At 42.2% G+C, this 144179-nt stretch overlaps 2 protein-coding genes and 1 long non-coding RNA gene across 6 annotated transcripts in view; 1 reads left to right on the top strand and 2 right to left on the bottom strand.

The window, feature by feature from the left end:
• Window positions 1-3796, top strand: part of LOC147142325 (uncharacterized) — a 31662-nt gene extending 27866 nt beyond the window's left edge. The window contains exon 4 of the long non-coding RNA XR_015088133.1: window positions 3681-3796. This is a non-coding gene — a long non-coding RNA (uncharacterized LOC147142325). The remainder of the gene's footprint in view (window positions 1-3680) is intronic.
• On the bottom strand, window positions 3311-30637 carry mdfi (MyoD family inhibitor). 2 transcript variants are annotated; one of them, XM_086040821.1, is made up of 5 exons: window positions 30493-30637; window positions 28625-28820; window positions 19104-19241; window positions 7722-8096; window positions 3311-6541 (listed from the first exon to the last, which is right to left on the bottom strand). In XM_086040821.1, the coding sequence occupies exons 2-5, from the start codon at window positions 28767-28769 to the stop codon at window positions 6288-6290; spliced, it is 912 nt and encodes a 303-aa protein (XP_085896947.1). In that variant the 5' UTR covers window positions 28770-28820; window positions 30493-30637; the 3' UTR covers window positions 3311-6287. The 2 variants fall into 2 exon arrangements, with proteins under 2 accessions (XP_085896947.1, XP_085896948.1); XM_086040822.1 differs by lacking the exon at window positions 19104-19241.
• Window positions 30638-39890: 9253 nt separating this feature from the next.
• Window positions 39891-136504, bottom strand: foxp4 (forkhead box P4). 3 transcript variants are annotated; one of them, XM_086041022.1, is made up of 18 exons: window positions 135646-136503; window positions 102339-102518; window positions 84635-84724; window positions 73383-73505; window positions 69581-69724; window positions 63984-64122; window positions 61245-61446; window positions 59613-59711; window positions 58433-58531; window positions 55597-55684; window positions 53242-53325; window positions 51490-51715; window positions 51298-51374; window positions 51116-51217; window positions 47900-48021; window positions 47228-47294; window positions 45459-45631; window positions 39891-44856 (listed from the first exon to the last, which is right to left on the bottom strand). In XM_086041022.1, exons 2-18 carry the CDS (start codon window positions 102507-102509, stop codon window positions 44709-44711), a joined length of 2154 nt encoding a protein of 717 aa, XP_085897148.1. In that variant the 5' UTR covers window positions 102510-102518; window positions 135646-136503; the 3' UTR covers window positions 39891-44708. The 3 variants fall into 3 exon arrangements, with proteins under 3 accessions (XP_085897148.1, XP_085897149.1, XP_085897150.1); XM_086041023.1 differs by having other exon boundaries at window positions 63984-64119; XM_086041024.1 differs by lacking the exon at window positions 59613-59711 and having other exon boundaries at window positions 135646-136504.
• Window positions 136505-144179: the final 7675 nt, after the last annotated feature.

Below are 144179 nucleotides of genomic sequence, written 5' to 3'. Positions count from 1 at the left end.
GTAGTTTAGTATATTTTGTTTGCACGTTTTTAAATTGTGAGATTCTAAATTTTAAGATTATGGTAATCTTGTAACTTTAGAATCTCTTTTTTTTTTTTTGTTTACTCAAAAATGCGTCCCAACCGGCATCACCTGGTGTCGAGCTTTATTAACTATCCAACCCATGATAGATAAATCAAAGAAAAAATAAGTTTCTAAAGAAAACATAATGTTGAATGCTACGTTGCTATATTAGATGTACTTCTTTGTAAGAACAAACGTCGCTAACGTAGCCTGACACATGACAGCTTACAGTCGTGTGTTAAGATGAAGGTGATGACTTACAGCCTTGATGTGTCGACCCTGTGAGCTGAGGTTCAGGAGCAAAAATCACAATAACTAGTTAAAACAAATATTTGAATTGGCTGTCACTTGCAAATATATATTTTACATTGTTAAGTGAAGTATTTTTATTTTTAGTAAGGATGACGGCTGACCGCATGCTCTATATGCGAATGAGAAATGAGGACGTAACACAGAAGCAGTTTTGGATTGCTCTTTTGGTTCGCTGAAGGTGCATAATTTACTTTTAATTTCAGAAATACGTTGACCATTTTATTTGAAAGAAGCTAAACTTCCCTGCTCCGGACGTTTTGAGCTTCTAGGAGATGCGTTTTGTGAATTGGACTTGAATTATCACTGTGTTCAACAAATGCGGTGCTTGCCAAATCTGAGCAGTTTTGTGTGCCTTTTTACTATGTCTACATTTTCTAACCTATTTTTTATTAAAAGAACAGTGTAGTGTATAATGATGCCGTGGGCCATTTAAATACTACTACTTCTTTATTTTCTATTTCCCTATTGAATGCAATTCACATCACTGCAGTTTGGCACATATGAACATTTCTTCAATCTCCAATTCTTTAATACCACTTCCAAGTTTACTGTCAAACTATACATAAAACAAAGAGAGTTACATGTTGTAAATTCAAAACAGTCACGTAACTTTGCCTTGAAGTCCACCAGCGTAAGGTTAGCACATACTTGGTAACACTGTGGTGTTATAACACAATAGCTAATTGAACTCAAACAGTGCAGCAACACATGTAGGCAGTCAATATAACAATAATCACATTCATCTTTTCTAAAAAAAGACTAATATTACTGCATCTTACTGAGCCACTTACAGTACTGTACTTGTTAAACTCTTCTTTTGACTGTGACTGCATAACCTTATTATACTGCCCCCTGTGGCCAAGTCACGCACACCAAAAGGACAATTAATTAACTATGATTCACAAATGGATTAATTCTCTTTATTATTATTATTATTCTAATTCAATTACATTATATGCATTCATTCTACTCCATTCTGTTTTTAATATACAATAATATATATACAATATACATTTTTTCATTATTTGTTTTTATTCAGTAAATTCAAATCTCAAGGCACCACTGTATATACTGTATTAATAGTCAAACATATGGTTTCCATCTGCATCCAGCACAGTCACCACATCAGTTACCACACAACCGTACACATGTATGGATGCCTCAAAAGTCACTTCCAGTCATCTTCAGTATATGTCAGCAAGGCAAAGACAGAAGAGACGAATGAATTAAGCAGGTTGCCAAATCGTTGACACTGTAATAAAGGTCCTTAAAAACACCGCCAACAAAGCTGTAGCTACACACAGAGGTTACATTGTTTTCATCACATACAAGTGTCACATGTGACCACTATCAGGCGCATTCAATGGCCGCTGTGACCCGATATTAATAATGAATCGACCATTTCTTCTTCTAGGTGTATTTTTCGACTCCGGCGAAGGAGTAAGAGGAGGGGGAGAGGTGCATTTGGTGTGAGCCAAGGGCGAGTGACTTGTCATGAGAGGAGTATTAATTTATGATTTCCATCCCAGCGTCTGACCTCATCACCTTCATTAGAATGCAGCCTTTGTAATTTCATGGTTAATATTCAATAGCCACTTGTCCCCTGTGCCCACTTTGTGCACGTGAAATTTCTGCAAGGGATGTGTATCATTTTTGATTTGTTGAGTTTATGTGTGTGCATGTGTGCGTGTGTGTGTGTGTGTACATGGAAAGGGAAATGAGGGCTGACTGCAGCATGGCTTCCTGCAAAACACTTGCAGATGTCCAAAGATGTCCTCCGCATCTCTATTTGAATTTTGGAACCTTGAATTGACTTAATTTCTTATATGAGTCATTGCAATAGTTTAATACACACTTTTATCTACTCGCACACGCACATCAACAAACACATACATAGTGTTCATTATTTTCATCAGACACAGCTGCTGGCTCCTGACTGGATGCAACAGACCGCAGTTAAATGAAGGAAGGATTAAGGGGGGGGAAAAAAAAGATCTGTAAAAACCAATGTCCCCTGAACTTCTCCACACACATTAATATCTTCGCCTGTGCACACATTCTTCCTCAACTACTTTGGCAAGCCGTTTAAAAACAACACATTAAAGGATTCGGTTCGGCCAGTTGTTGCGCCGTTTCTCGTATTTCTGACATTTTTCTCCTCTTTCTGTCAGCTGCAGAGACAACTAATCTGCCGGGCTTACGGGAAAACCTCTAGATACTAAAATATGTTTTTGAAAACATATCATTGGAGAAGTTCTTCAAAAAAAAAAGCAAGGAAAAAGATGAGCATCAAGCAACATTACTTTAATGTGAGGAATTGGCCATGATCTATTTCTATTGTTACCTTACAATGAGAAATCTTTATGGATGTCATATTAGGCCTTTTACCAAGAGTGACATTATGAGAATCCGAGAAAAGAATTTCAAATAAAGGAGAGTCTTTAAGGTCAGTAATAATCCATTCTAGGTTTGTGGTCCCCCTTTGATTTGTTTGCATTTTGACAGTTTTTCCAATACAAAATAATGTCAATAGTATTCCTCTCTTCCAGTGTCAAACTGTCAACATTTTCAAACTACACGGGGAATTTTGAAGTATGATTTTTACATTTTTAGTAGCTACTAAAAAAATAAAATCACTTATTGTGATGGCCTTCATAGGACAGTCTTAAGTTGTGACAAAAAAAAAAAACAATTTGCCAGATATTAAGGCCACAGTGTGGGCCAAAAAAAAATTACAGCCTTGCCCCATTTGAGATGCTCCTTCACATACAAAGTCAGACCATGTTTGAATAATCAAAATAATAAGTTCTCCATACAACATTCTTGTTCTGTTACCAATCTTCTGTTGTTTTACAAATAGTCAAAAAATTGTGAAAGGCATTTGGTGTTGCAAAAGTAAGGCCCCCCCAAAAAAAAACAATTACAAAGATCCACGTTTTCTGGAGTTCACATTGTTTATTCAGTACTAAACATAAAAGTTTAATGTGACTTCCAAGACAGCAATTGAAATGAACATAAAGTTGCTATGTTGTAAACAAATTGACATTATTGTGGACAACAATCAAGTAACATTTCATCTGGACTGCGATAGACAGAGGTGGCGATCTTTTATATGAATCACTTTAGGAAAAAAAAAAAAAAAAGCACACGATTACAAATCCATAAAGTTACACAATGTTTGTAGTGAAGGTAATAAAATGACAATAATGGAACATCGTCCGAATACCAGAGAATAAATGGTATGGTACATAAAATCTCTTTCCAGTAATATGTTTACGTATATGTTTGTTGTTATCTACTTCCAGATTGAGCTCTCTATTTCCAGACCAACCAAGCAGTCTTTACCCTGTATCCAGATCGTCACGTAGGACTTGACTGTGGCCTCTCATGAGGAGACAACTGGCTATGGTGCTGCCATGGCGACCCAAAGTTATGATCGCCTATTTGACATCATTTAATATTACTAATATAGTGCTAATGTTGTCTTCAAGATTAGTGCTCGGATAAAATCTTTATTTCAGGAAAAATGCACAGTATTTGATAACAATGACAAGTTAGTGTTTATGTAGATATCATTGATATCCTGTGAAAAAACACATATGTCTAAATTTGGAATAAAAAAAAAAATCACATTAATGCGATATCTGTAATGCGGAAACACCATTCGCGTAAAAATATGAAAAATGAAAAAACATGTACCAAAGTGTTTTTCACAGGACAGCAAGAATATGTTGGTTTAAAGCATGGTTACGCTCTAGGAGATGAAATAAAATGTTGATGTCATAGCTAGCCCGCGCCAAGTAGACATTATCAATGTTACAGAAAACAAAACAAAACAAAAAAAAAACCACACACAAAACGTTGTGGTGTTGTCATCAGTGGAAATAAGTTACAGACTGTGTGGGTATAAAGTAGCTTTACTACGAGAATTCATACCCCAAAATGACTGGTATTAATTTTCCTTTGGTTTTTGCCTTGTCCATAAAATCTTGGCGGTTATTTTTGTGATATGGTTGGTCTGGCGACAGAGAAACTCTTCCCAGTTAAAGTGCATTGATATTTTGTATCTTACCCCAAACAGGACATTGTAATCCATTTGTCTGTAGTATTCTACGATCCAGACGTCCCTTCATAAATCTCAATATAATATTGCATTGTTTTCCAGGGCTTTCCAGGATTATCATTTTCAACATGTTGGAAAATTTGAGACACTCTTGGTGATAAAATCTTCTCCAGTTCCATTTGTTCACTTCCAGAATCTTGCATTTATGCATTGATACCATGAGCTTGATTTTCTTCCTCTCTTTGTGTATCCGTAGCAAACTCAGGCCCTAAAATAGGGTTTGAATTCGCCATAATCGTATAAAACAAACCCTTCTATGTACACGTTTATAAATCAAGAAACTACGTTCCAGTCAAAACAACCTTTGAGAATTTATAAGAAACAAAATTGCACAAAATATGGGATTGTTAGAGGAGAGCTATGTATCATGTCATTTATAAAGCGCATAGTGTTGGCTTGGAGAAAGTGTGTATGATGTTAGGAGAGTTGGGGCCTGTTATCAAAAGTGTACCATTCATACTACAGGCGTGTGGATCCAACTTAGCATAATGCCATATGAGATTTTCACAGGCGGAATTCAATTAGATGTTCAGCAGTACCTGCTCCACAGCTAGCTTGGCCAAACCTGATAACACAGAAATGTGATTTTCACATTAGAGGAGAAATGCAAATATCTTAACTAAAATCTACCTCCCAAAAAGGATTAATAGAGATTTGGAATCTACTTGGAAATGGAGGCAGTGAGCTAAGCCGAGAAGGCCATTTGTTCACATGACGAGTGTGACAAAGAAAAGATGAAATGTATTAAAGGAAGATGCTGCCTTCTATTCCAGTCCTTTGAACCGCTTTTGACCGTTTGGACGAGGAAGACTTCAGCGGACACAGCCAAAGCTCCTCGAATCAGTGTAAAAGTAAACACGGTGTGAACTCTGAAATGAGGAGAGACATTTGATTGCCGACTCTCCCTTCACATGTTACGCAGAGAATGTGACCATTAGAAATGCCATCAAGCGTTGCCCGCTGATGTCCATCACTAACGGTCCTGATTTGATGCGCTCCATCTGCACGCTGATGAATGACTCTCTCATGATTCTTCGCTGATTACGTCCGTTAAATGAGACACTTTACGAACAAAGGAAATGTGTCTAGGATATTGCCACGAGCCACCATTATTCTCTGTTTTGTACATTTCTCCGTGGACAAAGACATCAATGGATCCAACATCAGCCTCTCGGGCCGCGCATGTCACAAAGGCCACGGCATGCAATCAAACTGGAAGACGTTAACCTTGCCAAGGACAGACTCAGACAGTTCTACAGAGAGCCCAGCGTCAATTTTTCCATTACGCTGCCGCTCTTATCAACAGAAACACTAAAATCCCGTTAAATGGATCCATTTTCTCATTTGCCTTTGGAGGTCATTTTTTTTTTTTTTTTTTTTTCACGCTCGGAGAACTCCAGTCACTGAGGGCTCCAACGGAGCCGGTCCGCGCGCGCTAGCGGACCACAGCTGAAACTCCGCAGCACACGTCCGACTGCGTAGCGACGGCCCAACAGCCAGCACAAGGCAGGAGGAGGGGCTGCTGTTCTCCGGTTTGATCCATAAAAGAGGGGGGAATTCACCATTGACTGCTCTCGGGGTCTTTTTGTGAGAGACATATTGTATTCTGGAGCCAACAAGGCAAGCCAATATAGTGAGAGCCACAGAGTCCTGGCCAAGCTATGACAACAAAGACTGAATGCAGCACTTTGCAGCTTTGACGAGACGCTGATCGAAGTCGCTCCTGGGCTTTACGATTGAGGCGGGTGTGTCGCGCCCCCGCCCCCCCCCTCCCCTGGGCGTCGTGACCTCAGGAGGAGAAGCAAAGGCTGCAGCACTCCATGCAGATCTCCAGACAGTCCGCCGACTCACAGCAGGCGTCGATGATGCCGCAGTCCATGTCGCACGGCAGATCACAGTCACCGCACTCCTCCGAGGCGCAGCAGCAGCAGAAACACGAGTCGTCGCCGGCGCACGAGCCGCAGGTGGCGCAGTCCAGCACGATGTTACACAGCGTCAGGAACTCACAAAAGAGGCAGGCCAGAATGCAGTGCACGCAGCAGTCTGGAAATAAACAATGAGGAGTCTTTAACTCCAAAACTTATTGCAAACGACAAATTTAGTGCATCTGTCAATACGTTAATTTTTTTTAAAAGATTTTGTTATAACTCATTCACTGCCAGACATTTTCAGGCCCTCTTTTACCCTAACGTTTGAAAAAAATAAAAATAAATAGAAAAATATATAAATAAATTCCTGGGATTGAATGGCTGGACTGTCAAAAGACAAGTAAATTTGTCAATGGCAGTGACTGAGTTAATATTTCCGCAACTTTGTTACATGCCTTCAGTGTAGTTCAAATTCGCCAAATTCGTGTTAGATCAGCAGTCTTTCCACTTCCCAGGCGTAAGTTTAGCCCAACTCTCTCATATTGTTGATTGCAACTGCCTGTTTATGGATAATGTCACTTAGCAGTCGTCTGCAGTGTTGTTTTGTATTCCTTGTTGAGTTAATTGGCGAATGGCATGCTTGTATGCTTTATGTCTCGCCGCTATGATGTCATACAATCTATGTAACTGATGCTGCTATCTCTCTTTCCCCACGTTCACGCCTGGCAATAAAAACCAGATCGGGTTTTACCAGTTGCCTCTGTACCATTGCAAACAATAATATTGGGATTTTCCCAGATGACCTAGTATGTCAAAGACCTCCCAAAAGTGTGTTAAAAAAAAAAATCTAGCTGGTGTCAAACTGCGAGCATGGCGAAGAGCTGGACAGTGTAAAAGCTCAGTACAATTTGTACATAGAGCATTGAACCAAGGCAGACAGCAATCCCCGTGCGCTACATTTCTTGTAGTCTTCATCCGAGTCAAGGTTGGCCGGTTAGAACAGAAGAGCATGCACAGAAAGTCCTAGTTGAGTCTGTTATTAGGCCGCCGTGCTGCAACAAATGTATTTCTAAACAATTTTCTATATAGGTTAAGTCAACTATTACATGTTTAGGTTGACTTCCCCTTTAAGGCCACAATTACTCCACTGTGCTGTCCTAAAAAAATGCAGTTAGTCCCCTTCATTATGATGATGATAATAAATGGCGCAGTCCTGCAGTTTGTCACTGCGTAAATGTTGAATATGCACTGTGTTAGTTCTTAACCATCCAAAGTTGTCATAGCCAAGGGGTGGTTCGACTGTGAAATGTGTCGCTGTCTTATTATTAAGATTATGATCGGTGTGTGCATCTTACCATCCTGTGCCTCTGTGGGAATCTGGGAGCTGTTGCTCTTGGAGCTGTTGCTCTTGGAGCTACTTTTGGAGCTGCCTTTGCTCCTCTTGCTGCTCTGGGAGGTGATGGAAGGGTTAGACTGCAACTTCTTGCCGTTCCTGGGCCCTGCCGAGGAGGAGGAGGAGGTGGATGAGCCTCCTCTTGGGAGGGAGCCCAGTTTCGGATGAGGGCCCCCATTCCTGTCCCCGCCAGACTGGAGTGAGTGTGTGTGAGGCGTGGGACAGTGAGGGGAGTGTGTGTGCGCATGATGTTTGGTTCCGTTGCGTAGTTGGCTGCTAGGTTGCGTCCGACAAGGCTGGGTGGGGTGGATGGGTGTGGATCTGGCTGCTGGTTGACCTGTAAAGAGACAAAGGAGTTACTGTTAGGTGATACTGACTTTGTATCATATAAATACAAGATAACAACCTCATCACTATTATTACAAGCATGTGATTTCAATGTTTGCGCATGTGCAGGCATGTTCTCCAACCTTTGTTCAGCCTTAGGCTTATCTTCGTATGAGTGCAAATGCACGGGGAGCCTCTCTAAAGCTGAGACGATTGAAAAGCAAGCACAAAGGCAGCGGAGAGCTTTCAATTCACTAACTGACCCTTCATCTTACACGCCTACACCATCTTCATCTTCAACATAAGACAAATCCTGACTCATCCGTTGAACAACGATCCCGTTTTAATGTCGATGATTTCATCTGAAAACAGGTGTTAAACATCCCAGAAATATCTTGTCCTTTAGCAGCAAAGACGGGAAGTGGATCAGCGGTTTTCTGAGAAATGCATTCTATTAAATTAGAACGATTCCAATGTCCATCCAAAGAAATGTAAGATGGGCTTTGAATATGCTTCGCTCTGTGGTGCATAATTTAATTAAATGATTCATTGAACGTGGATAATTTCAGTGTATAAAGACAAAGGAGTGGAGCCTCGGTAGAACACCCATGATGTACGATCCTTAGGACACCACTTCACTTCATCAAGAACAGTTATTCATCGATTGCTTACAGAACCACATGGACCCAAGTTTACTTTGGCAACACTTTGTCAAACAGAACAATACATAGCTACATCCCCCTATGCCAAATTAAACTCCTCTGTTCCAAAAGGAAGTCAAATTTGAAGAAGTAACGTCAACTCCTCTGCGCTCAGGACAACTGGGCTGGACCATCATGCGGTAGAAATGTGTGTTGTGGTCAGTTGAATTCGGTGTGGACACTGTGGGTTCCACAGAACCATCGAGTCAGCTACATACTCAAAAGCCAAGCTCCTGTCATGTTGTAAGACTGTGTCAGTAACTTGGACCAACTGTGATGGCTCCATTAATGCCAAAAAGTACAAGTACAAGTGGCCATGAATATTTCAACAATACAAAACCACACTGTGTGCGTTGGTCGAATGTGTGGTTGCAGGGGGAGAGTTTGCTGGACTGGTCTGCCTGCAGTGCCGACCTCTCCCCAGTTAAGATTGTATTTTGTCTCGGGAAGAGAACAATATGCAAGCATGCTTCTTCACTTCGGTCCTTAAAGTAAAAAAAACAAAAAAAAAAAAAAAAAACACATCCCATGAATACATCCCAATATGTTTGAGCCACGAAAACATATCGGCTTAAAGCCTGCATGGCTGAAATATACCCCACCCACTTTTTAGAGGGGCGCTAGCCATGCTAGCTAATATGTTTCTGAGTCTCTTATTGGCCACTGAATGGCTGGCGGGCTCATCCGTGGTGTCAGTGCCTCACTTGGCAATTTAAATTACAACACCGAGCTGTTCTCTAAATTGTGGCATCCTGGAAAGAATCATTTTTGTTTTGTAGGCATAGCTAGCTAGCTAACTGCATGATGTAGCGGTAGAAAGGCCTAGTAATAGTCAAATAACTACTCATGCAAACGGAGGCATTCAAGTTTTTAATATAGTGAGGGAGGGGCAACTCAACTCTCGTCCAAGACCGTCGCTGGGTGCCGTTTAAGCCATACCCAATAAAAAAATAAATACAATTTTTAAAAAAGTAATGCTGAATCACAGTTCGCAACTACACCTCTACAATTTAGTACTACATAGTTCTCAGTCTGTGCACGTTTTCAGCAATGATCTTCAAACACGTACGATGGATTTAGAGATACATCTCTGAATTCCTTTTACAGGTTTGTATTTAACCAGCAGTTGAGGCAGGATACTTGCGAACCCCTCAGTAAAGTACTACTTTACTTTAAAGTTAGATTAACAACAGTTAACATGCATTTGATGACAAAGCAAAGCATTCACACTCACATTCACACATTTGGGACCATTTGGAGTGTTCACTTAAAATAACAAAACTGTTTTTGGGGTGTGATGGACTGGGTGTGAAAACTGGTTAAAGGTTCGACTATGGAGAGAAAAAAAAATCATGATTGGAACAATTGCTTTAAATTAAATTCTGCGTTGAATATTCCACTGCATATTCAAAATCCAAATGAAACACAATGTCGCAAAATAAAGGCGATTGATGATGACACATTTAGAGTAAGACATTTATACAAGCCCTGGATAAAATTGTGAACAGTGGGGATTAGCATGGATTCTTACACAACTCAAGAGATCCATGCTACCAGGACTGTCTGTAGAGATGTAAAAGTAAAACATAATAAGTACATGCAGGTAAAATTGAATTCACTAATCACTGTTTTGATTCAATTTAACATGCTGTGCCAACTTTTTCCAATTAGGATTTCTATAACATGGTCTGTTTAATCTCTGGAGTCTATGCTGAAGCGGCAGGGAGTTGGGAAAACACACCTTTGCTGCCAAGCCAAACACAACCTAAAAAGAAGAATAAAAATGAAGCCTTGGTTTAATGGCAGCATTTCATAGCATCCTTACAAGGGTTGAATATTATCTTGACCATAAAGCATATGGTGTCTATAGGCATGGTGAGGCTTGATGGGACACAGTAGAACACAGCAGACCCAGAAAAAAAAAAAAACATCTAAGTAGTTTCTATGCACCAAACACACACATACACACACCTACACCCACGCACACACACATACATGAACACACGCTGAGAGTGTGGTCTTAAACTCTGGCTAAGGAACACGACCGGCAATAAAAGCGTCTGTTCGATAACCGCTCCCAGACAGATAACCCAACAAGGACTGTTTGAACTGGCTCATGTCCGGCGTCGCACAACCAATCCACTGTTATTTAAGATTCTTTTCATTCAGCGTTTTCTAACTTTGCTCCAGATGTTTGGCAAGCCGCACAGCCAGTGTGTGCATGCATATTGCTAGAAGGAACTATAGTTTCTCCTCTAAACTATTGCAAAAGTCAGCGACGACTGCTCTCTTGTCTCTTCTGCCCCCCCCTGCCCCCCCACGACACACACACAGACACACACACTTCATCAACCGTCCCTGCCATCAACACTTTGTGTCTGTCTTGTTCAAACATTTTTCACAATAGAGCTTTAAACACCACAAGCTGGCCAAGATGTAGCTTAGTGGAGGGATGGCGCGCACGTCTCGAGGTTTGCATTGTCCTCGAAGGATTGCAGCTTGTTGAGTTAGTGAGGTGCGTGCATGAGAGCATGAATATAGCAGGATCTGGCAAGCAAACAGACGAACTCTGAGAGCCCAGGAGTCAGGACTGTCTCCACAGAGAGCTTGAGGTTAGACCCACTTGCACACACATATATATGCATGCGTGAACACGTGAAGGCCTGACTCAAAAAAAAAAAAAAAAAAACCCCACAAGGTCCCTTTGTCTGAAATTGAGAATGTCAAGAAGTGAGATGAAGTGAACGTGAGAGCGAAGGAAAGCAAAGAAGTGGGTCGGTGTTTGTATGTTAGATATTTGGAGCGGGAGGACTTGCACAGAGGTGACTCATACACATAATGATTCAGCAGCGCTTAAAAATACCAGCGAAATCGGGCCAATGTGTGGTGTTGACATGATGAGACAACTGGGAAACTGCAGCATGTGTCCTCCCCAGTCCTCCAACACATGCACATGTATTATATTCTTATGCATATTATTAAGTGCAATGTGCCAGAGCGTGCAATTAAATATGAGTCACAAAGAGTAAAAGCGCATCGTATCCCTTCCTCACGCACTCACACACCCTTCTCATTTACACTCACACCCTCTTCCTCCTTTGCTAGCATATCTCGGCTACCCTGTACTTAGACACCTCCTTCCCAGACCAGAGACGTGTTCATCTCTCTACTTATCCTCTGTGGGCATGAGCCACCAGGATGACGATGTTCGTCTCTAACTGCTTCATCTCCACTGCTGCAGTTTGGAGGAGAAAGATCTGAATGGTTTTTGATACAGTACTGCATACATACCATAAAAGTGGTCCAACAAATCTATCAATAATCAAATCAGCTCAAATGAATTAGTTAACGCTCGTTTGAATGTCATTAAATCTACAAGGGGGGGAAAAAAGTCTTAGAACATGTGAAGATCTCATGTACTCTTCAAGGACAGACAATTTGAAAGAATTCCGAAAAACCTGTGACCTGTACAAAAAAAAAAATATATTGAAGATAGTGGGATGAAATAAAATATGTTCATGTTTTTATCAAGCTTGATGGATTATGATTTTAGTTTTCCCCATATTGTTCACAGGGTGACTATTTGGAATCATCTGAGAGACCTCTTTTAACACAACCACACCCCAACATTTCACCCCCTCAGTCTCATCCTCTGTCTTGCACACTTGTTTCCTTTTGAACGTTGTTAAGCAAGTTGATGTGGTTAAGCACTATTTAAAACCATCTCCAAAGAGAATTTCACACATTTCTGGTTGCTATAAAACCCTAGGAGTAGTGCAATGTTGTTGAGGCCTGGTTCTGGTAAGATTTTGGTCTGCTCTGCATAAGTGGTGTGTCAAAATGTGGTACAAACAGGTCATAATTACCAGTTCATATCATGAAAACGTATCATTACTCTTGGGATGCATTAATAGCTATTGATTCACTAAAAACAGTGGCCATATTCATGTGCTTACTTCTGATGACTCTTAACTGCCAGACATTTTCAGATCCCCTTTTACCATAACATTTGAAAAAAATAGAAAAAAAAATATAAATAAGTTCCTGGGATTGATTGGCTGGACTATGAAGAGACACATAAAAACGTTTTTGGTAGTGAATGAGTTAAGGCTTGGCCTGGAATATTTATCGCAACTCATCTTTACTGTTTGTATATAGCACTTTCACAACAGTTTGTCTAGATACCGATTTAGAAACACATAACTTTTTTACTTGAAAATTCATTTCTGTTTCCGTAGTAGCGTCCGTAACAAATCAGACATCAGCATCAAAACACACACATTCAAACACCGTGCGGGTATATGTGTGGCCATTCTTTTTCACAAGTACGATAGAAAGCAACCTGTTTTCCTTAATTTCAGTAAATGTGGATTCTTATTTGACTCATTTAAGGTCAATTTCACTAGCTCACTTTTGACAAAGTTTGCAATTTGTTATGGATGCATTCGTTGGTTAATTGTCGCCAATTGGTTTGTAAAACATACAGTATATTAACTAATGACAAGAATCCCATGATAATCAATAGAATAGTGGTCGAAAGGGGCTTTACTCTTTGAACACTAACCATCCATTATCCAGAACTACTGTATATGGACATTACAATGCAACTGTTTAACCGCATCTCATAGTCTATATTCTATTCAATATCCGCGTTTCTCACTTGTGATAAATGCTCATTTAAGAAGAAACAAAAAAACTAAACCAGAACAATCACATGTACGCTCAAGGACTAGAGTACACGAAGCAGTAGTTTCCCTAATATGTCATCGTGAAGTGACTGATAAGCACATTCTTAGTTTTCTTTGACACATACTCACAATCTAATGCTTGTTTTGGAGTGTTCAAATATTTTTGAATACATGCTGATGTATTTACACACAATAGCCAAATATGTTCCGCGTACACGAAAGGATATTCATGCCTGCACATACTGGCAGTGGAGTTTTTTCTAATCCAAGAAAATCACACATTTGCAGAGGCATTAGTGTTCTGTATTTTGCACTGCACTTTGTAAATGGCCAAGTACACGTCAAGGATAATATTAGCTGGTGTGTAAGAGTGATGATTACTCAAATAACTACATTCTGGAAAGACTTTTATTGTGCTTTTTGACATTCAAACTGTTTATCGTAAGAGTGATGATTATTCAAATAACTCTACATTCTGGAAAGACTTTTCTGGTACTTTTTGACATTAAAACTGTTTATCTCAACCCAGCGACTGTTTTCTTCAGCCTTTGACTCACTTGAGTGAATTCCACTTGACAAATGAATGGAAATATTGTGTAAACATGAGAAGAATATGGTTAGACTTGTCTTATAGCCAAGAGTAGAAGACGTGTAGAGAAACAACAGGACACACAGCAACATTTTACATGACATGCAATATTAACAAAACACACAATCCTGGACCTGTTTTTCTCACAACTATCTTAAGGGTGCTTTCATATATAATAGTTTTTGGGCCTAAACCAGTTGGTGGTTTATAAAACTTGGCCCGCCAAGACATGCTCCAACTTTATTTTCTCACAATTAAAATTCAAAGCAACCAAAAATCCATCAGAAGAAACCATGTGAGAGCACTCTCGTCCCTCATTGGTGGCAAGAAAAAGAAGAATAAGAGTGTTGAGACTCGGTAGTGAAACAGCGCCAATAAACACAAGTGAAAAGAACAATTTACTTTTGCTTGATAGTGTTAAATTATCAGCGTAATCTACCAAGCTACAGACAGCAAATAGTGGAGCGCAAAGGCGCCCTGAGAACATTAAAACGACTCCAGATGGCATGTTAAATCAAAGATGCTTGTGTTCAGTCAACTAAGGGGGACATAAACTATTGGGCGCTAGTGTGAAAACGATTAGGGTTGTTTGCAATCATTAAATTAATTCATTTTCTCCCTTGATGCAGTACGTTCGGTCTGGTATGAAGAGTGAGTAATTGGATTAGCTTGCTGGATCTACTTTTGTGTAAAGTAATTGAACTGAAGAGTGAGGACAAGAAGCCTTTACAATTTTATAAAGCCCCCAACTGATTTGGACAACAGGGAAGTGTGACAGCACCTTTCAAGTGAAGTCGGTATACGTCAACAACAAAGTGATTGCTAACGTAGTGGAAGGTAGGAAGGGGAAGTTGGCATAAAGAAAGCTGGAAGACAAGCTGTATGTGTTTAACATTGCTACCACCTCTAGCACAGCAGAATTTTGAACGTTGTTCTTGTATTGGATCTCATTAAATTCATCGGTTGCGGCTACTGAAGTGTCCCTCGAGTGCAGTTTGTCACTGTCCTGCTAAATTTTCCACCAATGACATATTGCACACGCCGTGATGACAAGATGCATAAAACAAAAAGTAACTCTATTGTCATCTTTGTTAAAGACATCATACTTTCAGGGACATCTGTTTGTCGGGCTGTCAACACATCTGCACAAAAACTACTGGTCTACTTGCAATAGTATAGCATGAGTCAGAGAGGAACCGAGATCCATTTCTTAGAGCAACTGCAACCCAGTATTTTGAAGTTGGCCTTGTGTCATAAACACAACTGTGAACCTCTCGATGATAAATTAAATAAAGTGCTTGGTGAGACAGCCATTAAGCAAGCACATCCTGCTGTGACTCTGACGTCAAAGACAGCGGCGGGTTCATGACATCACTGCTGCCGAGTGCGTCGGTCTAACTCTCACACTGGCGCGCGCACACGCTCGCACATGTTAACGGCTCTTGCGACGCATTGTTCTCAGACGGCTCATAATAGGCCCAGCGCCAGACCCATGCTTGTCATCACAACGTCACTGTGAAAAAACCTTCTGTTTTGGCTTCTGTTTCTTCAAATAACACACAAACACAGACTAATCAGCAGATCACAAAGACATGACCTAACCACACGCCTTGAGTCATTTCATGTGTCTTAGGCCTGGTACACACCAGGACTCCTCAAATCTTAATCTTGTTTTTTTTTCAAGAATATGCAAGCCCACTAGTTAAAACAAAGTATTCTGATAAATATTGCATTTGTCGAATAAGAGTTAATCCACCCATTTTAGCCATCTCTGGGGGCAGCCATTTTGTCACTTCTGTCGACTAAAAATGACATCACAGTTGCTCAGGGCTCAGGAAATGACTAATCACAGCTCACCTGTTTTCTGAAGCTGAGCCGTGATTGGTCGTTACCTGAGCAGTTGTGATTGCATTTTCAGTAGACAGAAGTGACAAAATGGCCGCCCCCGGAGATGGCTAAAAAGGGGTCGATTTTTCGGTTGATTTCCACTTTTAAGAGTTTTTTTTGTTTTTTAACCTGTGACAGTTTTGGTCGTGTTGTGTGTGTGGTCTGTTCCGATTATCTCAACACTGAGCACCACACACCTTAAGATTTTGGCCCGCCATCAATCTCGAAACTAAGTCTTCCGAGGCAGAAATCTCACGTCATCGCACATGATCTCACAGAAGCATGGTAAAAAACTCCAACTAAACCCATGTTGCATAACTCCCTGCGTACCATATGGAGTCAGCAGGTTCCATAGATTTTATAGGCTTATAAAACCCAACAGGGGGAGGAAGAAAGCACATGACTCAAACTAGCACCTTCGTGGGCCTGAAAATAGGGACACACACAGCAGACAGATCAGGTAGAGAAGCAAAACCACAGACAGACACAGCAGACGTTCACACACCCACTCACCACTCACCTACTTATATGCTTCCTAACTGAGCTGCGGGTCAGTCAGTTGCCACAAAGCAGCTATTAGCAAAGCTCAGGTTTGGATGTGCGTGTCACCCATTACTGGATTCCAGGAAACAAACGCGCAAAGTTCTCTAGCACAAGCTCATATGTCAACTTACTCAACAGTCTTCCCACTCGACATTTGCTCTTTTCAGTCATTGTCCCAAAATGGCAGGAAATTCAGACAATGTCAAGCACAATGTGTAGAGGGCATTTAGCTCCACAGATGTGGGTGTACAACGCGTGTGTAAATGACATAATGGCAACGTTAATTGCAGATCATTTTTAGCTATCTGCAAAATGCAAAAAAAACATATCCAACCAAAACCAACATTTGCCTTATTTCAAATTGGAGCCAGAGTAAGACAAATATACGTCCATGGTGGTGTGATGGCAGCAGAATTGTGCAACCTTTGGCTTTGATACAGTGGGCGGAGCTGAGCTCCAGACGAAAAGAGTAAGAGACAGACTCTTTGGCTGACACGTTGGAAGTGAAATATGAGGGAGGGAAATGGGTGGTGTCGGCTGATAACGATATGACTCAAGAGAAAGGATTTCCAGGTGGTTTGGACGGCGCTAGGAGCTAGCAGGAGGAACGCAGAACAGGACAACTAATAATTTCAGAGATGCAGTTTAGACGAGTGAGAATGAAGCCATTATCACTGGCACGCTGCTGTATCATAACAGAGTAGGTTTCTTATGTTGGGAAAAAGACCTTGATAAAATTAATCACATATTGAATTGCAATCGCAATACTGGCACATCAAAATTAGATTACAATGGTCAACACATTTGAACTAAATGTATTAATCAAAGATGCAAGTAAACTGCGCTGATATAGAATCTGCCGTTTTTTTCTCTAGTTCATGAAGTTTTCATAATTATATTAATGATATAAAAACAATAAAATAATATAGTAAAATATTAAGTAATATTCCTGAAAGGGTTAGGTTCAGCAACAGGTGGGATTTTTCTCTGAAACCTCACAGCTATAAATTAAAACGGCTGGTAAAATCAGTATGGCACAAACCTTCGTAGGTCAGACTTAACAAAAAAAAGAAAATATCTTAAAAACCTGACATTTTTTAATTCAGCGTAAAAAAGAAATATCGGGACACATTAAGCCATCTCTGATGAAAATTTGTTTTTCCAAATGATTTTGCACTAATTACGCCATACTATTTTGGACTCAATCAACAGTGCCCGCAGCCAAGTAGTGCACTCAATTTTTCCTCAATTAAAAACCGTCTAAAATCATTCTTTTATCAGTCACGGACTATCTCAGGTAACTTTGGTCAAAGTCCGAGCTTGGACTGGTCACCAGTCAAAGGCAGCTCACATCTAGACACAAGCATTCACACTCACATTCACACCTATGGATATAGCCTCCAGCTAAGCTAAGACTTATGTTTTAGGAATGTGGGAGAAAGCCGTGGTCAATCAACAAACAATTCCACATAATCGAGACAATTTTTAATAATTAAATAATCATCTAGTTGCTCCATGAACTTCATATTCCAATCCTTTGAACGTTCAACCATTATCATGTGATTGAGCATTGTCCCCCCCCCCAAATCTTTAAAAAAAAAAGACTCTTTTTGTACATTTAAGATGTGGCAGTCCTACTTTGACTTCTTATAATTGTTCCGAAAGTGCTGTTATGACACTGCAGATTAAGCCGACCAGACTGTAACACAATTCGATCTAACCCCAGACCACCTCTTTTAGTCGGATCAAATTTTGGCTCTTTGGTCCAGACTGCTGTCTCAGACACTTTTCACACAGGCTATTTTGGTTGGGACCAAACAAGGTAGGCGGGAAAGCGATCTAAAAGTCCAGCAATGGAAAATACAGGTAATCATGTTCTGTGGTTCATTTCCTTTGTCCGCACAAATTGTTGTGTATTTGATAGTTAAACATCTTTCTGATATAGCACTTTCTTTCCTTTCACATTGTTTTAGTCCATACAAATAAGAAGGAAAGTCCCGAGCTGGGTTCAAATAGAACCTTTTTTTTTTGTTGTTTAGCTAAAACACATGGTGCATTCAAAATAAGAAGTAAAGCGGCACACATAGGCACACAATGTCTTTTTTAGAAAGGCTGGGGAAAAAAGTTTTAGAGGCTGGAAGAGAATGTGACAGCAGACAGTGTGGCTTTCAACTGATTAAATCTAATATTTCATTAGGATTCATATTGATTTGACTGATAACATAATGTCCCGTGAACCGTGAACAATTAAATGAGACTTACAAATGGAAGCAAATTTCACAGTAGCAGCTGCACACTCGTCCGGTGTCGCCAAGGTAACGGCAACACTCATTTTCCCATAATGAAGCGAGGCAGAAGACAGCAGAAAAGGAGGAAAATGTCTTTTATTTCAAGTGCGTTGATTTGGACGCAGGCCTGCTTGTGTTCAAAAATCAAGAACGTAACCGTAACCTACTTGGCTGACAATGTGGATATTTTTGTGGGCCTATTTTGTTAAAGGTCAGGACAATGTGACTCATCCGACCTGGTGATATGTAATGGAAACACAATTCTCACCAGCCTCTCTCCATTTGTGTGTCCGCGTGCGTGAGCGTGTGCTATTTACTCACATGTGATACTCCTGCTGGCTGTCGTAAGCTGCGGGTGCGAGAGGCTGCTTTTGCATTTGCCTCCGTCGTCACCTTGTGTCCTCTCTTTGATGACATCTGACCTCAATATGAGGGGCTCAGTGTAGGTGTTGGCCACATCTGGAAAAACAAGCACACAAGCAGTTTAGATTAGATAAAAAAAAAATAAAAAAAATTATCGGAGACGGTGAACTTTATTTTGAAATCGATTCCCACTATACAACTTCCTATATGATTCGTTGCTTTTCTTGGCCATATTCGAAACAAAGTATGATGAACAAGCCATACTCTCTGTCTGTGTAAACATGTCAACTCTTGTTGTTTTTCACATCCACACGCACGTCGTTAATTTAAAAAGCAGTTCTGCTGACTTCAACAAAGCAGAAGATTTGTCCGTGTGTCTGTGTCGGTGTGTTTTCTGTGCTCAACCTGCATCTGGAAGTCGTTATAGTCAACCCCCTGGGACTGTTCAGGGGTCTATGTGCACACTTGCGTAACCTGAAATCTTGTGGCTCTATAAGTATGCGCGTTGAGAGTATATATATGTGGGTGTGTTAAAAACATACAGGCGGAGAACACATAATACACATATAATATAAAAAAATATATACATACACAGCATGTCTAGGTGTTTTATGTGTTCTTTGGCACCACAGGCGGCTCTAATGATGCTGTTATTATGTACACACATATATATGCATGCACATACATACAACACAGAGGCCTTCAAAGCAGGGTAAGCTTGGGCCTCCGAAAGGTGCAGACTCATTCCGAGGCAAATGGGTGCCAGCTGGGTTTGATAAACACACATATATATGCACACACGCAACACGCACACACACACAAGCCAAACCACGTCCTGTGCATGGACTCAACACTTCCCGGTTATGTTTATTTATTTTAGGAACCCTCGCTCACTTCTCTATCTGTTTTCCCGTCTCTGTCCCCGGCTTCTCACCCCCAAATTCACATTCCCTCCACACTCACTTCAAATACATTCCCTCTAATAGCTGGCATAGCCTTATGAATAAGTTCGCACTTCTGTCAGGTCAGTTTGAGCCGCAAAAGAAAAGTAGTAGATGATGCAAAATGACGTGGGAGGATCCTTTCACAGACAAACAAACCCCCGAGCCCTCAGAAATAGGCATCCCTTTAACTTTACACTACATGGCACAAGTGACACCAATTTCCTTCCAATTTTTTGGCCGTCAAGTGGCACAATTCTGGTTTGCTTCATGGCAGCGTTATGAGAGGAAAAACGCGCATTATACAGGATATCCTCAGATCGGGGCCAGGCCACCTGCAAGTGTAGGTGGCCATCCGATATGTACGGGATACCTGTCAATGTGCAGCGTAAACAGACGACTCGGTACAGCCAGTCAATATCCTGACCTCATCGAAATACGCCAAGGCAAGTAAGTGCCTGTTGTTTTTGTTTGCAGTGGACAACATCTTTTACATAGCTGTATAATATGCTCTGCGAGATGGCCATTGGTAGTGTAGTTATTCACACAGAATGGGATCAATTCCCACTCAACGCTTCAATCATGACCGGCGACCACTCCAGGTTATAGCCTGGCGTTCACCCTTTATCGGCACAGATAGGCTCCACCCCCTGCAGTGAAGGTCAACAACACAATCAGCAGAAATTGGATGCATCGGATGATAGTGTAATAGAAACACCACACAACTTGTTTAGTTCAATATTGTTTTGAAGTTGAACAATAACATATTTGCCGCCTCTTGGCTGGATGTATTGTATTTGTCTTTGTGCATGCTATTGTGATGATCACTGATTTTTTGTTTTTTTGTTTTTTTAAAAAGCAGTTGCTAGAAGGGTCAGCGAAGGTGCTAAATAAAGCCCCAAAGTTGGATCGCTGCCAAAATGCTATTCATGCTCCTTAGCTGCAGCAGCTGTTAAGCTTGTCCAAATCAGCGATTTGAATCATAACACGTTGGACCTCATCCACATGGTATCCCCCAACTCGCAGGCTGCACTGGTTGAGGGTTGGGATACGGCCCATGACGGACTAGTTGCCCATGTCTGACCTACTGTAGCTAAAATCAATATTAGCTGAAGCGGTCCAACTTAAGATTTGTGACAATAGTGAAAACTGCTGTAGCAGTGCCCCGTCCTCACACCTGCCAAACCGTGACATTAGCTCTCAGAATGTGCAAGTGCATTTAATGATTTGAGCAGTGATCTGTATACACCTGCTATCTGAATATTAGCATCACATCTGCACATTATCTCAAGCATGTCACTCATGCGGTCAGCTGATTCATCCCGAGCCTACCGTGCAGCCTACTGATCCGTTTCGACTCCCGCTGCCAAAGGTGTATTATGGGTTAAAAGTGTGTAGGTCTTGTTTTGGAGTTCCTGAGAACTAAACACACAGCCCTTAGTGCCATCCAAGCAGGCCCTCAACCAATTGTTCGCTGGCATCGGCATCAAACCACCAAACCGCCCGACCTCAGAGCCATTATTGAGATCTGAGAATGATGAGCCTCTAATTCGAATCAGACCGGAGCAATCAAGAAGGTCTGAAGAGACCCGGCAGTGTGCTTACATGTGTTTTGGGGAGTATGCACGTTTGTTTGTTCACATATTGTACATGTGCTTATGTGTGTTTGAGGTACTGTCTGTGTGTTTCCCTGTAGGGCAACGCAGAGGACGTTTACTCTCCTGGTAAACACAGCTATTAAAACAAAAACATATGGATAACACACACGCATACACACATACAGTATGTATACACACAGAGCTACTATATGAGCTGATGCAAATCAAGTGAAATATTCGGAACCATCAGCACAGTTTCCTGTTCCTTTCACTGGGGTCTCTGCTGCCTTTCTGACCCACTAAAGCTTGTGTCGACCTACCGCTTGACCAATTTGTATGTGGAAAAGTAGAAACAAAGAACTCCACTGTGTTTGGATGTCAAATCTACTGTCAATGATAATAATAACAATAATAACATTAAACATATTCACCCAGTGAATAAACATTTAATACTTACTGTAAAAACAAATGTTACTGATATGCGCTTGAACAAAGTCTTAATGTACTGTGGATGTAGTTTGCACAATCCCAATTAATGGTCATCATAGCCAATCGGGTCAATTGATTATATTTCACTTACCCTAATTCAAAGTTCTGCAAAAATAACAGCTGAGAGAATTTGCTAACAGACTGATACTGTATTTCCCCATATAGAATCCTCCACTATATTCGACGTGGTATCACAATTAATCGCCTGTCCTAGTAGTATGTGCACCACCTGCAGAGCAGACGTGACGTCTGTAAAGCTGATGTTTAGAGTTGAAAGTCAACATGCTGCTGCTTGAGAATACCAAAAGAACAATCTGATGTAGTGCATTGATTACATGCAGGGAAACACAACCAAGTACTGTCCACAACAATTTGAAATAATAACAGAGAAGTGGTTGAATATACAATAATGTTACTTTATACATGATTTAACATATTTTTAGATTTAAATTGTATTAAGAATAAGAATAAGAATAAGAAGGCCTTTATTGATCCCACAGTGGGGAAATTTTCATCGTTACAGCAGCAAAGATATAGGTCACACGGAGACGGCAGTGAAATATAAGGAACAGCATTGGATAAGAGTCAAAAACACACGAAAAGGCTCACTGGTGAGCCGGAGCTGCTGTTACGGGCAGCCACTCGCGCGGCGCCGGAAATGGCGAATGACTGCATTTGGCTGGGAATCAGTCTAGCATGTGTGTACCCCGCCTCTTGCCCAAAGTCTTCTGGGATAGGCTCCAGTTATCCGATTAGACGGTAAAGAAAATGGATGTATACATTTGTTATAAAAAAAAAAATTCTCAACTTATTTATTACAAAAGATGTTTATCCTATTAAGTGTCTTATCCCTAATAGACACCTGTGTATTATGCTTATTTATTGGATAATACACTGTTCTGATCTCATGAAGACTAATTTTAAAGCTTGAAAAATATATAGCGAGTGAGAAAAGTCAAGAATACTCGAAAGAGGTGGAGAGCGTTTAGTAGCACAGAGCTAGTGGGGACCGTGCTGTAGTATCTGCCTGGCCAGTGGTAACAACTGGAACTGATTGAAACCACACACGAGCGCTGAGGGTTTTTTTGACCAGAAGGAGCATAACACGAGGGAACACACAACTCTGGTTGGGACGGTTTTATCTGAATTCAACAACAAACAAAAACAAATCCATGCAGAAGCATGCACACAATGAAATGATAGCGGAACTAATTGTTCAACTGCAATCTGTCTGATACGCGCACGCACACATACACACAAATAACTGGAAAGTGTCCAAAAGGAGGGATTATATCTTCAACGAATGCCGGTGCTACATAGTAGCTCATTAAAAATGAAAACTGTCTACTCTTAAATATTAATTGTGTTACAGTGTCTTGGGGATTTGTCCGTTTCCTACACCTTAATACCTGTTGGACTGTCGCAGTTGATTGAACTCATTACATTTTGTTAGCTATTTCTACTCATTTCGACAAGTACGGCTTAAGAGATGGCATCAAGTTAAAAAAAAAAAAAGGCCCAATTGGTCCCAGTTGAAATAAGACACAATATACAAGCATGCCATATAAAAGAAGATAATGACTCAATGACCAACACAAAGGAGACACAATAGACTCCCAACCATGCAGCACCATGACATAAAGTATATTCTCGTGTAACATCAAGTAATTGTCAAATGTGTGAAACAGCAGTCTTTAAACGAGATAATTTGGTACATATTTCCGTTGGGAAAATACAGATGTAAAAGTATTATAAACTTGCAGACATTCTTCATTCAACAAACACAAGTTCCATTCATTTTCCCCACAGAAAATGTAACATAGTTCACTGTAAAAGCCTGAATATTATTTTCCCCGGACCGCCACAATACAGATTCGATTCAATTGCAGATTCAAACCTTCAAAGTCTGCTTCAGTGTTTCATTCTCAACAGCGAAGTGTATTTGTGCATTTGTGAGGCATGTCTGTAGTGAAGGCAGCTCATCTGACCAAATATCAGCAAGAATAAAATCCTACAAATTTATAACTGTGACTCAGTGGTAAAATTAGCCTGCAATTAGAGATTAAACTAGCAAGCACTGTACAATCTTTAGTCAATATGGTGTGTTCATTACCATAGGTAATGTGATGGCAAAGCAATGATCAATTCAGTATCGCACACACTGCCCACCAGGCACTGTGCACGTTAATGCACTGAAACGTTTCACCGCTAAACATGATGGAAGCCGTTGGTACGAGAGAACTTCAGGCAGAACTCTTGAATGATTTTGGGAGACTCAACAGCCAGGGGATCTCAAGGACAATGACACCGATTGAAAAGGAATCAGGAGACGTTACAGTAAAAGATGGCTCCAGATGATTTGAAGATGAATTCCAACTTGCACCAAGTGGTTTCACATAAAAGCCGCGCCTTATTGCCTTTCACATTCTGTTGACGCAGTCTGTCATCGGTAAATGCGTGTTTGTGTGCTTGCGAGCGAGAGCAACACTTTCTCAAACGTTTGCGAGGTGGGGGAGGAAAGCGCCCACATTTCTGTCCTTCAAATTTGCTGCAAAAATGCCCCAAATTGCACCTTGGTTATTTCAATCTCGGTGGGAAACTAAATTAGACATTGGCCTCAATGAACCTCTGTGACTAAAATGAGACAAGCAGGCACATAGTTGCATCCTAACACAGCTTGGGTGAGACAAACTAGTTTAGTGTGCAACAAACATAAGACCATCAAACAAAATATCAACCAATATTTAGACTGCAGCTTGTTTTCGGAGAAACAAATACATGTAGAAATAAATAAAAGAATAAATATAATCACTGAAACATAAACTCGATCTTGACGACTCCACCAGACTCATGTACGACAGTGTGATTTAAGTCTGCAAACCAAAAGCTGTTTCCAAATTGGTACTTGTTTACAGAGCACTGGGTAGACCCTAAAAGCGGACACATTTGAAATGCCAGTAAAGTCAATTATTGACACAATTACGTTGTTATGTGGTAGAGTACAGTTCAGGCTAACAAAGCGGATCAACATGTTGAGTTTGTAAACAAATAACTATGTTATTTATATGTGGCTTCACAAAATGAATCCCCCTCAAATTATTTGATTGCTGGCTGCTGGTTGTTTTTTTGTTGTTGTTTTTTTAAGTGTACATACAGTAGTTTGTTATACAGGAACGGTGCATGGGCCAAGGAATAACCCAATACATTTGTGTGTAGACCTTGATAAACGTAAAGATCAATTCATTTATTTTCATTGTCAGCTGTTAAAGGTGGCTTACATTACGGCCAACTTAGCCAGCCCTCCAGCAGATGAACTGAGGTTTAAAAATGTAAAAACACTATGTCGTAATTAAATCGAGTCCTATGGGCGGTTTACGTTTTTTTTCCAGCTGCAATCAATAAAGAGATCTCATATTAGACATTTGTCAAAACACTGCTGCAAAGCACTGGACCTAAACAGTGTTATCTTTGTAATGGCAGCTTTGTTGATACATTGCATTGGACCTCATTATGCAAGTTGACTGTATTAGTAAAAGGAAACCAACAATGTCTGCAATCAACAAAAGTCACCATCCATCCATTTTCTATATGTTTCAAACTCAACAGACTTGGCAGATTAGACACTGTACTGGTGGCCAGTCAGGTACAGAACGCTTGCAAACTGTGAAAATTGAGTGTGTTCAGCTACATACAGTATGTGAACCACTAGTCTACAAAGAAGAAGAGGAAGCAATAAAATTCAATGGTACTGACTCCGAAAAGAATGACGCAGTTTGACTTCCTTTATATTGAAAATATCGCAGTCATCGGCTAGATATACAAATCCAGTCGTTAGCAGGCTCAGATACTGATTGCAACAAAAGAGCAAGATAAAACAGCAGGAGAGAAGTGGGTGAAAAACACTGAAAATCAGGCCCAAAAACAGGAGAGATGCCAGTGGTAAAAGAGAATGAGGGCTTAGCATATGGAGCCGAGGGTTTCCTACATAAACAGATAGCCTCATTGCATCTTCATGTCTGAGTGAGAGCAACATTCCCAACAGTGAGGCGCACACATCTGTCAAAACACAGCACCGTTCCGTGGCCTTGGAGCTACCGAAGGGAGCTTGACTGACTTGGAGGCGAAAAAGGCTCAGAACACAATCAGGGATGACATAAAGATATGTGCATGCTTGCTCACTACGCAAGGGACACATTCATCATTGAACTGTGGACACGTTGGTATAAATTGTGTCATTTCAGTTAGCCAGGTCAAGTCAAATGTATTTAGTTAGCATATCGTGTGACACCACAATGGGTAACTTGAATACATAATATATGTTGATTAAATCGATCAAGTGGAAGATTTATTGTCCAAGCAATGTGTTTATTTTATAACCATTGCATTAATAAACGAATTGAAGATAGATTTAGATTTAGGCTGCTAAATCTGGCACTCGTGAAAATGTGAGTTTGACAAAGCTGCTATTCATCCTGCGTAATAATGTGAGCAATTAGGTAGTGCTTTCTTATACTCAAGGTCTAAAAGCCCTGATCTTATACACTAATTATACACCCTCCCCTCCACACAAGCATCCTTGGGTTCCTAAAAGGCAATATATAAAGTTATTATTATAATTATTATTCATTATATTATCACATGTTTATTTGCACGTTTATAAAAATACTGACAGCACCGCTCAGACAACATAGACCATTCTTTGATCTTGTTATATTCGTGTTTTTAAAGCATCTTTGAGTATGACATCAGCAAAGTGGGTGAACAAGTCTTGCGCCACATCTTTGAAAGTCAAAGAGATGCACTGTCATGTGTCATGGGCTGTTCTCGCAAACAGCAAGAGAAAACCATTTTAATGCGTGTGTGCTGGCCAGGCAAATATCTGGTGTGCTGTCAGATGTGTTTTTCACTGTAGTTGCGCATGTTGTGTTGCCCCCAAAAAGTCCTGCGTTCTCCAGGTGGCGGGGGAGAAGTGGGCCACTGAAAGCAGGGCCTTGTTGCCCTCTGCGGTGGCCTGACCAATCCTCCCCTCCCCGCCCTGGCTCACCTACATACTCTCAACACACACACATGCACACAACCAGTCAGGCAGGCTAGCAGCCCAACTTCAAGAGAAGAAGCCCACTTATACTTTGCGATGGATTCCTGAGTTTGCACAGGTAAAGTCAGATTAATTCCAAGAACATGTCGAGGCACCACCCTGCTTTTTAATAACTTAAAAGGCTTTCCTGAGGTATTTTCATTCGAAATGACAATCTTCTTAATCCCACAATATGAATATAGGATGTACCAGAGACAAGACTGGATGGGAAATATAATACCGTAATGATAACAAATGCCAATGTTAGAACAACAACAACAAAAAAGCTTTCAAAGAGTTTGCAGGTTGCCATGGCAACGCGACATGTAAATCTTCCCTAATAGTTCTTATGTTCAGTCTCAAAGCAGTTGGGTCAAAAAGGGATTGACCCAGCCTTCTGGGTTATTCATTTAACCCAAAAAGTTGGGTCGAATGAGCAAAGCACAAAACAACCCAAGTCGGCTTATTTTCAACCCAAATGTTTTTGAGTGTTAGAACTGCTGATGCACAACTAACCAACATTAGGAGACATAACACATTTTCAATGCTGGCTGAGTCATTCAAGCACTTTTCCCACAAACCCCAAACTAAGCTCATGGCCACAACATGATTTAATATGTAAACACCAAACACTAAAAACAATTATGGCAAAAAAAAAAAAAAAAACCTCAATTGTTAATCAAGATTCAACCATTACAACCGCAGATTTATTGGCTGAGTACGGTTCTGCACAACATCAGACAAATTCAGTTCTGGCCAGCCCATATGAACAAAGCTCGGCCTTTATTCTGTCATTTGTCATATTAGGTACATTATAATTTTCTTCTTTTGATGGAGGACATTAGGCCTACATGATAATATCACTGACAGCTTTGGGTTGGAAAAAAAAGTACAATGCTTATTTATGTCACGGTATAAGGGTCCGATTTATTGTCCGTCACATCTAGTGATGTTTACCCATCCATCCATTTTGTGTATCGCTATTCCCCCGCTAGCGTTGCGGGTGCCTAGCCCAGCAGACTGTGGGCAAGAGGAGTGATCGCCAAACAAGAGATGGGCACGCACATCATTCATTCCCACATTCACACTTATTGCCAACTCAGATCTGTGATGCAGATGTGCTCACCACTAGTCTACTGTGATGCCTAATGATGTTTACATTTGTGAAAAATCTGTTTACACTCAAACTGAAACATTGTTTTTCTTCTATGAATCCCTCTGTAACTACTTTGTGTGTCTTTTGTGTCAGCTGCACAGTTTATGCATCATAAAACAACAAATGTTTATCCAGTTCACTCAACGCATCATTTCTGCAATGTTCCACTAACAAGTACACCAAGAATCCATGCCCAAAGCTAGAACCTTTTATCTTACCTCGACTTGTTGCTGGGATCAAGGTGCTATTTTCAATCTCTACGGTAGCATTTACATGTAAACAGGGCAGGGGGGCTGCTGGAAAGGGGTCCCCATCATCTGGTGGCTCCGGGGCGATGGCAGGAGCACTCCTCTCCTCATCCATGGGCGTAGGCCTGGCTCTTTTAAGAGGACGTGGAGGGGCCCAGGAGCTAGCCTGAGGGAAAAGGCATAGTCAAATATATCACTGTGGGGAAATGATCACGCTATGAATAACACAAGCAATTGCTTATTGTGTTCGGTGGTTCATGGTGGGGGTTTGAGCCTTTTTCACTAGTGTGATTAAGATATTCCTTAAGTAGTAAAAGACACAGCAGACAGTTTGTTTTCTTTCAAAACTGGAAATGCCTAATCAGGTTTGGTTTTGACTAATAGTCTTTTTGTAATATGAAATGCTTCAATGCTGCCATTCGATTGGAAATCGCTTTTACATAGCAAATATTCACCTTTTATCAAGGCAAACCACCAGAAACATTTTTTTGGTCAGCAGTGATGGCGCTACAAATGGGCTAGGGGCTGCTTTGGCCGCGTCAGCCGCAGTTAAGTCTACCCAGCATTTTATTTGATATTCTAAAATAGATTTATAAAATATTTTCTCAGTCCCCCTATGTATTAGTCAAGCACCCCTTTTGCCCTGAGGGGGATAGGGTAAGAATTAAGCTGTCCTTGTTGCTCAGAAGACAAAGTTAAAAAAAAAAGAACCAAAAGACGACAGGAATAAATGTTTAATACTGGAAATATAGGAATACATTACAGATATTTGATTAAAATAAATATTTAGATCAGAGGTTCGCAAACTTTTCACAGCAAATAGCACCTAAAAAATACTTGGCTCTCCAAGTATATGACCAACATTGAAATACTGTAGCACAGTCGGCCAAAGTGTTCATCAAAAACTGAAAACATTTTTTTTTAGTCCTTAAATTTATATATTCAATGTTATAAGCCATTGTAGCATTATGGCCAGTTTGAACATTAACACTGCACTTAAAATGAGAAAATATCATAAAAGGTACTGAACGCTTTGGGGAAAGAAAGATTAATCACAACGTATGACAAATAGGTCTTGAGTCGGTAGGACATTCCACCATGTGGTGTTTTGACAATGATAGGGAGAGAATGATGGGTCAGCACAGTTGAGTCATCAAAACACTCATCCATCATGTTATTTTTTGTAATTTAATATGTCACCATCAGTAAGTGCAAACAAGTAGGTCAAATATTTATAGAATACATTTAAAGTGTTACAGAAGCTTGATCAAGTGACTCCAGACTGATCTGACCAAACCGATATGCCCTTTAAATTCACAGTTTCCCCAGCTGGATATGAAGCACGATATGTTATGAAAAATGTAAAAAGAAAAACATTCAGACAGATCCGAAAACTAGAGTTGAGTTCAATCACGTGCCAATGTGTTTGGCGCGCGCGCGCGCTACTCAGCTGGCCAGCTGTTTGCGCGCTCCCGCTGTTTCACTACCTTGACGACTTTTTGCCTCAAAACAGCCGAACAAACAACCAAATTTAATGTGTTCGCAAACTTCGCATTCAGCGCATGCACTCGCAAGTTCATCAAAAGTATACAATTCAATTGAAACCGTTTCTAGAAGTTTCGTTTCCCAAAAAGAGGTCAACTCTATCACAACCAATACTTTCAAACTCAGGCAAACTTTTGGGGTACGTGTTATCACGAGAGTTGCGAGGTAAACACGGTGTTGGTTTTGCTTTAACGAGTCCCTGCACGCTGAGAAGTCGAGTAGGAAGAACTTTCATTAGCTCGCAAAAGAAAGTCATTTGCACAACAAAAACAAAGACGACGACACGAACTCACCTTGTGTGTGGATGGGTCGCGGAATCAGAGCTTGTGGCTAATTCATTCTCTGACCCCTTCAGGTGGACTTCTCTCACCCTCAAAGTCCTCCTTTCCCCTCCTCGCTCCCCTCCACTCTTATCTACACACTTCCACGGATCCTATCTACTGCACGCCGGTTACGTGCACACCCCCACCCCCAAAACTTAACTTTTCAGTGCATTTTCCTCCACTCGCGATACCCCCTTTCCTCCTCTTCCTTTCCGCCTCCCTAAAAACCTTCTCCGGCTCGCCCCTCGTCCTCCAGATGTTGGGACGCTTTTGGCAGCTCGCTAGGAGAGGGGGGAAAAAAAAGCGAGAGAAAAAAAAGTTGTGACTGCAGCTTTTCTCGCTCTCACGCGAGTAAAAATCGGACTTCTTCTATCCGTGTCCCTGCTACCTTCACGGTCCCAGCGTGCAGCAGCTTTTGGGCAGGAAACTGCAGTCGAGTCAGCAGTGATTGTGCTTCCTCGGGGCTACAAACTACTTGGGCTGAGCTACGCAGTCCTGTCATAATTACCTCTTAACCCGAAGCAGACAGCTAGCACTATGGGTTAGCTTTCATGCCAGTGAATTACGAGGCCGGTAACCACATGTTTTCACATTAATAATAGACTTTGTCACAGATGGCAACAATACAGGTAGCAATACACTGACACATTGAAGCACTAACTTTATGGGCAAGATAGTCAACAGAAAGTATCATGATGAGTCATTGCTGTGATATTTGTTTCTTTTCCTCAAATCTAAAACGTTTTACACACGCTTTTTAAAGGGAAAAAACCCCAAGTCTGCCTACAAAGAAAACAGTGCTCAGTTTCTTGACAGATTTATTTTAACTGCATGCCTCATACTGGGTGCATGGTTAGGTCCCTTTCATCCATTTTCTGTATTTCTTATCCTCCTTTTGTCATGACAATATCCCAGCTGACTTTGTGCAGGAGGTTGGGTACACTTTAGACTGGTTGCCAGCACCGGGTCGCAGGACACATTTAGACAACAATTCAAACTGACATTTTCACTGACTGACATTGACATTTTAGAGTGTTCACTTAACCTAACATAAAAGCGCATGAGAGAAAGTACAAACCTGCATTTTGAGAACATACCCCTGACAGGAAGGCAGGAGATGAGATTTGAACCCCGAACCTCAGAACTGTGACTCAGTCATGCTAACCACTAGCTGACCACGCGCATGTCCCTCAAGTCAAACTAATTACGATAACCATAATATTAGGAACAACTCTTAAGTGTTATGCACAGTGGAACGTAAAAATGTTCCCTCTGGTCAATTTGGAAACTGACTTAAGTTTTCATTTAAAAAATAAAAAATAAATAAAAAGCTCAGAGATCAGTCATCAATCATGCATGACATCATATGAGACTTCAGCTCAATGAGCATCTAAACTTCAGATCTAACATTTTACTGTTCACAACATACGTTTTGTGTTTTCATTGGTGTTTTTGTTGATGCCACTGCAAAACGATAACCGTCATGACAAAGGGAAGAAATGAGATGATGATCATAGAACAGGAAATTAAACATTTCTGTGTTCTGTCTTGTCCTGGCTGCTCAGCACATTACAACTAAAGATACATTAATAGTACAAGAACAACAAAATGAACTAGGCCAGCAAAGCTGGTAGTGTCTTGTCATAATGTGAGAGACTCACCCCACAAACACACACAGTAATCCAAAATTGATTATTTTGGTTTTCATTTATTCTGAATGGGGAAAATTGTGGGCGACAAGTGTCCCGAGAACAGATTGTGTCCAACCTTCAAGGGTTCACCTTAGTGCAGTTGTATACCACCAACACAGAAAGACACATTTTGATCATGCAGATGTACCCAATAAAGTGTCCAGTGACTGTCCTGATGCAGGGTTGCTCTTTTAAGTTCACATGTTTTTGTCATCCCCGTTGGGAATCTTCCTCACTCGTTCCAGTAAAAGGCCATAAACAATGTCAGGTTTCAGGGCATTACTAAGCATTTGCCTGCACTTAGTCATCCTTCGTACATGTTACTAATGGTCAGCGCTGACATGCTCTGTACCAAAAACACACAAAGTGAAATTAGTCCTGCCTGATGTTTTATACATTCAAAATAAAATATGTGATCGGGATTAAAAAACCTGCTCTGTCTTTTTGGCGATAACTACAAATGACATCACAAGACAGAAGGGTGAACTGTTACCAAAAGCAATTTGTGTGTATTTGTCTGACTTGTGCCACATTCTGGTTCACAGAGGATAAACATTTAATTGTTGCCGGTCACTGTAAGTCGCTGGCACAGACAGTTAAACAACAATACATTATTTATAGTAAATAAGTAATAAATTTTGGATCAATAAAGTCAAATTACAATTATACACTTATAATTTCCCACTGCACATCTGATGATCTCTCACGACACTAATGTGCCGCGAGACAATGGTTAGGAAGATGTTGTGTTTTACGTTTTTAGATTCAAAACAAAGATGAGATTCAAATGTTCAGGAAAAACAGCAGTCAAATTGACAGACATGGAAGCATTAGTAGTCAACAGTTAGTTGAGAGCTGGGAAAAAAACATGACAGCTCTGATATATTGAGACATCGCACCTCCAAGTTTGAAAAAAAAATGACTTGAGACCTACAACTAGACATATTCTTGGGTTTCTTTCGCCGATGGTTTGAACAGTCCAGTTTGTTGCACATATTTGCAGTGTTTAGCGCAGGCCTGCACAGGACATTAAACAAACAACTTTGCTACGATACAGGCCAGCCCATCGCAGGATAGTCGGCTCATGTCAACACTTGAAGGTTGCAGCTGATGAGAGTGTGCTGCTCGATTGATGCGCGAAGCCGTGGGGGAGGTAATGCGCAACAGCAAAACTTTTGAGGCCTTTCAGGTCACTTCAATTTCTGTTAACTGTTGGCCTCCTTTTCAATTTGGCCTCTTAGTCACTCATCTGAGCCTGTAACGCTTTGACGGTGAGGTGTTTGCAGTAATTCTAACACAAAAAAATGTCTGAGGGCTGGACTTTACATGTTTGTTTTTTGCATTGAGGAGGGATCCAGTTCCAGTTTAATCGGACAGATTACCCTGATGATGTAAACATTCAGGTTTATCTGAAATGAACATCCTGAGGTACAATAACGGAAAGGCAAATGTAATACCTTTCTGCTTATAACCAAACGGACACGTGGAAGACCCAATAACCCACATTCCCAGCATTTAAGCCTCACCACAGCATCCCATATACTCTCCCGGTGGCCCTTTATAGGGTAAGGAGCCATATTTGGTAACTTAGACCACTGATTCCCAACCACTGTTTGTATTCCGTGAACTATTATCAGATGTGCTAAGGGAAATGATCCACTTTCACTATATTTGCCAAATATTATTGATTGACGACAAATGTGGTATCTTAGTTCAACAGACTCACCTCGTGGAATGTTTGTTATAGGGGATAATTAATTACACATGGTGCTTGTAAAGGCATGTATCACTTCATGTTAATTCAATCCACCATATTGTTCGATATTGGTACTTAAACACATTAGACACGGTGATGTTGTGCTACAGTGTGGACGTCTTATGCTGGATGGGCTTCATGTTCTGGTCTATTCCCGAGGTGAACGAGGCCGAGCCATCGGGTGGATGAGCGCACTAAGCAGGCAAATATGACAGTGTCGTTCCACATTCCTCACCTCTAACACTTCAATCAAATCAGTCTCCAATTATGAATCAGCAGCCGCTGCTATCATAACGAGAATTATTTTAGTATTTACAAGAGCTACGTCACATATAGTCCATGAATTATATGCCATTAGAAAAGAGCTAAGGAATAAAAATCAAAACACTTATTCTACCTTAATAGGTTAGCATAAAGATTCAGAGTAACATGAAGTACCTAGTTTGTAAAAAGTCACCTTTTTTTTTTTTTTTATTACTCAGCACATAACTAATGTTTTCCCCTTATTGTATAAACCTTATTGTATTACCTCTACCTGATGCTGGCAGATTGATTTTAGTGTTTTAAAAGTTAAAGTAGCATTTCATTGCTAAGCTAAGTGGCACCGGGTAACACATTTCCTAGCCAGATATCTTAGAAAGATAATGTAGTAGCTTTGATATTCACAACAATAAAAGTTAAATCAAAAGGCTATGAGAGTATTTAGAAATTAATAATACATAGCATATTCATGCAATTTAATCAATATAAAACATATATGGCCAAGCTGACAACGACGAGGAAAGAAGAGCAACCGAGTATGTGGTTGGCTAAATGTTTTCAGTCTTTTTTCTGACCCCTCTACATTTTGCAAGCATTAAAAATGCGTAATACTTAATTTTATGATTGCATTACATCCCTTCTGATTTATTTTAAGGCAAAGTAACGCCTTTGTGAATTTTCACTCCATTTATGTGACGGAACCATATACAACTGGTCTGGTTGTTCATAAGTCTGCCTTGTAGTCCACCTACAGTGAGGGCTTAGATTAAAATTAGCATGTCTCGGTGAGTACAACCAACTCCTAGTGAGGGCTTACTCTCAAGCACAGATGCATATTAAAGAGAAGACGGTGTGCTCCCCGCTGTGCACAAGGGCACGTTGTCCTCACAAAGGGAGCCATGCCATACTCGGGTATATTTAAAGCAATTCTACCTTTCTCATAGAACGCAGACATGCTCTTTGTTTGGCTTGGGCCTCTGAGGCTTCTGCTGAGGCTTTCCACTGTGCTCAGAGCCAGCCGAGAGAGAGAGAGAGAGCGAGAGAAAGCGAGTTCACCCCGCCAGGAGGTGGACTGAGGAAAGAGCTGCTCCACTGCCCTACTACTTCACCAGCACTGGGACTGACACGAGAGAAGGTTTGTTTGTGTGCGAACAAGTCCAACTAGAGCCACATGCTCACACACACAGAATGATTATGAACTTTAGACGTGAATTGTTAGAGTCGTTCAGAGCGGTCGGGGTGGGAGAGAGGAGGAGAAGGAGAAGAAGGAGGAGGAAGAAGTTGAAAATGTGGTTCCAATCACTCACAAAGATGCTTTTGTTCTGCAGCTGTGGTCTTCTCTCTCTCCCTCGCTAAAACGGTCAACGTGTATTTGCATGAATCAGTCCTCTGCATTTCTTGACCTCTCATATGTATGATTTGCTTTTTTGCGACAAACCCGTTGCATCGAAGACCTTTCGCAAGAACCAATAAAGTGTTTGTTCGAGTTGGTTTGGTTAAGCTTTTTAGTATTCGAACATACAATGTTTAATCCTCATTTGTTTTTTATGAGTTTTAACGTCATTAAACGAGTAGTGACAAATAACAGCTTGAGGCAATCCGCTTTTTCTGTTTGGTTTTGTTTCCTCAATTTGATATCATACCAGTGGCGTGCAGTCAGGGCCTTCAAGGCCATCTCTGCCGGCCTAAATGCTATCAGAAGCGCTGACCTATATTCACTTCGAATATGAAATTGTTTTTATTCATTTCTAGCTGTCCATTATTTCCTTCTCATAGTGTGTCTCTTGGCTACCCAACTTCCAATAGGGCATATATATTGTTTTTTTGGGGGTTTTTTTTGCCAAACAAATTTTACCTTCTATATATTGCCAAATCAAAATAATCTGCCCTGCATCTGAAGATGTGCACGTGGTGGTAGAATTAAAATCTTAACAACATGCTCATTCTACCTTCAAATTGCCTCAAACCACTTGAGACTTAAATTTACCTTGTTAATTTATTACATCAAAATGGGAGCAACATGGCAACCTATGGTTAGCGCGTCTGCATCAGTCGAGAGATTCCAGGGTTGTATCTGTTCCCTACTGTGTGACGTTTGCATGTTACATGTAATTTCTCGAGTTACTCCAGCTTCCCAAAACACGCATGTTGTACAACTGAAGACTCAAAATTATCCTCGTGTGAATGCTTGTTTGTCTACTAGTAATACTGGCGTTTTTCAAAGAATAGTAACTTATCCATACTTTGCTGTAACCACAAAAATAGAGAACATCGCAACTTGCAAACGTCGATTGTCAAGCAGTAGCGTGACTTCCGTTGCTCGTTAGCTTGCATACTTAATTAATCACCTAGCAAAGCAAGGACATACACTGCGGCGAATAGACAACCATTTCACATTGCAATTTTTTTGTTATATTTCCGCCTACACAGAAATGCTGCGCTGTGTGGCCGCACATATATTGCACCTACCAGAAACTGCCACTGTATTTAAAATTCAGTCCTTCACTGACTATAAATACAATCATTTAAGCAGCGTATTTCTATGGAAACAGGGAACCAAGTCCAAGCATTGGATTAAAGCCAGATAGTCCCATCATAATCGCTGTCCATAAGTGTGAATGTGAATGTTAGTGGTTGTTGATTGGGTGTAATCCGCCTCTTGTGCATATAGGTGGGATTGGCTGCAGCCCATATGATACAAAAAGATGGTCGCAAAGCGTTATTTTTCTCGAAATGAAACTCTTCAACTCACTTTATCATAGCTCAATGGCAACAAAATGTCACAAGATGGTGCCAATGTGATACTTTTATTGCTTTGGCTTGAGCACCAAAAGAAAATAGGTCAGTTTTTCTGTGAAAAACAGGCTAGGTTCTGGAGGGGAAAAAAGTGAACTTGTCAAACCCGGTGCACTGTAAATTATATTTAACTCATTCACTGCCAAGGATTTATACATTTATGTCTTTTCACAGTGCAGACATTCAATCCCAGGAATTAATTTATATATATATATATATATATATATATATATATATATTTTTTTTTTTCAAACGTTAGGGTAAAAGAGGGTCTGAAAATGTCTGGCAGTGAATGAGTTAAAGGGCAAGTGAACCCAAAAATAGTCTTTTCAATAATATCTTCTATGCAGCCTCTAGTCTAAACATGGCATTCTGATTGATATTGTGTTTGTGGAATATGAGCTAGATAGTAAAATCCACCCGCCTTTGTCCATCTCAGGGGGCAAAACAACAACAATCACTCACAATCACAGGTTCACCTGTTTTCTGAAGCTGAGCCATGGTTGGTTGTTACCTAAGCGCTGAGCAACTGTGATGACATTTTCAGTTGACAGCAAGTGACAGAATGGCCGCCCCCTGAGGATGGCTAAAAACGGATGGATTTTGCTGCATCAGAATCAGAATGCTGTGTTTATACTAGTGGAGGTTCAAAGAACATATTATTGTAAATAAAACTGTTGGGTTGACTTCCACTTAAATATACGTATTGAATGGAGGAATGGAGAGTGAAGTGTCAGTTTATCCGAGGGCGAGACATGTGGACGCTTGCAGTCATAGTTCAACTCGGCATGTTGTGTTGTTTTTAGTGAGTCAACATGCTGTTTGGAGGACAGCCCACTGTGGCAGGCCACAGACATGGGGGGGGGGGGGGGGAGAGGAGAGGATGACAGGGTGAGTAAAAACGGGGAGAGAAAAGATGTCAGCATGGCTCTATGTACAGTACACTAAATGTATTTAGTGACTCATACGGTCTGCCTGGACCTCAGTGCTCTGCATGATGCTGGGCCCTTCACACACAGCATTGAACGGGCAAGCTGATATGCATATAAAATTCAGAATAGTTTCACAAGCAGTACTAGTAAAGTCTAAACTCAGCCATACCCTCACACCTAATATTTACTCAGTCCAGATGAGCATTCCGAAAGAAAGCCAAAGCGACCCTGCCAAACGCCAATGTGACACGCCAAGAAAAACCCCTTATGTTGCTTTGCGCCCTGACTTACCTTGCGCGAGCATATATCCTCATCCTGTAATGTATACATGCCGTTGTATGTTTGCACACGCATCTCTAACAGACTTATCCCAAAAGTAAAAGTCACCTGCATTTCAGTGCCAGGAGTGAGTGAATTTCCTCCCAGATGACTTAAAGTAGTTCACTAAAAGCAAAAGATTAACGTTTCAACTTTCCCCAAAAATGAAGGAATAAAAAAAAATAAAAAAAAAACACATGCCACCATTTCCCCCCTCTCCCTGTGGCAACATATGCAGAGTGCAGCGCTGAGGTTCAAAGATAAGCTGCAGGGCATGTGCCAAACCTGCAGCAGGAGGAAGCACAAGGAAAGAAAGGAAGTATAGAGCAAGGTGACAAGAACTACAGTACTTTGAAGCATAAACACATCCAGCAAATCCATCGCGCCTGCTTGTAACTGTTTCTCCAGCACAAAGTGTGCAGGAGGCTCACAGTTCTGAACTCTCTGGCTCACCCTGTTGGCAGGATGGTGTCAGTGGCTGTTTGTCGCAGTGAGCATGTTTGTGACATGCTGCTTGTGTTGTCCGGTTTGTTTACTCCTCCTGGTGGCTGCTCTTTGTAGCACAACACGCACTCAGCAAACTTGACTCAGCATTTGTTATCGTCTCATCTCAAGGCATGATCATGTTTTTAACTTACATGATTTGATATACTGGGTCAATTTGATGATGTGGTAAATCTTTCATAAATTATCTTTCATGTAATTTATATTTGAGGAAGTAAATGTTTTAAATCTGCTGTGTGAAAATCATGAACAGACGAGAATGCTTTTATTACACTTAGACAAAGAAAGAGGCAGGTCATATTTAAAATATTATCCAATCAAATTACGATGATATCTTAAATCATTATTTTACCTAATACTTTAAGTTGATCTGGGTCTGTTTTGTCTGTCGCTATGTGCTGCCAGCTCCCTGCCACCCTGGACAACGTAAGCGGCACAGTAAATGGATGGTTGGATATTTAGTTCTTCTAGGCCATTTATTATATATTGTTAATATTGATAAGTTAGCTGACAATGTCAATGTTACTGAGCATGATTATCTTTAAAAAGGCAGACATTTTGATACGGCTCTTGTTTTGGATCCCAATTGTGGCCAGTTAGCACTGACTCATTGTTTTAAAACGATACATAGAGCAAATAAAAACATTTTCTGTTTTATAATGTGATTGTACAATAAATACATTTAAATTCCCAGTTAACTACTACCACTACTTCTCCCCTAAAGCAGGGGCGGAGCCAGAACGTGGTCAATGGGTGGGCCTCGAAAAATCGGGGTGGGCCTGAATATTTCTCTCACTGAGCACAATCCTCCTATCTCGACACGACGTAACTATTTATTTGTTTATTCAAATAAAATGATCAACTGAATAATATGAAGTTCAGATCTTCCTTAGACAACCACAATTGTGCCATTCTTAATATTCAATCAAATAAAAAACATAAATTCAAAAATAGTTTACAAAAAATGTAAAAGTATTTTTTTTTTTTTTCATGAATCTAATTGGGTGGGTAGTCTGTCAATCTGGGTGGGCCTGGGTGTGCACAGGCCCACCCATGGCTCCTCCCCTGCCCTAAAGTCAACTCCTAAAGTAACAACGACTCAACATGGGACAGTGTAATAAGTATTTTATTGCATTTTATAATGCCATTGTCAATAATTAGTACAGATTACATGCAACTAGACCTACTGTACAGTTTTTTATTGTCTGCATGGACAGACACAAGAAGATTCAGGTTACAAATACACAGATATATGCATGTGTGTGTGCGTGTGTCTCTGTGTGTTTTATACAGCATGAAAGAAAGGGCAGTGACTGGCATCAACATGGCTACCCGGTATGGAGGCTCCACTCTGTGTCTTAAAGCCACCTGCACCCAGCCCCCGCCTCTAAGTCTGGTGACATTTTCAAAGAACAAGGAAAAGCAACAAAAATAAGCAAAGCAATAAAGTGAAATTAAGTAACAACGCATTGAAGAGTCACTGCTGAAAATGTACACACATTCCTAAGGTTTAACCCGAGGAGAGCTGAAGTGGTCATTCGGACTTGTTTAATAGTGTCAACGCTCCACTTTGACAGTCCCTTCCCCCCACCCCCCCACCCCCGTTTACAAGACGCCTGAGAAGCGTCCAATCACACGTGACGTTGTAGCCACCGAGGCCGTCCATCACACACATTTACAAGAGATAACAGCTATCAGTGAAGGTGTTCTGTGATGTCAATGGAGACTTTTGGAAGTAGCTCGCTTTCGGTTTGGTTAAGGTATCAGTTTGGTTACAGTTCAGGAGTTTGGACTTTGGTAGTCAGACGGAGAGCTGCATCTCGGAGCGCCAGTCCACATTTTGGTACCGTGACCACGCCAAAAAAAAAAGGGAAAAAAAAAAAAAAAAAAAAAAAAGGGGAGGATGAGCGTCAACAATGCAAGCGTTTCATCTGCCTTTGTGGGATTTAGAGAGGAACTGTGTGACTGGTCACACCCCCATCGCACCCGCGGATGATTGACAGCTCTGCAGGTCAGAGGTCAGCTAAGGAATGACAAGGGTCAGGGGTAAGAGGGACACAATGTTGGCACCTGAAAGGCCCAACAGACAGTCCACATTTGTGTAAAGCAGGAGAGAGGCTAAATATTTTTACACTCATTTTCTTTTCAAAGGTTTTGGTCCTGTCATTGAGAAAAAAAAAAACATCCTTCTGAGGTATCAATACATAATGAAGTAAATTTTTAGTTCATCCATTTGTGTTTTTTTCCTTAAAAACGCATAAATGCAGTACAGAGACAAAAAAGTATCAAAATAGACCTAGCTAAGATAAATATACAAACAGATCTTACCTAAAACCACTGATCTAACTTTTATTCTTTTAACCTTTTTTTTTTCTTCGTTGCGATAATACACTTTAAAAAAATCATCGTCCCAGACGTTTTTATGAAGAACTGAAAACATGGAAACAAAAGAAAACTATCAAAACCAAGATACCTGCAGTACTTAATGTGATAAATACATATAGTTCAGCATTAGCAGTACAGTATAGGAACCAGAGCTGCAAGTTTTACAATAGCTAAACAGGTGCAGGAAACACACTCACACACACAAAAAAAAAAAGCGGAAAAGAAAGGAAAGAATGCCCTGGAGAGATAAGTCAATCATTAATATACAAGAATACATCATGTTATGCCAAGAAATGTTACGCGGCGACCTGTGAACAATCTTTATAAAAGCGCCTTGTTTACAGGTGTACCTTAAAGCACAAGATCATCTACATATTCGACTGAATGCAGCAGTTCCTCTTGTTTGGACTGAAGGAGTCATGATGAGTGTGTGTGCGTGTATGTGTGTGTCCTCTCGGGGAGTGGTTACTGCTTTTTTTTGGGGGGGGGGGGTGTCTTTGGATATTTGGTCAGAGTCTCTGTTTGCACGAACCCATGTAGCCCTGCTTCAAAGCTTCTGTGCCACCCGTGCGTGTGTGTGTGTGTGTGAAATTCTGCCTATCTTCACACCTGATAACAGTTTCCCTGCAACAGCACATCGCCCCACTCACGGGGTTCTCCATCACGCTTCACTCGAGTGACACGTTGGGCTGCAGAGAACGCGTCAGGTCGCAGCTAAGGCGAGGTAGTCTTCACAGTCCATCATGTTTGCTTTTGGGCTGAAGCGCACGTACGTGTCAGGGAGTCCACATATTGTTATTATTGAGGAAGAATGTAGGGGGGAATATTGAAGAGAGTTCCAAAAGGAGGTAGTGTTCTTTTTGGTCTGTCTTTTTGCTTCTTTTTTTTTTGTTTTTTTTTGTAAGAAATAAGTTGCTGTTTGAACGCAAAGCTTCTTCAATTAAATAAGAAAATGGTGTCAAGTGCAAAGGTTAAGAATGAAAATGTGAACTTGCTATTCATGACGTCCCTTGGTTGGTGTCCTCTTACATTGGTATCGTTTGAGTATTATTATTTGTTCCCCTCTTAATGGAAAGATTCCTCGCTACACATATTTGGAATGACTTAGTCCAGGCATTGTGTTTGGAACACGTTCGCCTGAGCATGGCAGAGTCATGTTTTCACTTCTAAGTGCTTTTTCTTTTGCCTAAGTAAGAGGAACTGTGCACGTTAATACTTATTTGTACCAAGGAGTATTAGGGCCACATTGAAAATAGAGAAAAAACAAAATACTACGAGAAGAAATCACAATGTTATGGGGAAAAACAAATGTGACAATTTAGTATGTTTGACAAACAATGAAATGAATTGTGACATCACCATATCAGTATGAAGTTTACTGTGTAATGATTGAGTCTGTTCCTGAAAACTCATCTTTGCTCTGTTTTCAAGCAGAAGTCATTTAACAAATATTAAGTCATGTGACATTCACTTCTAAAAATTACAACTACATGCTGGGAATATGTCATGTTTTTACTAAATAAAAAGGGCTTTTCTTTTTCTTTTCTTTCTTTTCTCTCGTACTTTTACTTTTTTCTATTTTTTGCAGTGTAGCTTTAATACTCCTTTGTATATTTGGCCTCATACCTAATAGGAGCAGTTTGTAACCGAAACAAAGCTTTCACTTCAAATTTGCTTCTCACACTTTGGTTTGCGGGAATGGTCAGCACTGTAAGTCTTGTTTAACTTCCAAACAATACGTAAAAAAAAAAAAAAAAAAGAAGAACAGTTCGAACTCCTGGTTTGTTGTCTTTTGGCCAGCTCTTTAGGAACAAAATGGAGACTGAAATAATAATAATAAAAAAGGGCAGGGTGAGGGTGAAACAAACTACAGGGTTTTTGGTTTTCTAAATATTTCTTTGGTTACCTGTAACAAAAAATAAGACGGGAGTCAGAAGCGGGTAATAGATTTGAAAAATGACAAATGTTAAATTTGGTATGACACTGGAGAAAGCAATGCTTTGTTGCTCATGCAACAAAATACAATGAAAAACAAAACCTGAAAACAAATCTCACGTGATATTCCTTTAACACATCCTCACACATTGAATCATTGATAGCATCGACACGGTAACGAATCATGAGCACAGAGCTTTGAATGGAGCCATGTTTTGGTATCCCACGCAAAGAAGTCCCCCCTTGTTTCTTGATGAAATTGGAACCTTGTGTGGGATGAGGTATTCTCTGACTGCGATAATATATATTCTGATATATCTTTTTTTTTAAAGCATTACTGATATCTCTCAACTAAATAACCAACCAAAATAAAAGAAAGAGACAAAATGAAAAAAAAAATGCTGTTAAATAGTTTGTTTGGATAATGGTAACTTTTAAGTGCTATTTCCAAATTTCTAGCCTGCTACACTTGGGAGTGAAAGGGAGAGGGGGACAATACTGCGCGTCCTTCTGGTTTTTTTTTTCATACTCTTTCGGAATGGTGTGGGAAACAAATCTAACACAAAATCAATACAAAAATAAACCAGCATCGGCAGAAAAGATACATCGAAACAGAAACACCACCATGGGAATAATGCTCCTCAAAAATAAAGAAGAATAATAACATCAAATTTTAAAAAAAAAGGAAATGATAAAGCTACCACATGTTTTTTTTCATGTCGTTGACAGGTTCCTTTTTTTTTTTTTTGTTTTTTTTTTTAAGTCACAATATTTCTATAGACACTTCCCGGCTATTTTCTTCTATGAGTGTTCCAAACTCATCCCTCCATCCCAAACATAGGAGAAGAGACAGCACTGGATGTTCCTTTTCTTGCAGTCTTTTTGGGTGGCTGGGACAATGTCTTTTTCTTCTTCTTCTTCTTTTTTTTTTTTTTTTTTCAATATCTCACAAGCAAGGGGCCACACGCCCTCCCGGTCAGGGATGCGGAGACGGGAGCCCTCCGGATGTGTTGGGGCGCAGGCCGAGGTATTCTTTGAACGCGTCTTCCTCTCTTCCCATCATGAAACCCAAACGTTTGCTTTGGATCTGATGAAAGATTGACTCCAAAGTGCGTTTGGGAGATGGAGAGGTGTTATACTGCACAGCCCCCCTGGCGAATGCTCCGTATCTATATACACATGGTCACACACGTGCGTATGTGCGTGTTTTTCCTTGAAAACACACACCTGACGTGGGCCTGCACGGCTAGCCGGGCAGCCTGAGCGAGGAGGAAAATTGGTCTTCGGGTCTCCACAGAGAGGCTGAAGGAGGCTTCGACTAGTGAGGGAGTGCGCCAGTATGTGTGTGTGCGTGCGTGCGTGTGTAGGTGTGTGTTTGTGGAAAGAGACGTGACGTTAAAGCAGTGCTCCACAGACTTAAAGTAACGGAGGTCTTCAAACCCTGTTTGGAGTTTCTCAATGTTGTCCTTGGTTGCTTGCTCGTAATGACAAATAAAAATAAAAACATTCTCGTTTTTTTTTCTTCTCCTTTCTCTGGTTTTGCTCAAGTGTTGCTAGCGTTTCTTCTGAATAAGCCCCGCCCCTCCGATCCCGTCAGTCGGATCGGTCTTACTCCAGGTCGTCGGCCGGGAGGTCGTCCTCCAGGTCACGGTCGTCGCTCGGCAACGGCAGGTTGTGAGTGATCCCGGCCAGGAGGGAGACGGGCCGACAGTCCTCCTCGATCTCGGTGGGCTCCTCCTTCACGTGCACCGCGTGGCTGCCGGAGGCGTGTGCGCACGTTAGTGATTGACTCGCACTCGCCTTATTGATCACAGTGGAATGTTGTCATTATGAAGAATTTGAATTTGTCTTAATCAGGGCGCCTACATTTTAAGGCAAGTTCAATTCAAGACTTTTTACAGTAATTCCATTTGAAATTTAATTTAAGGCCAACTTGACCATGTTCGCAATACCACATGTTGTCCAAAGTTGCTAGAATACATACATGACGTGCACAAACCACGTCAATCTTTTGTTGCTTCCATTATCGTGGCTGCATGATATCACCATGGGAGTCATTCAGTTAACAACTTTTTAAGAATTGTGAATTTAGTTTGAAATTTGAGACTGTTTACATCATTAAATCTCACTTGTCATGTAATATGGGGATACTTCAATTTACCATGTGATCAACAAAGGATTATCTCATTTTATCTTCTGGCGTAATGTAGAATAATGTAAAAGACACTCTTTTCAGAAGTCATTGGTTGGTTGTTTTTTTTTTTTAAGTGCCATTAAATTCTCAGGTAGGGACCATCCCCAAAGGCCTGATATGCAATTAGTGAAAAAGTAGAATGTAGTGTGTGTGTGTATGTGTACCTGTACTGCTGAGGGCTGAGGGTGGGACTGCAGCTGCCGTTGCTGTTGACCTGCTCCACCGTGGAGCTGACATCATCATGGCCCACGTGCAGCATGTTGAGGCTGGCTGCAGATGGAGGGTTCACCAGGGGAGGGCTGTTGAGCAGGGACAGGCTGCTCTCTGCCAGGGCCGCCTACACCCACACACGAAAGCTTACATGTAATCCATATAGCTCTTGTTTCGAAAAAGAGACATGAAGGGTTTACTCCGAAGGAAGCAATTCATATGCTCGATCAAGTGTGCCAAAGGTACGGCCCGGGGGCTGTTGTTTTTTAGCGGCCTGTGGCCTATACAAAAATTGATATTTGACAACTTACGTTCTACACTGGCTGGCGAGGAAGGAGAAGAGAAGATTCGATAGGTCACATCCACCAATTTTTTTCCCCCACCAATCGCATCATTCGGTAAGTGCACTGAGGTGCTCTGTTAGGTGCGCTGGCTGTGACCGTTTCGCACGCTGCATTTTTGTGATTCATTTTGTTCTTTCCTTCGGTGCAAGGTTATTTAAAAAACAAAACGAGGGTGGTATGGGCTACCAAAATGATAATAATCCGACACTGGGTTTATATACTGCTCTCGATGAGCAAAAAATATTTACAACTAAAATAGTAACATTTCTATTCATAACGCCCTGACAGGTACAGATAATTAATTCAGTTACAGGAGAAGACTGCATGCATTTCCGCTCAGTGTTAAGGTCATCTTAGTATAGATTACTTTGATTGTGAATGTGGAGATGTGATGCTGCTGCTCTTCAGTACAGGGGTGGATCTATTTTTAGTCAGGCACAGAGGCTGCTGCCCCCCCCAAAATCCTGAAAAACCCTTGATTTTTTTGTTTAATCACCTATAGGATGTACACAAAAACAAGATATAATTGCTTAGCATATGTTCCCCAACATAATGGATCATATTTACCGCATTAAATGAATTAAAGACTGTGGACCTCGCATGCTTCAATTTTCCATATACGGCCGTTGGAAGTTGAAATTTGGACCCCCATGTGCTAGATCATCTCTGAATGATGCTTTCATGCTTTGGAGGCTACGACTTGGCAAACCACTAGGGGGCACTTATACACAGTACATCCCACATCGAGTCTTGTACATGCACATGGAGGAGGCTGTCAAAAGTCCGCGCGCTCGCCCGAGAGCCTCAACAGGCGTGTCGAGGGAGACTGAGCCACAACCTCAACATAAACACACGCACAAACACGCGAAGCGTCAAACTTCAGGGGGAGGAAACAAGCGCCCCAACAGAGGGCAGCATCTGTCAGCGATCCAAACACACTGGCATCCAGCTGCTGGTGGCGGAGACAACTCACATCCACCCTGCTGCCCTCTTACACAAAACAAAAAGGACAAAAGATGCGGGGAACTCTCATCAGCTTAGGGATGTTTTTTTTTTGTTTTTTTCTTCCTGCCACGGGCCATAATTTTATGCAGTAACCTTAATTGACTACTACTTGACGCCTTGTGCAGAATCGCTGTGCTGTGTGTGTGTGTGTGTGTGTGTGTGTGTGTAAGTGGGGGTGGCGCCTGTGTGAGAGAGGGAGGTGGGAGGTGAGGTTCATGAGGGAGACGAGGGAGGTGGTGCGAACGTCATTAGGGAATCTGGTAATTATAAAAGGGAATTGATATTAGTGTCCTTGATTGCGATTGGCTGGTGTGTGTGGGTGTGCGTGCGTGTGGCACAGTGAGAGAAAGATGGAGTAGGAGGGCATTCCTTACCTGGTAGCTGGCGTTTAGGGATCCAAAGCCCAGGCCTGAAATCATGTTTTTCACCAGAGTGGGACTCCTACACACATGCGCGCGCAGCGCACGCACACACAAACACACAGGAGGAAGAGAGAGAGAGAGAGAGAGAGAGAGAAAGAGAGAGAGAAAATAAGAGTGAGGAGGATGCCATACTGGGCACATATGTGGAAATGTCACCTCATACAAAGCTTAGAACCAATCTCCCAAATATGTTGTCATAAGTAGAAACATACACACACTGTAAACAGATGCTTAAGCACACACCACAGCAGACTGTCTGATAACTGATGTGCAGGTGTGTGTGTGTGTGAGTGCATTTAATTAACCCCATTTTTTTCTGGCAATTGGAGGGAACATCTGTTTGCATTCACTAACAAGGTTTGTTCCTCCCGTGCATCTCACACAGCTGCTTGCTAATGGTGTTGACTAACAAGGAACACACACACACGCGCGCGCGCGCGCACCCACACACACGCATACAGTAAATGTAGGCCCACTTAGGCAATCATCATGCCAGCACCCGTACGCTCATGCTCACATCAACCTCGGGTGTGCCAAGAAAAACTATGAGAACATGTGTGTGTGTGTGTGTGTGTGTGTGTGTGCGAGGTGTGTGCGTGTGCGCGCGTGTGCACGTGCACTTACCCGGTCATCTTTGGTGGTCTCCTCTTTTGGTATTCAACTTCGTCCACAGTCCACACGGCGCCCTTCACGTTCTCAACACGAACAAAACATTTGTGCAGACTCAGGTTGTGGCGCACAGCATTCTGGGAAAGGAGAAAACATATTTCTTTGGATTTCATTTCAAAGGTTTTGATTGCTTTTTACAAATGCAAGTGTTTATCCTACAGGAAATCAATCACACAGCCATGTTTGTAATGGAATGTTTTCAGGTGAAAAGGCCAAACCTTGCCCTATATATAATTTCGATTTTGTCAAAGTAGCTTACTAATTTCCTCAAATTGATTTAGTATGGTATATGAAAACGAAAAAACTAAATGTAACCCCACCAGAAAGTAATTGTTAACATCAAGTTACTATTGGAGTATTGGAGCCACATTGAAGAAAAACGGATATTTTTACAAGAATAAAATACTTACATACACATACTTACATAAACATATCAGAGAAGATGCATTTTAAATTATTTTTAACATCAACAGAATAGAGTTGTAATTTTATGTGGAAAAAAATCCTGTATATGTGAGATTGCGTCCCTTAAAAAATTATTATTATTATTATTATTATTACTACTAGAATAAAGTCACGTTACTACGAAAACAATTGGAATGCTATTAAGATAACACACATTTTGCACATCAAGATTAGAGCTGGAATGATTCCTTAAACATTTTCAAAAAAATATCAATATTACAGTACATCCAAGTGACGTGGGGAACATGAGGTAAAATACATTTTTAAAATATGTTTTTATACACATAATACAGCTGTGTGTGTGGTCTAGTGCATGCGATGCAGCATTTTATTTTTTTTTATCTCAACAGTTTTCTTATCCATCATCATCAGGCATACACACACACACGCACGCGCGCGCGCGCGCGGACACACGCACACACTAAGACACTCAGGCAGACGCACCGCTATCTTGGTCCGCCCCCCCAGGGACAGGCCTCCCTTTTCATCTGCCATTTGTAGTGTGTTCATGCCCAATTTCATTACCAATTTTAATTCGTCTATAATTAAATCCTGCATATTCTCTCTGACATGCTGTTCTAAGCCGAGAGGGAGGGACAGGCCAGGCATGCATCACTCGTTGCCGTAATTACACACACATTCGCACACACACATTCACACAAACACACGTAATTACACAAGGCATAATCAGCGCAGGAACCCTCTCTCCCCCGCATCCCTTCAACCCCTGAGCCGCGATGCTAAGTTTTGTAAATGAGTCTGACCCCAATCTCCGCCTGCCACCCTGACGACGCACTCTCACTCAAACGCACGCATTCACACACACACGCGCGCGCGGGGGGACACGGACCCACACGCGCTCACACAGTCGACAGCCCGGTGCTATAAAGGCGTTATTTGCATTTGTCTCCGTGATGAAAGCCTGATTCTCCCAGTTAAAATATTAGGAGTCATTTAGAGCGGGTCACAACACTCATGTCACTCATCCATCCGGCTCAGGAGGCCTAATTTAAAAAAAAAAAAAAATACAAAACACCATCTGCCTTCTAACTGTATATGTCTGATCCTTGCGTTTATTTTTACATCGAATGTAATGGATTTGTTTATTCGGCACAGTAAAAAATGTGACGATTATTGAATAAAACCATTTCCTTTCGGCCTCGCAGCTTAACTGATTCCTCTCACTCGTTTCCTTTCCCTCTTTCTCCCATCCCTTGCTCTTTCTCCGGCCCTGCCTTCCTCTGATCAATGACTTCCAGTCACTTGACACCGCTGCTCCCCTCATGAAATTTAACGGCTTATTAGAGGACATACATCTTCACGGCCCTGTTTGACTCACTGGGCTGCTGTATAAATACATAAGGCCAGAGAAGAGTCACATTTTAAGGTCTATATATTTATAAAGGCTAGATTTAAAGATGATATTCAAGGCTGCGCCCATCTCTTTGCCCTCGTCGCTTGCTCCTTCTCGCCTCAGCTTTGGGACTCTGAGAAAGAAGGTCAGGGTCTCCAGGTGCCCGTTTCCCTCCATGTTCATACTCTCACGCTCTCTTGAGGAGCTGCCACTCAAATAAGCGAGAGGTTACTGCAGAAATGGGTCAGCACCTACAATGGTGGGATTGGGGCCGCTTGTGCGAGTGAGTTCTGTAATGAGGCAGTGGATGTGCAGCGCGAGGCGAGACAATGGCGGAGGGCCGAGAGGACAGCTCGGAGGAGAACGTGAGTGTTAAAGTGTCTCATCAAAGACAGAAAGCGCCAATAACTGTCCAATCAGTCATGTCTTTGAGGAGCTGAGCTTAGGCTGCGCAAAAGTGCGCGTTGCATAATTTCCCACCGTGAATAGAATCGATGTGCACTTTAAATTAGGCTTGTATAGTGGATTTGGGCTATTTCTCATGATTCAATAACACTATACAGTAGACAGTGAACTTAAGTTTGATTCATTCACTGCGGTCCAACATTCTCGAATGTTTGACCCTTTTTATATAACGGAGCTGATAAAGCGTATTTCACCCATCGCCATTTACTTGATTTCAGTACCAAATTATTTCTGAGAAAAGAGTAAAAAAAAAAAAAAATCATAATTTAAATTGAAATGCTGTGAAATTGCAAAAATTAAGTGGAGAACAAAGTTAAGTTAAAACATAGATTACAAAAAAAATAATATTGCGAGGATAAACGTCATATTATAAAAATAAAGTTGAGATTTTACAGGTGTCTAACTCAAGGCCCGGCGGGCCAGATATGGCTTTCCACATAATTTTACGTGACCCAAATCATACAAATTATGTACATCGACTTCATGTTTCTTGCTAACATACCAAAATTACAAATTGCCTTGCATTTACCATTTTAAAAATGGTAAGATATTGCAAGCACTTTTTTGTTTTTTTGTTAACCCTTTCAAAATAAAAATAATTTTTGATCAAACAGCTTTTACTGGCCTCTGCTTCAAAAGTAGTTATTCATCAACTTTTATGTAAGAGGCGATCACACATTCATTTGGGTTCATAGCCATACTACTACGTGGCCCGTGCCATAAATGAGTTTGAAACCACCCATTTACAGCAACACAAATGACATTTTATCATGTTCAACTTTCTTCTCATATTTTTTTTTGATCAGCATTTCACTCATCTTTCCATTTCAGCGTGCTTACACGTTTAGTTGAAGAGGGTGCAACGTGTGCATTTGGTGTTTCTTTACCTTCCACGTGGCTGTGTTTCTCCTAAAGTAGGCAAACTTTCGCGTAAACCAGTTGTAGATCTCGTTCAGAGTCAACTGTCTGTCAGGGGACTCCAGTATGGCCTGTAGGCATGGACAGACGGTTGAATATCAAGAAGAGGGGGGACAGGGACAGGAGGACGAGGAGCAGTGAGGAGACTTACATGACGTATAAGAGAGGCGTAGGTAAAGGGAGGCCTGACATCGGCGTTCTTATAGAACTCACAGTTCTGAGCCAGCTCTGAGTTGGAATGAATAGCACCGGCAAAAAAACATCAGAAAGCGGCTCCATACATAAACTCAAAAGGCATGGAAATTGAAAAGACGCAAGTCAAACAAGGACGAGGTCGGCCTACCTGAGGCGATGGGGGTGCAGTATTTGTCGGAGTTGCGCCTACGTATTGGGCCGACACCGTGCGCGTGGGAGTGGGAGTGTGTGTGAAGGCTGGAGGAGCTGATGACCGAGGGTCCCTGGCGCAGTGGAGTGATCGGGGTTGCAGCTGAGGTGGGGGGGTGAGGAAGACCCTCGGGGTAGACATCACTGTCCCGCTTTAACAGAGAGCCGCTGGAAGCCAGGTTCAACTGCGTGCAGGGAAAGACGTAGGTTCTGTAAAACATACTTATTTGTTCTTTGCTTATTTCATTTGCTCAAAATGAGTGCAGGGCCACAAAGACCAAAAAATGTGCAACATAACCAATTAATACATCAATCCTACTTCCCTTTGCATCGAGGGCTTCCAAAATCTTTCTGACAAGGCAATCCATGACCGCGCACCAGTGCACCGAGCAGAGATTGTTGTGAAAGAACCCTGACCTCAAACCCGCTAAAAACAAATTAGCGGTAACTTGAAAGGAGGACGCTGCCATACGTGGGCAAACCAACTCTTGAAACCGAACACATTTAAGTTGGGTGACACATTGCCGCTTGCACTATTAGTTTGAACTCCCCGGCGTCCCACACACAAACACAAGTGTAGCATACATTTTTACACAAAACACTCCCGCAATTAACCCTGCTTACAAAAACAAAACCACACACCGGCATGTTTGCAAGGACCACAAACAGAAGCACTCTGCGGTGGCCAAGTCTTCACGGACGAATACAGTCCAATTAGGGCCTTGCATGCACGCACACACACACACACAAACAAACACACATTTAACCACAACCCACAGTCTCTCTGGGACAGAGGTTAGGACGACTAGTTTAGGACTAATTAAAACCCCTGTGCGCGCGCGTGTGCGTGTATGCGAATTTCCTCGGCTTTCCTCTTTTCCCTCTCGCCGCCATTTAAGCCGACTCGAGGGGGCGGGACTGTTTAACAGGTACTTCATTAACGCCGCAACCCTGCCAAATCACCACGGCAACAGCCGAACCCTGTTAATTGAGGCCAAGCTTTGTTTCCATTCCCGACGCCCCGCCCTTGCCCCCTCCTCCTCCAATCCCTGACCCAGAGGCTCGGCTCCAGCGGTGACAGAACACGCCTCTTCCTGATTTCCCATTAGATGATAATGGCGGCTGATCCCCCCTGCCGACCACACATCAGCCGCACACACATCCTCCACACGCACGCGCCACTCAGCTGCACCATTTACATCAACTCAAATTATGACACTCTTCCTCTAATTGACAATTAATTTCAACATCTTCATATTTTAATAGGACTCTTCGTAAATCTGAATAATGAAATATTCATTAGACAGATGACTAATAACAAGCATGCCAAGCACTATGGTCAAACGCGCACATACACACACACAACCATTACATATCATTCCGAGCCCTCATCAACCTGCTCTGGTATTTCTCTCTCAGCGCAGATGAGAAATTGTACTCTTTAAATATTGCATAAAAATAATGAAGAACCCCATTTGGGTTAAGAAAAAGAGAATCAAATTGAGGAGTAGCCGACCGAACATGAACCCTCTCTGGTCAATAGAGGGTGCAAATGGCAAGCTTTATAGAACGTACAGCATTTGGTGTCTTAAGAAACTTCTGAGATAAAAAAAAAACAACAACAACATTTTATGTGGAAGTTTGGAGGTGAACGAATGGCGGTGAAGGAAAATGTCCTCCAAATAATATGGGCGTGCCAGTGTGAACTTACAGGTTGGTTAAAAGGCTTTGGCTCGGAGGGGCGCATGTGCAGGTGGGTCATCATGGCTTGGAGTCGCTCGCTCTCTTTCGCCAGCTGTGAGAAACACGATGCAGGTTATGGTCACACACTTTTCCCTCTCTCGCAGATAAATACAATAAGCTGTATTGACGCAGTATTATGAGCGTAAGTACACCCTGGGCAGAGAGAAGCACGAGAGTACCGGCAGCACTCTCGCACGTTCACACTAGCCTGCAGAAACACTTGTTCCCTTTTGACATTGTTGACTGCATTTAAATGGGTACCATTATGGCCTGTGGCTATCATTTCTGTGTGTATGCATGTGTGTGTGCGTGCGTACAAGCGTCCCCATGTACTTTTAGCAATATGAACACACACACACACACATAGCAACGACATGTGTGACTATTAGAAATGTAAACACTGCCGTTAAGCGTGCGTGTGTGTGGCGTGTGACTGTTGAGGGATGGAGTTGACATGTCAGTGAGATAAAGATGGACATTCCGACGTGATGTGACGCCGCCTGCTCCTCTGTCACTTTGTATTCCCCGGTGGAGGTCTCAGTGTCGAGAGTCACCGTTTTCTTTTTGTGTAATGCAGTCACGTCACGAATGAAATGATGCTAATATTATACTCGTCACAATGCCGGCAATGTGTAACAATGCATCTTCGGGTTCTTGGCTTTTTGTACCAATTTTAGGAAAAAGTCAAACATGCTCAATGAAAAGTAGGCCTATTAAAATGTGTTTTCTGTGGCTTTGGGTTTGCTGTGTTGTTAAAGCGAAGGTCAACCCAAACATATATTTTTTTCAAGAATATGTTCCCAGCAGGTCCACTAGTTGAAACACAGCCTTCTGATAAATATTGCGTTTGTGGAATAAGTGTTAATCCACTCGTTTTTAGCCATCTCTCGGTGCGGACATTTTGTCTTCTGTCGACTGAAAATGACATCACAACTGCTCACAACGACCAATCACAGCTCAGATTCAGAAAAGAGGTCAGCCGTGATTGGTGGTTGTGAGCAGGTGTGATGTCATTTTCAGTCCACTGAAGACAAAATGGCCGCCCCCAGAGATGGCTAAAAACGAGTGCATTTTGCTGCTTAAGTTATATTCCACAAACGCAAAATTAATCAGAATGCCGTGTTTCAACTAGTCGGCCTGCCGGGAACATATTCTTGAAAAAAATATGTTGCTCAATGACGGCTCACCTGTTTTCTGAAGCTGAGCCATGATTGGTTGTTACCTGAGCCCTGGGCAACTGTGATGTTATTTTCAGTCAACTGAAAGTGACAAAATGGCCGCCGTCTGAGATGGCCAAAAACGGGTGGATTTTACCACTTAACTCACATTCCAACACAATATCAATCAGAATGCCGTATTTTGGGGTTGACTTCCACTTTAAGTAAGACTGAAATTGTATAATCAATGGAATTGCAATTCCGATACAATAATATTACAGTAGGAATTTACTTTAAAATTGCAACAATCGTTAAATGGCTGCATAATGTATCACATTTTGGACTTTTTTTTTCACAGCTAATGCTGTACATAAAGCCCACAGATATATCTCTGGACATCAGCATTGAGACTCACTGTTAAGTTGATGACTACATCAATTAATCAAGGGTTGGGCAAACCCCTGAATCTTAAATTTTGGACAATCCTGTGCTTCCAACACCTTGGCGAATCCCGTATTTTCTCCATAAAAGGTATGCTTGGATGACTTTTCAGTGGACGAACCACATCAAACGGCTTGAGGATGAACTAGAAAAGAGACTGTGAGCCCGCATCAGGCACACTCTTAAGCCCTAAAAGTCTTGCCAGGTGTGTGGAACCTGAAAAGGGGACCGCAACTCCTTATTTTCTTTCATTTTCACTTCATGAAGGACATGTGCCCCAATATTTTTGGTCACAAAGCGAACATATGAACAATCTAAAAAAAAATGGAAAAAAAAGGGGTATGACAAGTTGTGTGCATCAGCTTTTGCTGGCGCACTGAGATGTGTCAAGAGTGTGGCATGAATGAACCATTTTGAGGTGGAGAAAAGGCCCTGCTACATGGCCCTTTGCTTTCTTGCTCTAGTCTCTTTTTTTCTTCCTTCTTTTCCTTCCTCTCCTTCGCCGCCTCGCTCGCTCTCGCCGGCGACCAGAGCAGCTTTATAATTGGAGCGGCGATGGCAGCTTCCCCGCCGACTGCTCCTTTTAAATTACAAGCTCCACTGCTCTCCATAAACACGGCTCCTCAGCCTCAGACGAGTTAACGCCATCGACGGGCTTGAAAAGAGTCGGGTCGTGCTTTTGTTTGGGGAGTGGCGACAATTAAGCGTGCGTGATGGCGGCCCACCTGGATCTCCAGTTGCTGAACCACCTGCATCTGGACTCGGCACTGAGCGGTGCTGCGGTCATCTAGGGCGTGCTCGTTGTTCAAGTGCCTAAAGAAGATTGGACGGGGTTAAGACATTTCTGGAACGGAAGCAAAAGCCAGTCTTCATCGGTGATGACTTTGGATAGCTATCGCACTTTACGAACTGTCTCAGAAATGTACTCAGGGTTTATTTTGTCAGGTGAAGGACGCAGCAGCTGTGTTGTGTGTGTGTATACTTCACTGGCGCTAAGTGAGCCATGTTCCGAGACAACCACCTGGATATGAGCTCATGTGTTATCGGCCAAAACCTTATCTTCAGACGCGCTTCTTGCTAAGCTTCACTCCACTTCATATGAATGTGTGCTCGGATGTGACTGAGTGCTGGTGCTGTTTGTTTCCTCCATTGTGGGAGGACATGGGACCTTCTGATCTTTCCCACTGCACCCCTCCCTGTCTGCCTTCCTCCATCCCCTTTCTCTCCTCTGTCATCACCAAGGTTATTCACAGGTTGCCGCCGCCCGCCCACTGTGTGTTTGTGCCAGTGCATATCCGTAGTGTGTGTGCCCGTTTTCCAGAGGGACTTTTTATGATATCATGTGGTGTTAATCCGAAGGAAGCATTTTTCTCACTGTTTTTGGGCAAATGAAAGTTGCACATGATAGTGCGCGCGAGCGCGCGCGTGCGTGCGTGTGGCGCGCGAGTCTCCGACTTCGGAAAGTTAGGCAATATCAGAGCGAGGCTTGAAATGAAACAAAAACAATGATGTCATGGCATGGCTAATCCGTGGCTCAACACAAGTGCACGATAATAATAACAAAAACATGATCTCACTTCTCTCCCCCCTTTTTACTCTCCTCACTCTTCCGTCCACTCTCCCCCTCCCACATCTCCCTAAATGCCAATGATTCACTCTCATTTCGACCCAAAAAAAAAAAAAACCTCCCTTCTGTCTGTCCATGGGACATAAACAGTAGCAGGTTTTCTTTTTGGATGTGGCCCACAATGAGGCTGTGTTTACTCCTCTGAGTGCTGGCAGACAAGACTTTAACCCACATCATACCCAGACCCATCAACCACAGCCTGAATGTTATACCAGAGGACTTTGACAAGGAGGAGGCAAGGGGGGGACGGGGGGGGGGGGGACGCAAGAAAGGCTGAAATAGTGGAGCGTCTTCCTCCTCCGCTCTAGCCTCGTGGGGCGATGACAAAAGCTGGCTGGAAGGGGGGGGAGCGTTGTCGGACTTACGGGCATTATCTGTCACCGCCTCTTTTTTTTCTCATCTTCAACTCTCTCCCTCTCTCTTGCTCACTTTCACTCGCCCCCCCCCCCCCCCCCCCTCTCCTTCCAACTGCCTGAGGCTACGTGAAATGAGACACCAAACAACAGCTTTCCTCTCCAAACTTTCCCAGCCTGCCTGTGAGCTTTGATCTGCTTGTCCGATGCCATCACCATCACCAAGCGCCCTTTCATGATAAGGCCGATTTCATCACCTAGGCTAATTAATATCCCTCCTGCCTTTTCAAATAGCTTAATAGTTCCATAAAATTATAATGACGCCGAGTTTGTTTTGGGGGCTTCGTTAAGAGATTGCGAGGCCGTCGTTTGCTGCGGCGATGCTACGGGAAGTGAGCTGCGTGTGTGAGTGTGACAGATGGGGAAGTAACAGAGTGTCAAGGCCAGGCTTGGCATCCTCAATTGACTTTGTACTGGCTAATAACAAAGATGTGGACAGGAAGGAGTGGAACACAACACTGATGAAGAATGAAAATTTGGCAGTAGCTGGAGAGACGAAACGGCTTGAGCTGATACTGGTAATGTTGAGAGACACGCATCCACGCTACTGCTGCTCTGCATCAAAGGTTTTGCTGAAGCAGTTAGTCACATTCACGTCACGTAGTGTGAATGTAAAATAGGCTTTAAACAATCAGGATTTTGGAGCAGATCAGCGAATTTAAGAAAACGGATAACAGATCACCGATCCGATCAGAAGATGGACCAATCCATCCAATTTATTTAAACAACTCGTTTATTTGCTGTGCAGGCGATTGCCGTCTTCTTTTGTGATCAATGACGTAATTGGCGGCAAATTATGACATTCCTACCGATCACAGATTTTGCATAAAATGGCCTCCGCTGATATTTTTTGGGGTGATCAGAAAACAAATTACTTTCTTTGGAACATTATCACATTTTGTGGCATTAAAAAAATGGAATTACCATCTTCGCCACCCGTTACAGCAACTCCACCCTAATTGTGCTTATGTGGACCTGGAAAGCATGAGCAATTCACCGCACACTTCCGTTTTCTTTTACTGCGCGTTTTTTCCACTGCTCGTACAGTGTTAGCTTAATGAAGGGTTAATGGTGTCAATGTGTACACACGTACGGATGTGTTAGACTAGCATTGAATGTGATGCAACGGATGGCAAGTGAAGACTTCGAAAGGTGCTAAAATACATCAGTGGCGTGTGTGACTGACATTCTACATTACACTGGGGTTTTACTTCATCTTCCCACAAGTGATCTCAATCAGATAAGATGTCATGTTTCTTTTAATACATGGATGAAATTGGGTCCCCGAGCCTTTTAAATGACAGGCAATGTGTTACAATTCAAGATGGAATTGAAGACTATTTTGATGTGGTCTTAAAACAAACTTTGTGGTTGATGAGAAAAGAAGTGAGCGACTGCCAAACGGTAGGATAACAACCAAAAAACACTTGGAAGGAGACATCAGTGCCTGCAGCTTAAATCAACACCAATAAGCACTTTACTGCAAAAATATGGGTGAACAAGAACAATCCAAACACTTACTTGATGAACTGTCCCATGTCCTCACACAGTGCTTCACAGCCAGGCCACTTACACTCTCCATGGCCATAGAGAGGATGGGAGCCGGCATGCTCCTCGTGACTGCGAGGAGAGAGACTCGGTTAGGGCTTGCGACACAACGCGCGGTCAATAAAAGCAAGAATAGAGAGCGGCAACGTGTCAATCGACCACACAATCCCGCACATGAATAACCGTTTGCAGCAGTAGCAACAACACAGCCATCTGAGTGTGGTTAGCTCGTGCCGCTCTCCACGCCAAGTGCAGCGAAAGGATGATAGAGCAGAGTGGGGTCAGTTACAGGAGCCAGGCAAATAAGGGGATCACTCCAGCAACCTCAGAAGCACATTTTCAAGTCCATGACCTGTCTTTTTGTCCTTGGCGTGCGTGTGGCGCACGTGTGTCAGTGTGTGTGTGTTCATTTCTGCTGTCGACTCGTGTGTTTCGGGTCTTGACGCGGGGTCGGCGCAGCCCCAACTCTTCCCAAGACTGATTAGCAGCGGCCGCCACCAGACGATGGTTATTCTGGTGAGCGTGTGCTTACAGTAACTGGGCCAGCTTGGCTTGTGCTCTCGGTAAAACAAACATTATATACCGTATGAGTAGAATGTGTACGTATATATGGGTGTGTGGCAGGTCCAGAAGCAGATGTGGATCCAAACTTTCTCTGGCAACTCTCGTCTCCACATATATGTACGCGACTGTGTAGGTGCGCGTGCGTGTGTGCGCGAGGACTGGAATGAAGATCCGACCAAATCAACATCATAAGGCCGTCTAACAAAAAACATTTGTTTTGCAGATGGAAACATGTCTCACTCCTTCTCCCTTTTTTTCCCTCTTTCACCTCCTCCTGATCTAATGCGCATGCAGAGGTTGGGGCAGTGTGTATGCGTGCCTGTGCGTGCGCGCGTGCGCGTGTTGGCTGTGGTTGAGTCAACTCAGAAGCTGCTCAGACAGCAGCCGTGACAAACTGCTGGCAACCGCATTTTCCTCCACATCAGCCATGCATTAGCTTAGCAGGCTAACTCACTGCTTCTGCATCCACTGTTTGGATACAATGATAGCATTTCCTTGAGCCCACTCGTCTTGAGCACTCTTGGACCACCATCCAAAGTGACTTGCTAGGAGCGGGCCATGCGTGTGTATGAGTGTGCATGCTACTCACTGGCTGGTGGGGGGTTGGCTGCCTTTGGAGTATGGGGGCGCATGGTCATCGCCACTGTCTGCCTTGGTGAAGGAGGATATCCACTCAAACAGTCTGGCTCTTAAAAATGAAGACAAGCCCATGAGCAGCTAATACAGCCATGGGACCACATCACCTCGATATTATGTACCGGAATGTATTCTCGATGTAGTGTGTGTAGAGTGCTTATACGCCTCCATTCAACGCACTGCCAGCAGGATTAGATCCATCTCAATCTTTAAACCATACCACCTCTTTCCTTCCCTCTGTTCATCCTCTCCTATATATCATATTAGCATGTGGTTGACAGCATACTGGCGGTACAAACATAACTCAAGCCACACTTTCTATCAAATGACTTCACACTCTGGTGCAGTGCGGTGTGTTGCGTGCGAATGTCGCATGTGTCGCAAGGGAAGAAGGGCTAAAAAGTGAAAAGGAAGGCAGGGAATTGAAATACAGGGAGGGTGTGAATTAGAAAAACGACAGGTCACACAGTGGAAGGACACTAACACTGGCCAGCCACGACATAGGGTACGCCCACCTCATCTAATTTGGGATGGCGTCACTATAACTGCAACTGCAATAATCACGATGTCGTGAAATGAATACCTCTTTGACTCTGTCCATCAAAACTGAGATGTATTACATCTGCCAACGCAAAGTCCAACACATAACATACATGCCAAGGTTATTGTAGTTAACGAAAACTAACTAAATAACTAAAAAAGACCTTTACCGGTAATAAAAATGTTCGTTCATGAAATAAAATGAAAAAGAAAATGCTTTAAAAAAACACACACACAAAAACAACGTATGACTGACTTTACAGCAAATTGTCTGCAGCAATAGTTGTTTTAGACTGCTATATAAATAAAGTTGAGTTGAGTTAATAAAACTAAAATTTCCTTTTTGTTCATCTTTGTCAAGTAATATCATACATGAGCTTTTCAGGGTTCATACTAAATGTATCTATATTTGGCTATTTGTAGCTATTATTTGCTCCCTGTCTTGGCCAGGACTGAGTTATTGTAACTCAATGGGGCCTTTCTTGGTTAAATAAAGTTTAAAAAAAAAAAAAAAATCAAAATTGTCAGTTGTTTGAGAATTCTAGTTTACTTTACTTTATTACACGACTTACATATTACATGCGTGGCGACCTTTTTTTTCTTGTATAAATACTCATTAAAATTAAAAATAAAAATAAATTAAAAAAAAAAAACTAAAACTAATATTAAAACCAACAAAAACTAAACTAAAACGAAGCGTTTGAAAAAAAAGGAAACTAAAAAAAACTGAATAAACTTGCTCTACAAACTTGTTTGCTTATGTGCTACCATGTAATTTAAACGAGTTATATTTGGCTGAGTTCCTCATTGTTTTGATGGACATCTGGATTTTTTATTAGGGGGAAATTACAATTGACTGAAGATTTAGGACATACAGTGGCATTATTGTTTGCAATCCCACAGTGTTGAAGTTCAACTAAAATGCCCCTGTTATTCTTCAGTCAGATTTTTTGTTTATGAAAACTGCGGCATTTGATCGCATTGAGTTGTGCGGGTGTACCTAATGTTGTGGCTGGTCAGCGTTATTAGTTAACTCTTCTCGTACCTGTCTCTCTTTGGGGTGTGGCTCTGTCCATTGGGCAAGCTGTGCAGTGGCATGTGGGCGCTGGCCGCTTTGGGGAAGGCTGAGGTAGAATTAGAGCTGTTGGTACTCAAGTCCAGGCCCTCGGCTTGTTTCAAGACCTCGTCGCTGCTCGGCACTCCCGACACCTCCTTCCACAGCTGCTGGAGGTCCGACGGACACATTGCTGCAGAATAGAGACGCCGTCAGTTCACCAAGAAGAAGTGGACGGAGGGAAGATGATCACAATGAGGGTATTTAATGTCATGCACTGTATGCTTATGAGACCCAAATTGAGAAGAAATGTTATTAATACAATATTGATGAGAGAGAGAGACAGCCCTTTCTAATTTCTACCAATTAAAATCACAATGCAACTGCTCGGGCCCCTGAGATTTATCGCAAGAGGACAAAAGCACCAGCTGAAGCTAACCCAAAGCTAATTTACACATGCATTCCAAACACTAATGGCAATTCCGTCAGTCGAGCAGCACTGCGGCGGCTCTTGCTGGCACTATTTGTCTCAACCGGGTCAGGGTATACTTTGAGTGCAGCTTTGTTATTTCTGCTCCACTTTCAAAGCGAGAAAGATGTCTAAAGCGCCACAGTCCACTCCAATGTATCTCAGGGCGCGCATACTTTCGCCTGCACGCGGCCGTACGTGTCCGCACATACACACCCAGCGGCCTTGCAGCAATACAAATATTATGTCTGCTTTGACTGCATTCTCCAGCGGTCCCGCCAAAACAAAAGTTCTCACTGTTGAGGAATGAGGCCTCTTGTTGGTATAAAGTTCTCTGTGTGTGCACTTATTACCCACGAAACCTGATCAATCTATGGATACACCCTCACTGTAAAAATGCGGAGCGTTTCCTCCTGTTTAAATTATCGGGCTGGCCCAAAACTTTAAACAACCACTTAATGAAAACTGAAAATGACTCCAGTGACCAACTGATGAGTGAAGAGCAAGTTAACATATTCACAGCTGAGCCTTAAACGGATTTGTAGAAATAAATAATGAGAATGAATACACACAAAAGATCTGAATACATCTGCCTTCCATTAGGGGCGGGCACACATGTGAAAGCACATATTTAAAGTTCATTTTCTAGTTTTTCTTTCCTCTTTATCTTAAAACCGACTCTTTTTTCAATTTTAAAATGAGATGAGATATCAGTTGTTTTTATAGATGAAAAACAAATTGTGTTTAGTTGGTTGGTAGGTTTATGCTGACAGACACGATCTGAGAGGCTGCAAAGGGGCAGAATTATTTTCTAAACATGTCCACAATTTAACAAAAAAAGTATTTTGATGACATTTATTTGTTAGAAGTGAATGAACATACTCCCTTTGATGCTTTTGGTGTCATGGAGATAGTGGTTGATCTATTATTATTATTATTATTATTATTATTATTATTATTATTATTATTATTATTCCCTCAGTTCTGTATATAAAATGTAAATACTTGGCTGGATGTAGTCAGTCGGTTGAATTGTTAGTCATGTGGCCTCAACGTTTGGCCCCAACATATTTTGTGCTGTGTGAAGTGAACTGAGACACGCACGTTCCGGGGCACAAATTGAACAAATTTTTCACAAGAAAAGCTATAATATATGGAAATATTTTTCTTAAAATCCCAGTTAAAGAACAACTTGCAATTTGAACCTTTCCATTTAATTCCCAATTACCGCAACTTGTCTGAAAGTGCAAGGAAAGTCAGTGTTAGAGTAGGAGATTCTATAAAACACTATGTGTCATGTCTGAAGACCTAGCTGGCTTAACCGCTGTATTCATATCTTATTTGTTGTACATTTGCACTGATGAGCCATCTGAGCAGCTTCTCTATCTTATTACAGCTCTAGGAGATGCCCTCTTGTCACCCCCCACCACTTACCAGCCGGACACAACAGCCTTTTGAGGCAGTCCACTGGTGTGTTCGTTTGTATGCTGTTGTGCGAGTGTTTAATTATGTGCATTTGTGCGCAAGTGTTTGTGTGTTTTTGTGTGTGTGTGTGTGTTTGTGTGGCATGGCTGATCCGAGGAATGCTCCGGTTCACGCCTGGCTGAGCCGTCACAATGGGCCGGCTCTTTCACACTGCAGGGAAATTCCACTTGGATACAGAGGGAGAGCAGGAGAGAGGGAGATACCAAAGTCCAGTGTTGTAAAAATGGCCCTCTTTAGCGCAAAGTGTCTTTCATTCCATATGAATTGTTTCTGTAAATTGTCAATTCCATATAAGAACGCAAAGCTTTTCTTTCTTTACTTAAGTTTAATTTCTGCCCCTGAGATTAAAAGGTGATGAGAAACTTGAAGCTAAGGCAACATGCTAGACAATTCTAATTTATGAGCAATGCATGAGTGAATGAAAGTCTGTTACACACTAACTTGCTCAGTCATGGCAGAGCAGTAAAATGTTATCAAGAAATTGAGGGGACTGTGGTCTAGTATAAAAATAGGATTCTGATTATATACTTGAGTATGGCTAATTTTAATGACAAGTGCACCTACCTCCACATGTGGAATTAGTGGCACATTTGACCTATTATCCCAATGAGTACCTTCCACAAACCCACCAATAGGCGTTTCTTTTATCTTTTACAGCCTGATTAACTTCATAGGCTTCACGTGTGGCGTCGGGCGCAGGAGGCCTGCTCGCGTGCAGCCGTGACCTTGTTTGCGTCTCTCGCGCATGCAGTAAGATTGCGTACAAGTGTGCAAACCTTGCTGCAGGGACTGCATGGCAGCGGTGGGCTGCAGGGGAACCAGGCCTTGTCTCTGGAGGTTGAGGATGTGTTGCTGTTGAAGCTGCTGCATCTGGATCAGCTGCTGCTGGAAGGCCAGCTGCTTGCTGCCGAGCTGCTGCGCGCCAGGGGAAGGAGGGAAAGTGAGAGGAAAAAAAGAAGTAGCTTGTCAGTATGTTTTTACTGCCATTCTGTAGTAATAGGCAACTCCGACTCCTTGCTTTTTGGATTCAATTCAAGGAGAGGAATATTAGGCCAAGACTTGATTTGATCTGTCATGTCATATTTCATGAGATTTTTTTTTTTTAATCATGCCTCTAAAATTGCACACAACTTCCTCATAAAAGCTCAGTTGAGGACCCATGAAATAATTAACTCTGTATGAGTGATTTGGCTTCTTGAAACACATTTTCCCCAAAAAGGGACATTTATCAGAAAAAAAAAAGAATGTACAAAGAAGGATGCACAGTATATTTCAAAGTAGAAAGAATCCAGCATCATCACTCTTGTTTTCATGTTTTACTTTGGTTAGCTTTGTTTTATTTCCTCTTCAACAGTGGTTCACTGACAACTTTTAATCACAGATGGCTTGATGTGTCCATGAATGTATTTTTCTCGCTGATTTAAAAAAAAAATTCTTATCAGGGTTTTTTTTTTTTTAAATTTTGACCAAAAAGTGCCATATGGATTTTACCATGCTTTGTAATTCATAACTATGATGTTTCAAAATTGAAAAATATTTTTAAAAAATTAAAATTAGATCTTCAGAGAAAGCAAGGGCATATTTGGAATCAGCCATAAAAAACTGATCCAGAAACGTTTACTTGCATCTTTGATTAAAAAATTTAGTAAAAATAAATTGACCAATGTCATTTTTACAACTGTATGTTAACTGTTACTGTAACAGTATATTTAATGATTGTTTTAAAATGGTTTGAAATACAAACACATTGGAGGTTAGTAGTAGTCCTCTGACAAACGCCTGACAAAATGTAGCTTTTTATACGGGGGGGGGGGATAAAGCACTTGTATTTACTCTGCAGTTTAGATATTCTCTCAAATGAGCAAATACAAGTACAGTAAAATAAAATTGTATTGTAGTAGTTAATAGGAATGTGATTATGTTTGGCACAAAGCACTGGTACAGTATGTAGTGGTACATGCTGCTGTTTTTTGTGCAGATTCAATTATCAGCTCATGTCCTGGATTTTTTTTTTTTAAGGGATGTGTTGGATCAGGAAGGGTTTCCGGTATAAATACTGAGTCAAACAAATCTTGACTCAGTCCACTTGTCAAGACCCGTGACCTCAATTGGACAAGTGGAAATAAGTTACAACGACATCTTATATTTGGCACCGTGCACACGAACCACATTTTGAAATCCGCACTTATTTTCCGCATTAAAGTTTCGATAGAAATATCTCCATTGCAATACTTTGGCTGTCATTTGTTTTCCACCGTTTATTACTTTCGTCGCACCCAATAAATCCGAGTGCAAAGTCACACATTTGGACCCTAGAATCACAGTAAAATGGGATTTGTCTGTCATCAAATGGCCGTGATGATGAAGAGAAGAAAGGACTGAAACAAAGGTCGCGTGTCATGTGTGTGCGCGTGCGCGTGCTCGCGTGTTACGATATGATAAATGCCCTCTTTCCTGCTCTCCCAGGCTAGACTTGAGAGGTACTATGCTGAGCTGTTTGAAGTCCCCGCTGGCTAACCCCAGAGAGATGAGCTTTATCTCTCACAGATAACTTGTGGGGAGAAAAAAATAAAATAAATATGACTTGAGGAACTGCTTATAGTGTGCCCATGTGTGTGTGTGTGTGTTGGGGGGGGGGTGCTTGGGGGGCAGCAGGGAGAGACAGAGTGAGTTGGCAGCATGGAACCCTTTGAACAGAGACCAACTCACAGGAAGGGCAGCTGGGTCACTTCCTTTCAGACTGGAGCCTGGGGAGAGAATGTGTGGTGGCAGCGTTGACTGCATGTGAAGGGCTGCACGAGGTAAGTGGAAGGACAACAGGAAACGCACAACGCCGTGTGCTCGATGGCGTTCTCTACATGATCAACCATTAAGATCTATAATGGTAGTCTGCCTGTAATAGGTTATTCATATCATTTTGCTGCGGCAAATATAGTATGTTTCCAGCAATGTGCGACATCTTTTCTCTTTACTGGAATGCGCCAGAAACACACAAAATGAAATTACGAAAAGTAATACTTACTGTCAGCTCATCTGACACTGCACTTTTGTCTATGATGGCAATGCAATTTGGGCCAGCCCACCCTGGCATGCTGCAATCATAGGGCATGTGTCAAACTTGGAAAGGTTCCAAAATGCCCTCACAAAACTTCCCGTGGAAAGTTTCTGGACGGTTTCCAGAAATTCACTGAATTTTACGGCCCTTTGCAGTCCTAACTGTGCATGATAGAGTTAATCATCATTAAAAAATGACATACAATTAAGGAAACCCCCAAGAAGCACCATTGATAAAGGGCGTAAAGGTGTCTCTCTAAATGGAATGGATAATTATTGGTATACTTTTTGCCTGGTATTGTACACATGAATTGTTTTGTAATAAATTGGACGGAGGCTCACATTTACTTTTTACATTTGACATGATTTGTTTTTTCCATAAGCAAACTTCTTCCGCTCTTCTCTTTTCTGTCCAGCCCTGCTGCCCCTCTTTTTCTTTCCCATGTCTGTCCATTTCATTTGCTCCTCTGCCCCCCCCCCCCACCCCCCCACCCCCCGTCCCTCACTCCCTCCTGAGATACGTCCTTCTTTAAAGCGCACGTTGCGTGCGTGCGCACGCTTGTCTGTGTGTGTGTGTCTGCGTTCTGTTTACATTAGCTGTGGCTGAGTGGCCAAAGCTAGCGCTGTAACAGGCTGTCAGTGTGATTTATGAGCACATCACACACTGTCTGAGCCTGCCAGTCACACAGACGCACACACACCCACACGAAATGGACAGTCACCGACAGACACACACATGCGCACATCTCTTGCGATGCTCAGAGTCACTTCATTAAGCTGACTCCTGACCAGTCCCAAATGTGCGCACGCACAAAAACACTGACACTTTCCTCGTCGTGGAATGCACCACTTCCACGCAGAAAAAGGATGGCAGAAAATGGGGAGAAGGTCAAGAAGTCAAAGCCACTTGAGCGCAAAACTCTCTGCAGTGATTAAAGGTTTTACACTCCTTCTGCTCGCGCTTCTCTGCCTCCTTCTTGTTAGCCTTTAAAAAAATCCTTCTCCACATGTACGCCATGATCTGAAAATGACTGCTATTATATAACATTGATTGCTTCGTAGACATAAACCTCACAACTTCTGGAAAGACACCCTAGCTCAGTGTCTGCAAGGAGGACATTGTAGCAAAGGTTTGTTGCTTGCAACAACTACCGCAATATAAACTGCATGCAGCTCTGCTGGGAGCCATATTCCCCCGACTGGATGCGTTTGTGCAGTGACCCACCACACATCAACCGTCTATGTGTAGTCGTATGACCAGTGATTGCACTTGTCTAGTTGTTACAGGACAACAACAAAACCTGAAAACTGGGACAGTGGCAGGGAGGAGAGAGGGGGAGAACGGAAGAGCAATTCAGACCCCTCTCAAACATGGCAGGCGACCACAACTGCTTTGCTTTGGTCACGCTCGACGTGGTTGACTGCTGTTGGCGAGGGGTTTGCAGGCGAGGTGAGGTGTACTGGTTCGGGCCCTCGGGGAGGAGAGACGGAATGCGGGACGTGTCGCCTTGTGGTTTTGTCAGAAAGTCTCAGGTTCATTTGTGCCTTTTTGCTGCTTGTTCTTAGCTGTTTGTTAGATTCAATTAACATGCTCCGAGGCAGCATGGTGACCATGTGGTGCGCATGCTGCTTCACAGTTTTGAGGTTTGGGGTTCGAATCTCGGCTAATTCCTGTGTGTAGTTTGCAACCTGCTAGGTCAATGCCGTGCTCTGCTATGGAGCCCAACTAGTGGAAACACAGCATTCTGATTAATATTGCATTTGTGGAATATGAGTTAAGCAGTAAAATCTACCCATTTTTTACATCTCACGGGGCGGCCATTTTGCTACTTGCAGTCAGCTGAAAATGACATCACAGTTCCTCAGGGGTCAGGTAACAATCAACCATGGCTGAGCTTCAGAAAACAGGTGAGACGTGATTTCGTTACCTCAGCCCTGAGCAGTTGTGATGTCATTTTCAGTCGAGAGAAAGTGACAAAATGGCCGCCCCCCTGAGATGGCTAAAAACATGTGGATTTTGCTGCTGAACTCATATTCCACAAACACAATATTAATCGGAATGACATGTTTAGATGAGTGAAGGCCCGCTGAACATATTATTACAGAGAAATGTTGGGGATTGACTTCCACTTTGATGTATAAGTACAATTTTAATTGAAGTGTAAAAATCCACCGGTGCAAATAGTAAACCAGGGAAAAGTCAAATGTGTTCTCTACTTGTCTGGGTAAGTCGATAAATGCTTGGAAGACGTCATGAAGGATGTCATATATTTTAAAAGAAGTTAACCACAGCTAGAAATATTAAAACCATAACTTCAATGAAATATGACAACAGAGCGGGAAGATTACAGCTTGGTTGGTGAATACTTTCCGATGCGCATTCTGTTACAATTCTGGTATTATCATTATGGACTTATTGCCAACTTAGCTTATTATACTGAGCAGCCAGAACAAGCATGAATGCACTACTTTTGGAATAAGCTACATCTTCGGTTCTATGATTCTGATGACATTTTTCCTCTTTGCAGTCACTGCTGCTTGTCTGGTATGTGATAAATGGAATAGTATCACAAAAAGAGCACACAAAAAAAAATAGGTCTGAGGAGCATACAGTATGAAGTATGGGTCGTAGCTCAGTTATTGCATTTTGGCATGCGTGTATCATTTTTCTCTCAAAAATGTTTGGCGCATTCTCATTGTTTTTGCTGAGTATTAAACCTGCAAAAATAGGCAAAGAGCACAGAAGGCCAAACAGTCTAACACAGGTTACAACAATTTGTCCCACGGAGATGAATCCTTTTTGATTGAGCTGTGTGACTTGATCCTCGAAAGTGATTTGCAGCTGTGGTTAAAGCAGTTCGTTTGTATTTATCTACGCAGGAGAAAGAGAGAGAGAAGGCAGGCGAGGCCTCCAGCGCTTGGCGGGGTTAATTGACAATTAAAAGCGAGGAAGACCCCTCCTACATAGAGATTTCACCTCGGGCCCAACAGTTGAAGGCATGTAAATGAGGGCTTTGGCAAGGTGGCGAATGGCTTGGCACTGCACTCCTACACTGCTTCGACATGGCAGGCTTGTGGAGAAAATGACAGTGTGCACTCACTAATGCTTGCCTCGAGATGAGCTGACCGCAAACCGCAAAGGAAGAAGAAGAAGACGGCCAACATATGTAGCCTACCGCACATTCAATACATTGGACACTTGATGGTTTTTTTTTTTTCCTTCTGCAAGCTCTCACGTCAACCACTTTTTAATGCATGTAAGGGCACTTGCATATTTCAAAGTGTACTTGAACAAAATGAGTGTGCACTTTATGTTCACCTCTTTTGCTGCTTGCTTTCCGGCCTGTTGCTGCTGCTGCTGCTGCTGCTGCTGTTGCTGCTGCTGTTGCTGCTGCTGCTGCTGTTGCTGAGTCAGGAGCTGCAGATGCAACTGCTCCTGCTGTTTCTTGTAGTACTCCTGTAGCTGCAGGGAGGTGAAGAGGCAACGTGCGAATTAAAGCTCTGCATCAAACCCCGACAACGCAACTTCTTTAGTTATTGTGGCAATGTGCGTTCCGTTGACAAACCGCATACAACAAGCCACGGCGGCCTATCCAAGAATACTATGGAGCTACTGTGCAGTAATAATGTGTTGTCTTGTTGCAAGGCAATTATGTATGTCAAAGCCATGGCAAGCAATTAAACATTGCATCCAAGAATCTGGCTGTGACCTAAAATGCGCCTGCACACATATGGGGTTGGCAGATGTCTCATTTTTTACATACATCCAGAGGGTCTATAACACTGAGCAGGATCACCTTCCCTATGAGGGAATTACACACAGATAGACATTATCTACACCACTTATTCATGAGATCACCCCAGGGGGCTGTAGTCGATCCCCGATGACACTGCTGAGAACCACTAGTAGGACTGCACCGCGCGCTTACTTAAGCACTGCACTTCAAGTTCCTACATAGTCAATTTCGTAGACTACTATATTTTACTCTAAAAAGACTATATTTGATCCCAGTAAAATTTGAGAGTAAAATGTTCAGCGTAAAATTCTCAGAGTAAATTTTACGCAGAAGTTTACTCTCAAAGCATACTCTGTTTACTGGGACCAAATATAGTCTTTTTAGAGTAAAATGTACTCTACGAAATTTACTGTGTATATATCCATTGTACTGTTGTGTAGCAATTGGAGAAATATGGAGTGTCACTCAAGCTATTCGCTAAACTAATTACATTGAAAGTGCATTCTTTGGATTGGGAAACTATTTGGACAATCACTTCATATTTGTGGCTAAAGTACAGAAGATTATCAGAGACAGCACACATTCACAGTACATACTTTATAGATTTGCTACAGGAGTGTCACACCCAGAACAACAAAACTAAAAAAAAACAGACTCGACCCGCATGTCAACAGACACGTGAACAAATGGCATCATAATGTCAACCACACTGTGCAATATTATCTTTTGTAATCCTGTTCATTTGAGCGTTTACACTGTGCAATATCTCTGCATAACTTGAGCAGTCAAATGGCAACATCTTTACTTATTACATACATATTTGTATTTTACACTGTTTTACAGTGTCTCTTTATTTTTTTCATTGTTTTAAAATTGTGTGTATTGCCAAGCCCCCCTTTTCCTTCAGTACCTGTGCTTTATCCACGATTGTTTAAAATTACATTTCGCGAATGTAATGCATAACGTATGCCAAAAAAATAAATTAAAAAAGTAAAACACCTGTTAATTAAACTAATTGTCATAATTAAACCTTATGAGTGGGACATTGACTTGCATGAGTAATCCCTTCTGCACCACTAACGTAGCCAACGGCACCATAGTGTGAGAGGTGGGGCCCTGACTCCACCACTCAAAAATCAATACATTTACTGCACGGGGGCGAAATGGAGTGATAGAAAAGTCACTAAAAAGGAACATCGCTGTATTATGCAGTCCGTTGCAAACATCCAGACGACCGAGTGGGAATTGAGCTCGTGCCAGCTGCGCAAAAGTCCGCTCTGTGAACCACTATGCCACCACAGGCCGATCCAGTGGGACCATGCTTTAATTTAAAAAATACACACTGCAAACACCCAAGCACGGTCTCCCCTGACTGACCACAGCCTGTCTGTGCATTTGTGTTAGTAATCAGTCATTTAGGCAGGCCGCTCCATTAAGATTACAATCTCGCACATGAGGAGAGCAACACAGGCAGGAAAACTCTGACCACAGTGTGTGCTTAAGTGTGCGTGTGTGCAGGGGAGGTTATCCTCTTGAGATCAGCGCCTATGTGTGAGCGCCTCTGCAGTTTGTCTTTGTTTCATGGTGCATCAAATGTTCAAAGAGGCTTCTCAGAAGAGAATGACTTCACAGAGCAGCAGTTGCTGCGGTCTCTCATCCGTCTGACCCGCGATCGAGCCGACTAGACACCAATGAACATCCTAACCGAGCAGTGTAAAGCTCCTTCTCCCTTTGTGCAATACGCCATTTTACATTTCCAGCTTCAATCTTATCCCGGGCCATAGCTTGAATTTTGCATAATTTACTTTGCATTTCAACAATGACGCACTTTCTTATCTTTAATTTGTTTTAATGGAAGACGCAGTACTTTTCTTTGCTTTCTTTCTTCCCCATCTGCCTTTCCTCTCTTTTATTGTTCCTTAGGCGGGGTTAATATCTCTTTTCTGCCTCACTAGTCCTGATCCCCCTCCTTGTCACACATGCAAATGCATACGCAAGCGCGCACACACTCAGCTGCAGAGTGGTGAGTTGAGGGAATAATTAAGTGATAATTAAGGTCTTTTAATGATTTGATTCAGTGGCTCTATGCATTAAAGAGTATGGAAGTGAGGCACTCACCTCTTCAGCCTATTACCATGACCTTGCCTTAGTGAACAAACCAGCAAGGAAAGGCAGAGCAGTCGTAGCATAAGTAAAGGTTAGAGGAAATTTAAAGGTTAACACACATACACACAAATAGTATGTGGTAGTGGACCGTAAATCTTCCTTACACTTTTTTACAATGCTGTACTGCCACGGGGTTATGAAATTTAACGCTCTGCTGAGTGATATGTCAGCTGATTGTCTCTTTCTGTGTGTGTGTGTGTGTGTGTGTGTGTGTGTCTGTGTCGGTCCGCGCAAAAGTGCTGGCTTGCAGATATAGACTCGAAGCAAGTCCATGCTGTGGTTAATTAACGGGGAGAATGATGTTAACCTCAGTGGTTTTATTAGTCGGACTTCTGTGTCGCCGAAGAGGTGAGAAGGGTCTTAGCCACCCTTAAATTCACAAAGTATGTGATTTGTAGATGTCCTTTATGATAGATGTTGTTATAGCTTTGATTTCTTATTCATCGGCTGAAAATGATGCAGAACAAAACACACTACAGTGTGCATCATTTTTATACGCTACTTTTTAAAATAAGTTTAGGAAAATATGACTTAAAAGTCACACGAAAACCCGCCATCATAAATGCTAGCAAAACGCAGCGATCAAGTAATGTATTTATTTACTTGTGCCACTACAGAAGTGTACGATGATTAGAAAAAAAAAGGGTGATGATGACCATAGAACCAGACATTGAACTTACTGTGATGTGTAAAAACTATGATGTCCTTTGGTAAAACCGCTTATGAACTGCAAGTCTTTGAATCTTTACTCCAAGTGTATTTCACATGTACGCAAGAGGTCACATCTTGTGTCTGAATATTTGACAGCTGTTTTGCTGATGAGCAGTGTTTATTTGTTTGCTGGATGCTGGCATGGCAACACTGAATACCTGAAGCCTTCCTAAAACACTGTGAATGGTAAGTGCATGTGTGTGCCAACAGGTGGGGTCATGCTTCATTATAATAACAATCATGCACAGTAATAATGATGTCAAAGAGGAGGAACTTTAAAAAAAAAAAATGTGTGCATGAGTCGGAATGTTTGCCTTTGTTTATACCTTCAACGATCTCACAACATTAAAAAGAGACACAGGCACACCTAGTCTGTGTCATCGCACAATGAAACATCAGACACATCTAAACATGTTGGTGTGGGAGTGAGTCCAACCAGACACATTACCACAACACCAATCAGTGTGTGTGTGTGTGTGTGTGTTTGTTTAGGCGCATGTGTTTCACCTGCTGAAGCATGAGCGCCTGCTGTTGCTGCAGCAGGGCCTGGAGCTGAGGGGGTGACAGGATCTGTTGCATCTGCTGGGGAGTGATCATCTGGGGGCTCATCATAGCCATGGATACAGGGACCTGGATAAAGCATAGGATCAAAACATTCATCACAAAAGTAGGAAAACATTCAAAGCTTAAGAATTGTACTGCATGTAAAAGGTGTCATCCTTATTCCTTATTTAATTTCCCTCCTGAGATAAATAGTCTGTCTGTCAGTTCATCGATCTATCTATCTATCTATCTATCTATCTATCTATCTATCTATCTATCTATCTATCTATCTATCTATCTATCTATCTATCTATCTATCTATCTGGGTAGGCTATAGCTAGCTAGCTATACCCAAAATATATTCAGTTTTAACTAAGGTTGTCCAATGGCTCTTTTAACGCCAATGGTATGAATAGCACACAAAACAGAAACCATTAATTAATTTCGACTTGTTGCTCGGCCCCACCTGCCGCAAATGCCAAACAAACAAACAATGGCCTATGCTAGTGAGCGAGTCAGCCAAAAACAAGACCATAAAGGACCCTGAGACCAATGTATTTATACGCAGTAATCTCACTGGTGAATCAGCACTTCGTATTCAATATAAAATAAATATTTTAAAATGAGAATGAAAAAACAAACGGTTATAGATCAAGATCACACACAAGACTATTAAAGACATCACTTCACATATATTTTGTTGGCCCGTTCCTCCACTGAACTGGCATTGTTGAAAATAATTGAGGCAATTTATGGGACAGCAGCAGATATACAAGCTCTGATAGGCAATCTTCATCTAAAAAATAATAAATACATCTTATCTCCCTCCATAAACACATGGTTATGGTCGCCTGTGATTTACTTCCCACATATTCAAGCCTGGCTGAGGAGAGACATACAACAACATCTCAGCTGTCACCGTGAGATGTCTATCTCATCAGAGCATGCGGCAGGCAAGCAAAGACACAGCAAAGAGAAAAAAGCAGTGTGCAAACGTTGTACGCAGAGATAGGCAGAGTTGCTAATCTGATTACAAACAACTCAACTGAAAGCATACTAATCACACAATTCAGACAGTGTGACATAAGGGCTGGGCATAGATGCTAAAGTAATGTGTGTAAAAAAAACAGATTTACATATTAAATTAACAGACAAATGAAAGAGGAAGCAATTAAGGGAAATAAAGACAAAGCAGATAACAGATATTTAATGAGACAGGCAGTGAGAGTGTGATTGCCAGAGTGGATATAGTGTCTCTCCTAACAGGCTGAGGGATGACTCGCGTTTCCTTCACTGCCTACACGTCAATAAACTATACTGCCTTCGCAATACAAATAATCCTGCCTGTTAAGCAGTGATGGCACTTTAATAGAGAAATACAAGCATGACTTATCACCTCACAAACTGGCCATTTATCTACATCCACTCGGCGTAGAATAATTTGTCACCATCATGGTCAAACTGCTCATCACCCACAATAATGCTAGGGAAGGTACAAGGGGCAGTGTGAAGATCTGCTTTGGACTTTTTAAAGGATAATCCTACCATCATGGGCTCCCACAAAGTGAGAGGTGCTATTCAATTTAAGGGAGGGATGTGTGTGTTTTTATTTTTTTTATTTATTCATTTATGTTACATTTAATTTCACCCTTCCAATGGTTAACATCTTTTTACATCTGCATGACAGTCAGCACATGAGACGGTTGCTTCTTCTTCTCATAAAATGTTGGTACAGTAATAAAATGTGTATTATTTTTAACAACAGCCACGCTGATAACCTGGTAATCCATTTCTTGATAGCTTCAACTCACCAGTTTAAGTAGATTTTACCACTTGTTTGAGCATACTCTTCACCCAACGTGCTGGGTCAAATCCTCAACCCAAAGCCAACAATAGTTCGGTCCCTATTGGACCCAGAGCTGGGTTAGCTATTTGACACAATTTGAGATATTTTTGACCTAGCAGTTTTAAGAGCGTAATGTTTTATAGTTCCTGCATTGTGTGATGCTGCGCTGAACGAAACTTGGTGGAAGCATGAGAGCTGCGTTACAAAATATGTTGATTGAGCTCAGGGACAGGCGGCATTAATGAGGGAGGGGAGGGGCCGTGGCAGTTGGTAAAGGAAAAGATGCAAGAGGGGACGCGGGGGTTGGGGTGGGGGGGTGGGGGGGGTGTTTGAGCAAGGTGGGAGCGAACGCTTGGCATCATGCCAGCGTGCCCCCTCCGCCGGGCCTTGTCATTCGAGGCTGCCAAATGAAAAGCTGTAATTAATTGCTCTTGCATCCCATTCTTCCATGTTGACAACTCCTACGTACTATTTTATACACACCGCCATTGACATTTTCAAGTCAGAGGCGTAATAATTATTGGAGTTATAGCACCTTTTCACATGTCGGCTAATGCCCTGCATGGACTCGGGTGCTGATATATGGAACTCGTGTGTGAGGATGTACAGGAGGCTGAATGCGTGTGTGACAACCTGAATGCTGAGCAGTTAAGGTTTGATGCCATTAATTGCCCCTATAATCTAATATCACAAAGCGTGGTGATTATGGGGGCAGGCGATGCCACCGCCATACGACACTGCCAGGCGGTAAGCGATGACACAAAACAAAAGCCCCGCCATTAACGATTTGACGGGCCGGGACAAAAGCGCCTCACAATGCAGAATTATATTTTCATTCGGCTTTGTCTCTCCCAGTGAATGATTTCTCCCCTTTCATTGGGGTGTTGAATAGGGGGAGGCTGAAAAGCTGGGCGATTTGAAGTCAGCCATTTATTAAATGCATTTCATTTTTTTCCCTTCTGTCGCCCCCCCCTTTTTTTTCTTGTTGCATGTTAATTTAAAAGAGGGAGATGTGTGTGGAGATTAGTGTCAGAAAGGTGGGGCTGGGTGGCAGAAGGACAAAATGAGGACGTCGCTGTGGAAAAATTAAGAAATCCCTAATAAAGTAAAACAAAAGTGTGGCCAACAGGTAGTCAGTGAGGAAAGTGTCACCTCACCGTTTTAATTATGATGTTTTACTATAATGTATTATATTTTAGAGACAGGCTTTTTGTCCCGATGGCAAATTCCAATCATGTGACTGTGCAACCAGATGAAATTCATCACCAACATTGAGATAAAAAATAGTATTACATCCTAACCTAATACATTGCTCTTTTCATTAACATGCAGGAGTCAGTCATCCACGTGCACAGGAGCACACTGCTGAGGGCCGACTGGTGGCTGACAGAGGTCAACCCCTGCCACGGAGAGCGGGAGCCGGGGGGGAGGGAGGGAGGCGATGGAGACGAGATGCAAGAGACAGCCCTGTCGTTTACAGAGAGTGGAGGAGTAATTAGAGGGGTTGTTTGAAGAGGGAGTTTAACTGATTAACAAAGGAAGAGAGGGAGCGTCTGAAAGATGGGAAATAGGAGGAGAAAGGCAGGGAGTCCCCAGAGGAGAGAGGGAGAAAAGGGAGAAAGGGGGGGATGTAACTCGCATTTCAATGAGGGATCCATCCCTCTCTTGTCTTCTCCCTTGATGACTTTCCATTCAAACAAGAACGAGGGAAAGCCCCACTTAACATCTCGGATGAAACCTCGAAAGATGGTGAGGAGGACTATCTGATATTTAACCAGTGCCTTGGAGAGGCACTAGGCTCCGTGTTTATATACAGACAGGCTGCTTATATGACTGCATTATCTCCTAGGAAGGACTGAACTTTGGCTACCGTCTTCACTTTTCATCAGCTCGTGGTCTTTTGTACTAACAAAAACCCAAAGCTCAACTCTGCCAAATAGATCCATACTAGTTGAATCAAATTCTACATTCATTAGATAAACGGACTCATTTTATAGGCATTAGTGTGGAGAAACAGCAACAATTGCACACTCTCACATTCGCATCATCATTAAGTGCCAACTGAACCGCTTCTGCCTGCACCAAAGTCCGGCAAATGTCATGACAATTAAAGTTCAGCTACAGCGCTAATTTCTTCCTCCGACAAAACACTTTAAAATAATTTTATGCATCCAACGTTGCGGGAAAGGTTTGGGAAACGCTGTTTCCACAAAGCTAGGTATAGAAAGACATGATTGGATGAGTTTGGTGTGAAGAACTTGAAGGTTTCCCTGGACAAATGGATTAAACAAAAATTGGAGACACACTCTAAGGGCCTTATTTTAATGCCCAGCACAAGTAGTGCAGTGTAATGGTGCACATGGCTGAAGTATTCTTTTTTTAATTATTTTTGTAGGTGGGGTATTTGCGCTGTTGTGGGAGTGAACACGGCCAACTGAAGCATCTCCTCTCGTAGCCTTTTAATTCAGACGGAAGGATGACGGATTCACTGGCTGGAGTCCATGCAGGAGGTCGGCACGCGCAAGGTACATTTAGAAGGAACTGAAGAAGATCTGTAAAGTGGGCAATTTACCCCCCCACACCCATCCGTCCGCTAAAATGCCCCGCATTGCGTAGCGCGGTCTGCCAAATTCCCAAACACGGTAAACTAGACTTGCCCCGGCATGCAAATGAAGACGCCCCCTCACCGAAGACGAGCGCAGGTGCACCTGTCTATGAAAATAGAGCCCTACACGTTGAGTCTAAAGAGTGGACGCTCTTATAATTGCAAAAAGAAGGAATAGGAAGAGATCAAGAAGAAGAATAGTAGATACACAGGCGAATCCGAGTCAAGCCCAAACTGTTCAAAATTCATGTGTCTGTGTGCATGTGGAGCGGAGAGAAAAGAAGAAGAGCGAGCTGCCATAATCACCATCTAAACAGGCTCTCAGTCTAAATGATGTGCACCTTGCCTCTGGGTGTACGGGGACACATAGGAGAGAGGGATAATTGAAAAAAATGACAAGGGAGGAGGAAGAGAGAGGCTGACACACACCTCCTCCTCCTTGCCCTCTTGCTCCCCTGGTAGGTGCAACCCCCCCACCCCCCGCCCCCCCGCCGTCCCCCCACCCCCCCCAGCAGTGCTGTTTATCCCTGTCACGGAGCATTACCACCTCTCCGCTCTCCCTGTCACACACAAACCTTGATGTGCATGAAAACTTGACTTGCACATACAACATGGAAACTTGCGTTTTTTTGCATGCACGCATGACCCTCCTCGGCAACTGAAGGGATGCTCGAAAGGGGGCTCCTCCATTCCAAATCAAGTCTCCGCTGCACTATAAAAAGCTGGTGTGCGGTGAAGCTCCATGCTTCGTCTTGAACTTGCACTCGTTTGTACAAAAGCAAAACTCCTTCGCCAGGTACACAACCTGTCTCTTCCTCTTGCCAAGTAATAAGAGGAGGGTGAGCAGGGGTGGCAGGCTTTTCGAGAGTAAGTGGGCTCTACAAGAGAGGGCTGAAGTAGAAAGGCGATAAAGATTTTTTTTTAAAAAGTAAGTGAAGGAGTCCCTACTGCGTGAAGAGTGTTTGGAGCTCAGGGTCAGACCACTACAGGAATTAAAAGGGCTTCCATTGTGTGTGGTGAGTACCCCTACTCACTAGTCCACGGTGGGGTTAGGGGCCACATTAGTCTGGGGTGGGAGACTGATGAGCAAAGTAAAGGTGAACGGAGTTGGGGATGTTCTGATCATCTCGCCTCCTTGGATAGCAAATTCTCAACAAAAAAAAAAAAAGAAAAAAAGAATAAAATTCTCAATTTCCCTCAGAAGGACACAAACAACTCATAGTGGCATGAAGCCAAATAAGTCAGTCCCAAAGGAGGATCCTGTTTGAGAAACATCATCGGTATGTGTCAAAGTGATAGTTCAAAGTACATAAAATCGCGCATACTACTGTGTGTTGGGAATTTGAAGATAAATGAACTGTTTAAAAGCTGGAACAATTGGATTATCTAAAGAATGCATCACTGGAGAGCAGGGAAAGTGGCTGTTCTTCCAGGTTGAGAAAAAGTTTACATTTCTTGGATGGAGAAATGTTTAAACTCTTTCTAAACCTGGAATATTTGAGAGAACTCGTCAGACAATGTTGAATATCATCTGTGGAATACTAGTAAGGCTTGCTAAAGTTGAGTCAATGTCCTGAATGGAACAAGCATGCATAGGCAGATTGCGGCATGTGACTGTGAGATGAGTCTTTTTACACACACACAAACAGCTGACACAGTGACTTTCTAACTCTTGTACTGACATCTTATACCGAGCAACCAGGACAGAGACTTATAGAGTAGCTACAGCTATGCTGTTATCATTAAAGTTTTTTTATTTTCTGCGGCGGAGTTTGTCTTTCAGTTTTCGAGCCACTTTGGAGGCGCCTTTCGTCCCACAAAATGTGGTCGCTTTTTCTAAATTGTACGACCTCGGAGATGTTTCATGTTGGCGGTTCGGCTGTACTTCTTTTCGAATCGGCGTATTGCTCATAGGTGGCGGGCATGTGCAACGCGATGGCATGTGACTTATTCCTTCGTTTTCACACCGTCATAATAAAATATGCTGCATCTGTCGATATTAAAAGACACGCAGGTGTGAAAGACTCTCCGTGGGCAGGCCTCTGCGAGCACTGAAGCAGTTGGAGGACGGTGGGTGAGTGGATCACACGGATGAACAGATGGAAGGGGGTGCGGGAGTGCAGAGGAGCAACGCTGGACAACACTTTGCTGGGAACTCTAACACGGGGCTCCGTCGGCCTATTAGTGAGCCGGGAGGTGTACTGTTCACTGTGGCCATACACACGTCGACACACACTCATGCCAAATATTCTCCTTGACAGGGCACAGACAAAATGAAAATAAAAGAAACTTCAGAGGACAGTGACAGACCATCAAGTTCAAGTGGAAAATCTAACCACTCCCTCCCCTTGCTGCCCCCTCCCCCCCCCACCGTCCATCTAACGCCCCAGTGCCTCGGAATAAAAATGACAACACACTTCCAGAAACACACACGCAAACACACACTCGGGCCACTTCATTGGGAAGTGTGAGGAGTGGCTGTTATTGACCATATTTCATTATTGATTTCACTCATGTTTCAAATCACAAAATAAGAGTTTCACACTCCAGCGCTCACAAGCAGCCCCTTCTCTCCATGCCGGCCAGAGCCAAGCCCGATCCCAACCTCTTCCCATACACCCTTCACAAACTGTCAGGGACCCCGCGCACCCCCAGCTTTGTTCTGTCCCCGCCTGTCCGACGCAGACGCACACACATACGCACCCTCGCAATTCCCCCGCACATCAAATGAGAGAAACTGTCGACTAAACACTTTCAGTGAGTGGACAAAAGGAGTGCTTTGGGAAAAACACTTTAAAAGGAAATAATGGAGAAGGGAAAGAAGGGCTGCTTGAGTCCCGCTCTGAGGGGCAAAGCACTCATCTTTTCACATACTTTTGTTGGTTACTAAAAAGACTTTTAAACAATGTATGCTTGAGTTTTCTCACACATGTGCAAGCGGTTGAAACCGGGAACAACACAGATGAGCTGAGACAGAAAGACGCATCAGAAAAGCTTTCACTGAAGTAAAATCTTGGCTTTGGACCGACATGACTCTCCCTGCAACCTGCTGTGCTGGTGCCAGGCCCTCTTCAGAGCGCAACAAATTAACATTCCGCTAATGAATCTTTTCACATTTTTTGCTAATTAAACACGCTCCTCAATCATACATGAAAACAGGACACCTCACTATTCAATTACACACGTATGGGCTTCCGCCAAGCAAGTGCGCTAATCTGTATGTGTGCATGCCAAGTGGCAGAGTGTTAAGTGTGCCAGGCGAGCAGTGCCAAGTGGGTATACGGTATGTATGCCACCCGCCATATGAGCGTGTGCCAAGCCTGGCCATTGTGCGCGCGTGGCAGGTCATGGAGGCGCGCATCATGCTGGCTAATCCGCCAGTTGCCACTGTGTCAGCCAATTGGGCTCCCGCCCACTCCTGCCGCCAGCAATTACGATAACTGTGACACTTTAGTGCAACATCAACTACCACTGTGGGATCAATAAAGGCATTCTTATCTTATCTTATCTGTTTCAGAGGATGGGCATATTTTTCAGGTGCCGACTCCCACCTTAAGGAGACATCATGCAGGGGGTTATATTTCAGATTTACATCAGACACAAAATGTGTGTCCCATAACATAAATTTAGCATTTAAAACTTGTCATTTCAGCATGACTAAACATGGTGCTTTAACACGCCAAAATGATGAGGCTTAGTGATTTAGGAACTGTGACTAATAGAGTATTTAAAAAGGTCTGCATCACACTGGCAGCAAGTGACGGACCGGGACACAATCATACAATGCATTCAATAACTATAAGAATGCATTTGTTTCTATTATTAATTTAATTTTATCATCGTCAAACATGAAATCACACTATTGTACTTGTACTGCACTTCCATTGGACACCATCAATTGTTCCTGCAATTGCCTGTCGAGAGACGTAAGCTATTGTCAAGTTTCTCCTGGATGTGACACGAGACAGTGACGGACGCGCACACGCGCGCACACACAGAGTGGACTGATAATATCTCACACAAGCAGTCAAACACAAAGACCATCTCAGAACAACCAATCATAAAGCAGATACAATCTTTGTGAGTTTCTTTCGCTTGCGGTCCAGATCCTCCCTTCCATTACAAATGAAGAAAAAGAAGAGAAATGTGATGGAGAATGGGCGGGGCGGGGGTGGGGGGGATAAGGGAATCTAAGGGGGGGTTAGTATTAGAGTTGTTGTCAGCATAAACCATGACTTCAGAGAAGTCAAGACACAAGAAGAAGTCTTCCCCCTCTCTCCATCCCTCAGAGAGAAGGGGGGAAAAAATCTAATTATCAGGCTCCTAAAGATCTAATTATTGTCTGACACTCATTTGCATGTGAGAGAGCACCCCAGGAACAACCTGAGGACGGCCATTTTGTGCCTGACGTGCACACTACCACTCGCCGGTGACACTTTAAAATATGGCCGGATGTAATTCCATTTACAGGCATACTTATGATCGATCTTAGGGAAGTGTGGAACTGCCAATGTGGAGTAAACATTTTGCACGTTCAAATATATTTTCAAGTGCGTTTAAACATATTTACAGGTGCATTTGAACGAATGTGCAATTAAGTTCAAATTGTTGGTGGCTAAATGCTAAAAACTTAGCATTAGCAATACCCGTGGCACTATGGGAAAAATGCCAAACAGAAATCATGCACTTCAAACACAATTATTTTTATAAATCATAAAAATTACATATAAACAATATTTACTTACTTAATTTTCGAACGTATTGGTATAATGTGGGCCAAATGCTAAAAAAAAAAAGAAGCTTTTTTTAAAAAATTATTTTAAAGCGGAAGTCAACCCAAACATATTTTTTTTCAAGAATATGTTGCCAACAGGCCCACTAGTTGAAACACGGCATTCTGATTGATTTTGCGTTTGTGGAATGTAAGTTAAGCAGCAAAATACACTCCTTTTTAGCCATCTCCTGTGCGGCCATTTTATCTTCTGTCGACTGAAAATGACATCACAACTGCTCACAACGACCAATCATGGCTGACCTGTTTTCTGAATCTGAGCCGTGATTGATCGCTGTGAGCAGTTGTGACGTCATTTTCAGTCGACAGAAGACAAAATGGCTGCCCCCAGGGATGGCTAAAAACGAGTGGATTAAAACTTATTCCACAAACTCAATATTTATCAGAATGCTTTGTTTCAACTAGTGGTCTTACATAGAACATATTCTTAAAAAAAACATGTTTGGGTTGACTTCTGCTTTAATAATTTGACTTTTCTTCAATAGAACGGTGATTTCTACATTTTAATCTGTTGCACCCTACAGACACAGAACAAAGTCAGGTAAACTGATAATAATAATAATAATAATAATAATAATAATAACAATAATAATAACAAGGATGCAAAAACTCCCTTTATTTTGAAGGTTTGTCTGTTTACAAGAACTAGCAGAGAGCTTTTAAATCAGAAATTACAACCATGAAAGTTCAGTTTACTCTGGCATTTAATAGTACAACTTTTTTTCATGTACCTTGTTTTTGCTCATTGAGGACACACACACAATCCCTGCCAACACACATCCTAGAGTGCATTGGCAGGATATGTGTGACCATTTGAGCTGACAGCTGAGACAACAGAGATGTAGCTCGGGTGCCCTGGATAGTGCAGGGAGGCTAACAGGCCAGGCACCAACAAACAAGACAAACAAGACAGAGATGGAGAGAGGGGGAGGAGGAGGGGCTTTTAGTGTGTGTGTGTCTCTGTGGCCGTGTGTGTGTGTGAGTGTGTGTTAGGCAAAAAAGCGAGGGAAGGAAGTAGAAGGTAACACCCCACATCAGAATGTGCACACGAGGCAGGTCAAGTCACCGTGTGTTCCATCCATGTTTTTCATCCAAAACTGTCATTCCAGGTTAATGATATCACCTTTTATGCCCGAACAACATTAAATGATACAATTTGAATAAGAATACCGATGTTGCTCTTCCCATAGCTTTGTCATAGTGAACAATGTTGAAATGTGTGCAGCCACAAACTAAAGGAAGCAACAGTGCAGATTGAAACCATGTGTCACTTCGGAAGGGCTGTGATGGGGAAGACGCGAGCGACTACACGTGTATGTTTATCAGCCCTGGTTATTTTGTGTTGATTTACACTATTAGGTCAGTGTTGGTTGTGAGTTCTGATACAAAAGCATGATGATGAATTAGTGCGCGTTTGTGTCTTAAAAAGTCACATTATTTCATTTGGATCCCTCAATGTTGATCCAAAGTAAATGAAGTCTTTATGATTGCTGTTCAGCTTTTGATTCCTGAGTGTATTCCTCGTTTTGAAATGTGTTATTTTTATGCTTTTTAAATGAAGTGGCTTTTTGGCACTGTGCAAAATATTTTAGATGACACTTTTAGATTGAAGATGCTTTCACTTCATATACTTTCCTATCAAGACTTTTGCTGGATAATAAGATGTACGGTAGTTGATGTGGGTTATTTTGCAGAATAACATTAGCAAACATGTATTGGAAATGTGCAAGAAATACATATGCATCCATAAGGAACCTAGTTGTACCTGCTGTCTCTTTACTTAACAGTCTGAAGACCCAAATGTGACCTATGGCTACAAATCAAACTGCCCCAATGTGACAAAGGTGATAAAAAGGAGGAAGCCCAAGTAATAAGGAAGGAAAGATATGTGCTTATATCACACTGTGTAGTTGACATGGACACAGACCTCTGCACATCTGTGTGTTAGTGAGTGTGCTGAAGTATGTTCTGACCTGCACGGGGCTCTGTTTGACCTCGTTGCTGCCGGGGGAGTTGAGTCCAGAGGCCTGCTGGAGGAGGAACTGTCTGGCTGCCTGAAGAGCCTGCAAGAGTTAAAGCGGACATGGTGGGAACGTGTACACATGGAGACACCGGATCAAATTGCTACACAGTGGCACATCCGAGATTAAATTAAATTCTAAGGGCATACAATTTGGAAATGAGCCATACATATGATTATCAAGTCAAACGGAATCAAATTTAGTTTTTGCAGCTTTTTTAGTTGTATAAAACAGTACGGAAGTCATCCGCACATTATACTGTATATGGGATGTCGGCGTACCTCATGGGAGGTCAATTCAGCAAGAGTCAAAGGATTTTCGTCAAACTTATTCTAAAAGAAGCAGCAGCCTCAACAGGAGATGTTAAGAGAAGAACTCAAGATGAAGAATTCTGTCGACTTACCAAAATATAAAGAGAACTATGCAGGCCCACGTTCAAAGTAGTCACCATACATGACTTGTGTGTTTTATTGTTTTAACATTTTACAAGCAAGTCACTTCTTATTATACTTGGGTGACTCAACATCCGGCACTAAAGTAAAAAAAAAGTATGATTGTTTTATTCTGCTGTACTTACAATATTTGTTTCTGATGCAATGGAATCGAACTTCTTTTGCATTTTTTATGGCAGATTACTTATATGTTATCTACAGCTAGTAAAGGATACTCAGCCACACACCTAAACATGATTTTCCACTTCGGAAGAAAACAAAATGCAGACTAATACCGGCCACTCCCTTCTACGGCATACTTGACTCAAACTGTCTCTTGAAGTGACGTATCTCTTCCAAACTCATTAAAAAATGTCCTATTTTCAATATTTGGTCCTGCCTCACTCTCTCTTGCACCCTTCACCACCTCCTCCTCCTCTTCTTGTGTCTCGCTCCTTCCACCCTTCCAAATGGGCTGTGCTCATCCTCTGAGGCAGAAGTGTGTCAGGATATCGTCATGTGTGTCACTTGAACAGTGTTTATATGTGTCAGAGTGATGTAAGGCGACCCTGATGCACATTGAGGAGCCATGCACCTCCTCACTAGTCCTCCTCCTCCACGCCTCTGCCCTCCAGTGCTGTCCAGTCGCACACCAACTCCCGTGGACTTTCCTGAACATGCATCTCCTATTTGTCCACATACAAGTTTTCCAATGTTGCCATTTGTAGTGTTAAAACTCGATAAGAAAAAAAAAGTGCTATTGTCAAGACAAATCCGTTTCAGAGGCAAAGGTCTTTTTGCAGGAATGTCTGAACTGTGCCGAAAACAAAACAAGAAAACACCCATTTCAAAACACGAGAGCTGTGCGCACACACTGACACACATACACACAAACACAACCTCGTGATGGAGGGTTAGAGAGGGGAGACAGCAGGATGCACATTTGCTTCCTCTGACTCAAAGGGGAAAGGTTCCTTAGTAAATATTGATTTATGAAAGTCTGTGTGTGTATGCGCGGACACCACAAATTAACGGCCGCAACTCGGGATGTTCTTCAGCTTAGATCTTACGCAACCGCTCATAGCCAGAAATGAGTTCTAATGCATCGTTTGACAACGAGAGGGAGGAGAAGAATGTTGTTGTGAAAGAGTGCAGCACAGAGTTACTGTATAATGTCACATTTTTAATGAATTGTCAAATTAGACGCTCTGGCACATTAAGTAATGTCTAATTGCAAAAACAGAGCGGGAGATTAGAGGGAGGCTGAAAGAGACAGAAACGCTCTGTGCAGTCGCCATGATGAAAACCATCTGGATGGAGCGCACTTGCGACTTTTGCTGAGACCGCAATTAAAACACACATACACAGATGTGGCTGTGGACGCGCCTGTATACATACACACACACACACACACATGATTTTTAACACTTGAACAAAAATCTCGGGAACCCCCTCCCATTTACTGGTTTGACCTCAGCATTAAAACAAGCACAGACGCACAGACACATATACACACAACCGCCCAGTTTGTTGGCATGTGGTGTGAATTAGGCCTTGAACACCATGTCTGCCCAAGAGCGAGGGTGCGCTTTTGTCTCTCTCTCTCTCTCTCTCTCTCTCTCTGTGTGTGTGTATGTGTTGGCAGGAGTTGGGAAGCCATGTCTGGCAACAATAAAGGACAATTCCACCCAAATTACCACCCTGATTACCACTATATTAAAGAACCATTTATGGCTTTCATAAACGCTAGAACAGAGCAGAGGTGATGCCTGTCTCCTCTCCTACGCCTCTATTCATAGATGTGCTTTTGGAAAGCATGTGACAAATACATGTGCACAAAAGGTTGAGTTGCTTTGCTGTGGATACTCAAACAGCATTAAGGTATAGTGCATTCAAGCACCAGTTGGTGTAAATGCACCACAACTGAAATGCAGTGGTGCCTTGACTTGACACATTTTAGTCATTCCGTGAAATGAAAATAAAATAAAACGAAGCGTGGCATATTTTACTTTTATATCAAATCAGTGTTCCCCCATTGAAATGAATTGGCATGCTATTAATATGTTCCAGCCTCACAAAAAAGCATTTTGGTTGCATGTTTTTTTTAGAAAGAAAAAGAAGCAGTGTTATATAAAAACTAATAAAAGTGAATGTAAACAAATATACTTACATTTATAACGTGTTATTACAGTATGTACGGGTATTCGTATGCTGCATGTGTGCCTTTGAGAGGCATGGCCTAGTGACTGATGAGGAGCTGAAGTTGGTTGGTTGTCTTCTCATTTTTTGGGTGTTGGATGATTTGTCCCGTTCAATAAATGGCTAAACGTACAACTGAGCGCGTGGCTCTGTTTGCCCACACACGAGGGCATTACAGTACCTTAATTTCTCCATTTTCTTTTCACTTGACTCGAGCGGTCGCATATCTGAAACTTATTCATAACTCGAAGTTTGAAATCGACATAGTGAAGTAAGTGAAGAACTTCGCCATTGAGCTTATCATTATTATTATGATTATTATTATTATTAAACATTTATTGTCAAGAGTACAATTCTATCGCACATTCTTATCAATTGCAGTGGCTATGCACCGAATCCCGCCCCCGCAAAAGAGACAGTAGTCAAATTAAGATTGTGACAAGTCACCATTTTCCATCATTATTTGCCAGGTAAAGTATTGCACGACTCCCATGTTTCCACACAAAATGGGAAATGAGCATAAAATTGAGTGTGAAGAGGGAGTGTACATCTCCCAGATTCCACAGTCGTGGAGGTGTGAGGGTAAACACAAGTTGGCTGTAGATATATAGTCGATGTGTCTACACTTTTAGTGTTGGCAAACAGTACAATGACGCACTGCTTGGTGACTTATTAAGAGGCCATGGATGGGCTGATTGCATACACAAATGTAGCTTACATGCAATGTCATCTTAACCTTTTGAAAATTTTAGTACAAGTACAGGACACTTTTTATTTCTGTTTTTTTGTACCCTTATGCATAGTGTAAATCATGGTATAACCTTAAAATTTCAACACTTCATTTTTTTTATCTTTTATAACTCCGCCACAGAATGGTAACAGGGTTATAATATTTCGGGAATTTTCATTATAGTTAGTTTTTATTTCATTTGAATTATTATTATTATTATCTATTTTATTTTTTTTCAGAGAAGATTTATTCGTTTTTAATATATAGTTGTGTTTTTTTGAAAATGCTTTAATTAGTTTTCAAAAATAATTGTTGATTTTATTGTGTGCAAGATTTTTTTTTAAAATCACAGAATAAGCACTGCATAGTAAAAACTCGAACATATTTTGAAATATTTTAAAAACAAAAATCCAAATAATCCATAGACTTTGAAGTGCAATAGGTGCAATGCATGATACTTCTTCCAAAGTTAGAAGCATCACGACCCTAACGTCTTAAATAAAGTGCATTTGTGGCTTGAAATACTGTTGAGATGTTTTTAACACGGTTGTACTGAGTAGTATTTTTTATACATATACATACATATATTTACATATATGAACCAAAAAATGAAAGCACTTGTGACCTAGAATCGAATTTCGGGCTGAGTTAGGTGACAAAAACTGGGAAACTATTCCATTCACGCAAACCACAGGCACAACTGTCGCCAAGGAGCGACATCATCTGGTGGCGCTTTTTTATTGGCTGCCGCTAGATGATGTCACGTCTAGGCGGCATGCTGTAAGAGGACCACAACTTCCAGTCGACTGTTTAGACTGTCCTTGAAATACATTTATTTCAAATCAACCCCATAGGCTCAAGTATTAAATTAATTCCCAACACTGAAAACGAAGGACATTTTTGTAATGTTTATAGTTAGTTTTAGTTACTTTTGTAAACGTAAAATGTAGTTTCAGTTAGTTTTGTTTTTTAAAAGCATTTTAATGTTTATTTTGTGTTAAAGGGTAAGAGTATAAAAGTGGAGCAATATGACGACGCAGTCATTTTTCTCTGCATCACTGTGTCCATCAAAGATCAACAGAGTTAATGGCGAGCACACAACTGGTTTGACTTAAAAGGGATTAAGGTCTTTTTACACTTGGATGAAAGTTGAAAATGTTTTTAAAAGTTTGTGCACATCTCCAGTCACATGCCAACAAAGGTTTACTTGAGTTTTAAGATAACTTCTTTTTAAATTTACGTTAAAAGTCAGTTAAAAATAGAAATATGTTACAAAAACATTTGCCATGTAGTTAATAAATCATGATGACAATTTGGGGGTGGAATGGATTGATGTACATTATTTGTTATACGGTTGGAGTGTCCGACCTTTAAAGTTCCATTGTGGATGAAAATTAAACACACAGTAGATGTATTTTTAATAGATTCTTTTTTTTAATGGTAACATGCCTGAGAAAACTGATTCATTATTGTGGATTCACTTTTTTCCCCCGATACTAAATAGTGTAAATTTGTATTGTGATGGCTGTCTAGTTATAATCCTATATACTGTTTTGTAAAAGTTACTGGGATGGTGTTCACCACTGTCCTGAACACACACGTGCATGCGCACACACTCATTTCAACATAGTCAAGAAGCTCTCCTCATTGTTGGCCCTCCTCACTCATTCCTCATCTCTCATCTTTACCCTCTCTTTTTCTTTCTGTGACCTGGGTGAGCTGTAGCATTGTAACATGCACACACACATTGACACACACAACCAGCTCCTCCTAAACGCCGACCCCCCCCCCCCCCACCCACCCCCAAACCCAACTCTCTGTTCCCCCTGTGGCATTCCTGGGGGCGCACTGCACCTTTAAAGAAAATATGAGAGAGGCCTAAGAGGGAGGCCCAACAACAGAGTCTTTGTGCTGCCGAGGAGCACACACACACACACACACGCTCACAAACACGCACACACACATACACACATCAATGGTGTCAGACAGGTTTTATGAGAGTGAGAGAGGTAGGAGGAGGAGGAGGAGGAGGAAGGGGAAGGAGGGGTGACGAGGTCAGCGCTCAGCTTGGAGGCCTGAGAGCACATAGTGTGTGTGTGTGTGCGTGTGTTCTTCTGACTTGTCATCGCTCCCCTCTGTAAATCATCGCCTCTGACACAGCCTTTAATAACAGTGCATTTTTTTAATCCGGCCGGGTCACCCACATACACATGCACATGGCTATGGTGAGGACCAGTCTCCTTCCGTAACAAGGTTGGGAAAAACGGCTGACAACTAAGTTCTTTTTAACGAGAGTGCGAAGGGGGGCCGGTAAAGAAAGTCCATTTGGAGAAAAGCAGAGACATTTCATTTAGCTCTGCACGTGTGCGCGTGTCAAGTAAATTATGATCTTTCAATGGGTGACTACCGGGGTTAAAATAGTTTGGGATTTCTCATTTATAGTTAGTTTGTATTTGATTTTGACTTTTGTTTTTTTTTTTAATTCAATTAGGTTTAATTAGTTTTTATTTTTTGAAAATGCTTTATTAGTTTGAGTTTTTATTTTTAAATATACGGAGCATTTGTCAAGTGCAAGATTAAAAACAAGTTCACTAAGTATTGTGTAACAAAGTCAAGTTAACTACAATTCTGAAATAACTGACCTTAAATAATTTAAAATGAACCCCAAAAGAGCAAGTATAATATTAATAAGCAAAGACAACAACAAAGGCAATTTTCACAAAAATATACTTAGTTTTAGTTTGTTTTATAAACATAAGAGTTAGTCTCAGTTTTTAGCATTTTTTTGTTTTTATTTCGTTGACGGAAAGTGTTATTTAAATGTTCGCTTTGGCAAAAATAAGACGATTACATAGACAGGAAAAAATGGGCTTCCGACTATGCTTAGTCCGACTATATTTTTAAGTTTCCCGTCAATCGTTTATCAGTGACAAAATGGGCGTCCATCATAGGCGGACCGGTCCGTCACATAGCCGACGTGCCCAACTCTGGTGGCTATAAATGCAGGATTAGTTCTACCGCTTGTGTGGCACAGAAATTGACATTGCACCTTTATACCGTGGACATTTCTGTTTGTGTGAACATTTGGGCCATCGCACATATGAAAAATGCTCAGATGAGCTCGTTTTTACTCCATGAGACGTGTCTGTGTGGCGTACGTGAGTGTGTGTCTGGTTCAGGTTGCTAAAGCAAACAGGTCTGCGTGTGTGTGTGTGTGTGCGATGAATCTGGTCTCTAATCCATCCAGTGTGTTTGGGTGAGACGGGGAGAGAGAAGCAAAGTAATCTAAACAGAGAGAAGTCTAGAATAGGGAGGGAAAAGACAGGTGGGTACCATATGTTGGAGTAATCCATCAGCACTGACTGAGGTCCATTGTTGATGGCCAAAACGAAACAAACGTGGCCCCCTCTCACCTCCCCAATACTCCAACCATCCACTTCTCATCCCTCCCTCCCTCTTTGGTAAACAGTCCCCGGGGCGAGCGCAGGGTTGCTGTCCTTGGGGGAGAAGGAGGAGGACAGGGAGGAGGCAGGCGGTGTCACATTTCTTCACTTTGACCAAGAAGAATTTTGGGGAAAAGAAGGAATGAGAGGCCCGTTGTTTCATGAGTGACCTAAACTGAGCAAGTGCACAAAACGCATGACAAGTAAAGTAGGTCTGCAGGTAATACACTTCTATCCATATAAGATCTACTCCTCCCCCAGGGGCGTGCAGGCAAAAGGGGATGGATATAGTGGGTGAAGATGCAGAGAAAAGCCCGTCACGCCCAGATGCTTCTCAACAGGCCTGCATGCTTTCTGATTTTGGATCGGCAGGAGACATGGCTTCACAGGGGAGAGGCGGGACTTATTTTCTTCACAATCTATTCTTTGGTTTCGTCACTTTTTCGGGGGCTGTTATTGAAGCTGAAAGCCAAGCTAGGGCTGGGTCAAAGCTGCTCTTCCTCCTGGGCCACCCCCAAAATCCCTACTATCCTCCGTCCACTGGGCATCATCACTGCTGCCCCAGCTTTTACTATGACTGACAGACTGCGACTATAGTCCTACTAGGGGCTATTTTTTTTTTTTTTTTTTTTACTACTCTGAGGACCATGCCTTCATAGTACAATACCAAACCTCATAACTGTACGTGCCTTGGAATTTTACGTACACCTGCATAGTCAACTGTAAACCAATACAAGAGCTGTACAAACAGTCTTATACAAAATGATCCGTTTCAAGTCACTATCGAAAAGGCGTCTTTTTAACTATACGGTATGTTTCGTTGGTGCGGTGTGCCACTATGCTGCATCTGAGAGCATTAGAGGAGCCGCAGGATGTTATTTCATTTAATTTATTTGAAAATTAGGATTTATTAACTACAAATATATCCAGCCCAGCGACATAAAGTGGTATGCAGAACAATTAAAAAAGCCCTTCCATAAAATGGCAGAGAGGCAAAATGTACCTGTGTATCCACCTGTTGCTATTCATACAACAAAATGAGTTATGGGCTTCCTGTGAGTATATGAGGCCAGGTTTATCGAAATTATTCAAATACCTATCATTGATTTCAATAATGATAATACCTTTTTAAATTTAGTAACTTTATTCAGATTTTAAAAATCATTCTCACTATACTTCCGTAGAAAACAAATCACAGCGTTCTACTGAGTTACGAATGAACTGTCTGACAAATATGGTTCATTGACCTTTGGGGATTTTATTACATGCGGTCAATATATTTTGGGAGGTGGGCAACACCATTGGAAAAAAAAACATTCGCTAGCATCATTCAATGCAATACTTGATTGATTGTGCCGACTGTCAGAATGAATCTGTCAACAACCAACTACCGGTAACTGAAACTAAATAGTTGAATTTTGTATTGTTATTGTTGCTATGGTGCAGGCTCCTCAAAAAACGGTAAGTGGATCAACGTTTCCTGGCGGTAAACATATATGAGTAGGGTGCAGACGGAGTCAAATCCTGCTAAAGCCCCCCAATTTTACAGTGAGTTACAAACAGACGAGGCCGTGCCAAGTCTTTGCCCTGTTCGTCTGAGTCGTCCTTACACAGGGCTTCTCTTTCTCTGGAATTAATCATCTCCCTCACCGGCTTTGCAACCATTTGTTTCCACTCAGAGCGACTTCAAACCGGGTGCCCACCTCTACAACGAGAATGGCACCTCAAGGTCTTGCTGAGCTGCAGCTATCTGGGACACCTACAGAAACATCAGCCAACCGCAACGCTCCGCAGCTACAGTATTTAATGTAATGTTTCCGCAATATAGAGGCTCAGTTAGAGAGCTGAGGTTTTCAAATGGCTGAAGCCAGCTTCTTTGGGCCCAGACTGACCATTAAAGAGAGGAAAGACCGTGCTCTAGAGCCAACGCAATAAAAACTCACAAACTCCAAAAGGAACATCAAAATATGCTGTAATGCTCGCCGATTTTAGATTTTTTTTTTTTTTTTTTTTTACATCCTATTTTTCACAAAAGCGACCTGTTTGAAAATCCAGCAAGGACGTTGTTTTCCAGATGGTTCTCTTCAGTGCAAAACTGTGTGGCGGAATGAGAAAACCTCCCCTTCCCGGCACTCATCTAACGTTTCTATTGATTCGCAGGGGTATAGACCTGGTCATAAATGCAAGATGACTGAATACCCAGGGCTGCTTTATATCATTACATAATTTACCATCACACTCACATGTCAAATCGTAAGAAGTCATAATAACAAATGGCTTCTCAACTTTTACAGAATCCAATGAGGTGAGAAGGACCAGAAATAGAGAGAAACTCCCTTCCTGACAATATAAAAGGGGTTTCCACTGTACTCTGAGCCTCATTGCAGTCCAAGCGGCTAATTGATGGCAAATAGGTCCACACACACACACACACACACACACACACACACGTCCTACATTATATGGACATATGCAGTTTCCCTGTGGTTTCCAAAACAGCTCGTTTGGCAAGAGAGGAAGGCCTCACTCCAGACAGACTCAGCCCACAGCGGAACACACACACACACACACCCACCCATACCTTGAGCCTTCTATTAGTTCACCCTCATCATGTATAAGCTAGGACAGTTTAGTAGCTTGGTCATGCTCCAGGGCAGAAAAGGCCACTTTGCTCTTATTTGGTTGACCTCCAAAGTTGAAAGCGCTCCTCCTCCCCAACAAGAGTAACCCCTTAGAGGGGAGCCTGTGCAGGCCGAGCCATGATGAGCATAGTTCCAGCCTGGCAACCGGGCTGCACATATGGAAGCCGTTTAACTGTTATTATTAATAACCAAAAGGAGAGAGTAAAAAAAATAAACTAATAACACATGCAAGAAACTGCCAAGACCTGGCTCAGGAGACAGAGTGAAAGCATACTTATATGTAAACAGAGACTGTCTGTCATGTGCACATGAACACACACACATATACTTACAGGAAGACAAATGTACACACAAAGGCATACTGGTTAATCAGGAAAAAAAAAAATCGCTCCTCGTCAGTGGCCTGTAAAAGTATTGCCTGCCTGCCTTGATAGAAATAAACTTCTTTCATGTTCTGGTTCAGAGAGTTTTTACACCTGGCTGTGGCTTTGGGGTAGGACACACCCTCACACCCAGCCCTGCACCACACACACACACACACACACACACACACACACGCACGCAAACAGCGGAAGTGGTCTAAAGATCAACAGTGGTTGGCTGCTGTGCAAAACGTATTGATGGACAAGCATAAGACCTTGAACTTCAGAATTTGGGGGTGGGGCTCTTCCCAAAAGAGGAAGTGGTTACATTTCAATGACATAATGAGTCAAAAACTGGTCAAACTATTTTCTAAAATGTATAGCCTACAAAATGTAAATTCTTTTTGCACAGAATTTCCTGACAAAATCATCTGTAATACGACCACATTTCTGACATAGGTCATCATCTCCTGTCACTTACAGTCCAAATAAAGCCAAGAGATGGGGGAAGAGTTCCATCCTTCTCCTCCCCGTTAACTCTAATCTCTGCTTGAAAATTGCCCACACGAAGACCCGACACACACTAGCTAATTAGCGACACTTTAGACCAATGTCAGCTATTGTGTGCATGTTGTGCACATATATAAGTGTGTGCACGTCTGGTTCTTTTGCGTGTAAGTACTAACTACCACTTTTTAATTGTTGCACTTCTGTCTTAAAGCAATCACTCTCCTCTCAATGTTCACCTCTTTGTGGCATGCTGAAGTGCTGTAATGAAGGAGTGGTGAGACATTGTGACCTGCTTGATCCACTTGCATCTAAAGAACTTCTTATAAAAAAAAAAAAAATAGGGCATCAAATGATAGCTACATCGGCTGCTGCTTTCATACCTGAAAACAAAAACAAGCAGCTATTAACTATTACACATAGAGGACATCACAACAGAATCCAGCTTTGCTTGTTGAACCCTTAAACTGTTACTATGGTGATGCACTGTGCAGATTAACTGAACAGTCAACATTTTACCCCCCTCCCCCCACACCACCCAAATAAAAGACATTTCGGGGTAAGTCTGCCCCTGCTTGTGTGTGTGTGATATTTACCTGACAGCACAGGAAGGCCCTCTGAGCTTAAGTGCTTCTAAACACTCCCATGGCAACCAAAGCCAACCTCAGCACTCCAGGTGCCCAGGCAAGTGTGTATAACTCAGTCTCCAAAACAAAGACGGGGTAGACACACACGCACACGCGCACACATATCCTTTTTAGCTGGGTTGCTATCTGTCTTTTCTTGTCTCGGAGCCTCTTGGCTGACTGGGTCAACCAACCGTGACTGTGTCCATGCAGGCTTATCTGGCCTGCTGAACCATTTCTTCAGTCCGTCTACGATTTATCCATGTAGCCTTGTCGCTGGATTGTAGACTCACAACAGACAGTGAGCCAGTTCAAGTGTATTTTATAGACTTTTGGTCAAGTCACATTCTCTATGATGGCATTTTTGATCAGCTCAGAAATGGATAGAACCACGGCTGCACGTGAAAATCACGTAAATCCGTATGAAGGAGCAAATTATGGAATTCGGTCTCTCTCAATACTCGATCAAAACTATGTACTAACTACGCACAGACACACACCTCTAAATTAATTTCGTGAATGGATATCTATCAGTTAGAAATGTGATTAAAAAGAAACTGGGTAAAGGAAAATATGAAATATTTGCACCCATTAATACTTTTTATTAAAATTGTTGTATAATCAATGTAATTAATTATTTGAGAATAATTTATATCACCAATCTTATATGAGGATTCTGGTAACTTTCAGCATAGTGTACACGACCTAATCAACTGTAAAACATTGTGAAAATTTTTGAATAATAAAAAAAAAAAAACCTCTAAATCTGACTTTTTACAGTCCTTTGTCACTTTTGTATGCCATTTACAGCTAACTAATGAAAATTGTGTTTAACTAAAAAAAATATCAATAATTCTGCACTTAACACCTCACTAAAAATGCAATTATGAGTCCGGTCATATATCTGAATTGTAGCTATAATCTAGTGCAGGAATGGGCAACGTAATACTGGAGGGGCCCACAAATTTTCATCAGTGGTGAAAAAGGACCACCCACTTTCTAACCTGTACGACAAAAAAATTGTATTGGTTATGGACAAAATAAATGCATAAGCGCAGTTTACATGCTCTGCATTTCATTTTTCATTACATAATCCGCAAATTTGCATATTTGTGGATTGTCTTTCATTTTTTGCAATAATTTTTAAAATTTAGTTTGTTCCCCCCGCCCATTTACTTGCACTATTTTGGGGAAAACATGGATTGAGTGTATATGAGTGGTTTGTTTAAAAAAAAATAAAAATAAGGACAATTAAAAAAAACAAACATTTTTTAATTATTATTATTATATTTGAAAGAATCAAGGGGGTACTCAGAGAGTGGTCACATGTGGCCTGCCAGTTGCCCTGTTCTACTGTCTTTCGAGAAGCAAAAGTTATAAAACAAAAAAAAAACGGTGTCGCCGGTGCTTTGGAGACTCTCGGAGGAAGTTGGTGTTCTCTTTGTACTGCGGCCCATTCAGCAGTGGGTGTTCTGTGATGCTTGGCAACCCAGCCTGGCCTCTGGTGACCTCTGACCTACGCTGACCTCAATCATAAAGAGGACAGCCTTGCTGAGACCAATGCAACGCTTTTAGGAGGTGACAGCACTCAGAGAGAGGCCCGCTACTGATTTAGTGGCCTGCGCATGACAGTGGGAAACAAGCGGGCACATACTGGCGATTACACTCCCGCTCCCGCACACACACACACACACGCACACACACAGTGAGGGAAGTGCACACATCAACGTGCAAGGGGACTCCACTACTCATGCCATTGCACGAGCATAATGTGATTAAATGAAATCCCACCGCACTAAGAAATCACAACGTGTTGTCAGGAAATGTCTCTCGCTTTCTTTTTAGCGGTCACCCCATCACCTCCATCTCCCGTGCACCCCTGACCTGAAAGTGAACTGGAGAGGAGAGCTGGAGGTCACACAGGACATAAGTGTCCCAGTGACCAGCATTCACCTCCCATTACTTTGCAAGTCTTCTCTGCACCCCACCTCCACCCATAACCAGCCAATCACAGTCATTTTGTGTCCATTTAATAACATGTAACGCGCACGTGTTCGGCTGCAGAGCAGGGCAGTCCTCAGACTGATCTGCAATCCTTTCACACATGCGCCTGCAACACTTATCATACTATCAGTGTTTGTGTATATCTGAGATCTGTATCAGTTCACCTCCGATCTCCAGTCATCACTGCGGCTACTTAATTACACCCTTCATTAACTCACATCACCCATGTGCGCGCGCGTGTGTGTGTGTGTGGGGGGGGGTGTGCGTGTATGTGTGTGTACACGGTATATACTAGTCCATCTCGCTTCATGAGGACTAATTTGGGTTTGAGGCCATGTTGACAACTTCAGAGGGATGATCCAGACTCAAGACTTTAAGAGGAAGTCAAGCCAAACCTATTTTTTTCAAGAATATGTTCTATGATAGCCCACTAGTTGAATCACGGCACTCCGATAAATATCGCTTTTAATAAATATTGGTTGGAGGAATAAGAGTTAAAGTACCCGTTTTTAGCCATCTCTTGGGGCGGCCATTTTGTCACTTCTGTCGACTGAAAATGACATCACAACTGCTCAGGGCTCAGGTAACGACCAATCACGGCTGACCTGCTTTCTGAAGCTGAGCCGTGATTGGTCGTCACCTGAGCCCTCAGCAGTTGTGTTGTCATTTTCAATCGACAGAAGTGACAAAATGGCCGCCCTTGAGATGGCTAAAAAGGGGTGGATTTTGCTGCTTAACTCATATTCCACAAACACAATATTAAAGTACGCCAAGGGTTTGTTTTTTTACAACTTTTTTGCAACAACTATTGAACTACAAATCTGGGTGATATTTGACAAGACGTTACATGTGGGTGAGTGAGTGTGCATGTGAAGGGCTAAAACAAGGATAGGCCGCATAAAAAAATAGAACATGGCAAACGGGAGTACGGCTGGAGGGTCCGGACCAATTTGTAAAACTGCTTTTATCCTCAACCAATGTGCCTTTGATAGCCTTGGGGAACGGCAGAGCAAGACTACAATGAGCCTCTCACTTTCTATTTGCCTGCAGGAGTAACTTAAGGCCAAGGCAGAGAGAGAGAGAGAGAGAGAGAGAGAGAGAGAGAGAGAGAGAGAGAGAGAGAGAGAGAGAGAGAGAGAAAGAGCGAAAGGTGGAAAAGCCCAAACTGATGAGTGGCACTCCTAAAAGGAAACGGCACCTTTTTGTCGCCATTTCTCTCTCCTTCCTCTCCCCTCTTTTGCTGTCATCGCCAGCTGCTACTACTACTGCGGCGGCTGGAACACCAGAAGCCATTAATTGATGGCGAGGGAAAAAGAGGAGACAGCGATGTAATAGTTTACTACAAAAATGGTGGTGGGGGGGGAGGGGGGGGTGTGAGATGCAAGGAAAAGGAAAGCAGTGAAGACACCTGGTTCTCGTCAGAACACACATACCGTTTCGAGGTATGCGAGGATTTATCCTGCTTACATTTCTCGTTGGCTATGCATCATCGCATGTCTACACCCGTGCACCTCAACAAAGTGCAACACACTCCCACTTTTCCACCTCTTCTTACCCTGGCCCTGTAACGCCGCTCTTTGTTCTCGCTGCCTCCCTCCCGCCCTCCCTCCCTCTCCCCCTACATGATGGGGCAGAACTGGTTTTTCACCCCCCTCTTCCCTTTCTCTCCACTGCTCTGTTCTTTCTGGGGAGGCAGACAGGCCACATTCCACAGGGGGGCCCAGGCGCCCTTTTTCTGACACGTCTCAGCACTACACTCCTCCTTCATCCCTCTATTCCTTCTCTTCAGCCCCGCCAGTGACCACCGCCTTCCCTCCCAACGTGTTTCCCTTCTGCCCCCCCCCCCCCCCCTCCCCCCTTTTACCTTCAGACCCTGCGGCTGTTTGAGTAAGCTCGACGACCTCTCCTCGTGCCACCCTCAACACTCACCGGACGCTGCGTTAGGTACACCTGCACAATCCAATGGGATGTAATCATGAACTCTGACTGTGATTTCAAGTCAAGTCAAATTGATTTATGTAGCCCTTAATCACAAGAAAGTTTCAAAGAGCTTCACATGCTCACAGTTGGCAGATATTAATGAGATTCCCTGATCTTAACCCCCAAGAGGGCAAAAACAAAACAAAAAAAAAACAACACATCAACTTTTGGCAGTTCTTGTTCGATCTCATTATATTATGCATGTACAGTATACTTGTACCTAATGTTACGGCTTACCGATAGTTGTATTGTTTGTGAGGACATTTATCAGTGGAGCTATGATGGTACCACTGAGAAAGAGAGACTAGATGAGGGGCTTAACAGTAGGACCACAAATGTGATTTTTCCCAAGGGAAAGACGACAGTGTGTTCCAACCAAGGTTGTTATATTTAACGAAACTAATGAACTAACTAAAACCAAAATAGAAAACGTTTTCATCTAAAAGAGCAAATAAAAAAATAAAAATGCGTTAAAAAAAAAAAGGATAACTAACTTAAACCACATCTTACAATTATAAAACTAACTATTCTTAGAGTGAAATTATTCTTAGTTTTCATCTTTGTCAATTAATATCATACATATCATACAGCTTTCGGTGTTATATTTTAAATGTATTAATTTCGGTACACCTGTACAGGAGAAGGAAGGTCAAACAGTTGTTTGAGAATTGTAGTTTACTTTACTTGATTACACAATACTTGACGATCTTTTTTCTTACCCCGCGCGCGACAAATGTTCAACATATTAACAAAACTAAAACTAACACTAAAACTATTAAAACTAATAAAAACTGCCAAAATTGCTCTATATACAAATTAAAATAAAGTGAATTAAAAAAACAAATGTCGAAACGAAATAAAAACTAACGATGATGAAAAACTCAATTCAACCCTGGTTCCAACAACCCAGTGCAGTCAGGAGTCCCGTATAGGAAAGTGTGACTGTCGCACGAGAGCGGCTTCCTTTTACAATACAGACTGGGAGATGTGTACAGTATGTGGCATGGTTTCATATTTTGATGTTACTTGGTTGGATCGCTAAACTTATACAGTCCGCTGCCTCCTAGTTGTAATGCCCGAATCATATCAGAATCATTTCAGCTGTAGGGTTAGCAACCCTGTATACTGACTCTAATTAGTAATTTGTTGAATACAACAAAGTATGCTAACCTTATGATGAATATGTAGCTGCCACGCTTTTATAGGTGGGGTTAAAATCTGGAGGAAAGGTTGTGCTTGTCTTTCACAGTTTACTGTGGACTGAAGCAAAAAAAAAAAAAAAAAAAAAAAGGAGAGTGAGTGAGAGGAAGAGAAAAAGATGGAAAGCGAGAAGGAGGCATGTTTGTGGTTGGTAACTCGCTCAAGAGAGGAAATACCAGCATACACACACACACACACATACACACACACAGGTGCAAAAACATAGAGAGCAAAGACCCGTCCGAGAGAAGAAAGACTCGCTTTGTGTGTGCTACAGGTTGGGTGTTTATGTATGTGCATTAGTGCATAACTGCTTGTGTGTCTGCATGTATGTGTGTCCTTGGCTGAAGGTTGTTGAGGAAGCAGGGTGAGGATGCAGTCAGGGGAAGGGCCGGCCGGGGAGGGGGGGGGGGCCAAAACTGGAAGTGAAGGGCCTCGAGTGTTCATAAAAAAAATAAATAAAAAACCAGAGGCTTCATCATAATAATTAGGCAGATTATTTTAGCAGGCAGGGGTTTCCTCATCGAGAACATGAGCATGTGTCGTGGCGGAGCCAAAACCCAATGTACACTTCCTCAAATTTGTCATATGGACTGACTAAAATGCCCACACTAGAAATAGAAATGTCCATGAAATAAAGTTACAATGTCACAGCTTGTGCCTTACGAAGATAAAAAAGACCAGAGCATACACACAATTAAATCTAGAATACTGCCGTAATACTGTAACAGCTCAAAATGACAAACCAAGGGCTCAGAGGTGGGTAAAGTAGACACACATTTTACTCAAGCAAGACTACTGTTACTTTATCACTCTAAAAAGAGTTGGGTTAAAAATAACACAATTTGGGGTCAAAAATAGACCCACCCATTACTTGGGTCAGTTTGACCCAACTATAGTATTTTTAAAAACGGATTCAAGAAAATGTGATGGAGTAAATGTAGCACATTACGAATCGCCTCTGCCAGGGACCGCCACTATTAGAAGTGGTTCAAGTTTGTGTGTGTATGTGTGTGTGTTGTATATAGTGTGGGGCTTCTGGGGGGGGGTGGGGGTGGGATGAGTGGAGTCTGACGCACTAGAGGCAAAATAAACAACCTAACTGGAGACGCTTCATGCGGATGTGTCATACACACAAACAATGACAAACACTTCATGCATGAGGGACAAAATAAAACAAATGAACACGGAACGCTGACACACACGACGATGGTGCGCGTGTGTGTTTGCATTGCTGTGAGATTCTCAACACTGAAAAACATGGCTCCTTTAACCTAATTGGGGCTCAGAATATGTCTTCGGTGGAAAGCGTTTGCGTAGTGAAGAATGGGCAGTACGAGCTGATTAAAGGGCAGACAAGCCAGTCTGTCAAAAGTTGCCAAGTGTGTGTATTGTGTAACAGCCTGGTGTGTACATGCTGTTCTACACAACATACTGTACATACAGTATGTTGCAAAAGTGGGACGTCCTTCACCTTGACGATCATGATTAGACGGACGCATACGCACACACACACACACACACACGCACACCTGTTGCTGTTGCAGGTGCAGTAAATCGACTGGGCTGATCTCTCCATTTGTGTCACCGTTGGACCCGCCCTCTCTTCCTCCTCCTCCGTCTGATTGGCTGCTAAGGCTGCTGACTCCGTTCTGGCCGGACGGTGTCGTTCGAATGGTCTCAGAGGCTGATTCCACCATCATCACTGGCACCTGATGGCAGACAGACAGGACAGGATGGGATGAGGGGGGTGTTGGGAGGGGAGAACAACCCAGGTTAAACAAAAGCGACCTGGGCAGTTTTAAACAAAAATCCTTCTCCTATCTGAGAGGGTAAACAAGTCTGGAAGCTAAAGCAAACACATGTCGGATTGCCGAGATAGAGAAGTGAATGGTGTGTGCTCATGTGCGTGCGTGTGCATTTTGTGAAAAAAAAAGAAAAAAGAAAAAGGCCTTTTGGTCATGAACCACCCACGCACAAGTGGCCACAAAGCGACACCTGAAGCGGACTTTTTGTCTGCATGTAGATGTGTGCGTCTGGGAGCGTACGCGTGGATTAGGATCAGACAGGCAGCAAATGTGAACTGACAAGGCTGCTAATACCCTGCGATATAGTTAAATAAAACACGCATTTCTCCAATAATCAGAGGTGGCATGTGTGCGCTGTGTGGAAGCCCTGAGCAGGTTGGTCTTTGACTACGCTTGTTTGAAGCACCTTCATAGGGCCTCTCTAATTAGAGCGGCCTCCTTGCACAAAACCTGACAAAACGCGCCGTTCCTGGATGTGTTGTTGTTTTTTGAGAAACAACGCCTTGCAAACACACAGGCACATTTGCCATCGTTAGGGAGCGCGAGCGTGGGAGTGCGGAGACGCACACGCGCGCGCGAGCGCGCACGTACGCTCGTATAGCTCACAGAACGCGGCTAATACAAAACAAAACAAACCTTCATGCAAGCACGCAAGCTGTGAACTCCTAATGACAAGCTCAATCTCGCCTTTCTGCCTTCTGCACTTTTAGAAATTAACACACCACAGCCGGGTTTGGGATGGAAACTTCTGATGCGTTCGTTTCTGCAACCAAGTGGGTACACAACAAATGCCATCGAGACATTCTATCCACCAGCTCTGTGGGACTGTGCGCGCGGTGTGTGTGTGTGTGTGTGCGCGCGCGCGCGCATGTGTGTGGCTTTGAGAACAGCACAACTTTTGCCTTCTGTGGAAATAATAAAAGACATTTCATCAGAGATTCCAACTTTGTTTGCCTCTGAGGCAACGTGTGTGGGTGTGTGTGCGCGCGTGTGTGGCGGTGTGTGTGCGTGCACATTTTCAATGTGAAAGTGTGACAGCAGGTGAGGTTGGGATAGAACACCAGTGGCCCCATTAATGGGATGTTGCCAGATGCTCGCTGGGGGACGGCGGCCTAAAAATGCTCTTGCGCAGGTGGAAAAGATGCAACTTAAAAGGGTCAACGATTCCGATTTCCACAGAAACGTTTTCTGCTTTTGCTATATTGCGGTTCTTCTGCGTATTATTCACACACTGGATATAGATTTTACTTGTGTTGCCACATCTGAAAAATAGGATTTGCTGATAAACGGCAGAACAGGGATGTCATTATATCAAACAAGACACCAACTCCAACTCACCACCAGAATAAATGACAACTGCGGGTTTTTTGATAAATAGTTCAAACTCATTTTTGAGCCTGGAAACAGCGCAGTAGACTTTTGTGGTGACATTAATGCCGCTTAACAACTACAACATCTGTTGAGGAAAAATCTCCAAATTGAAGGCTCGGTTACAGACAGATTGTGCAACCACAAGATGAAGTCACCAGTCACGGTTTTATAGAAAACCGATCAATGCCAGCTACGTGTGTTAAATGATATCGCAATTCCATATTGCTGTCACCGTTCCGGCTGTCCATCCACTCTGTTACTATCACGATAACGATATTTGGTTTACAGAACTTCTCCCACTTTATTCATGCTGTGTTCACCTAGCACTGTGGAGAGCAAATGTTTAGTCTGTTTACAATATTGTGGCTGATACAACTAGAGATCAATGTCACATTTGCTGCCTTAGTTGAAAAGGATGCCACATTCCTCATTGCAAGGCAGCAGGACTGATTTCTCCAAGCTAATCCAGGAGGAAATGTAATGGGAATAATAAAGTAGTTCTAATTACAAAGAATAGGACTCTCTTCCAAATTAGCTAAAGAGGCGGAAAAAAATATTTTGCTGAAACAAATATAGAACTGTTTGATAATTGGATTTTTAAAAAATGTAATTACTTGTACAATTGTTGTATCAAAGGCTTCCAATGGGCAGGTGTTTAAAAAAAAAAAAATCAACCTAAGCACATATTATTTCTAGGCTTAACACAATCAGAATTTTGAAGCCGATCACTGATCAGAGAGTTTGTAAAAAATGATAACCAATCACTGATCCAACCAGAAGATGGACCAATCTATCGAAACAACTTGTTTATTTACCGGTACTGTACAGTCGACCGCCGTTATTCGCGGTGGATTGAGACAGGCCCAGCCCACAAATAGCCAAAATTTGCATACAACTAACACCCATTGAAAGTGGGTGATTGTGTTTGCTATAAGGTCTTATTTTGCAGATCCAATAAATGATCTAATTGACAGATCAGCAAATGATGACATTACAACAGGATTTGGCATGAAATGCAAAATACAGTATCTAACCTTACGTCATAAATATTACTAATATTACACATTATGTTATTATTATGATGGTGCTGATGAAAACCTGACAAAAAACAAGGGCAGATTCGGAATCAGAGCAAAAAAAAAAAAAAAAATCATCTAGAAAGGTTTACTTGTGTCTAATTAAAAAAATCGAGTAAAATGTGTTGAGCAGTGTTATTTAAAAACCTATATGGAAGTCTATTATTAAAATAATTGAAAAAGTTGCTGAGATAAAATGCTTTGAAATGTGCTCCAGTAGCGTCGTGGTTAAGAAGTACAAGGTGCTAACAGGCCGGGCAAGAATTCTTCCTAAATAATCAGTCACTTGAAAAGCATAAATCAAGCCTGCAGTACTTCCTCCCCCCCTCGCTCCTGGCACCCATCCGCCCGGGAGGTTAAGACTAAGAAGTAGAGCGTTATTGTGACATTTAAAGCTAGTCACTTAATCTCCAACCTCACTCTTCTACCCGACAATCTCTCCCGCCTCCGCGCGGACCCCTGCTAGGTCAAACTACTCCCCGAGGTAATATTATGAAGCCGTGCATAGTGCTGAGTGATCAACAGATCCACTGACTTTGCAGCGTGCTACAAACTCTTGCCGTCATCACACGTCTCACTGAGCATGAATCACCCGGCCGCCTATCGGGCCCACACTGTGCTGTAATGTACTGCGCGCCCATCTGCTGCTAACGCTTCCTCATTGACCTTATTAGCAATATGCTGTGGAGATAGAGCTCGCAGGTGGACAGGGACCTAATGGGGAAGTGAGCACATAACCTGTCTTTCACGCACACACACAGTCAATGTGCTCTGCCGCTCCAAAGGGTGTGTACTCTGTCATATCCTGTTAATGGGTGTATATAAGCTGGTGTAATGGAGGTCGGCGAAAAGGCAGGGGCATAAATCTCGCCTGAAGTCTTTGATTAGGCCTGCGATGCACACGCGCGCGCACACCGACGCACACATAGCTGGAGGTTAAAATGTTTCTGGCAGCGACTAGGGGAGGCTCGTGAGAAGGCCTGCCTCGACGCGCCGAGCGCACTCTGTCTGTGCGCCGCCTTCCTTCATCGCGCTGCAAGTTCCGACCCCCTCGAGCTGAACCTCTGACCCGAGAGTGTGCGCGGGAGAGGCATTCCCACCGTAGCCCGAGGGGACACGGCGAGAGGGATGGAACGATGAGGCAAGGCTGATCAGAGAGATAGGGAAAAGGGGGAAAAAAAGCTGTCTAATTGGGATGGGGAAGGCGCAAAATAGGACTCAACATGTTCCTGACGACACCTACCTTTGTACCGTAATAGATTAGCTCACAGCCAAGTTGCTTATGTGTATATCTATGTGACTGCTGTGATTGATGAGCGAGGACCAGTCCTGTTTTGACATGTCGCTTGTTCAGATGTTCCCGAAAAGATTGCCCTCATAATCAGCCACACTCTTGACTGTTCCTTCCCACTGCTCCGGGAGTGGGGGGGGGGGCAGCGTGGGGGGAGTTCAAACAACTTCAATGCCCAGCGAGCGGCTTCACTCTGTGGCTTTGTTAGCGGGATTGGCTTTGTCAGATTCCTCCTGGTCAGCGCTCATCACCACTCCCAAACCAGGTTCACTCCGAGTGTGAGTTTGTTGTCGGAGCCGGCGAGCAAGCGCGCATGTGAGAGAGTTGTGTACCGTGTGTGTTTACGTGCGCATCTGTGTTTACAGCAGCTTAGTGAGATAATAAGTCTTTATCATGTTATGCCTCATGTGGGAATATTTCCAGCGGTCCCAGAACGCCTGTTCTGTTTCCTCCGCCTTGCATCAGCTCACAGGAACGCTGCTTATTAGGCAAAGAAGTGAGGGAATAAGTGTGGGAGGGAGAGAGGAGGAGGGAAAGGGGGAGGGAAAAAATGTCTGTACCAGTACGTGCACTCAATCCAATCTGCTTTCATCCGACTCTTGAATCATTTGTCTTTCCCTGCCTGTGGTTGCGCCCGGAAACTAGTGGCAGGTTCAACCCTGGAAAACATTAAAGTTCTCCCCCTGAAATAGAATCCATATAGGTTACGTCTATGATCTTTCATTGTTCAACCCATATTTCTGAGCAAGTACGACAAGAAATGTGTCAAATTGGAGGAGGTCGTGTCGACACTGAATGCATAGCATCTTTCCTCGTCCGCAAACCTGGCAGGTGCTCCTTTATTGCATCCTGCTTGCTGTCAGCGTCCACTAAAGTCATCTAGTGAAAAGGACACATTCGCGATTTCTCTTCTTGAAAATCCCAACTCAGTGTTTTCCTGCGCTCTGCGGGGACATGAACTCCACACAAACGACTCATCGTTCGGAGACATTTTTCACACCCGTAGTCTCACACCAGCTCAACTAAATAAAGCAGAACAAACCCACCAATCAAGTCTGGCCTCTTAGGCCTCCACTGATATCACATGTGACACATGCCACTAGAAAGAGAGAGCAAACATTGAGCTTGTTGACTCAAAAGATTTTGGAGTACATTTGCATTTGTGTAAAAGCAGCTCCTAACATCACAGAAACAAAGATGGCTTGCATAATCCTAGTCTCAAGGCTAAAAACGGACCTCCGGTACTTTGTATCCTGCTACGTAAAGACATTTTACTATTTCAATAATGTCGATATAGTTGATGACTTGGAAAACATACAATTACAGTTGAGTGCCTTACATTATTGCGATTTACTTTACACACAGAAACCAAAAGACTGTATTTAATATTCATTATTTGGATCTAATGTTATGATTTATATTCACTAAGACAACACAAATTGAGGAATGCACACAATTTAAATTTCTATGTGCTTCTAATAAAATCCAACACATCTTAAAGCGACCGTAAGAAATAATTAACTGCTCAAGACATGTCCATTCTTTTCCACTGATAATTCAGACCGCTTAAGGAAAGAGATATACTATATCACAACATTTTAAATGTGACCTAACACAATACATAAGAAGGAACACAAACTTTAGGGAACAAGATGAAAGGAAGAATATCTGGCATAGCATTTTTGATCGGATTATTATCTTTAATTTGAGCAGTGGTGAGGTCATGAAGGAAGCAATAACACACTCTCTCAAGCGTACAAACACACAGAGCACCGTATCATCGGTTTCTTCCTCTGCAGCTGGTCGTGAACGCAAATTATGCACGCTTGAGGCAGGTAAACTTCAAACGCGCGCTAAAGCTAACAGGCCAACGGCGGTGCTGCGGGCCACTCTGGCTGTCTGCCAGTGCTAACAGGTTGGTTAACAGTGAACAGCTCGGGCTGGATGTCTGCGGTTGCCCTGGCCCTGCTCCAGTGCTAACAGGTGAGCGCTATTATCCCACACGTAGTCCCGTCACATGTGGGCCAATATCTGGCCGGCTTCAAAGAGCGTCGTCAGGTACGGGAGAAGCTAGCCTGGACTTTAGTCTGACCTCGGGTCTTCAAACTAACACGCCATCGCCGTTGTGAAGAAGCGAGGAAGCATCATAAGAAACTAATCGGACTGAATAGGGCCCTGGCTTTTATCTGTGCATTTGTGTGAATGATTGCATGTGTGCGCACATGTCTGTATTTTTGTGAAGACAAAGTCCCTGTTTACAGAGCCCATAAAGATTAGCCTCCCTCGGTCAGGTGGGTTCTGGAGCCATAGGTAAACATGCAGAGCATTCCGCACCCATGAGATCGCTCGGCGTGTGTGTGTATGTTTGTGTGACCGGGGCAAACATACACTCTTGGGCCCTTCCTTCAGAGAGCAGTAAGTGATTTACCAGCTTGCCGGCCACTGTCGGTTTAAAACAGTGAATACAGACACAAAGGTACACACAAATATTTGTAGAAGGAGCGGACTTCACGCACACCTCATTTATCGGAGTCGAGAAAATCACGGGTCGTGCATTCCAAAAGAGGTAAAGTTCACGTGCGAGTGATCATGAGGATGAAAATGGAAAAACATAAAAGAAAGTTCCCCTTCATCTCCTCCCTCTGTCCGGAGAGGTAAATAGAGGTCAGGTTCATGCGCAAAAGAAAGGTGAAGTGGTGGGGGAATGAAGGGCTGAGAAAAAGACTGTGTGCCTTTATTTGGATGTGAAAGCAGCTGAGCAATTAGCGGCCGTGTCCTGAGAGAGCGCTTTATTAGGATGACCTTCAACTGTGATGGAAGGGAGGCAAGGAGGGAGAGACACAGCGAAGGGGGAGATGTTGGCTGAGCAAGAGAATTTCTGATGAAACTGTGTCACTCAGGAATATAAGATCAAATGGTGGAGTGTGTGTTTACGCGACAAACGAAATGATGAGCGAGTTGTTTGACTCTCTGAACACCAGAATGAGTTATGCCCAAATCGATTCATTGATCATAAAACATTGTCGATTGAAAATCGTTTGTTGATGAATCATGACTTGAAACAGTTGTGACAACATGGATTGCACTACTTGGCTGCAACAAGTAGGTAGCAACTAGCTCAGGGATGGGCAACTGGCAGCTCACTATGAGTGGCCCCTATATATATATACACACACACATATATATATATATATATTTTTTTTTTTTAATTATATATATCTTTATTATAAATGTGTTAGTGCTGTCAAACTATTAAATTTTTTAACTAATTAATCGCAAAATTCTCCATAATTCATCGCGATTAATCGTATAATATAAAAATACAACTGTTGAACAGTACACCAAAGACGTACAACTAACATGGCATTTGGGTTGGCTTTGAAAGTGCGCAAATTATTTTGGATTTCTCCAATGAGCTGTCAAGGAACTTTTTTAAGTAACCTTTTTTTAAGGGGTGGGGGTCTTTTTTTTTTTTGCTTTTACAGACCACAGCTAAACATGTTATAATTTTTTCCATGAAAAATGGGAGGAAATGGGGGAAAAAATCCTGGAAAAAAAGGGAAAAATCTGTTATATGAAAATATATTAGATGCCGAACCGTGAATATGCAGGGGTCAACTGTAGTCTTAAGTTGTAAAATCACCAACAACCACTAGTTGTGCTTTGACTTGGTCTTATACTGACTACAACATGAGTAGCCCTAATAATTTATTTGCGGATTTGCAATGATATGCAGGACAAACATAGTAATTCATTAATATAAACATTTTGAGAGGGTTTATTTTCAGCAAAAAATATACAAAATGAGTTCCTGCACTGAATGTTGGTTTCTTGTTCAACAATTTTGTGCCATCCTTGAATGGAAATGTTTATGCGAGAGTCCTTTGCACTGGAAAAAAAAAATACAATGTGAATATTTGCCGTTTGCTTCAAACCCTTTGTTGATGTGTTAGGATAGGAGATATTTTATATATGCAATGAAAATGTATTAGAAAAATGAAATATATTAATAGTTCGTCTGCATATATTTTGTCCATATGTGGTCCTATTAGCCTCCCTCGGCCCCCCAGTAGTACTGATGAAAAATTGTCCCCCCCCCGCCCAGCATTTAAGTTGCCCATCCCTGAACTAGCTTATGAGTTGAGATACATCCATGCAGAGTTTCTCTTCCCTCTTACTTCGCTCCATACCACAACTGCATGTCAACAGGAGTTCCGAATATTCAGGAAAAATATTATAAAATGAATGAATTAAGTAAGCGTAGCCATCCATTCATCCATTATCCAAACCGCTTATCCTCACCAGGGTCGCGGGCCAGTCAAGCACATCTAGTCAACTGCTCATGCCTCAGTCTTGATGTTGCCTTGTTGTTTTAGACATTTTTTTAAACAAGGGTATCCTCGATCTTCTGCAGTCCATCATTTTTTTTGCAAAACTTTAAACTTACAAAAAGTATTCCTACCTCAGCTATGAACCCAACAGAACAAAGGCACACTTAAATTAGGTATAAAAATGTACATTCCCTTCCGTGAAAGCACTAAATTGTAGAAGAGATAAAAAGAGGAACTTTATTTGCCAAAGAGCTACATTCCCTGCCTTTAGGTGACACAATTTATGATCAGAATTTGCATTACAAGGACGATGAGTTGAGTAGATTTAATATTACCTGGGAAGGGACGACGGCAGTCGTAAAGTGTTACAAAGGATTTAAAACAGTGCGGTGTTAATAAATAAATAAATATCCAAGTGGACATAATATAATATTATACACGGGCTTTCAAGTCGGGGCACTTTGCATTTCTGAGTTAATTAATAGATTGGATCAGAGCAAGTTTAATCAAATATAATTGAAGAAGAGCACAGTAAAAACAGGCCAGACGTTAAAAGGAGACATGGGGAGGAAATGATAGCATGTCCACTTTTCAAATTAATTGAATTTCAGTACTTTTGAACTTGGTCCAAGCTGAGGTAATTAATTTACATGCTATCCAAAAGTACTAAAACAAGATGATATCCCACAGTGTGCACAAATAACACCCTCAGACAAGCATGTAAAGTAAAAATCAACACCAAGCAAAGACTACTCAATGGAACTGTTAGTTTTCTGCTCCTCTCTTGCTCTTTTCATCGCACTTTTTCTGTCTCACATTGCACATATTATACTGCATTATATTAGAACATGAATAATTTCTTAGCCATTTCTCATTGCATTAAAAAATGACTTCTTTATAATTTATCACAGAAAGAAAAAAAAAATCTTTGTTATATAGTGACAAGCATCCTAATTAATAAAAGTAGACGGAACACTGAGAGTAGTCGTACTAATTTGGAACATACTAATATTAATAGAATAATTTATGCCACAGTATAAATAAATTAATAGAGTAATTCGTTTGAAAAAGAGATGCCTTCCATTCAATTTAGGACAAAAAATAAAGTCAGCCTCTCAGACAAGGACATTAATAAGTGCTCTATCACCAGAACAGAAAAGGAAGCGACAAACTAAACATGCACTGCTCACTTTTTAAAATACATCAATATTTCAGATCCTTTATAAAAAATTGATGAGCAACACTTGTACTTCCTGCCTTGTTATTTTCATGTGCTGTTTAAGGACTTTTGATTGGTACATTTGTGCAGAATCTGCAAACGACATATTTATTTTTTTTTTTTTTAACTTTTCAATGAGAGGCCTCATATACAAAAATAGACACAGCTGTATAAGAGAAAGTAAAAAAAAAATACTGAGAGAGAGAGGGAGAGAGAGAGAGAGAGAGACAGAGAGAGAGAGAGAGAGAGAGGCAGAAGTGGTCATTACCATCCTTATTACTCCTCATTAAAATACACCCCTCACAAAGACATTCTTATGCGCGTGCGTGTGTGAACACAAGTGACCAGGCATGTGAATGCTTTCGGTGTTCCTGATGTGCACGTGTGTGTCAATATCCAAAAGTGACAAAAAGGAACAATATAATTGGAGAAATGTACGCAGTAATAATAGGTATTCAGAAAATGATAATTCATATTAAACAGGGTGCACAAAGTCAGCCTCATTTGCATGTTTTAGATTATATGCATTTCAAAAGTAATTTCCGCGGGGCATATGAATGACATTAATTCCCGGGCGGGTTCTGCTATAGACCTCAAACTATCAAACACTCAAACATTTAACAGATGAAAAAAAAAAGAGGGAGCTTGTGCCTGGGTGAGGGGACATTTCAAGGTTAAAGTGATTTATTTTATTTTATTCCAAACTTTATTTAAAGTTAGTCCACGGCTAATTTGGAGAGTTTGGGTATTTGTTCAGTTGTACAGTATGTATGAGTGTGCTTTCCGGTACCAGTCTGAGAAAGACATTTCTCTTCCTATTTCCTCAGCAATAAGCCTGAATCGCTGTGACTCACACTGAGTCATGTGCCTGTGTCAGCTCCAGAGCCAGACAAGCAAAACCCAGCAGAGACCAGTCGCCCACCAGAAGTGACCCGAACAGAGCGAGGGGAAAGGAAAAGTGATGAAAAAGGATGTGGCCAGCAAGGGGAGGGGGAGCCTTGTGGGGGTGCGGGAAGAGCGGGAGACAGAGGGTTCCCTCTCCTCGCCTGCCCGGGCCGAGAGGAAGACCCCGGGGCAGGAAACGGGCTGGATGAATGGATGATTCCAGTGGAAAACTCTGGATGCCACCGACGACATTCTTGTCTTATTAGGGAATCTGGTCTGAAGCCACATTACAACACTTGCTGGGTACATGTGTCCATCACATTGATACATGGAGCACGTCAAAGCCTACCGCTACATGTGTGCCTATTGTTAGTGGCTTTGTCTTTGTCTGGAAACAGAGCTGCTGCTGCTGCTGCTGCTGCTGCGAGTCGCTTAGCATGTCATTATCCCATTAAATATTGACGCTTTCTGTACAAAAGCGTCAAAATGGGTTGTTTGCCCGCGTGTGATGCTCTACAAACAATAACAACCACAGAGCACATGCATGCTCGAGTGCAGTTCGCACACTCGCGAATGCAAATATAACAACAAATTGAAATAACAGAATCCCTGGTGGACTGCGTTGGACATGAATACAAGTTGTGTCCCTATTTCGCTATTTCCTGACCAAGGACGTCAAACGCTCGACTATTTTAGCCTTATAAGGTGTTCCAATAAGATTATCCTTTGGACTGAGGTGTGCTAAGAGTGGATTTGTCACGATAATAGGATCCAAAACATGTCGGGGCTAACAATCTTAAATATTAAACTTCATTTGAGTGGGGTAAACTGAGTACTTGCAAATCATTTGACGGCGTGGACTGTGACCTGAACGTAATGTAGCCAATCAAAGAAACGCCCTGACTGACGAAGAAGGAAGCGACGGCAAATAAAATAAAAATATGCCCTACCAAGCGTCGTTTTTTTCGCATAAATGTGCCGACGTTGGCATCTTACAACGCAAATTTGTGGGGGCCGAATAGCGAGTATGCGGGGGTCGACTGTAGTCGTAGGCTGAAGATCACTACTCACCACTAGACGGCAGACATATCCGAGTTGTTTCTCATATTGCCCTTTAGTACAACGAGAGTAGGCCTAACAATTTTTGTACCGATTTGAAATTTATACGCAGAACAAACATAGTACCTTAAATGTTTGAGTGAATTGATTTTTGGGACGCACAAAATGAGTTCTTGCACTCAATGTTGGTTTACTGTTCAGCAGTTTTGTGCTATCCTTGAATGGTTGAAAAAAAAACCCATCAGTTTGCAGTTTGATTCAAACCCTTTTTGCTGGGTTAGGATAATGGATCTTTTATACATGCATTGAGAAGTGTATTAAGAAAAAAATATATATATTAAGAGAGCATATTTAACACATGTGCACGTATTTTATCCATATTGATGTCTGGTCCTATGTGGGCCCCCAGTAGCACAGATGAAAAATGTGTCAAATGGGTCATGTGGTCGCCATCCAATCGCAGGCATACCCAGGTTAATATGTCCGGACTTCCCTGCAAGAAGCTGCCAAGCGTGAAAAGACACACGGCGAAACAATGACCTGGCATCGTCTCAAAGCCTGTCAGCCACTATGCTGCCACTAGGGGCGTCATCTGAGACTTGGTAGGACTCCATTGCTGTTATGTACTGTATAAACCAGCATTATAGTCTTCGACGGCAATAAGAATCTCTCATTACCAGCATTCGTAGCTGTAGGTGATTTTATGGAATGTGACTTCAGAGAGTGCGAAATGGGAAGGTGGAGGGCAAGCGAACAGATCTTAGGGTCAGTGAAGGAGGGATAATGTGAGCCTGGGAAACATGTTTGTTTCCTCACTTTTTCCCTTTCATATTGTTCCCAGCCAGTCAAAGCAGATCTGCTCATCCGACACACAAGAGGAGGACGTCAAGAGGATTAGAGTGTGTAAGACACAAATCATTACACACACCTAACTGTGCTCAAATACAGTCAAAGCTTCAACATGCCTTGAGGCAGCCATGCGGCGAATGTATTGAATAAGACATGTCCGTCTTCACCAAATGACCAAAGGGGCGAACGGCTCGGAAGCGGTCCACTCTACTTCATCGATGGGCTGCCGCTCGGCCTATTCAGCGGCAAAGAGCTTTCCTGCAGCTTCGGCTCTTCGCGCTCGATCGATGTTATGAGCAATGCGGACAAACTGCTGCTAAACAGACGGACCTCGCCAGCGAGGCCCGCCGCTGCACTGGCTCCCCGAGGGTTAGATCGTTCCACTAATGGAGGTCTCCGCTGGGGCCCCCAATGGCCCCTAACCACCAAACAGGCCCCAAGGACTCGCTTCCCCATTCTCTTTCCAATCTCTCTCACAGTCATCCCTCCATTGTTTCTCCAGCCACACAATAGTATTGACCTCAGCCTCGACGGGCCGCCGGCGCTTCCTCATTTACGTTTGTCAAAAACACAGAGGGCCCTCGGAACTCCACCAGTTGGCTGTTGAGCAACAATTTTTTTTCCGCTCCACTAAGGTCCAAAAGTCGAATAAGAAAACAGACTAAAACATTAGGCACATTAGGCGTCTTGTGAAGCTAAGCCATGGCAACACAACTAATAAGGAAATTTATAAGCAGTGCACGTAAATAGAAGGTTATCCAAAATGTTTCCTTGATTAGAGCTGAGTAGAAATGATTTGATTTTGCATGTTCATGACAATTAATACTACCTAAATGTAACTTAAAGTAGTTCATTGCAATTTTCAAAAGAAGAAAAATCTTTTTTGTCATTGTGACAGTATTTCATGATAAATGTAATCTGTGGGAAAAAAAATTGCAGTTTCGGCTCCAGTTTACGCTTCTAATTTGATATGCTGGAAAACACCATGTCCAAGGAAACACAACCAATCAGATAAAGATGGAGTGACTTGTGAGTTGCTAAGTTCTTGTAAAGACCCCCATGGCCTCCCGCTAAGCTAAGCTAACCCAGAAAAGCACCTTTTTACTAATAAAGCCACACTATAATACCAAATGTTATCAGTTTGAAGTTCTATTTGCTTCCAGGCTGTGGGCATGTGCCTGCTAGTGCGCAATGATTGAATGACACCTTGTAAGCCACGCCCTTTGCCTCTGGTTGGTTGTTTTTCTTCAGATGCTGTGGTTTCTTGAAAATCAAGTTAGAGGTATAAACTGGGGTCAAATACAGCTGATTTTTTTTTTGTTTTAACAGATTATATTTATCGTGTTCCACTGTCAAATCAAAATTACTGTTTAAAAAAATAGGTGTGTTTTTTTTCCATCTGTAGAGTATATCAAAGTATTATAATGAATTCTATTTCCACGATATATTCAATTTTTATTTCCATTTTCTTTTTCAAAAATCATTCAGCTTCAGATTGACTGCAAATTTTAAGACGCGTGCGTGGTGGTTGAAAATCAATTTCATGTATTTAAAGGGGTAAAGCTCTGGATGGGATCCTTAACCACAACACTCCTGATTAGTCACTCGCTTCGCTTTTGCATTTGTCTTATTTAATAACCGTGAAAGTAGCGAGAGGAGAAGAAAAGAAAAGGCGCAATGGAAAGAACCGTCGCGTTTGTCATTTCCGATTGTTTACCTTCTTCGCTGCAAATTGATTTTTACATCTCCTCTTACTGGAATCTCTCTGCACCGGACGGCCAGAACTGTCTGGCTTTGGCCTCGGCTGCCAAGCCCGTCCTCCAGGCTTTATGAGCGAACTCTGGGGAGGACATTTCAGCCTTTCAACTCACAAGTCATTGCAATGATACAATACCGCTTTTGTCCTCGCCACCTTTGTTGTTTTCTTCCTCTCTCTTCCAACCACCGCTTGCCTTCCTTTCTTCAAGTCTCTCGCTTTCATGTCCTTCCATAAACTTGGCCTACTTGCCGACTCGTCTGGAAGCAGACTAGGTGGACTTCACAGATCAGAGGTGCCGTAGGACACACACATATTGAAAGACTCTATCTGACAGGGGAGCTTCAAGTACAGGCTAGGGTTACATTGTGGTGGTTGGGCGGCGCGCTGTGGTTCGGTTCTTCCTCGGTTCTGGTAGGACTGAGGTTTGCCTGCAGGGACCTCCAGTGAGTCAGGCAGCAGGCCTGAGCTAAACTAAGGCCGGGGCCAGGAATAGTCGTCAGTACACCGGGCAGCGCTAATGGTGTGTTTGTAAGGGTGAAGCCAAACAAACAAGGTGACGTTTGAATTGAAGGAGGGACCAGATGTTGCTCACACACACACACACACACAGGACAAAATAAACTTGCGGTGAGGGAAGTGCACCATGTATATCTGGTACATCAGCTGCAGCCCTTACACGCCGCTCTTCCATGTGTGTGTGTGTGTGTGTGTGTGTCTACGCTCACGCCAGCTGAAGTTCCACAATTTCTCACCACGTTCACACTAATGAGAAAAAAACGGCCAGAAAACCTCATCCGTAATTATTCCCCCAGGAGCGAGACTTCAACATGACCATCGCACATAAACAAATACGACTTTCTTGCGCACGCACACACAGTACACGTGTACAGTGCCCTGACAGCTGAAAAAATCGCAAGGGTGAAACGTTTGTGTGTGTGTGTGTGTACAGGAGCATGTGAGTGAAATGGAGCCTAATTATGGTTGTAATATTATTTTGTGCGTGTGTGCGCGTGTGTTTGTGTGTGGACACGTGGTAAACAATCACTTACAGCATTTACCCCACAATTACAGCCTTCTCAACCTCGCCTACACAAAGCGCTTGAACTCACTCCAACCTCTTGTAGTGACAAATCCAAATGGAGCTTTGCCACACAAAATGTCTGCCTTGTTGCGTTAATGTTTGTGCGCACGTACAGATTATGCCAATGTGTGCGCGTGTGTGTGTCAGATACAGATATAATTGAGCACCCATTAGGGTGAATATTTTTGCGAAATTGCTGTCTTTGTCACACGCCGACTCTCCTGCACTTAAAAGAGTATTTAATGCAACCAGCCTGCGCACAAACTATTTGAAAAGCAGAGACGTGTGACAAAATCAGGCAATCACTTTGTCGGCATAGAAGTGAACGGTTGGGCAAAGAGTCACACACACACACACACATATGCACACTCCCTGCCCAGTGTTTGTGGTGGCGCGGCACATCTGGTCACATCTGGATGTATTTTAGAGGTGTTTACATTTCCAAAACGCTGAAAAAAAAAAGTCGACCAAAAGACAGAACTTAGAAAAATACTGCAGGTACCAGAAGAATATTGCAGAAAGCAACTCGTCCCAGATGGGGATTGTTTCCAACCTACCACAGTAGACGCATACACAGTGTTGCAACTATTTGTGAGGATCTCAGGCCAACCATAACTGACATTTGTGGCGCACTAATTGGCAAACTACAGCCTCCTTTTTTGGGGACTTTTGTCCCAACAAACTTGCCTTCCCTGAAAACGGACGCAAGCATTGCCGGTTGACAACCACTCTTACGCAGTCAACGCTGCACACAATGCAGCCATTCCCGCCAACACATACACCCATCCGCGCGGACACGCAAACACGCATGCACGAAAACAGCTGCATTTCCATTTGTCTTCCCCTAAATGACGAAAACACAAAAACAGTTGGACTTCATTCAGACTAATCAAAGCTGACATGGAGTACAGCTCTGTGAGATGATGTCAGCAATGAGGGGGAAGCGCACGCACGCGCACGCGCACACACAATCTATAGGATGTCATTTCAGTGACTGGGTGTAATTTACCAGCGTAAGTTGAAACCGGGCAGGGAAACGTGTGCGATTCCAGCAAAAATATAAAGCATGCATACCGAGACGGAGCGCAAACACACACACATAGCGGCCATGTAGCCAAAGTATGGGACTTGCGCGAAACGACCGCAGGTATCGGAGCTGCTACAAAACACAACAGAATCCACGCAGAATGACTTTTTGATTGGAGTCCCACACAAAGTGTCCTTGGGATCGTTCTAATCCTCTCAGGTATTCCACTTTCCCATGGCCCACCCTAACCTCTACTCACTCACGCGCACGCGCGCACACACAGGGGAGATTATTAAAGCAACCTCGTGGCACATGGAGGTTTCTGATGGATTTAACATCAGGAATGATTGTTAACTTTTAGCACTAAAAAGACTTGGAGTGACTCCTGAGGAAAAAAAAAAAAAAAAAAAAGAAAAGAAAAGGGCGATCCGGCCAGACGCTTGGATCACATGACAACCGGGCTGCAGCTGCAAGGACCCCTGGGAAAAGGGCCCATTGCCATCCCTCAGATCACGCCGAGTCGGGAGCCAAGCGGTAATGACGCCATGCATCTATATCGTATGTCCGTACCAAGACACCATTTAGCCGCAGAGTGGAATCCACGGGAAAAAAAAAAAAAAAAAAAAGGTATCACAGTCAAGTGGTAAAATAAAAATAAAAGTTAATCACCGTGAAATAGATTAAACCTATTAAGAGGAACGTATGCTCAAGGTGACAGAAGAAATTAATTTGGCTCAACTATTGAGACCCTTACCTCCACCCCGCTATAGGATTTCTACCAAACTAATTATCACGCTCCACTTTCAGAAATAATAAGAAAAGTGCTTAATAGGTCCGGATTTACCCCTGCATTCATATGTCCGTTTAACATCCCCGCTTTCATGCCCACACACTCCTGCCTTAATGCAATTTCACATTCATGATTTAAAATAGGCAAAGGAATTATATTTCAAGTGGTGTCAGGATTAGAATATACAAGCGGCAATATTAAAACACTGTTAGGTTTGCAGCGAGCACGCCAAGCCTGAGTGGCTGAAGCGAAGGTAAAGATGTTAAATAATGTTTTTGTCACACTTGAGGACAAAGGAGAAAATTGCAATGAAAGCGCAGCTATCTGATTAATCTTCCCTCGCTGTATATTAATTTTCTCTCCTCTCTGATTTATGCTGGTTGGGATTTTAATTTTTAACCAGCGCACAGATATGAGGAAGATCTAGCAAGCCAGCAACTCAAGTCTGATTATTTAGTCAGCCATTTGCCCCAATTAGAACAGCATCCAAATGCAACTATTGTTTCATCTCAAGCATTATTTAAAATCTTTTTTTTTTATTTTTTTATTTTAATGTTTTCCACTCGCTTAGGCACCACTCATTTGCATCGTAGCGCCCGGGGCGACGAAGCAAATCTGAAGTGAAAAATGCAGGTTAGGCCAGTTTTGTTCATTATCAGAGCAATAAAAGTTAAGCATTGAATAAATAAATAAGGAGGCTGAACAAGCCCTTAAGATGGAGTTTATGTTTTATTATGGTTTTCATCACGTATTTATGCAATTCAATTGATCATGTTGGAGAGGGTTCAGCGAACAACATCCCTTATGTTTTTCCACACATTTCTTTTAAAACGCACTTTGTCGTTGATCTCTGTTATAATGTGAAATTAATGCACATCTCAGCCATGTTCTGGCTCTTGCCTTGGCAAATCTCAACAAATTAAGCACAATGACCAAAGGAATAATTGCTAGAAATCAGCATCTAAGCTCCAGTCAAAATCAAGTTGTCATAACTTACACAGTTAAGTCATCGCACGCAACAACTCAAGTCATGAGCCTCAGACTGCACTTATTTTTTTCTTTATTTGTATTCACAACGAAATATATCCTGGGATCAATAGAGTATTCAGAGATCAATGATGACAATTTTCCACATAACTTTGAGAAAACAACAAAATTACCTCCCATTAGCTCACACTGTAAAAAAAAAAAAAAAAATGGGTTAACTCAAAATTTCAAGGCAACAAACTTAGATAACATAATACGTTGGGCAATTGAACAGAAAAATTAAGTTTTGCTAACATGAGAATTGGCTTTCCCGCATTTTCAAGAAAGAAGTAAGAGTTGACAAAATGAATTGTCCCTTGTATTTACCCCCAACTTAAAGCTAAAAACAACTCACCAAATTGGTTTGGAGCAAACAACTTTCTTGTGCTAACTGACATTTGTTGCCATAAATGTCAATAATTTACATGTTAAAGTTGTAGTAAATTCAATTACTGTTTTAACACCCCAAAAACGCAACTTGAGTTTTTTTACAATGCAGAGAATTTCGATTAATGGCGTAATTAAGGACTCAATTAACTTCAAAAATCCCAACTATGACACCATTGAACTTCCTAAAAAAAACACACACACAACCTCAAACAGAAGAATGATCATGTATGAAATAAAATATTATGACTAAATGAGCACATGAGCTCCTCTCCTTCACTGGTCAGTTGTTCCACTGTTAAACAGATGAGGCATACTTTCACACTTTTTCCAAAACTTTTTAACGGTGGCTTCTTGGCCTCTGCAGTCATGTCAGCATAGCGTCTATTAAAACCGCATGTGGGCCCGGCCCGCCGACACACACGCATGCACGCACACCCTCCGCTTTTCAACACTGAACTTCTAACCTCTTCCTACGCCGCGACATCTGGGCCTCGGCGGTAAAATGTCCCGAACGTTGCCGCGTAGACGTCGTCTTAGTGGATAAAAATACACACGGAGGCTGGCATCGGTGATGTAGATTTGATTGGATATTGCTTTATAGTGACCGTCGGCTAACAAGGCGGAGATCAACTCCAAACGTCCATGTGGCCAAAAAGGTAAGAACTGAAATCCCTCTGTGATCATTTGAGCCTAATTCATCAGCTTTTCAGTATGCATATGGCAGAATGTTTCAATTAGAACCACACGTACTCACACATAACTCCAGCGGAGGCTTTAAATAAGCAGATAGCCATCAGATCTGATTTTAGCCTGTCACCCGCACAAACATATGTAAAATAAGACACCGTGGCACATTATTTTAAGAAAAAAAGACCCCCCCTGTCACACGCTGATGTGTATCTGGACAAGTCAGCCTGAGATAAAGTCACTCGACAACTCCAGCAATCGATGGAAGTAATTTATTTACCTCGCAGGGCAATATCTGCTCTGTCTCCAGACAGCGGAGAAACGGGAGATTTGGCAAGCGAGTGTGAGTGGTGTGTAAATTAATCTAGCAGCAGCCACATCCAGAGCCGTGCATAAGTCCATAAAACAAGCAGAGGTTAAAGCAGCTCACATTAGACGCACGCACACAGCAGGCAAAGGTCCAACACCAAAACCACTTCTCCTAGAAACACAAGAGACGTGAAACGTCATCTCGCTTCCATTACTGGGATGCGCCATCCCTGGATACCACTAAAAAGTGCGCACACAAAAAGTTAAGAGTTCTTTATTTCTCTTTCTTCCCATTCAAAAGCAACACGGCCGAGTGAGGCCCGTCCACGGCCCTTAACTTTAACTCAATGAAATAAAAGGCACTTAACTAAGCCTCAATGGCGTGCGACGCGCACATGCACACGCATACACACGCACTTATCCCCCACCTCCTCAGATGCTCATGCATATGCATTTTCATTGTGATTTATGCACCCTGGCGGGGGTGTAGGCCTATCTGAGCGCAGGGCCAACATACAGGTCAGCTCATTTGTAAATCAGTTGCCTATTTATAGATGTGTTTGGAGTGTTTGCATCTAATGTAGCCGCGTGTTTGCAGCTATAAATGCCTGCTCATTGGAGGAGGTCAGTGTTCTAAACAGACTCTTAATTACTTCATCCTCGATATTTATTGACGTCGTTGGGCTTCTTAGCGCTGCAGGTTCTATACGTGTGGTTGTGTTTGAGTGTGTGCGTGTGTGTGTGTTCTGCTGAGCCCTGACTACTTGTGCCAACCGGCGGTCTGACCCAGCACTTTGAGGCAGGAAGTTGCCTCGCTTTCTGACCTCTCTTATTATTCCCAGGAAAAAAAAGACTATAGAAACACGCCTTCCTATCAGGAATAGATCCAATCCCGTGCAATGGATTATGGGAAAAAGTGTGACAAAAAGTACATCCAAAGACGTGTTAGGGTTGAAATGCCCATTACTGTTTGCTTCCCCTTTGTGAACATTCAGTGCTTGTTGCTCCACCTCCTCTGAACAACAGATTTTGGGCTAATAGGGCAGCTGCTGGTCCCCCTATCCCCCCTCACCCCCCCCTCCCCGAAAACCCTGCTATTTTGCTCCCTGCAATCCTTCCACGCCAGCTCCCCTTCCAAAAAATAAAGCCCGGGAGGACGCATGTTGTTTTCAAATTGTTATTGATGCATCTGCGAATGGAAAAGTTGAAACTGTTGCTGATGAAAACGTTTATCTGGCCAATCCTTTCCCTGAGCTAGCAGACACATTCGCCACTTTGCCAAGATTATCTAAACATTTTGGAAGGTTATACAAATATGTCTTTCCTTATGATGCCAGAATCAGCACACATACGTTATTGTGCAAATGTCTTGGGCCACCATTAGACTTGATGGGTTTAGGGTTAGGATTATTAGGGTTAGGGTTATACATAGGGTTATTTTGCAATGCTATAATGATACTGCTAACTAACTAAGAGGCCACCAAGGAGAGCAACCTACACTGAAATTGAACTATTACGACAAATAAAGCAATTCTTTCAAACTTTGTATTTAGGTTGTTTGTCCATTTCTTTGTTAGCTAGCAGACTACTTGCTGGTTCATGGAGGATGAATAACAGCCAGAGGGTGCCAATATGATTCCAGGGTTTGGCCGGTTCGAATGGTCAATATTGACTTACATGGTAAAAAAATAAACTCTTATCAGGGTCATGACCAAAATGGATTTAAACATGATTGTTTGTCGCAGGTTATTCCTTCATGCGGCAGTCATATACAAACCTTTTGTGGGCACCGGTTTTGTATTAAGTTCAGTCAACTCACTGTGTCCTATTAGTTAATGTTTTGCAAGTCATATTGACTGCTGTGAAAAGGGCCATTATTAAAACAAAGTTAGTCGCGACCTAAGAGTTACGTTAGGTACTGTATTACAAACAAAGCCACCAGTCAAATATGCCACTTTATATTCACTAATGCTAATTTATTGATGCAGGATTTCCCAAAATCTTTGGGAAAAATGTGCTTCCTCGACCGCCCCGACCCAGCCTTACTAAAATGTATGATATATTGCCATAAACTCTACAAACCCAATATAGAACACAGAAGACATCAACTAATGTGAATCAAAAAGCCCTTAATGAGGACCTTGTGTGGGTGGCTAATGATGGCTAAAAGATACTTCGACAGCATTTTTCTCTGACCCAATGATGCTCAACCCATTTTGGGTTCTGAATGGCTGCCCTAATGTAGACATTGCTGGCTGTTGCATAACACTAGAAACAACACCCAGATAAACACACGCATCAATCTGCATCACTTGATGGGCAATTTTTGTTTACGCTTGTGTGTGTGTGTTTACAGTGCTCGTGTGTGGAACCAAGCCAAAGTGCGGTAGCGCCCCACCACCACACACTCACACGGGCACGCAAACGCCTCGTAAAAGACGCTTGCTTACTCACAGGCTTCCCAATTTAAAAAAAAAAAAAAAGAGCGCCTCCACTTCATTAGGAAAGTAAACACAAGTGCTGTCTGAAGTGGCTAATTAGAGACTAATTACTCCCCGCTCGTTACTAATGCAAATTAGATTACGCTGCTTAACTTCCTCATGTCCACAGCGCTGCTGTTAATTGAGGCCTTTTGAAATTAAATTACCCGCTAATTAGCATATCAAAACCATTAATTCCGCGCAACAAGGAATGGCGCAAGGAGGGGGACGGCGGGGGTCGAAAAACAACAACAAATGCCAAGTTTTCGTAATGAGTTTTGCTAATTGAATATGTATGTTCAATCCAGAGGTTTGTGCCAGGAATACCTACTTGTTTGATTCGCACGCGCGTGTCTATGAGTGCGTGTGCCGCCAAATGGAAACGGCACGTATCATATGAGCAGCATATGATTAAAGCGAGCGCACACTTTGTCGGTGAGTGGGAGATGCCGCCGAAGCCAGGATGAGATGGATGCTCATCTCCTGAGAGGGGAAAGAGAGGGACCCCGCGTGTGTGCAGGCGTAGTGTTTGTCCAGACCTAAAGGCATCTTTGAAGTGAAGAACTTGCAGCTCTTGTAAAGTCCCCCGACCCCCTGCCAGCACTTTCTCTGCATCTAACTGGCCCCTCTTCACCTCCTTTATAATACCTTGGAAAGTACACACACGCACACTCACACCGTCACATTTTATGGCCACTAGCAGGTGAACAGCGCAATCTTTCATTCAAGCCGGATCCGATTTTCCCCTTTCCTCTCTCTGAATAGACGATTTCAACTTGACGGATTAGAAATGGTGCTGCCTGCTTTGCCTGCTTCTGAGAAAGCGAGGGCACGCGCGCGCACACACACACACCACACACGCACAGTGAAGCCAGCGGCTATTAGCTACGTTCATCTCAAGATCCATCTCAGCCTTGTAATGTAAAACCAGCAGAAATAAAGTCAGTCTGCGCAAGTCTATTTCCTAACTGCCTCTGCAATCAAGGTGCATGAAAGGTCCCATTCACGTGTCCCTATATGAAAGTTTCATCTTGCTCATTTCTTATAGAAAAAAAAACAACTAAGAATGGTCAATTTGAGAGGTAGGCACATACAAAAAAAATGGAAATGTGATCATTAGATGTGAAGAAAATTTGATTCCTTTAACGGGATGCATAAATGCTGCGCAACAATATTTGCCCTAATTGCTACAATTATCATATTAACCAGTTAGAATTTGAGTATGTTGATTAGAAAAAAATGATTATTCATCTGTTTCTTTTCAGAGTTTCTTCTTAATCAAAATCTAACATCCTTGAAAAATTAATTTGAAGCCATTTCTTATCAGTTAATTAAATCGGGTTGGAAGTCTTTTTTTTTCTTCTTCTTCTTCTTTTCGGTGCTGCATGATTAGAACGGTTCTGTTCTCCTCTGTTCAGACACCATGACGTTAGAGGGGAACTTTTCACTGTCTCATCAAACATTCACCAGCACAAGAATAGGACTTCTTTGAAGGGCCCGTCGCCGACGTCTTTTTTTCCCCCCTCCCCTCTTCCGAACCTCCGCTGTACTGATAAATTGCGCTACACCCAATAGATCTTTCTTTCTCGTTAACACATTCTCATTAACGGACAGAGAAAGCAAAAGGAGAGGGGAGGAGGGGAAGAGTAAAGGGGGCAGCGGGGAGAGTCAGAGGAGGGAACGAGAGGCGGAGAAATCAGGGGTGGAAAAAAAAGGCGAGCCAATGGCAGCGATAAAGTCACATTTTAGCATGGGCATAGTAATCGATTGATCGATTAAGGAATTGACCGTGTAGAAGCAAAGAAATTGAGTCGGTTATCTTATCTCATTGGAAGAATAAGTACAAGATCAAGTGATCGTTATTGTCCTCCCAATCCAGGGGTGGGCAACTCCAGCATGCTTTAGATGTCGCCCTCCTCCAACACACCTGATTCAAATCATCAGGATTGTCATCAGGCCTCCGAAGAGCTTGGTGATGAGCTGATCCTTTGAATAGGTTTGTTGGAGGAGGGAGACGTCTAAAACACGCAGGGAAGCGGCCTTCGAGGACCGGAGTTGCCCACCCCTGCCCTATCAAGAAGGAAATTTTGTCAAATTGACCATCCCTACTTCCTAGTATGCAATAAAAGAGTAGAGTGACTTTACATGGAGATCAAGTCGCATTCACTATTGGGCTGGGTGGCAGTGGGAGGGAGGCACAGGTGGATATAATTGTTTGGGCAAAAGTGAACGCGAGAAGTGATCAAAAAATAGAGTTCCTTGACATAGATTTCTCTTCATTCCATATCCTGCTAGATTTACTCATCAGAGGGTGACTTCACCTAAGAAAACTAGTTTTCTATTTCTGGAGGAATACTAATTATAAAATCTCTGCCCCTGGCAAAGGAAAGCCCCTCTCAGAGGGAGGGAGGGAAGGAGGGAGGGAGGGAGGGAGAGAGAGGGAGAGAGAGGGAGAGAGAGGGAGAGAGAGTCCATTCAGTGCCATCAGACGAAGATAAGTTCTCTCTCTACTTCAGCGATCAGCAGAGCAGAACCGAACAGATACAGCGCACTCGGCTCATCTGTCCATCCCGGCCTCCTCAGGGAGGCGAGGAAAGATTAGGAGGAGGAGGAGGAGGAGGAGGAGGAGGAGGAAGAAGAGGAGAATAAGAGGGAAGAATCAGTCGGAAAGAGAGGAGTACGGAATATGTCTGTGATTGGATCGTCAATGCAATGAATATTAGAATCCAGCCAGATTTCAAGATCAACCAATCAACGCGCCGCCTCATCAGCCAGTCGGCCCCCATTAAAGCTCCAGGGTGGAGTATTTCGTCGTTCCATCCGTCCGGATTTCGGTCCCCCTTTACTCCAGCTGCCCTCATCTTTCTCCCTGGGAGACGGGAGAATTCTTAAAGCTACAATTACCGCACACAACTATCAATTTCCCCTTCAATTAACCCTGCGGGAGGAGGTGTGGGGGCAGGGGGTGAGACATTCAAATTTTGGGGTTAGAAAGCTGGGCTCACTCCTCCCCTTTTCATCATTCCCCCCTCCAGAGTGGAGTTGCGTTCAGGAGGCGAACGACACCTTAATGACCTTTTCACTGGAGGTCAAACGGCGCACTGTACTGCCCTGGTGATCTGCTTTATCCGATGAGTGGAAATTTCCGTTAGTCCACATAACGCAGCACCATTGCAACTGAGTGAGCAAGAAAGACGGGGTGCCAGTCGTGTGACGTTTCTTCCGTCAGGGAGTCCGCACCCCATAATAAGACACCAGTGTTTTCCCCACTTCTCTTCCGTCCGCCCACTGTCCGGGCAACCTGATGACAAAACCCAAAACGGCCGTCTGTTGCTCAGCCTCCCTCGTCCTCGCCCTGCCTTGCTGTCGACGACTCTGCGGGCCTGATAAACTGTTACTAAGTGACCTTTAGACGATGCGAAACTGCAGCAGCACATGTTGCAGATTAAGACTACAGGTTGCACGCGGCAGCGCCGACCTTCGCGAGCCGACGGGCGCCTTTCGACGCGCCGTTCCTCTTTTACTTGCTGAGGAAAAAACCTAATAGGAGGAGTAAAGCGGATTTTGTCCTCTATAGTCAGTGCACCATCTAATTTATTTCAGGGACAAACAGGTGTAGTGACAAAATGTTCATTCAGCCAGCGGTGTATTCAGACCACCAAACACAATTTGTGACCTTTTATATGATGAAAGCATACACAGATCTATGAGATTACATGGCAGCCAAATGAGAAATGTGTGTTAATCCAAGCATGGAAATATTTAGTTAACAAATGGGATGGGAATGTGAATGAAATGTCTCCGTTTTCAATGGTTCGGCTGTATCGTGTTGAATTTGCTAAAGGGTCTGATTGATTGACCTTGCTGCACATTCCTGTCAAATCACTGCTACAGAATTAAATGATTGCTATTGAACACGCGCGAGGAGAGGTAGCAAATGTTGGAAGTAAACTGTGATGACAGCCGGGACGTAATGAAGAGGCTGAGAGGGAACGCAGAGCCGCCATAATTAGAGACAACAGGCTTGACAGCGAGAGTCGGGGACAGAAAAAGAGGTGAGGAGGAGAGGAAGAAGAAGCAAAAGGAAAAGAAAAAAAAAAGAGAGTCAGAAGTCCAACATGGAGGTGGTGTAATGGAGCTTTGGTAACGAAAAAAAAAACACACTGGGAAACGAGCCCCATTTAAAGTGGTTTGTTGTAAATGTGAGAAAAAAAACACAAACGCAGAAAGGATTGCTTGTTTGATTAGCACAATCCATAAATGAAAATAAATAAATACATGAAATAAATGAACTTTTTTTATCCTCCCCAGTTGTAGAAAAAAACGCTCCTTTCATTTTGGAATGGGTATGATTCTGCTGCAACAACGTCACAACTGAAACTGATTATTTCACATTTTAAATAATGCTTTCATAATTTTCTGAATAGAATCGTGCAATTTTTTTAATACAAAAATAAAAATCTCACTCTTCATTTGCTCCTACTTTTTAATTGCCCTTTTTGTCTCTCTCTTACAGAGCCCCCCCTCCTATCGTATCCCTTCTCAATCCCGCAAGTCTTCAAAGCCTAACAACACCAACACACACAGATACACGCACACAAACGCACACGGCCTTCTCTCCTTAGGAACATGAGAGCTGTCTCTAATTCACAGGCTGGCAAAGCCGCGCTGGACAACAATCTTGATCTGGCGGGATTAGGATACTTTTATTTCCCCGAGAGCCAAAGGGGAGGAAGAGGGGAGGGGAGGAAGGGCCAAGTCGGAGGCAGGTGTGTACGTGTGTTTGAATCCCTGTACAAAAGTCGGAAAATGACCGCTGACAACAGCAGTATGTGCTTTTATGCTTCCCAGGCACAAAATTAGGTACTCCTGCACAATGTATTACGATACAATCAGGAAATTGTTTCTTATTCAACTCCTCTCGTGTGGCTAATCTCAATTGGATTTAGTATTCAAAAAAATACATTTCCAGCATTGACAGTTGCAATGAAGTGGCCGGTGCATGTAAACATTCACGCATTCATAATCAAGTGGTTGAGAAAGGAGTCTCATCCCTCCCCACCGCGGGGGAAGACGAGACAAGGGGGCAAAGGAAGGTGGAGGAAGGGTGTTAGGGAGGAGGGGATTACACAATTATTCAGATAACAGCTGGGAATAATCTAGTGGCAGATGTCTCTCGGCCAACAATGCCCACCGCACACAGACGCGCATGTGTAAGCGCATGCACACCAACACCAGTTTCAATGCCCGGTCAAGGAGCACAAAGTGGAGAAAAAACAGCCTCTGATGGGCCGACACCAAAGATCTCAATCCTCCCTCTTTGAGTGAAGCCTTTAAACCTCATCTGTAACGCTGATGAAATCATCTTGAAAAATAATATAAAACTATCTCCTCACAGTGATGAATTGACCTAAAGTATACACACAAGTTAGGAAAACCGATGACCTGTTTGCTTTTTCTTCTCCGTCACAGCCGCTTGAAAAACAGAACCTAAAACCAGAGGAATTCAGTCCAGGCAGGAGAGAGAGGTGGAGGGTCACGCGGTGATTGACAGTTAATTGAATGTGCACGCACGTACACACAATAAGTGTATCCGCAGCGCAACAGCATCCCCTCGACTGCTGATAGTGGCTCTAGCAGCCCCCTACTGAGTAAAGCCTGCCCAGCGTCTTTACCTTGAGGAGCAAAAGCCATGCACAAAGCAGGAGTTTAAAAAAAAAAAAAAAAAAAAAGTCTTTTATTGTTTTTTTTCCACCGGAGAAGATAAGCAAACTATTTAGAAAGACTCAAAGTTCCCAAGCACTGGCCTCTTCTAATCTCCCATGTGAGGTTACAAGCGGCAGTGGAGGAAGGAAAAGGGCGGACCAGACGGGTGTCAAAAGCTCCGTCAATCAGTCAAACCGGGCCGCCTATTGTGATTTAGTCCAACACTGGCTAACAGCTCGTCCTGTCAGGGGATGGATCATCCCGCACGGCGCCTCACATGCTAATAGCTTAAGTCGGCATCCCGTGTCCTCTCCGGAACTAATACCGCAAATACTAATACCATAAAAGAGCCCTAGCAACGTTTTCGCCAGCGTTCGCCAACATCCCGATGCTTGACGGATTAGAAGGCATAATGAGATGCATTTAAATGGTTATTACCTCACCGGTCCACTATGACGTGGAACGGGGGCACAGACTAAAAGTGCATGTACGCTTATGCCAAATATTCGGATGCATGCCAAGCAACTACGAATGCAGCCAATCAGATTCACAGTCAAATTAAACAAGAGAAGACAAAATAATAGTGTGTTTAAAAGTGTCGATTAGGCTAACTGAACTAAATGTGAACAACGTGCACTCGAGAGGCCGGTGGCACGTCCCTCCGGTCGGACCAATCGCGAAAGGCGCCTCGGCGCAGCCGTAACGCCGCGAGACGCGCACTTCGCGGCTGTCACCTAGCCTTCGCTACCGTCCTTTTCAATACGCATTAAAGCGGCGGCGCGCAAACTCGAGTCACATTGTTGTTCCGAGCGAAGCTTTCCGCTGATCTGCTCCACTCGCTCCTCCGCTCGATTGACGGCCGCCCTGTCAGTCTGTCGCGGCGCTTTAGAAAACACCAACGGCTCTCTGATGAAGCGCTTACAAAAAGGTCAGAGGGTTGGAGGCAAGGGGATCCGACTATGGGGATAGGAAGGGGCGGAAAGGGAGTCGGGATGGAGTGAAGGAAAATCCATAACACAAATAAAGCTGTCAGCGGCAATGCGGAGTTAGCACGAGACTCGGCGACCAATGAGTGATTGTTCATCAAGATGCTCCATTTCCAACACTGTAAACATGAGTGTATGTTCGTTTCTCATAGTCAGCTCATCGGTTTTTCTTCAAAGGGACTTTTAGGTCAGTGAAAATGTACAAGGTGAAACTTATTGACAATTTCATGAACCGTTTTCTCTATAAGTTACTGTCCTTATGTGTATCCACTACATGTAGCGCAGTCCTTTCTCCCTGATATGTTGTTATTGTGCCTTGTCCAGTAATGTCTTTCTTCAGAGGTTCGGTTGGCTGCAATGGATTTCCAGGTGCCTTTTGAGCTCTAACGCCTAGTTTTGCTTGGCCTAAAAATACTCAAGTATTTTGGTTTGTGTGTCTTTGACATCTGCATAGTAGGCAGAACAGTGACTAAGCAGTGGCTTGTCAATCAAAAGAAGTCACTCTACACCTGTTTGAATGTTACCGCTGAGTTTATTTTGTTACACATTAGTATCCCCTCCGACCGAAAACTGCACTTTTACTCATCAAAGTGTTGCATTAGTTTTCGATAGCTAATGACTGACTGTCTGCGAAACTTGAAAAGCCCCTACCGCCGCCGCCTTACTTTCCGATTCGCTCTCATTCCTCCAGACTTCACACTGACAGCACCCCCACCACCAAATACACACACGCGCACGCACGCACACACACGGACGCACTCGAACATGCCCCACCCCTTCAGTTCCAGCTCTTTGCTCCAACCATGGCCTCAGGTGCCAAACGCACCCTGGAGAGGCTGATCTAATGCTTCCTCAGCTGTAATGACCCACGCCTCAAGAACTCTTGGACGCTCCTACCAGCCTTTTCACTCGTATGTTCTATCTTCTTCTCTGTCCCTCACTTCCCTTTTAACACCCAATACCTCCCACCCCCCACCGCCACCCGCTCATAGGAAACAGTCCCTTCCGCTTAGAACCGTTGGGTCGCTCCTTCCCACATCCATCAGCTGTTAATGGGCTGGCGTTCTGTGGAAGGACTCGAAAAGACTCAAAATGAGTCTGGCGCACATAAAAATCAGGATACGTCTCATGTCAGACACTTAAATCAAAAATCCGTGAGTCATCTAATCAATGAGTTAAAAACAATGATTTTCAAAACAAAGGTTTGAGGCCGTGACAGCTCCTTAAAAGACACTAGGCAACAAAAGCGAACACACCTCGCTCGCAGGTGGCCAACATCGATTTAAAATGTGTCTTAGGGCATCTTTCATTCTCCCCCCCCCCCCCTCCTCCTGTTCTTGCTCGCTTTGCACTCCGGCAACTTTACAGTACGACGCTTGCCTCCTGACCCGTGAGGAAAACACATCTCATCTTTGAAAAATGTGCAGGGATTTATTAAATGCACACGCTCACACAAACACACACACCCACACACACACACACGCAAACATTGAGCCCTGTACTTCTCCTAAATAACAAGCTCAATTTGAACCACATGTATAATCAGGACTCAGTCTAAAGCAATGTGGCGGCAGTTTCACCATGCCGTCAATCACTTGAATACGCAACCTGAACATTCTCCCACTTGCTCAACTTAGAAAAAATGTGTCACTTATATTGCATTCATAATTGTAGTGATCCGGCATATTTTATTGCTGAAAAAGGATCAGACGTCATCACAAGGATTGAAATAAAATGTAGTTTTTGAACACATGTTAACATAATAGTTACATCTTCCACAACGGTATAATGCAATGCGTCAATGTTCATTCCATCAATGGCACTTAAAATTATTCCATTATTTTTTTCCACTGCCGGCACGGAAACATTTTTTTTTTCTTGCTCTCCATGCTCAATGAAAAATTGACCATTTCAATTTTTGTTGCAGCTAAGTGGCACCATAGAAAGAAAAGCTGCCAGTGTCTACGGCTGGTCAAAGCCTACATGTTTACCGTAGCAATGTCACATATGGGCACTCTTCAACATCACTTTGCATCCAAAAGCCCACTCAGACTTCTTGTGGGCTGGGGTACGCAGCATATTACGGACACAGCCGACGCACAGGACATTTAAAACTTCAAACCGTGTCCGTTTTCACTGGAGCAGCACAGGTGAAAAAAAAAAAAAGCACTTTTGTACATACTCCTCATTGTACACATACTATCATCCAGCAGCCCTTCAGATGGAGGTGAAAGGACCCTCTGAGTGAGTTTATGGACTAAAACAATCATGCCAGCATGGCTTTTAATCTGGCTGAAGGTTTTTTTTTTTTTTTTTTTTTTTTTTAAGCATATGAGATTCATTGCAATTTTTATCCATCTCTAGACCATCTCACAGAGTCATACGCACACAATGCCTGAATGTCAGAAAGACACACACATACACACTTAACCGCCTGTTCTATTGGAAAGTCTCGGGTTTGAAAGAGGTCGGCCCAGCAGCGCACGACAAACAAAACGTGACATGGAAAAGACACAGCTGTCGGGATAGATGAGACGAGAAAGGAAAAAGAGAAAAGAAGCAAAAGTGTGGGGGCAAATGTGAAGAAAAAAAAAATGTGTTGACGGTCAGGCAACTGCACAATAGTGGACAAAGCCAAGTGAAAGTAAGCCTCACACAAAGTTTTTTCCTCCTCAAAAATAGCTTATAGCTGCCTTGTGTCTCAATATGTCTTTAAATTCCAAATCAAAAGACACTGTCAGTAGTGTGAATGAATCAGACAAAAAAATCCAAACACCTTAACCTTCATATGGTTGATAAATGGCGTTTGACTAGATCCCCTCCAAAAAATAAGTGGGAACCAAAAATGCAAATACATGTCTTGGTTTTGTACTGAAATGTGACTGATGGTCCTAGAAAACGCAGCATTCAGAATCCACCTTGTAAATCAAATATTCATTTTTTTAACCCTCAAGAAGAGTTGAAAATATGCTGTTGACATGAGGATTTCTAACATTTATTTTCAAATAGCTTCATTTTAACACATTCATTTCTTTTCTGTCACTAAATTCAAAGTAATGGAAATACATAAAAATTTAAATATATAGCTAACATACTTCTTATCGCACTTTTAAGACTTTTGAAGGAGGCCTAAGTGCATTTGACAGCAAACGTGTGCATTTTCCCCGCTCCTTTCAATCTACATGAAATTCCAATTTGATGGTAGGCAGTCGCCACCAAGTATCTGTCTGACACCACAAATGTGACAAGGTCATAAAGCAAGATTGAGAGCTTTTGCATCTTTTGTTAAAGTGCAATTAAGAGAGCGTCTCAGTGGAGGAAAAAGCAGGCGAGGAAGATGGAATGGAAACAAAACAGAAGGGGGGGAAAAATGAGAGATGGATGACACAGTAAATAAAATCAATTTTGACAAATGTCTTGAAGCCCATCAATCAAGTAGCAGTGATGCTGGTGTCAGTTTGGCCACCACGGTGACACACTACAAGCAACTGCAATTAAATATAATGTTTAGGGTTCCCTCTTTTTTGTGCACTTGATATTTCACATGCATAATAGCTCAATTTAAGTATTCATGTGTAACATTTAGGCCTCCCTTTAGGATGTCAGAATGAGGTTGCAACTAAGTTGTTAAATGCAGTTAATGTACATTCAACTGCACTCTTATAAGTGATCTTGTTTTTTTATTTTGCAATATAATAAAAAATATCATACTTACTTAAAAATATCAATTTTTTTTTTAATTGAAGAATGCATTTTTAGTTGTTATTTTTGCATTGCAGAAAACACGTTTTATTTTTAAGTAGCTCCAATATAATAGAATGCATACAGATGCACCTCAACTTTACGATGCAGAGGCAACTTTCCTCCGTGTAGCGTTTCTATTTTATTATTGGGTCGTGCAAAAATGAGAAAAATCTTCACTTATAAGAAACTCAGCCAGGTCACACAGGCACGCGACGGTTAAATTTTTAAAAAGTCAAAACGGGTTTGAAAAGAAGGTATTGTTCCCTGACCTTTTGACGAGAGAGCTTTTTTCTTCTTCTCTCTTTCGTTTTAACACAATGAGTTTATTATCATCAGTAAGGGGCGCATTTAAAAAACGCTGTGATACAAAGATAAAACAAAATTAAAATAACAACTACTTAAAAAGGAAGTACTTGAAAGCTCGTGTGTTGTAAAATTACCACCACATAACTTCACGTCGGCGTTTATGGTCAAAAGACGTGTGGGGATTCATTAAGGGAAAGTTACAATTTGCTTGTAAATTAAAGACGGACTCAAAGTTACTTGAGCGCTGAGAATCTTAATAATGACACCCTTAGCAAAGAAATACTTATTCAGAAATAAGTTTTATATTTAAAAAAAAAAAATACAAACATATATTTTATAAATTGTCTTTCTGCTTGAGAAGCAGTTGGGCGACGTTTTGGATTTAGTACAAGGTGAAATAGTGCTTTTTTTTTTTTTTTTTTCCCTCAGTTTGGAGGCAACAAGGAGAGTGAACGAGCACACACACACACACGATAGTGCGTAAAAGTATTCACAATGGAGCCAAAGACACACCTTTCCACGTGGTAAGCGACTTAAAAGTTGACAAACGAGGAGAAAAGTGGGGAAAAAGTCGTGCAGCGTGGACAAGATAATGCGATGGATCGCATCGTAGAGTGCGTGTGTGCGCGTGTGTGTGTGCGCGTGTGCTGTGCATGAACCTGTTCTCTTGTGTTGGGAAGAAGTCAACTTTCACGCCAGCGGTTGGAGCATGTGGGCAGCCCGGCTCCGGCTCCTCTCGGCCCCCCGCGCGTCCACTCGCTCTCTCGGCAACAAAAAGGCCACACACGCCGGTGGGGGAGAGACACACGCGCGTAAAAAGAAAGAAAGAAAGAAAGAAAGAAAGAAAGAAAGAAAGAAAGAAAGAAAGAAAGAACTTCAAAAATAAAAAACAAAAACGATGGGGGGAAAAATAAAAGCGAGAAGAGAAGCGAAGACGACAAAAGCGTGCTCGCGAGTTAGTCCTCTTCTTGTTGTTCGCTTCTTTTGTGCGCCTCTGGAGTCAAGTCACAACAATTGTGCGGCTCAAAGTGTGCCACCGAGCGCAACTTCTGCTTGGCTCGCCTCTCCCGCTATCTCGTCAAAAAAAGCCTCTCTCGTTTTGTCTTTTTGCTTCCTTTTTTTTTCAGCGCCACAAACTTCGTCCGCCGCCGCTCCGCTCTTTTTTGCCATCCACTCTGGCGCTCCCTCGCTGGAAATCAGCCTTGAATCACCAGGGCAGCGTGTGTGCGTGCGTGCGCGTGTGTGTGCGCGAACTGCACGGGGACAGTTTGTGCGCTACCGTAATGCCTCTAAAGCAGGTGCGCCTTTTCAAAACTCCACTACAATAGGAAACAGCGCCACTCGCTCGTTTTTCCCCTCATGCGGGATGATTTGATTTCTCTTCGGGGATACTTGCGTCTTCTCCAGCTCAACAATCACTTGTGCTCATGTCTTGAGTGATTCTTATCACTAATGTAAAAACGACAGATGGTCTTTTCATCGGGTCTTTTTTCATGGAAGTGTTTAGTAAAGTGTTTGTTAAAGGTCAAAAGCCTCTCTGCTTAAACAATGGTGTACAAAGCACATTAAAAAACTAAGGTAATAAAATGAGCATCTGACTTAAGAATGAGAGGATTGAAAAAAAAAAAGCCTTTAAGGTGGCCTAACACTTTGGGGTAGGTTAGCGTGCTGTCTACAGTTTGAGGTTGCAGGTTCAAATCTCATCTTCACACTTCCTATATCAAGTTTGTATTTTCTCCGGCTTCCTTCCGCATTCCCAAAACAAACATTAGGTTAATTAAAGAATATTAATTGAAGGACATGTCATTGTAAATAGTTGTTTGTGTATATGTGCCATGTGATTAACTGACAACCAGTTCCTGACTTATAACAGCATGCAACTGCTAATGTTGAGTGCTAATGTGGAGTTTTGACTGGCAAATGCATTTGAACGTATTTGAAAATATGTTTTTGCGTGCGTTCAAATGTATTTAAATACGTTCGGACATACTTGTATGCTAAATGCTGAAGACGTAGCTCAAAGCTTTGATATGGCTAGTACACACATGATTGTTTTTGGTGGAGATGGAGAAGTTTTGTAATAACTCTCCTTGTATATAAAGTAGCTATCAGCTAAGGATAATATGACACTACCACTTTTAGGAGGCAACATAAGATGTTGTTTTTTAGTAGAAAAAAAGTTTTTTCCCCCCTTATTTACACCATATAAATTTACATTTTTATGTATTTTAATTTTGTCAAGTGTTTTTCACTGGCCATTGCTGCTCTTTCTTTCTCCCAATTCTGTCCATGTGTGTATATCTATTTTTTTACTCTTTGTTATTGACAATGAAACCGATAAAGTATAATGGGAGTCAAAAATCATTCTCTCTATTTATTTTGGATCCAAACACATTAATACACAAAGCCAACGCAACTTGAAAGGTCATTCGGGGGCGGGGGAGGTACGGATGATTAAAAAGCTGTTTTAATGAAGAGAGATTGGGTTACAATGATTTTGAAAATTGAGATATAGAAATGGTTTGAATAAAATCAAATGTGCAAGGACTTTTGTGGTGTGTGTATTCTTGTTAGTATTTGTAATTCTAAAGGAGAAAATAGCAAATTGATTCAATGTAACATTGGCATGACATTGTCTCTCTTGCTGCGTGTGCGTGCGTGCATGCGTGCGTGCGTGCGTGCGTGCGTGTGCAAGAGGAAGCCACTGACCTTTTGACATCATTGCATCCCGACTGAGTCTTGCCATTATGTAGTCAGGGAACAACAGATGGTTTGCCAGTGCTGAAGCTCAGAAAAACAACCCCCACACACCAAAAAAAATGATTCAAACAGAACATTTCACTTTCATGAACTTTTTTTCTTACCTTTCTGCGCTGACATATCTGCAGTGTTTTTAAATACAAACTGGTGCATAATTGCCTCGACGAAGTGCAAGCCAGAAGTTGTAAGCGCGCATTAGAGGAAGCTAAAATTGTAGATAACTTTAAATTCTTTCACACTGCATATTGATTTAGTAGGTGGAAAGGACTGATGTCACTCTTGAAATAAAACTCTATCCCACAAATAAAAAAAAAAAAATGTTTGAGTGGGTTCACTGCTGTTATATGCTTTCCTTGCAAATAGAGAGTTACATTGTGATTGGACAATTTTTACTGTCTGCATAGCTCACTATGTCCTTGATGTATTTTGGAAGCCTGACAACTCCTTTTGCAGAGTTATTACCACCTTTTTCTCCCTCACCGCCTCATTCATTTACTAATTGACAGCATAATCAGTGTTGAGATTACTGTCTCTGAAGAAATTTGGGAATTACATCATGCCTGTCGCGGCAAAAGGGAGAAAATGCTAGAGGAGGAGGGGAAAAAAAAAGTGTGTTATAAGTCAAAAGAGAATCTTGGAATAATTTGGCATGGGCTATTAAAAGGGATTCAGCCTCCTACCTTTTCTCTATCGAAGCTTTTACCATTGAAAAATGATGGCAGTCCATCAGAGCACCAACTCACAAAGGGCCGCCGCTGTAGTAAATCACCATGTATTCATTAGCAAAATCAATAACGCTAAAAAAAAAAAAAAATATATATATATATATATATATATATATATATATATATATATATATATATATATATATATATATATATATAGTGTACGTCTTTGTGTGCGTGCATTTGTGTGTGCGTGTGACTTGATCTTTTTCTCATTTTCTTTACCTTTGAATTTGAGCATGTTTATATCTGCAAAACCACCTGTGTTGTTCAATATAACTTTAACCCTTTCATGCACAGTGGTCACTACAGTGGGCAGCTACTTAAAAGTTGCTTTCGCCTATATTGATGTATAAAAAAAATATATTTATATTTTAAATAATTACATCAAATCATAATTAATGCATGAAAGGGTTAAAATATTTGTAAAAATTTAGATGAATTAATATAGGCGAAAGCAACTTTTAAATAGCTGTCCACTGTAGTGACAACTGTGCATGAAAGGGTTAAAGTGCCTTTGGCATGCCCATCATAATCATTCATCGACATAAAAATTTGGCAAAATAATGAAAAATGAGTTTGCAAACATTTGCACACGTCACAGTAAGTTATTGAATAAACCAATTACATGATCAAAATTGATCATGTACTTTTTACTTTCAGATTTGTATTTGACAATTTGCATGAGTCCCTGGAATTTCTATCCACCCTGTCATTATGAGACCTTTTCAGTGACGTACTGTAAACACCAGCATTTTGTATTTCTTCAATAGAGGTTGAAACAGTGAATGGCTGCAGGGCAAACATTTGCAATTATGTTCAATCATTTTCATTATATTATGTGTGTAGTTGGTTGTTGTCAAGTTTAGCATGTCCACTCTTTTTTAGTGAAAACAGCAACACTTTAAAAAACAAAAAGTCTATTTTGGGGCAAAAACAGTCATTTAAATTGGGAAAACTGTCAAATATAAATTACTGACATTTATGGCAACAATGTTAGTGCAACAAAGCAAGCACATTGTTTTTACTTACATATTTAAGTTTGGTTCAATGAAAGGGACAACCATTTTGTAAACTCTTATTTCATTGTTGTGAAATGCAGGAGAGCCAATTTTCACAACAGCAAAACATTTAGTTGAGTCGCCCACTTTAAAGTGTTATCAAATTTTGTTGGCTTGAAATTTTTAATTCATTCACCCAGCCTCTTTTTTTACAGGGTAATCTAAGTCAGCTTGCTAACTGAATCATGTTGCGTGAAGGTCCACCACATGCTCATTAGATGCTAACATCAGCCAAAAATGTCCACCCTGTCATTCTCCACCCTGTCAGCAAGCTTACATATTTTGCTGCTCGCATTTACATTGTCTTCTCGCAGTTAATTTATGGGGAAAAAGTGTTGGATCTTGATCAATTTGCATTTGGAACAGCTAACATTGACCAAATATAATGAGCATAAGGTTCAATGCAAAACTTTTTGAGGGGTGAAATGGAGATGTCTAAAGGGCACCTTACGGTGATATTCACTCTAATGCAACAAACATGTCTTGTGAGGCTGCTGATTGACGAGATCAAGCTACAGTGAAAAGATGTGTCATCCGTTGAATAGACAAAAGTGGCACCTACAGGTGAAACCAAGAAGTAACTGTCAGTGTAGGGCAAAAGTAACGTTCCACGTAGTGACATTACTCTAGTTGCACAACATTTCTCAACAGCGTGGCCGTATTGCCATTGTTTTATAACATCAAATAGCTTTTCAGTAGTGATACTACTTCCGTGATAGCGCTAACATGGTAGAGTTCACAGAAGCTATTGTACATTTTTCCCAGGAAGTTTTAAAGATCAAATGCATCTTTTCCATTTGACGTCATGTTATGTGCAAGACATCCAAGACACACGTTTCAGGTCAAAGGACCACACACGGCTGGAATATCTGCAAAGATTATCTTTGGAGACATTACGATAATCAGAGAGTCTTTACGATTGTCGAGAGGGGAGAATTGGGGCTAAAATCGGGGCTAATTATCCTGTGTGAATCAGGCTTTCGCTAGCTACATTTTTGTGGTGAGTATCTTAAGTCTAGCTAAGATACATTTAATGGGGATTAGCTTGTAGCTTAGCTCACCTACAATTTCCATGTAGCGCAGAACTGACCTCTTGTAAGATTTGTTGAGGTCTAACAACGTTATGCCTGGCAGTGGTATTCTGTGTGACGTTTGAGCCATATTTTTCCACAAAAATTGTGGCCAAATTCCAAATTATACAACATCACAGGCATTTGATTTTAGAGTAGAAACCACTGTAAATATTTGGCACTTGGTTCTAGGCCATCATGAGTACACTTATGTTTAATGCCTATTTGAGTTTTGTTTTATTCAAATTGCTTGTGGTCTTCCAGTTTCTGCCGGTTTCCTTTATAAAACTGTTCAAAATCGTGAGCTGAAGTCAAGTTAGTGGTCGGCAGCTGACATTTTGGTGGCTATTGGCCCTCCCTACTTGTTAATCTTAACACTGTCTTTATGTTAGATGGAAGGGTATTGCACATACAGCCTCCTATGTTTTTGACAGCATTATTCCATATAGTTTTTCAAGGCTCTTAGCTAAGAATCACGTAAAACCAACCCCTCTGGGAGACAAAGTTCAATTAACAAACAACCACCTATTCTTAGGAGTGTTGGGAAATCAATTAATAACAAATTGTGAGCGCCTGTATGTGCAAATCTCAGGTAGGTGTTTTATGAAGTCGCGCATGTGTATGGTTGTGTGACTGTTGAGGCAAGAGCATAGTTTGGGCCATGATGATGTAAAGTGACAAAATTGGGCAAAGCCTCGACAGGAGCAGGCTGCGTAACAGGATGAGAAGACCCTGATAAGTCTGGTTCTCATCTCTCCCTTTCGAATTTCGGAACCCTTCTACCCCATGTTAATCTGGGTGAATGATTATCAAAGTGGATAGGTAATTAAATTAAAACACAAGTGGCTTTATGAAATAGGTTGGCTGTACTACAAGTTTTTTTTTTTTTTTTTTTTTTTTCTAGGCTTAATTAAAGGAAAAATATGGCAGTGTTCACCCAAAGTGTCACCGAGCCGCTGATCCCTCCAGTGTACAGTCGGGCTGATTGTGGCATGTGTGCAGAAGCAAAATTCCACCATGTGTCTGTTTTCTTGTTGAATCAGCTTCCCTTGTTGCGTTGTTTGTTTGCGTATGAGGGCAAAAGCGTTTGAGAGGAAAGAGTTCAGGGAGATAGTGTGGCATGTGCGTTATTAACAAACTGTGAGCTTTAGCAGCCTTCTGGGAATAAACTAAAGCGTCACTACAATACAACTTGCCGCTGTCAGTGTTTACAAACCAGCCAAAGTAAAGTCCCGCAATGCCTTGAGAGCAAAGCAGAGGCCCAAAATAAATACAAATAAGCAAAATGCCGTAGCGTGTACAACAAATCATACAAAAATAGAGCAAACCAAGCGCCCACACGTGTGCATGTTTTACAAAAAACGGCGACCCAAGTCGCACATGCACTCTTGTGCTGCATGCATAATCACACAAAGGTTGTCCTTACAATAATAAATAAAAAAAGTACAAATCAAAAGTAATCATAGTGAGAATATGTGGCCTCAGAGCAATGGCATTGGAAGAAGTATGACAAAACACTGAACAAGAAAGCTCATCACGGCTTTCAATTATTCACTCAGAATCACGGTCGCTGTCAACACGGGAGCATCATCGCACAACTAAACACACATTGCACGGTTTTAAGATTAAATAAATTGGAGGCCCAGTCCAAGGAAGTCATCGATGCGCTAACAAGATGTTTGTGCACACACTTGCAGGCAGGCAAAGAGAGCCAAAGAAAAGTGAGGGAGGGTCTCATTCAATTCCTCAAGGACTCCCTTCAGATTTTTGGCACTTGTGACCAGTCTGGGAAGGAGTGTTCCGCCTGCAAGTGTGTGCGTGTACATGTGTGTGTCAGTGACAGGCACACACTCACACCAACCCAAACACAACAGTTGAAGCTGTGCGTGACGGCTTGCAGAGGCCAGACAGAAATTTGACACACACTTTGATTGTCACACATTTAAACCATTTCTTTTTTTCTCATTAAACTCTCCCAGGAAAGTCAATGTTTGAATTTGTTTATTAACAACCAGTTTTGCTTTTGATTAGTGTAGTTCTCAATCCCTTAACCATATGTGCGTGTTTTCATGTACCATTTAGCGCACATACACCGTGAAGGTTTCTCTTTGATGTTGGCTCAAAACTGATCTGGGGTAAATGTGATGGAAAACATTTAGAAGTGATGGAGGGGCCAGATGAGCTACATGATGAATGCTTGAGCTTGGCCTGTTTTTTGTTTTTTTTTGGAACTAATTTACCGTAGAACATTTTTGTATAAGGAGTAATTATGGTGGGATCTTGACTTACAAATGTCACAACCTGAAACAAAATTTTTGTTTCAGTTAATAATGGTCACCCAAAAAACAAGGCCTCAACATGTCTCGCTTCGTCATATTGCCAAGAGAAAATGTGCGATGACTTAGACACCGCAAATCAAAGTTATTATAGTAAAGAAAAAGCTATACACTGTCCTAAGTTTCTGTCCTGGCTGCTCAGTATAATATGGCCAACGGGAACAGTGCCTTGCTACCTGATTGGCTTTTGTTCCGTTTTACGTCCAATTACGGGGCCTGTTGCTCGTTAAATTGGTGGCTGCCTCACATTCAGTCACGTGTGCCACTACAAAACCAGTGAGCTCAGTTTTTGTACTACTAAACTACGAATTTCCTACTAAATTCTTGGTGAGCTTAAATGTCGCTTGTATAGTGAAATGTAGAGATTTGCGCAAAGATGCACAACTCGCACACACATACACCGTCCGTTCCCCTGTGCAATCTTGTATCAAAGCAAACAAATGATAGGCTGTCTTCTCCTGTCGCCCCCCCCCCCCCCCCCCCACACTGTCACTTTTGATGCGCGCTTGTGTAAAATGACACGCCGTATCTCTCAAGCTGACATTATCACTCGCCAATGCGCTCACATCTTCCGGCCGCACGCCTTTCCCACAGGACTCCCTACAGCAAGGGTCTTTGTCTCCGAAAGCTTCACACACATTTCTACCTCTTCATTGTGTGCTGTAAGTCACTTTTCAAGTCGTGAGTGAAGCCGCAAAGTTTTGGGAGAATGAGGATGAGAGCTTCAGTAACCTTTTTTGGAATGTGTGCAAGTGTGTGTGCGTGTGTGAGAAACTTTCACAAGATGAGTTGTGAACAGACTGATGGTTTTTTTTTTTGGTTTTTTTTAATCCAACAGTAAGAGATGTAACCCAGAGAGCTGTGTCACATTAGTGTGGCCATCAATGTTAAGATGACGTGTATAACAGCCCAGATACAATAACCAGCTCAAGACTCTATCAGCATGTCGTGATGAGTTGATAGATAGCAGGAAGGACTGTTTTATTTAACAAGAATAAAACAGAAAACAGAAAATGAATTATGTTTCAACAATTGAATTATGACAACGCTACAAAGTTTAATGTAATCTATAAAAGTGTTCGGATGATTAGTTACCAACACCCTTTGGAATCTAAAAATATCCTTAAATGTGACGATTGACCTTTGAACTGCCTATGACAATGCGATAATCATGTTTCCAAAGAAGAAGGGATACACTGATTACAGTGGTGCCTTAAGATATGAGTAACGCGTCTGTTTTG

The sequence above is a fragment of the Filicampus tigris genome, chromosome 9, assembly GCF_054856515.1.
Source record: "Filicampus tigris isolate MCC_2025a chromosome 9, RoL_Ftig_1.0, whole genome shotgun sequence".
In the NCBI taxonomy this organism is placed as follows: domain Eukaryota; kingdom Metazoa; phylum Chordata; class Actinopteri; order Syngnathiformes; family Syngnathidae; genus Filicampus; species Filicampus tigris.
Note: the sequence above shows the minus strand (reverse complement) of the source record. Positions and strands in the feature narration are given on the sequence as shown.

Bases quoted from the DNA above. Each gene is read 5' to 3' on its own strand.
- mdfi (XM_086040821.1), bottom strand. From the start codon at position 28,769: ATGGATGAGGAGAGGAGTGCTCCTGCCATCGCCCCGGAGCCACCAGAT. The intron at 8,097-19,103 runs GTGAGTAAATAG...GTCTCTTTACAG, and splicing joins AGCCAGCAGGAGTATCACAT to GTCAACCAGCAGCCAGATCC. The intron at 6,542-7,721 runs GTAAGATGCACA...GTTTATTTCCAG, and splicing joins TCCCACAGAGGCACAGGATG to ACTGCTGCGTGCACTGCATT.
- foxp4 (XM_086041022.1), bottom strand. From the start codon at position 102,509: ATGATGGTGGAATCAGCCTCTGAGACCATTCGAACGACACCGTCCGGC. The intron at 59,712-61,244 runs GTACGAGAAGAG...TTCATTTTTAAG, and splicing joins CACACCCCAAAGAGAGACAG to AGCCAGACTGTTTGAGTGGA. The intron at 51,375-51,489 runs GTAGGCCGACCT...ATTCCAACTCAG, and splicing joins CTGCACCCCCATCGCCTCAG to AGCTGGCTCAGAACTGTGAG.